This window comes from Salvelinus sp. IW2-2015, linkage group LG4q.1:29 (genome assembly GCF_002910315.2).
Source record: "Salvelinus sp. IW2-2015 linkage group LG4q.1:29, ASM291031v2, whole genome shotgun sequence".
Classification (NCBI taxonomy): domain Eukaryota; kingdom Metazoa; phylum Chordata; class Actinopteri; order Salmoniformes; family Salmonidae; genus Salvelinus; species Salvelinus sp. IW2-2015.
The window spans coordinates 71091782-71211693 of record NC_036842.1 but is presented as its reverse complement, the minus strand read 5'-3'; the positions used below and the strand labels follow the sequence as shown (position 1 = coordinate 71211693).

The following is a 119912-nucleotide window of genomic DNA, read 5'->3' as shown; positions in this document are numbered from 1 at the left end:
ACCACCTTCCGGAGACACCTGAAACCCCACCTCTTTAAGGAATACCTAGGATAGGATAAAGTAATCCTTCTAACCCCCCCCCCCCTTAAAAGAGTTAGATGCACTATTGTAAAGTGGTTGTTCCACTGGATATCATAAGGTGAATGCACCAATTTGTAAGTCGCTCTGGATAAGAGCGTCTGCTAAATGACTTAAATGTAAATGTTAAATGTAATGATTCAAATAATCAACTCATTATTAAGCTTTGATTATTTGAATCAGCTGTGTAGTGCTAGGGCAAAAAAACAAAAAAACATCCACCCCTTGGGGTTCCCTGGACAGAGTTTGGGAAATTCTGCTCTAGATGATGCAACATTAGTGAATACAACTTTATTTAAAAACTGATTAGAGTTTTCACAGGAACTTCAAAAAGTGTTATGGTAATGAGACATGTCCACAGACACTGTGTGTGTTTGTACATAATAAATATTAAAGTTTAATGTAAACTTCAACTAGTATAACATTGTTATGATTTATGGCCAAATTACAGCAACATACTTAAGTGTTTTATGATTTTTTATGATGTATAACTGTATAAAATGACCCGAGAATGTAATTTCAGTAATGAGAATTTGGGGTGAATGTACAATAACCTGACAAAAATGTATAATCTATTTAAAATAAAACACTTTGCCAAAAACTACACTACTTAGTCCTCAGAATGATCATTGGTTTTTGCAGATCATGGTTTTGTAACTTAACTTGCTACAGACATGTTTAAAACTGGTTTCATGAGAATCACCCTTGATTTCAGTTAGCACAATATGTATTAATTTATATGATCTCATTTTAGAAGTGATGTGCTCTACCCTGACACTTATTTTTTTTTTTTTATTCACCCAAGTGTTTGAAAATCGCTGGTGAAGCCACAAATAGGAAATAGCATATGTGGACATAATAAACAAGGTGGCAAAAGCAACAGGTAGCCAAGTTGATAATAGATATGTTTTGCAGTTCAAACCCAGAATCAASATTTGGATGTTAAGACTGCATTGCTTATTATAGAAATCCCTTCATATGAAACTGCTGTAGTTTACAGAGCATATCCAACAAAAGTGGGTTCATAACTGCAAGAACAGTACTTGTTTACCAGTTGTTGAGCTAAGAGATGCATTGTGGCTCATAAAAAAGCCTGACCTCATTGTCTTCCAAAACATAATACTTAGGAAACACTATCACTGATAGATACCCCGAATCGGGACAAGCATTCCATTATGTTGAGATCTATTCAACTTTGTACACTCTATTGACTAAACGTTTAAATATATCTTCAGATGGACAATAACATTCTTGTATACTGTATCATATTGCTGCCAATACAGGGGAAGTCCATTCAGGACTTGAACCCGTGACCCTGCACCTAATAGTCCAACATCTCTTAAGCCAATAACAGGCCAAGACTGGTGAACTTCTTGACTAGGTAGCTGGTGCTGTACTTAGGACAATACATCTAGGATACCTAGATGCCCACATAGCCCATCTATAATTTAGCCCAAACAACTACCTCTTTACCTACTGTATTTATTTATTTATTTTGCTCCTTTGCACCCCATTATTTCTATCTCTACTTTACACTTTCTTCCACTGCAAAACAACCATTCCAGTGTTTTTTTACTTGCTATATTGTGTTTACTTCGCCACCTTGGCCTTTTTTATATTTTTATTTATTTATATATTTTGTTTGCCTTCACCTCCCTTATCTCACCTCACTTGCTCACATTGTATATAGACTTATTTTTCACTGTATTATTGACTGTATGTTTGTTTTACTCCATGTGTAACTATGTGTTGTTGTATGTGTCGAACTGCTTTGCTTTATCTTGGCCAGGTCGCAATTGTAAATGAGAACGTGTTCTCAATTTGCCTACCTGGTTAAATAAAGGTGAAATAAATACCTGGAATCCCACCAGATGTTTCCTGTTGGGATTCATACCAGCAAACCTTTGGTTTCTGGCCTGACATTTTTACTTTGTGTCCCACCATTTCAGCTGTCTGGTGAATCACGTCACACCATAAGGATTGAGCAGTGAACAATACACAATCGTACCAAAGAATAAAAAAAAAAAAGATGAATTAATAAAACCCTACCGCTTCAAAACATCCAACTTTTTAAAGATAAGTATTGGCTTGTATCGAATTTTAAGGAATTGACTTTAATAGAGGTCGACCGATTAATCGGAGTGGCCGATTCAATCAGGGCCAAATTCAAGTTTTCATAACAATCGGAAATCGGTAATTTTGGGCGCCGATTTTGCTGTTTTTTGGGGGGGTTTTTACACCTTAATTTAACTAGTCAAGTCAATTAAGAACACATTCTTATTTTCAATGACGGCCTAGGAACGGTGGGTTAACTGCCTTGTTCAGGGGCAGAACGACAGATTTTTACCTCGATCAGCTCGGGGATTCAATCTTGCTACCCTTATGGTTAACTAGTCCAACGCTAATAGCGTTTCAAATGTCACTCGCTCTGAGACTTGGAGTAGTTGTTCCCCTTGCTCTGCATGGGTAACGCTGCTTTGAGGGTGGCTGTTTTCGATGTGTTCCTGGTTCGAGCCCAGGTAGCGGAGAGGAATGGAAGCTATACTGTTACACTGGCAATACTAAAGTGCCTATGACTATTGGATGTTCTTAAAGGTATATGAAATACAAATCGTATAGAGAGAAATAGTCCTATAATTCCTATAATAACTACAACCTAAAACTTCTTACCTGGGAATATTGAAGACTCATGTTAAAAGGAACCACCAGCTTTCATATGTTCTCATGTTCTGAGCAAGGAACTTAAACGTTAGCTTTCTTACATGGCACATATTGCACTTTTACTTTCTTCTCCAACACTTTGTTTTTGCATTATTTAAACAAAATTGAACATGTTTCATTATTTATTTGAGGCTAAATTGATTTTATTGATGTATTATATTAAGTTGAAATAAGTGTTCATTCAGTATTGTTGCAATTGTCAATATTACAAATACATTAAAAAAATATATATATATATTTTTTTTTAATCGTCCGATTAATCGGTATCGGCTTTTTTGTTCCTCCAATAAATCGGTATCGGCGTTGAAAAATCATAATCGGTCGACCTCTAGACTGTATAATAATGAAATTATTGGTATAAATGGACAAAACATTTCGACCCACCTACACCCCTGCCCGACCCAAAGTATATCTAGGCTATATGCGGTCCCTGAAGGAATGTCAGAAATGGGATTAGAACCTACGCAAGGGAGACTGCAAACTAAACGCATCCTGACCTCCAACTTCCAATTAACCCACGGTAACGGCATCCCACTTCTGCCACCAATGCAGCAAACAATGAAGTACCTTACTGTGATTGTGTGAAATAGGTAGCGTAGAGATGCGATATTGAGGGCAGATATTCAGGAGGCAGAAGCTTCTGGTGCAAAGGTGTCCATATTAGTTTCAGTGTTCAATAGTGATAGCCGGCCATTAATATTTAAAAGACAAACAGGTGAACAATACTTACTGCTGAAGCAAAATAACAAACCTCACTGCCTAAAACAGGCTCACCCTGTAGCTTCCATAGATCTTACAGGTTGGGTTGTGTGTACCTGGCTCAAGCAGCCTCCCCACTTCAATTCTAAAACAGAACTGCATTGCTCTCCAAAACGAGCCCATATATACACCTGAAGTACACTTCCTGGAAGATACCAATATGTATGGCAACATAACACCAAAATCTGGCTAATACAAATTGAACTGGCTTCCTCATAATTACCCCATTACATACATTCCGTCTAAAACAAACCTGACCACTTCCATGTACAGTTTAAAATTGGGCACACGTTAAACAACAATCATTAATTGTTAAGTGAATGGAACTGGCAAATGGCGGCAGCCCAGTAACATATAGCGGTGCGCAAAGGCACGCCCGCTCCTGCCGCACAACTCAAATTACATAGACAAGACACAAGGAGCTCCGACACAACGTGAGAAGTATGAACAAAGGAAAGCATTAACAGAATGAAACAAACAGTTTCTTGCTTGTAAGTGTTACAATGAATCTGTGCACAGAAACCACATTTCACTCTGGTAGGCTTGAGACAGGAAAATAACTGCATTTCTGTGTGGAACCGATTATACGGAAATACCTTTCCATACAAAAATGTCCCTGACGAACTGGGCATGAACTTAAAACAGTAACTTATTGCTAACAAAGAAACTAATGAATAATATAGTCATGTGCGGTATAATGCTTGCTTCTAGGAAGAAATGGCAAAATGCATAAGAGAAATAGGACCTAATGGCAGACTAGACAGTGTGCGAGTTCGTGACGAGTGGGCATAAACTCACATGAAAGATGATTTTTTTACAATAAAATAAAAAATAATTGCTATTTTTATATGCACAAACACCATTCATGACAACCCCACCCTTGATGGCAGAGAGAAAATGTTGCAAATTTAAAGCTTATTTCCTGCAACTCTACATTTTGCCATGGGATGGAGACTTTTTTTTGCAATTTTAAAGCTAATTTCATGCAATTCCACACATTTTTGCCATTTCTAATGTGTGTTCATGTGATATTTGGGTGACTTAAACATTACAACAAAATCAATGGGCTAAAAAAACATTAGCCGACCTGGGCTAGTTGATCTGGATATTTGACTTGTTATTAATAGCAAGTAACTTATTTTTATAGTCATTTTTTGCATATTTTCTTCAAATCTGAAAACATTGAAGACACGTCCATTTTCTGAAGAATTGCATTATGGGCCCTAAAAGTATGGAAATAGTGTCCTCTGCGTGTTTACTCATATTTTGGCAATAACTATATCCATACTATACACTCAATTCACCTCACAAATAGTACGGTTAGTACGAGTATTCGAACAAAGCTATGGTTTCCATGTATTTGATGCCTATCTATTCCAGCTATTATTATGCGCTGTCCTAGTCCTCAGCAGTCCCCACAGGTATGCACAGAACGCACTGCCTCTGCAACGCAATGCTGCAAGGCAAACATAGAGTTCCATTGGAAATGAATGTACTTCTGGTGTACCAAAATGCGAGGCGTTAGCTAAAATTATCCCCGAAGCGACTACAACATATCTAGCTGTACAACCAGACCTGCCCTGATGACAGTCTTGGTTTCCACTAATGCCTCCGCAAGAATTGGCTCAAAATATCGTTTAAAAATCATACGAACTAGCCTACTGCACCAATGTAAACGCAATAAACGAAATGTCACCGTGAACTGTGTATTTAAGAAGTAACTATTTGTCAATTTGACAAGTTACGAGCTGGTTACCGACAACCTGTCAAAAGTTGTTTAATTCTCAAGTCATCACTTCCTAAAGTTCAAGTTGAGGAAAATGCTGTGGTCTCCAACACCGGCTCGGGAAAAGACAGGACGCATACAATGTCGTTTTCAGAGGTTAAACTCACCTACGAATTCCAAATGTAAGATGTCCAGGCTGCAATATGAGCTGTCATTTATCTTCCGTCAGAACTGTAAACGACACTTTTCTTGTCTCTGCTAAAGCCTGCAGCGCATCCTTCCTGCTCGAGCCCCAGCGAGCGGAGGTTGCCTCCCACGACCAAAGATTTGTATAACTAACACAAGATGGACCACAGCCTGTTGTTTCCAATGGGAGCAAATTAATCATAGTGGGAAGAACAAGCAAGGAAGTAGGCAGAGCCAAACAAGAGCTAACAAGAGCCTATTGGCGCGTTCTAGCATATGCTTGCATAATCCATTAGGGAACGCCTACTCTGAAGTGCGCGTGTGTATTAACTCAAATCGCACTTGCACTCCTTGTGAACCACACATTTTTTTGTTTGTTAACTTTGGCAAACGATAAAGTCTACGAAACTTAGTCCACTATGTTCGTAACAGATTCCAGTTTTGGAAACAGAAAACTGTATTGAGATCAAATGTTTCATCGATGAGAAAATTAGCAGAATGTCAATCTCAATTTAAGGGTCTTTATTGGCATGGGAAACACATTGCCAAAGCAAGTTAAATATATAATTAACAAAAGTGAAGAAAAAAAATAAAAAGTCAACAGTAAACATTACTAGACAATCTGGACCCTCTTTCTAAAATTATCCGCCGCCATTGTTGGAATCCCTATTACCAGTCTGTTCAACCTCTCTTTCGTATCGTCCGAGATCCCTAAAGATTGGAAAGCTGCCGCTGTCATCCCCCTCGTCAAAGGGGGTGACACTCTAGACCCAAATTGTTATAGACCTATATCCATCCTGCCCTGCCTTTCTAAAGTCTTCGAAAGCCAAGTTAATAAACAGATCACTGACCATTTCGATTCCCACCGTACCTTCTCCGCTGTGCAATCTGGTTTCCGAGCTGGTCACGGGTGCACCTCAGCTACACTCAAGGTACTAAACGATATCATAACCGCCATCGATAAAAGACAGTACTGTGCAGCTGTCTTCATCGACCTAGCCAAGGCTTTCGACTCTGTCAATCACCGTATTCTTATCGCCAGACTCAATAGCCTTGGTTTCTCAAATGACTGCCTCGCCTGGTTCACCAACTACTTCGCAGACAGAGTTCAGTGTGTCAAATCGGAGGGCCTGCTGTCCGGACCTCTGGCAGTCTCTATGGGGGTGCCACAGGGTTCAATTCTCAGGCCGACTCTTTTCACTGTATATATCAACGATGTCACTCTTGCTGCGGGTGATTCCCTGATCCACCTCTACACAGACGACATCATTCTGTATACATCTGGCCATTCTTTGGACACTGTGTTAACTAAACTCCAGACGAGCTTCAACGCCATACAACACTCCTTCCGTGGCCTCCAACTGCTCTTAAACGCTAGTAAAACCAAATGCCTGCTTTTCAACCGTTCGCTTCCCGCACCTGATCTAGAATATGTGGACAACTACAAATACCTAGGTGTCTGGCTAGACTGTAAACTCTCCTTCCAGACTCATATTAAACATCTCCAATCCAAAATCAAATCTAGAATCGGCTTTCTATTTCGCAACAAAGCGTCCTTCACTCATGCCGCCAAACATACCCTAGTAAAACTGACTCTCCTACCGATCCGCGACTTCGGCGATGTCATCTACAAAATAGCCTCCAACACTCTACTACAAATTGGATGCAGTCTATCACAGTGCCACCTGTTTTGTTACCTAAGCCCCTTATACCACGCACCACTGCGACCTGTATGCTCTAGTCGCCTGGCCCTCGCTACATATTCGTCGCCAGACCCACTGGCTCCAGGTCATCTATAAGTCTATGCTAGGTAAAGCTCCGCCTTATCTCAGCTCACTGGTCACGATAACAACACCCACCCGTAGCATGCGCTCCAGCAGGTATATCTCACTGGTCATCCCCAAAGCCAACACCTCTTTTGGCTGCCTTTCCTTCCAGTTCTCTGCTGCCAGTGACTGAACCGAATTGCAAATATTGCTGAAGCTGGAGACTTATATTTCCCTCACTAACTTTAAACATCAGCTATCTGAGCAGCTAACCGATCGCTGCAGATGTACATAGTCCATCTGTAAATAAACCCAATCTACCTACCTCATCCCCATATTGTTTTTATTTACTTTTCTGCTGTTTTGCACACCAGTATCTCTACTTGCACATCATCATCTGCTCATCTATCACTCCAGTGTTAATCTGCTAAATTGTAATTACTTCGCTACTATGGCCTATTTATTGCCTTACCTCCTCACGCCATTTGCACACACTATATATAGACTTTCTTTATTTCTATTGTGTTATTGACTGTACGCTTGTTTATTCCATGTGTAACTCTGTGTTGTTGTTTGTGTCGCACTGCATTGCTTTATCTTGGCCAGGTCGCAATTGTAAATTACAACTTGTTCTCAACTAGCTTACCTGGTTAAATAAAGGTGAAAAAAATTAAAWATAAACACTCACAAAAGTTCCAAAAGAATAAAGACATTTCAATCATGATATTATGTCTATATACAGTGTTGTAATGATGTGCAAATAGTTAAAGTACAAAAGGAAAATAAATAAACATAAATAAAGGTTGTATTTACAATGGTGTTTGTTCTTCACTGGTTGCCATTTTATTGTGGCAACAGGTCACAAATCTTGCTGCTGTGATTGCACACTGTGGTATTTCACCCAATAGATATGGGAGTTTATCAAATTGTATTAGTTGTTTTATTCTTTGTGGGTCTGTGTAATCTGAGGGAAATATGTGTCTCTAATATGGTCATACATTCGTCAGGAGGTTAGGAAGTGCAGCTCAGTTTCCACCTCATTTTGTGGGCAGTGTGCACATAGCCTGTCTTCTCTTGAGAGCCAGGTCTGCCTTAATCAGCCTTTCTCAATAGCAAGGCTATGCTCACTGAGTCGGTACATAGTCAAAGATTTCTTTAATTTTGGGTCAGTCACAGTGGTCAAGTATTCTGCCACTATGTACTCTCTGTTTAGTGCCAAATAGCATTCTAGTTTGCTCTGTTTTTTTGTAAATGCTTTCCAATGTGTCAAGTAATTATCTTTTTGTTATCTCATGATTTGGTTTGGTCTAATTGCATTGCTATCCTGAGGCACCAGGATTTATATATATGTACACTACCGTCCAAAAGTTTGGGGTCACTTAGAAATGTCCTTGTTTTGAAAGAAAAGCAATTTTTTTGTCCATTAAAATAACATCAAATTGATCAGAAATACAGTGTAGACATTCCTAATGTCTAGCTGACTATTGCAGCTGGAAATGGCTGATTTTCTATGGAATACCTACATAGGCGTACAGAGGCCCATTATCAGCAACCATCACTCCTGTGTTCCAATGGCAAGTTGTGTTAGCTAATCCAAGTTTATCATTTTTAAAAGGCTAATTGATCATTAGAAAACCATTTTGCAATTATGTTAGCACAGCTGAAAACTGTTGTTCTAATTAAAGAAGCAATAAAACTGGCCATCTTTAGACTAGTTGAGTATCTGGAGCATCAGCATTTGTGGGTTCGAGTACAGGCTCAAAATGGCCAGAAACAAAGATCTTTCTTCTGAAACTCATCAGTCTTTTCTTGTTCTGAGAAATGACGGCTATTCCATGCGAGAAATTGCCAACAAACTGAAGATCTTGTACTGTACAACGCTACTGTACTACTCCCTTCACAGAACAGCGCAAACTGGCTCTAACCGGAATAGAAAGAGGAGTGGGAAGCCCCGGTGCACAACTGAGAAAGAGAACAAGTACATTAGTGTCTAGTTTGAGAAACGGACACCTCGCAAGTCCTCAACTGGCAGCTTCATTAAATAATACCCGCAAAACACCAGTCTCAACGTCAACAGTGAAGAGGCGACTCCGGGATGCTGGCCTTCTAGGCAGATTCCTCTGTCCAGTGTCCGTATTCTTTTGCCCATCTTAATTTTTWATTTTTTATTGGGCAGTCTGAGATATGGCTTTTTTTTGCAACTCTACCTAGAAGGCCAGCATCCCAGAGTTTCCTCTTCACTGTTGGCGTTGAGATAGTAATTTACAACATTAACAATGTCTACTGTACACTGTATTTCCAATCAATTTGATGTTATTTTTATAGACAATTTTTTATTTATTTTCCAAAACAAGGAAATTTCTAGGTGACCTCAAACTTTTGAACGGTAGTGTATATATATGTTTTACCTTTATTTAACTAGACAAGTCAGTTAAGAACAAATTGTTATTTTACAATGACGGCCTACCCCGGCCAAACCCTCCCCTAACCCGGACGATGCTGGGCCAATTGTGCGCCACCCTATGGGACTCCCGATTACAGCCCGGGATCAAACCAGGGTCTGTAGTGACGCCTCTAGCACTGAGATGCAGCATGGTCTGTTTGGGTTTGTGAACAGAACCCCAGGACCAGCTTGCTTATGGGGCTCTTCTTCAGGTTCATTTCTCTGTAGGTGATGGCTTTGTTATGGAAGGTTCGGGAATCGCTTCCTTTTAGGTGTTTGTAGAATTTAATCTTTTCTGGATTTTGATAATTAGTGGGTATCGGCCTAATTCTGCTCTGCGTGCATTATTTGGTGTTTTACGTTGTACACAGAGGACATTTTTGCAGAATTCTGCATGCAGAGTCTCAATTTGGTGTTTGTACCATTTTGTGAATTTTTGGTTGGTGAGCGGACCCCAGACCTCACAACCATAAAGGGCAATGGGTTCTATAACTGATTAAAGTATTTTTTGCCAGATCCTAATTGGTATGTCGAATTTGATGCTTCTTTTGATGGTATAGAAGGCCCTTCTTGAATTGTCTCTCAGATCGTTCACAGGTTTGTGTAAGTTACCTGTGGCGCTGATGTTCAGGCCAAGGTATGTATAGTTTTTTGTGTGCTCTAGGGCAACGGTGTCTAGATGGAATTTGTATTCGTGGTCCTGGCAACTGGACCTTTTTTGGAACACCATTATTTTTTGTCTTACTGAGATTTACTCAGCGCCCAGGTCTAACAGAATCTGTGCAGAAGATCTAGGTGCTGCTGTAGGCCCTCCTTGGTTGGGGACAGAACCTCCATCTCTCTCCATCTTCTCCCACTGCCAGCCACTGGGCTTCCTCTCACCGCCATATTTGGTATTGAGTGGAAACGCCAACCGGATGCTTCACATTTATATACACATCCGGTGAAACACCTGTCTCATTGTTCTATCTGTGGCTTAACTACAGCTGGTATACAGGAGAACGGTCCTTGCTATCCGGAATCATTGGGATGTCCCTAGCCCCATTGAAGTTGAAATGTAAAAAAGTTAAGGTTAGGTAAGGGTTACTGATGGACTTCCTTGTAATTTGAGTCATATATTCTTATAGGGCCTAGTCTATCACAAATATTTTTTTAGCGGGCTAGATACCAAACTAGACTATGTGCGTCCGCATCTCACTCATCACTGCATGTTTAGGCTACTCCGCCCAATCCAGGTGTGAAAATAAGGCATTTTGAACAGATCTTGCCTCAGAGGATGCAATGTCAAAATATAAAGTAAAACACGTTGAGATTTTCTGACAAAAAGTCTCCCTAAAAACAATTGTCACAACAGGCATTTTCCTTCATATGAAACGTTGCATAAATTGTGCCTAATGTAACAAATTAAGCACACTATCAGACTTATTCAAACATTTCATTCAATATGGGATAGTTTACACAAAATTACATATTGGTTTTCTTACCCTATAAGCAGTCTATGGACAAGGTACAGCAATCCATGCTTTGGTTTAGTTTCCATTGCACTGTTTCCAAAATGCTTTAAAAAAAATCCCATTAAAGTCATGGTACCGATATTAGCATTTTTCACGCATCATGTTCAAATCATCTATAAGTGACTTTGTTAAGCTTCACAATACATTTCAGATACTTTTTTGGATGATTTTTGATGCGCGGTCCTCTCAAATATGTTTTGCTCTCCCCTGTGTCTTCCCACTGGGCACAAACTGGTTAAATCAAAATTGTTTCAACTTAATTTGTCAGCTTATTTTGACGTGCTCTCTACATATATAAAATATGTTGAATGTGTACCTCAGATTTTCAACTTTATATCCACTATCAGAAAAGGAAAAAATCAGCTGGGCAGTACCTCCTGGAGAATTGATCTATCTACAGCAACCCTCTGGTCTCCCATCCAAGATTTTAACCAAGCCCAGGCCTGCTTAGCTATGACGTTTGTCACTGCCTATTACCACATGCTATTGTGAGAATGATTGTTGTAGAGTCTCCACTTAAAAACTAAATAGATTTGCTATCAAAGTTATTCCAAGGGGTAGGTTTAATAGAACACTATAGTTTGATTTAGTCCTATTTCTTTACTAAAATGTTTGGTTGAGATGGAGACGTGAATCCAACATATCAATTATTCATTTGTTGACAAATGGAATTAAAGTCAGTGGCACAGATGGAACTATTCAAGCAGAACATAAATCTCCCACAAATGTTGATATTTGGTTTCATGTCTCCAACTCAACCAAAAATAAAAGTTGGGAATGGGAATGAAGCCAGTTGCTCAGATGGAACTATCCAAGCAGTAGATACATCTCTTTTAAATGTTGATAGTTGGTTGCATTGTCAACCAAACACAATTCAATATTACAGTAAATAGCCTAAAGTGAAGGCTATCTTACAAACTAATGTAACACATCCATGGCCACATTTTTAGGTTATTGTAACTATACATTTCTTGTAATATTATCATATAAAGCATTCATGTTCAAGATAGCCTGCGTAGGTCCTGTATAGATCTTCACAATTGCGGTAATAATCTGTGCGGAATCTCAAACGACGAAATTAGACAATACTCTTCTCATCAATTATCTTTAAAAAAATATACTCAAACTGGAAATCAGCCAATCCTCCGCCATTCACAGAATTGAAAGGTCAAATGCTTTATTATCAAAAAATGTCAAGAGCGTGGGCGACGGAGAGAAACAAAATTGTGCAGGCTGAGGCCATGTGGCAAAAAGTGATAATGGCGCTGGAGTTAGGGGTGGAGACTAGTGGGTCTGGGCAGGTGTGATAAAAAATTAATGCCATTCAAGATTATTTATCACTTGCACCATGTATTTTTTTTATGTAATCTCAACTGCAATCCAGCTCATTCGGTTCTGCTATTAGATGAAGCAGTGATACCACATTAATCTGTTGTATAAATAAACAAAATATCTGGCATTGTATTCCCATTTAAACTTTGCTGTGCTTTTAAATGGTTGAAAGCGCAGTGACAGACATTTGGGTGAAAACTAAACCAAAAATCTGTCAATGTTTTTCCATTTAAATGGTTGTAAGCATAGTGATAACACATTGGAAATTCAACACATTTTTGACTGTCTTTTTGCGTGGGTGAATATAGGTTGTAATCTCTGATCACCGTCTCAACCAAATATTACCAAGTTATCCACGTTGAAAATACGTCGTGTGCCCAGTGGGTTTGGCCTGGCTTACTCAAATACTCAATATGCATATATTGATCCTTCACTTCACTGATGCAACACAATTGAATAGGTGTAAGCAATGGTTTAACTTTAATCACAGTTTTCACCCATCATGTTATATTGGCAATTACTTCAAGGGAAATAGAATTTATAGGAAAGAGAATTTAACACACTTGACTATTACCATTAGAACGCCAGGTTTCTTGATAGTTAACCTGCAGCTGGTACGTCTTATTGCCTCAGTGCAGTGCAGTCCTGTTGTTGGTCTTCACTCTCCAGCCTGCAGTCATTTGGATTAATAATGGAAGCTGGAGTTCCTCAGACTCGCAATGATCTCTATTTCTGGATGATCAATGTACTGGTCATGTACCTGGACAACTCCACACAACATATGACATCTCCAGGCACTCAATCACCCAATTCTCTAATTAAACCAGCGTAAACACAAACACCATGAAAACACTCACATTTACTCATTCCCTAGTCAACATACAAACAATATCTCTCAACCCTTAGCCAGCCACAAATCCCCTTACACAAGACATTTATTCTACAGGTATACAGTATTTCAGAGCCTGGGAGATGTAAAAGGGGTGGTGAGGAAATGTGTTAGCCATAAACAGTGACTCCTCTGCCCTGGTGTTTCAGCTGAGTGTGAGCCAGCGTCAGAGACATCCTGGCTCGGGGGAGATTTGTTTTTACAAGATTATAACAAGTGCTGATTTATTTCCCTGGAAACCCTTTATGTTTGGCTTTTATTTTATTTTTTATTTCAGTTGAAACTATGTTCTCCGCATTTTACGTATCTCAGGATAACCCTTATCCTTATTGTAAACCTTCACTAGGGGGGAGATTTCTACGGCATGGAAGTGGATAGTTCCCTGGTAGCCTGGTCCCAGAATGTGCTAAGCACATACCGATCTACGATCAGGGTGGATGGGGCTGCCATCAAAATAACATGGGAACATGTAGGTAGGTATTGAGAGAAGGGAGTCATTTCACCCTCTCTATTATTCTGGTCTCTGCCCATCTCTCCCTCCTTTAAACTCAGCCACCCCATCCCTCCATCATTCATCGCTGTTTTCCAGCAGATTACTGTGGCGGCGCCCAGAAGGCCCATGTCGTTGCCGTGGCAATCGCTCCAGTCCCCTGGCCAGGGCCCAGGGTTATAAAAAGTGAAGCGTCCAAGCCGTTACATCCAAGGCTGTTTCCTCAGCTTCAAGAAAGAGGACGGCCAAGTCCCCCTTGGATTCAGAGGGATGGAGGAAGGGGGGAAGAGCAGACCAGGGGGAGGCTGGGGCTGTCCATGCCAAGACTTACTGCTCCACAGTGTCAAATAATGTGAGAGTCAGAGAGTTAGAAAGAGGAAAAAGAGTGAGACAAAAAGAGAAACCAAGTGGGATTGAAAACAGAGAAGAGGCAGAGTGGAAGCAGACAGACACAGAGAAAATAAAAGGAAACAGTGGAGAGATGTTTTTATCAAGTTCTGCTCTCTGAGTACGACTGGTTCTTGCTGTCGCTCCAAAATACACCATTACATCACACTGTGCGTGGGAAATCTCCCTGAAGCACAAAAATGTTTTCCGAAGAGCTCCATTTATCTCCTCTTAGATATTCATCACTGGAACAGAATTGTTCCTTACACATAAATGTTGTATGCATGCACACTCAGAGAAAGTGAATGCTTTGAAGGTAGGAAATTAGTGAATACATTATCAGTAGAATTAATCTATTTGAGCTGACAAAGTGTGGAAACTTACATCAGATAACATAAGCTATCCAGTAATGTTACTCCACTGAATGTGTACATTTTAGTAATTTAGTGCACTCTTATCCAGAGAGACATACAGGAGCAATTAAGGGCACAACAGATTTTTCACCTAGTCGGCTCGGGAATTCGAACCAGCGACCTTTTGCTAACTGTCCCGACGCTCTACCACTAGGCTACCTGCCACCCCAGGTATATTCCACCCTGAGCATGTCTAACGCTATCAATCTTCATCAGTGTATCATGGTTCTTTGTAGCGTTACAACACATAGATACTGTTTGTTTACCTGCATTGCACTAGATGGTAGACAGATCAACTGAGTGTCGACAAACACTGGCCATTCAAAATGTAGAATTGTTAGGTAATTCATAGAAAATAATGGCTGATGTTCTGTGGTCAGAGGCGATAGGACGGCTACTCGCTTGCACACAGCCGTCATTTGTGATGGTTCGTCTTCCCTCTTAGAGAGGATAGGCCTTTTGAGCACATTGAACACTGTTAAAATAGTATTGCACAACATTATCGAACTCAATCGCAAATTGAAATGGCATAACACAGACTAGCTCTAAAATAGCACAGCAATAGCATACCATCACACACCATAGACCCAAACACCCAAGTGCGTTACATAACACTCTTATGAAAAAAACCACATGAATTTCATGTGATCACATGTGAAGTGTTCTAAAAACACATTTTCATGTGAAGCTAATGTAATAACATGTTACCCCTTACTCTCTCAACATCTCCACAGAAGGATGTTTCTGTACTAGAGGATTCAAAAATACATGTCAAAGTCAACATCTTGAACATTTTGGAGCATATTCTGGAGTTTGTCGACCACTGTCTATGGAGAGGAGATGAAAATACCATTGAAATGCAAGAGCAAAACACACATGTGGCAACCACAAAACATTTTATTCACACGAATGTATCCTTCACAGAAATACAGCAGGAAAAACAAAAATTCTGGCTACCCTACATGTAACTCATTGTCATGTATTATCATGAACATCATCTTTGCTATTTCGTGGTTGTCTACCTCCAAGCAAAGCTCCGCAAACATTTAGACGTGGTACAATTATGTACACGGAACAAACAAACAAAGCTATGTGGGTTAACCAATATGAAAAAAAGCTAGGAAAAAATGGCGAAGAAAGTAAGGGTCCATCCCAGAAATGATGTACAAACAGAGAGAAAGAAAAAGCAACCATTAGTAAGTACCGTTAGGCTTCTATTACTTTCCACAGCAGTCCAGCATGACACGATTGCAGGATGCTAGAGAGGAGAACAGTACAGTATTGGTTGTGTGAAGTACGGGTCCAGGGGGTTAGCCTAGCCTACTGTAACCCCTCAAGAGAGGGATATTGAGCCAAGTGGCTTAACTTCTAATAGCTCCATGCTTTTCCAGAGTTAATGTAAACATTTCACGCTGATGCTGAGGTGTAGGTAGTGATGGTCTGCCTGAGCAGCATCCTTTATGGGTAGGGTTTAATCCCTTGCACTGTGCCCAGGCCTTCTGGTCCTCTTCTGATGATGACAATGTGAGTTAACTAGTTCTTGATAGAAGCTATGAAAGCCTGTGTGCTCTATGGACATTTCCATACTGTTGGTTGACAATGAACGAGTGGTTGCTGGACCAAGTCAATAGAAAATAACAAAACCACTTCTCTTGATCTCTTCTGTTGTTCTTTTGACATTTTCTAACTTTCTCTTATTTATTTAATTGTATATTTAAGGGTCTGTCTATGGACCACCCCCACTTCTCCATCCCTTCCACCTACACCTCTGTAACTCTGTCGTAGGGTGCTGGCCATCTCTCTCTCTGTCTCGAGGCCCCTTATGTCCCCACAGAGGTGACGATCTGCACCACCTCCCCGTTCTCCCCCGCTGGCAGATGGAGAGATCCCTCCTTCACCTCCATCTCACCCTGCATTGCTGGGGCCAGCTCCGCCGCCTGGGAGGGGAAAGGGGGATTGAGGGGATGATTGGGGAAGAAACAAGGGAGGAAGAGGAGTAGGAGAAATGCAGGAGTGGATGTGAGGAAAGAGACGGGAGGGGATGAAAGGGAGACAGTGAGAAAGGTAGGAAGTCAGAGAAGAGAGAGTCAGTGGAGGAGAGCGGAGGAAGCGGAGAGGGGTGAGAGGGAAGATGGAGAGAGAAGAAAAATAGAGGGAGAAAGAGAGAAGAGAGACAATTATAAATAAAAAGCAGACATGTTATCTCCTGGTAACCCCCAGTAAAAGATGAGAATAGTCAAGGATGAGTCACTGTGCTAGGAGAGAAAGAGAGGACAGCAGTCTGTTCTGGTGAGTCATTCCTTCCAAGCCGAGATGCCAAAGTTCTCCCCAACAGCACACCTGCATCTTTTAATCCTCCACTCAAAACAGCACAGCGTGTCCTCATACAGGCTAGTGCGCACAGGTGAAGTGTCTGGTGCACCAGACTAGCCAACACAAGACAAAGGTGAGTGGATACCATCTGGTGTCTGATCTGGACAACAGTACTCTATCCACACTGAAGTGGTTTCACTAGATTAAAACAAACTCTCTTGACATCGACATTAGTAACAGCCATGAAATTGTCCCTGCAACAGAAACATCTAGCTTCATCATCCAACCAAACACACCTAATAAGTTTTAACATATCACACAAACAGGATCGCATTCATTAGATCACACCATAGCAGTTTTTTCAACTGAAAACGAAAACAAGCGGTTGTCATTGAGCAAGTACAGGTAGTACCTCGTTTCAGTCAGCTTTCTACCATTTGGTGCATAATGAATACGACCCAGGTGTCCAACTAAAACCTTTCCTATTCCTCTCTCCATATGATGGCCAATTGTTTTTCATCTGGCATATAACAGATGCCTCTGGCCCTGTATGAGAATCCCGCCCGGGACCAGACCCTGTTGGGTTGTAGTAAGGCCAGCCATAGACTTGACCCGTGTCTGAACCATCACAAGGCTAATGTCAGAAATGTTAAACACCGATCTGTCAAGAGGTGCCGCCAAACCAGGGCAAACAACAGACCTTCCTATTCTGAACTATTATCATATTTGAGTCCGTTTTTTTACTTTATTTGATATAGCTTGTGTAATGGAAACTATTGAATAAAGAGAGTGGGGATTTTTTTTTAGATAAATAAAGGAAAAGCTAGAGCAATTCATCAAGAGCTCTTAGTTATAAATGCTCCCATATGTTCGGTAAAACAGATTAGAGCGAATCGCTCGTGTTCAACACTTTTTTTGTTGGAGTGGAAAAAGCGGTTGTGACCTTTCCCTGACCTTTGAACTGGAAAGGTGGCAACCCATCGGTAAGTACTGGCCATTTCAGGGGCGACCTTGCGCTTTACCTGACTGATAGTGTACATCTCCTTACAAGCCTACTGTGTATTTGATTTGCCCACTCTGTGATATTTGCAGCCTTTTTAAAAAAACGATTCATCTCCATCTATGAATTTGAGAGTTGTTAGCCTACATTTCTCCAATCCCAAACCCTCAGCTTTATAGCAAAACCAAGTAGCATTTGTGGCCACAGTTTTGTTGAATTTAGAAATAAAGAGTGTGACTTTGTTAAAAGACAATGGATTAGAGTTGTCTCACTTTAAGTAGCCTAACAGAACAGCATGTACAGTATCCTATATATTTCGGGCTGTTCAACTGTTGTATTCTCTCCCCTTCCTGGTCTATATGCCTTTGTTGAACACAAGATGCTTCATTTCATCTCTTGGGAGCAGGAAATTGGAGATTGATCAGGGCCCGGTCAACTTTGTTAATTTCTATCAAGCTGTCAGTGTACAATCAACCATTAGATTAAATAGTGAAGCTCTTTAAGAGCACAAAGTGTGCACAAACAACAGTCTGATTCCTGCAGAGAGAGAGAGAAAAACAGAGAGGTGAAATGGAACCAGAGTGCAGCTTGGGTGGCAATCATGTATACCTACGAGCCCTGAATTCTGATTGTCAGACCGTATAACACGGGTATGACAAAACATTTATTTTTACTGCTCTACATACGTTGGTAACCAGTTTATAATAGCAAAAAGGCACCTTGGGTGTTTGTGGCATATGGCCAATATACCACGGCTAAGGGCTGTATCCAGGCACTCCGCATTGCGTCATGCTTAAGAACAGTCCTTAGCCATCGTATATTGGCCATATACCACACCGCCTTATTGCTTAAATATATACACACTACCGTTCAAAAGTTTGGGGTCATTTAGAAATGTTCTTGTTTTTGAAAGAAAAGCATATTTTTTGTCCATTAAAACAACATCAAATTGATCAGAAATACAGTGTAGACATTGTTAATGTTTTAAATGACTATTGTAGCTGGAAACGGCAGATTTTTTAAATGGAATATATACATAGGCGAACAGAGGCCCATTTATCAGCAACCATCACTCCTGTGTTCCAATGGCACATTGTGTTAGCTAATCCAAGTTTATAATTTTAAAAGGCTAATTGATCATTAGAAAACCCTTTTGCAATTATGTTAGCACAGCTGAAAACTGTTGTTCTAATTAAAGAAGCAATAAAACTGGCCTTCTTTAGACTAGTTGAGTATCTGAAGCATCAGCATTTGTGGGTTCGTTTACAGGCTCAAAATGGCCAGAAACAAAAACCTTTCTTCTGAAACTCATCAGTCTATTCTTGTTCTGAGAAATGAAAGCTAAGTCGGAAGTTTACCTACAGTTTACCCAAGTTTACCTACACTTAGGTTAGAGTCATTAAAAATTGTTTTTCAACCACTCCACAAATTTCTTGTTAATTAACAAACTATAGTTTTGGCAAGTTGGACAGGACACCTACTTTGTGCATGACACAAGTCATTTTTCCAACTATGGTTTACAGACAGATTATTTCACTTATAATTCACTGTATCACAATTCCAGTGGGTCAGAAGTTTACATACACTAAGTTGACTGTGCCTTTAAACAGCTTGTAAAATTCCAGAAAATGATGTCATGGCTTTAGAAGCATCTGATAGGCTAATTGACACAATTTGAGTCAATTGGGGGTGTACCTGTGGATGTATTTCAAGGCCTACTGTCAAACTCAGTGCCTCTTTGCTTGACATCATGGGAAAATCTAAAGAAATCAGCCAAGACCTCAGAAAAAAAATCATGCAGCATCATGTTGTGCAGCATCATGTTGTGGGGGTGCTTTGCTGCAGGAGGGACTGGTGCATTTCACAAAATAGATGGCATCATGAGGAGGAAAATGATGTGGATATATTGAAGCAACATCTCAAGACATCAGTCAGGAAGTTAAAGCTTGGTCGCAAATGGGTCTTCCAAATGGACAATGACCCCAAGGATACTTCCAAAGTTGTGGCAAAATGGCTTAAGGACAACAAKGTCAAGTTATTGGAGTAGCCATCTCAAAGCCCTGACCTCAATCCTATAGAACATTTGTGGGCGGAACTGAAAAAGCGTGTGCGAGCAAGGAGGCCTACAAACCTGACTCAGTTACACCAGCTCTGTCAGGAGGAATGGGCCAAACTTAACCCAACTTATTGTGGGAAGCTTGTGGAAGGCTACCCGAAACGTTTGACCCAAGTTAAACAAAGGCAATGCTATCAAATACTAATTGAGTGTATGTAAACTTCTGACCCTCTGGGAATGTGATGAAAGAAATAAAAGCTGAAATAAATAATTCTCTCTACTATTATTCTGACATTTCACATTCTTAAAATAAAGTGGTGATCCTAACTGACCAAAGACAGGGAATTCTTACTAGGATTAAATGTCAAGAATTGTGAAAAACTGAGTTTAAATGTATTTGGCTAAGGTGTATGTAAACTTCCGACTTCAACTGTATATACAGTATATCACAAAAGTGAGTACACCCCTCACATTTTTTTTTTAATATTTGAGTATATCTTTTCATGTGACAACACTGAAGAAATGACACTTTGCTACAATGTAAAGTAGTGAGCTTGTATACAGTGTAAATTTGCTGTCCCCTCAAAATAACTCAACACACAGCCATTAATGTCTAAACCTCTGGCAACAAAAGTGAGTACACCCCTAAGTGAAACTGTCCAAATTGGAAATGTCCAAATCACTTTTGTGATATATGATGATATCACAAACAAACCCCAGCCTGGTCAGGGAGGGAGAAATGAATCAATTTAGGATGTCCATTGTTCCAAGAGAGGAACGGGGGTACAGGTGGGACAAATTAGAGAGCTGACAGAGACACAAGTGGTGACCGAGGATGCCATACCTCATTCAGCTACACTGAGCAAAAATATAAACACAACATGCAACAATTTCAAAGATTTTACTGAGTTACAGTCCATATAAGGAAATCAGTCAATTGAAATAAACTCATTAGGCCCTATTCTATGGATTTCACATGACTCCATACGGATATGCATCTGTTGATTACAGATACCTTAAAAAAACGGTAGGGGTGCGGATCAGAAAACCAGTCAGTATCTGGTGTAACCACCATTTTCCTCATGCAGCGCAACACATCTCCTTTGCATAGAGTTGATCCGGCTGTTGATTGTGACCTGTGGAATGTTGTCCCACTCCTCTTCAATGGCTGTGCGAGGTTGCTGGATATTGGTGGGAAATGGAACACGTTGCCGTACACGTCGGTCCAGAGCATCCCAAACGTGCTCAATGGGTGACATGTCTGGTGAGTATGCAGGCCATGGAAGAACTGGGACATTTTCAGCCTCCAAGAATTGTGTACAGATCCTTGTGACATGGGGCCGTGCAGTATCATACTGAAACATGAGGTGATGGTGGCAGATGAATGGCACGACAATGGGCCTCAGGATCTCGTCACAGTATCTATGTGCATTCAAATTACCATATTCCCATCGCCACCATGGGGTACTCTGTTCACAACGTTGACATCAGCAAACCGCTCGCCCATACAAAGCCATACACACTGTCTGCCATCTGCCCGGTACGGTTGAAACAGGGATTCATCCGTGAAGAGCACACTTCTCTCGAAGGTGAGCATTTGCCCACTGAGTCAGTTACAACGTCGAACTGCAGTCAGGTCAAGAACCTGGTGAGGACGACTAGCACACAGATGAGCTTCCCTGAGACGGTTTCTGACAGAAATTCTTTGGTTGTGCAAACCCACAATTTCATCAGCTGTCCGGGTAGCTGGTCTCAGACGATCCCGCAGGTGAAGAAGCCGGATGTGGAGGTCCTGGGCTGGTCACACGTCTGCGGTTGAGAGGCCGGTTGGACGTACTACCAAATTCTCTAAAAACGATGTTGGAGGCGGGTTATGGTAGAGAAACTAACATTACATTTTCTGGCAACAGCTCTGGTGGACATTCCTACAGTCAGCATGCCAATTGCACACTCCCTCAAAACTTGAGACATCTGTGGCACTGTGTTGTGTAACAAAACTGCACATTTTAGTGGCCTTTTATTGTCCCCAGCACAAAGTGCACTTGTGTAATGAGCATGCTGTTTAACTTTTTAGGGATAGGGGGCAGCATTTTCCCTTTGGATGAATAGCGTGCCCAAATTGAAGTGCCTCCTACTCTGTCCCAGATGCTAATATATGCATATTATTATTACTATTGGATAGAAAACACTCTGAKGTTTCTAAAACTGTTTGAATTATGTCTGTGAGTATAACAGAACTCATATGGCAGACAAACTTCTGAACAGGAAGTGGAAATTCTGAGCCTGGTCGATATTCAACTCATCGCCTGTTCAAAACCCAGTAAGATATGGATATGTTTGCACTTCCTACGCCTTCAACTAGATGTCAACAGTCTGTAGAACGTTGAATGGAGCTTATACTGTGATGTGGGGCCGGATGAGAGGGGAATGAGTCAGTGGTCTGGCAGATTGCCAGTTCCTGGTCACGCGCATTCCACATGATATCGCCTTGCGTTCCATTACTTCTACAGACACGAAGTAATTCTCCGGTTGGAACGTTATTGGATATATATGATAACAACATCCTGAAGATTGATTCTCTACTTAGTTTGACCAGTTTATTCGACCTGTAATATAACTTTTTGAAGTTTTCGTCCGAGTTCGCCTGGACCTGCGCGAGTGTTTGGATATGTTTACTAAATGTGCTAGCAAAAGTAGCTACTTGGACATAAATACCGGACATTATCGAACAAAACAACAATTTATTGTCGAACTAGGATTCCTGGGAGTGCATTCTGATGAAGATCAAAGGTAAGGGAATATTTATGATGTAATTTCGTATTTCTGTTGACTCCAACATGGCGGAGAAATGTTGTTATATATGAGTGCCGTCTCAGATTATTGCATGGTGTGCTTTTTCCGTAAAGTTTTTTCATTAAGAACAAGTGTATCTTTAATTCTATGTAAAACATGTATCTTTCATCAAAGTTTGAGTATTTTGGTGTGGCTCTCTGCAATTTCTCCAGATGTTTTGGAGCCATTTCTGAACATGGCGCCAATGTAAACTGAGATTTTTTGATATAAATATGCACATTATCGAACAAAACATACATGCATTGTGTAACATGATGTCCTATGAGTGTCATCTGATGAAGATCATCAAATGTTAGTGATTCATTTTATCTCTATTTCTGCTTTTTGTGAATCCTATCTTTGGCTGGGAAAATGGCTGTGTGTTTTTTGGACTTGGCGGTGATCTAACATAATCATATGTTGTGTTTTCGCTGTAAAGCATTTTTGAAATCGGACACGATGGGTAGATTAACAAGATGTTTATCTTTCATTTGCTGTATTGGACTTGTTAATGTGTGAAAGTTACATATTTCAAAAAAATATTTTTGAATTTCCCGCGCTGCCTTTTCAGCGGAATGTTGTGGGGGGGTTCCGCTAGCGGAACGTGTGTCCTAGAAAGGTTAATCAGCTTCTTGATATGCCACCTGTCAGGTGGATGGATTATCTTGGTAAAGGAGAAATGCTCACTAACAGGGATGTAAACAAATTTGTGCACAACATTTGATAGAAATTGTATGAAACATGGGACCAACACTTTACATGTTGCGTTTATATTTTTGTTTAGTATAGTTGCCCAGAAGAGTGATAGGTTGTGGGGCAGGATACTCCCTGCACATGCCTGCATTTAGCCAGCAGAAAGTATACAATCACTCACTCTAAATGAACAAGACTCAAATTACTCCAACTCTGGGTAGGATTGGCACTTCTACAAACAGCCAAACAACAAATCAATTTTAAAGAGCCAAAGCTTTTTTTAGGGTCCTATTTTTTATAATGTTGCACAGCATGAAAACAATGCCTTTGATAAGCATGAGACAAACCAGCGATACCTATAAAACAAAACATGCAACTTCAGTGAAAAGTGAGCAAACCGAGCATGATGGAGAATGTGACATTTAACATGGTTTTAGAAAAACAGAGGAAAAAACTGAGTCTCCTTCATTTCTGGACGTGCCAAGCAGGCCACTTAAAGGAGGGCCTGCTGTGGGTGCATGTGCACCCTTCCTGCTTTCAACACATGGCTCCCAGTCTCCGAGCTCAACCATCAAGGGATTCAAAGCTAATCTAGTAATTATTACTTTCCTCTTTCTGACGCTGCGTCTGTGCATTTCACATTGTTAAATGACTGTTTACTAAACACCAGCTGTAGGACTGAAAGGATAAGGGCATTAGCTTTGAGTGAAAGCATTACAATAGGGAGAATAGCTGTGCGTTGAGTACATGTAAGCAGTTTGATGAAATTGCTAGGTATTACGCTGGTATTTCGATTTCAACATGTCAGTAATTATAAGGAGAAATATGGCAGCGCGCCGCATAGCCAGTTTTACTGGGAGACTGCACACTATATGTTTGTGTCATTTAAAGGGGAAGTGAGAGACTGACGATTCCATTCTCGGCTGGTGCTAAGGAGGCGCAAGTGTCAAAAGCACTTTAGTTTAATCAGGTAAAAAGTGGCGGGCTGGCCTTTTCCAGCCCTGATGTCAGGTTCGGCAATTTACCTGTCTAACAGGTGGGAGGGGTGGCAATATTTGAGGCGTGTCCTTAAAAACAAGTGGAAAAGTGACAATTGCTCTTAAAAACAAGCGCAAAAGACCCATAAAAAGCAGGTCTTAACAGTAACGCAGTTGATAATGGCATGGATTTTGACAACAGAAGCGCAGCCTACCCAGCCATGATTCGCAGTGCCCATTGAAGGAGAGATGTGTCGGTGAATCTCGTGTTTAGAAACATAAAAACACGATTGGCTTCTCCCCATTTTTAATTCAATTTGATTGAAAACCAAGCATAGCCTACCCTCACCTTAATCAAGGCTGGTTTAGCATTGCATAGTTGCGTCTTTTTATACTGGCCATTAGCCAAAAGTATCCTATGAATAAAGGGTTTTTAAATGGTCTACTACTGAGTGTGCGTTGAAATATTTTGCTCTCCATGCTTTTTCATTATTCATAATTCACATACCTGCATTTAGCTTGTTCAAGTAGGCTATCCATACCCATTTTCAAAGAGTGCCCCTCCAAACTATTCAGTCCTCCTATAATGCCATATCAACGTCAGATTTCTTCTGAATCGGTCTCGCACATAGACAACGATACAATTGACAGAAGCCTAATATTTTGTAGACATGCGAATGTTATACATAAAGACATTTAGGCCTACGTGTGCGTGCACACAGTGCCATGGAACGAGAAGCGATTTATGATATCATGTTTCGTACCAAATCCTATTTAGAAATATTATTGTTGGTTTAAAAAATATATTTGTTTGTTTGTTTTTTAATCAAATTAATTTGAAAGATTCACAGTCCATGGGTTTATGGTAAGAAAGTACATGACTTGAATGCAATGCACATTCGTCTGCTATTTCTGGAGAAGTGGAAATACGACATGTAAGATGGTTCCTTGATATTTATAAACATTACATTTGCGTATAGCGATGAGTAGACATGCCCCCTTTCTCTATATTTTGGAGCGTTATCCGGCTCCTGTGAAAAGTTTGGATTGAAGTACAACCCTCTATAGTCTAAGATGCCATGTCTCTATTATATGCCAAGCTTATTTAAAATAAGTTGTCGTTGTGTTTTTATTAAATTTTTTGGCCTTTATCAATAGCCTAGTGAATTTAATCTTGCTTATTGACTATATGTGGCATGTCCAGTTCCAGACTGCAATTTACAGTAGGCCTAGCCCCTATGAGTGTGAATGCTATAGCCTATATTTAACAATGTATTTCTATATTGAAGCGATACAATTAGAACAAAACATGTTTAACAAATATGGGGCAGGCTATTTAACCAACTAGGCTGTAACGGACTAACATTTGAATTGGAGTTGATGACAACGCAATACATAAAATAATGTAAAGACAACTTGAAGCAACCACATACGCTACATGACCAAAAGTATATTAGAGACCTGCTCGTCAAACATCTCATTCCAAAATCATGGGCATTAATATGGAGTTGGTCCCCCCTTTACTGCTATAACAGCCTCCACTCTTCTGGAAGGCTTTTCACTAGATGTTGGAACATTGCTGCAGGGACTTGTTTCCATTCAGCCACAAGAGCYTTAGTGAGGTTGGGCATTGATGTTGGGCGATTAGGCCTGGCTCACAGTCGGCGTTCCAATTCTTCCCAAAGGTGTTCGATGGGGCTGACGTCAGGGCTCTGTGCAGGCCAGTCAAGTTCTTCCACACCGAACTCGACAAACCATTTCTGTATGGTCCTCACTTTGTGCACGGGACCTCACTTTGTGCACGGGGGCATTGTCATGCTGAAACAGGAAAGGCCCTTCCCCAAACTGTTGCCACAAAGTTAGAAGCACAGAATCGTCTAGAATATCATTGTATGCTGTTCTTCACTGGAACTAAGGGGCCCAGCCCAAAGCATGAAAAACAGCATTATTCCTCCTCCACCAAACTTTATAGTTGGCACTATGCATTCGGGCAGGTAGCGTTCTCGTGGCATCCTCCTAACCCAAATGCGTCCATCGCACTGCCAGATGGTGAAGTGTGATTCATCACTCCAGAGAACGCGTTTCCACTGTTCCAGAGTCCAATGGCATCGAGCTTTACACCCCTCCAGCACTTGGCATTGCGTATGGTGATCTTAGGCTTGTGTGCAGCTGCTCGGCAATGGAAACCCATTTCATTCTCCTGACGAACAGTTCTTGTGCTGACGTTGCTTCCAGGGGCAGTTTGGAACTCAGTAGTGAGTGTTGCAACCGAGGTCAGATGATTTTTACGCTCTCTACGCACTTCAGCACTCAGTGCTCCCGTCCGTTCTGGGAGCTTGTGTGGCCTACCACTTCGCGGCTGAGCCGTTGTTGCTCCTAGACGTTTCCACTTCACAATAACACAGTTCATTGGGGCAGCTCTAGCAGGGCAGACATTTGACAAACTGACTTGTTGGAAAGGTGGCATCTTCTTATTTGAATGGGTCTCCACATACTTTTGTGTATATACACTGTATTTAGCCATGGGACATGTTCTGATTGGCCAGCAACTTGTTTATTCATCAAAACCCAGCCCTTTTGCGCCAGCTAGTGCGACCATAATTCTGGTTCAGAAAATAGAAAAAAATATTTGACACATCCCCGAACCTATAACGCTAATGCATTAGGTTTGTTTAAATAGAGCCCAGAATGTCCTGGTGTAAGGTATATTTAGATTCCAACCCTCTATACTTCTACCTCCCTCACCTCAACCACCCCCCAAACATATACTTCCGGCGCCGACAGAGATGGCCGCCTCGCTTGCGTTCCGAGGAAACTATGCAGTATTTCTTTTTTTTTTACGTGTTATTTCTTACATTGTTACCCCAGGTAATCTTAGGTTTCATTACATACAGTCGGGAGGAACTACTGGATATAAGAGCAACGTCAACTCACCATCATTACGACCAGGAATATGACTTTCCCGAAGCGGATCCTGTGTTTTGCCTTCCACCCAGGACAATGGATCTGGTCCCAGCCGGCGAACCTAAACAACGTCGCCGTAAAAGGGGCAAACGAAGCGGTCTTCTGGTCAGGCTCCGTAGACGGGCGCATCGCGCACCACTCCCTAGCATACTACTCGCCAATGTCCAGTCTCTTGACAARAAGGTTGATGAAATCCGAGCAAGGGTTGCCTTCCAGAGAGACATCAGAGACTGTAACGTTCTTTGCTTCACGGAAACATGGCTCACTCGAGAGACGCTATCGGAGTCGGTGCAGCCAGCTGGTTTCTTCACGCATCGCGCCGACAGAAACAAGCATCTTTCTGGTAAGAAGAGGGGCGGGGGGGTATGCCTTATGATTAACGAGACGTGGTGTGATCATAACAACATACAGGAACTCAAGTCCTTCTGTTCACCTGACCTGTTAGAATTCCTCACAATCAAATGTCGACCGCATATCTACCAAGGGAATTCTCTTAGATTATAATCACAGCCGTATATATTCCCCCCAAGCAGACACATCGATGGCCCTGAATGAACTTTATTTGACTCTATGTAAACTGGAAACCACATATCCTGAGGCTGCATCATTGTAGCTGGGATTTTAACAAGGCTAATCTGAAAACAAGACTCCCTAAATTCTATCAGCATATCGATTGCGCAACCAGGGCTGGTAAAACCCTGGATCATTGTTATTCTAACTTCAGCGACGCATATAAGGCCCTCCCCCGCCCTCCTTTCGGAAAAGCTGACCACGACTCCATTTTGTTGCTTCCAGCCTACAGACAGAAACAGAACACTCCGCGCTCAGGTCTGTCAACGCTGGTCCGACCAATCGATTCCACGCTTCAAGACTGCTTCGATCACGTGGATGGATATGTTCCGCATTGCGTCCAACAACAACATTGACGAATACGCTGATTCGGTGAGCGAGTTCATTAGAAAGTGCATCGGCGATGTCGTACCCACAGCAACTATAAAAACATTCCACCAGAAACCGTGGATTGATGGCAGCCTTCGCCGCGAAACTGAAAGCGCAACCACTAATTTTAACCAGGGCAAGGTGACCGGAAACATCACGCAATACAAACAGTGTAGCTATTCCCTCAGCAAGGCAATCAAACAAGCTAAGCCCAGTATAGAAGCAAAGTAGAGTTGCAATTCAACGGCTCAGACACAAGAGGTATGTGGCAGGGTCTACAGTCAATCACGGATTACAAAAAGAAAACCAGCCCCGTCCGCGGACCAGATGTCTTGCTCCCAGACAGACTAAATAACTTCTTTGCTCGCTTTGAGGACAATACAGTGCCACTGACACGGCCTGCTACCAAAACCTGCGGACTCTCCTTCACTGCAGCCGAAGTGAGTAAAACATTTAAACGTGTTAACCCTCGCAAGGCTGCAGGCCCAGACGGCATCCCCAGGCATCCCCAGCACGTCCTCAGAGCATGCGCAAACCAGCGGGCTGGTGTGTTTACGGACATATTCAATCAATCCCAATCTGCTGTTCCCACATGCCTCAAGAGGGCCACCCTTGTTCCTGTTCCCAAGAAAGCTAAGGTAACTGAGCTAAATGACTACCGCCCCGTAGCACTCGCCGCCGTCATCAGAAGTGCTTTGAGAGACTAGTCAAGGACCATATCACCTCCACCCTACCTGACACCCTAGACCCACTCCAATTTGCTTACCGCCCCAATAGGTGCACAGACGACGCCATCGCAACCACACTGCACACTGCCCTAACCCATCTGGACAAGAGGAATACCTATGTGAGAATGCTGTTCATCGACTACAGCTCAGCATTTAACACCATAGTACCCTCCAAACTCGTCATCAAGCTTGAGACCCTGGGTCTCGACCCCGCCCTGTGCAACTGGTACTGGACTTCCTGACGGGCCGCCCCCAGGTGGTGAGGTAGTTAACAACATCTCCACCCGCTGATCCTCCACACTGGGGCCCCACAAGGGTGCGTTCTGAGCCCCTACTGTACTCCCTGTTCACCCATACTGCGCGTGGCCATGCACGCCTCCAACTCAATCATCAAGTTTGCGGACGACACTACAGTGGTAGGCTTGATTACCAACAACGACGAACGGCCTACAGGGAGGAGGTGAGAGCCCTCGGAGTGTGGTGTCAGGAAAATAACCTCACACTTAACGTCAACAATACAAAGGAGATGATTGTGGACTTCAGGAAACAGCAGAGGGAGCACCCCCCTATCCACATCGACGGGACAGTAGTGGAGAGGGTAGTAAGTTTTAAGTTCCTTGGCGTACAGATCACGGACAAACTGAATTGGTCCACTCACACAGACAGCGTTGTGAAGAAGGCGCAGCAGCTCGCCTCTTCAACCTCAGGAGGCTGAAGAAATTCGGCTTGTCACCAAAAGTACTCACAAACTTCTACAGATGCACAATCGAGAGCATCCTGTCGGGCTGTATCACTGCCTGGTACGGCACAGCTGCTCCGCCCACAACCGTAAGGCTCTCCAGAGGGTAGTGAGGTCTGCACAACGCATCACTGGGGCAAACTACCTGCCCTCCAGGACACCTACACCACCCGATGTCACAGGAAGGCCATAAAGATCATCAAGGAAAACAACTACCCGAGACACTGCCTGTTCACCCCACTATCATCCAGAAGGCGAGGTCAGTACAGGTGCATCAAAGCAGGGATCGAGAGACTGAAAAACAGCTTCTATCTCAAGGCCATCAGACTGTTAAACAGCCCACTAACATTGAGTGGCTGCTGCCAACATACTGACTCAACTCCAGCTCACTTTAATAATACAATTGATGGAAATTGATCAAAAATGTATCACTAGCCACTTTAAACAATGTCACTTAATATAATGTATATACTGTACTCTATCATCTACTGCATCTTGCCATCTTTATGTAATACATGTATCACTAGCCACTTAAACTATGCCACTTTTATGTTTACATACCCTACACTACTGATCTCATATGTATATACTGTACTCGATACCATCTACTGCATCTTGCCTATACCTGTAGGTATATGTAGGTATATGCTCTACAACATCCGCAGAGTACGACCCTGCCTCACACAGGAAGCGGCGCAGGTCCTAATCCAGGCACTTGTCATCTCCCGTCTGGATTACTGCAACTCGCGTTTGGCTGGGCTCCCTGCCTGTGCCATTAAACCCCTACAACTCATCCAGAACGCCGCAGCCCGTCTTGTGTTCAACCTTCCCAAGTTCTCTCACGTCACCCCACTCCTCCGCTCTCTCACTGGCTTCCAGTTGAAGCTCGCATCCGCTACAAGACCATGGTGCTTGCCTACGGAGCTGTGAGGGGAACGGCACCTCAGTACCTCCAGGCTCTGATCAGGCCCTACACCCAAACAAGGGCACTGCGTTCATCCACCTCTGGCCTGCTCGCCTCCCTACCACTGAGGAAGTACAGTTCCCGCTCAGCCCAGTCAAAACTGTTCGCTGCTCTGGGCCCCCAATGGTGGAACAAACTCCCTCACGACGCCAGGACAGCGGAGTCAATCACCACCTTCCGGAGACACCTGAAACCCCACCTCTTTAAGGAATACCTAGGATAGGATAAAGTAATCCTTCTCACCCCCCCCCCTTAAAAGATTTAGATGCACTATTGTAAAGTGCGTTTCCACTGGATGTCATAAGGTGAATGCACCAATTTGTAAGTCGCTCTGGATAAGAGCGTCTGCTAAATGACTTAATGTTAAATGCTACCGTTCTGTACCATCACTCATTCATATATTTTTATGTACATATTCTTTATCCCTTTACACTTGTGTGTATAAGGTAGTAGTTGTGGAATTGTTAGGTTAGATTACTCGTTGGTTATTACTGCATTGTCGGAACTAGAAGCACAAGCATTTCGCTACACTCGCATTAACATCTGCTAACCATGTGTATGTGACAAATAAAATTTGATTTGAACATCCCTAACACTTGACAAAATTCTCTGTCACATCTCATCTGAACCACCCCCTACACACAAAACCCATAACTATCAACCACCCACTCTAACCTCCCCTAACATCTGCAAACGCTTACTCCTTCCATCCATTTCCCCCTCACCTCCACAATATCCTACACTAATCCACCCCCCTCCCCCTCCACTCCAGACCCAGAACCTGTGATGGCTCCATCAGCCCCTCGCTCGCTCCTGATGTCTGAGAACACCAGTGTAAACCGCCCGCCGCTCTGCCTTTGATACTCTATAATGGCACCATCGGGGAATGATTAATGATCTCCTGGGGGATGGATGGACAGAGAGAGAGTGTGAGAGAGGCTATTTATTATGCTTTGTTTAAAAAAACAAAATGCATTGTGTAGTGCGATTGGTGTAGATTAGTGTTGAGGACCTGTTTCACCTCACCGCAAGGGAGCTGTGTTCACTCCCTTGGAATGCTCACAGTCGACCGGGCTGGCTGACTGATCTCCGTACAGCCCTGTAAAGTGTAAACTTAATGTGTTATTTAAAAAAAAATGTATATAGCTGCATTAATATTGCTGGACCCCAGGAAGAGTAGCTGCTGCCTTGGCAGTGGGGATCCTTAATAAATACAAATGTAGCCTCTCTGGGTGAGCCCACAGATATGGCCTGGGCTGGGGAGATACATCTCACAGGTACGTACAGAATAGCATAGAAAATAGACAATTCTATACACCATGTATGTTTGAAGTCTACTCTACTGGATGTGTGGAAATGTAAATGGCACAGGTGTGTCTCAGGAGTTTGAGCGAACATTAAGTCGGAACCGTAGCTGAGATGCAAAAGAGAAACAGTCAGGAATCCTGAAGTCAGGCCCGCCAGACTCAACGACCGGTTGTGATCCTCACCTGTACAGTAGCGGTGTGGTCGTTGACTTGGGCCAGTTGGACATACTGCACCTGTATGTCACTGGCCTGTAGGGGGGAGCCCTCCACTGCTGTGGCCCCACCGTCAGCTGACGCCACCGCTATCAGCTGGGCCCCCACGCAGCACTCGACCAGGGGGAGGAGAGTGGAGGGGGGGGGGGGGGGGGGGAGTGAGGAGGGAGGGAGGGAAAGATTAATATAAAATGAATTTGAAAAATGCTCAATTGGAGTAAATATTTATTATCACAATGGCAAGACTATGATTTGTCTAATTAATCACAAAACTATGATTAATATAACTGCAAGAAAAATATTGCCTCTGGTGAGAGCTTGTCAAGGGTCAGCCAATGTGTCTGTTTGTACATCAAAACATGGCTTCAAACTTTAACACACACACAACCCCTAGCTTTCTCTCCGATGATATCACATCATCATCATCATGAGAGAGAGCAGCCACTATGGTTTTGAAGACGTCTGGCTTAGCCATTACAGTGCCCACTAATGGCACCCTATTATTACCTTTAAGTGTACTGCCATAGTGCACTACTTTTGACCAGAGCCCTATGTAGAGAACAGGATGCCATTCAGATGCAGCCATTGTTAACTGCCTCTGCCAACTAGCTAATGCTTTGAATCAAGAGTTTACTGCCAGGATTTGGATCTGCCTCTCTAACTCATCTGACTGGCTACACTTCCCTGAAGAGAGCCAATTTAACAACAAACAGCAGAAAACAGAAGTATTTTTGGCCTGATCTTGATTGGTGTTACATTCTTTCATTAGACACAGCTATCAGTGTGTAACAAAGCACAGGCTACGCACCGGGATCACACACAGATCACTGAACATTCACCTCCTCATTGCACCTGAGATAGAGAGATGACAAAGAAAAGAGGAGAGAGAAAGAGAGAAACATCTAGAGAAGGGAGAGAAGAGGGGAAAACCCCTAAACCCTGTTGTGTTGAACTACAGCCAAGTCTGTGCCAAAGGCTCGGATTTTAACACACTCCCTAATACAGAAGGCAGTATAGTTACAAGCTTTTGTATTGGGAGTATTCCTGTAGATTTACATTGCAAAACGACCACACACACACACACACACACACACACACACACACACACACACACACACACACACACACACACACTCCGTAGGGCCTTGTGGCTATAGGTTAAGAGCTATGATGTCTAGGCCTAATTGAATAACATACAGTAGGCCTACTGTAATAAGATGTGGAATATTTAAACAGACATGCAAAGCTAACATACAATCATACTGTCACACCTGACCCAGCAAGATTGATGGAGGAAAATATTAAGTGATCTCGGTGAGTGTGTGCATTTAAATAAACCATGCGTCTCTCTTGCAATTACTACCTTACACAGCACTACAACATGGTTTCTCTCTCTCTCCACCTTGCATGACCTACATATCCTCTTGCATGTGTGCTTTGTCTCCAGCTTTAACCAGTCTGACTTACTCCCATGTGTGCTTTGTCTCCAGCTTTAACCAGTCTGACTTAGTCCCATGCCAGTGGAGTGGAGTAGAGCAGAGCAGCTGGGTGCAGGCTTAACAGACATTCCCAATTTGGGGATGAATCAGAATCTGCTTGTCTGCAGAAAAAAAACAACCTCAAACCCCAATTACAGATGCTGTTTGTGCCCCCCTTACCATTTCAACCCGCCCTGTTCCACCCCCTCACCAAACCACAACCTTCGCTTTGAAGTTGGTGACTCGGTTACGTGTTTCGTGAGTCGTGTTAACCCCCCTGGAGTCTGGTGGGTTGTCAGGCTCCGGGAGATTTTGCCAGATTTTTCTGTTTCACCACAATGTCTGATGCCGACTCACCAGGATACGCCAGTCCCAGCCGTGCCGATGGAAACTATTAGATGAGAAGGAAGACTCCCTGGCTACACTAGCCGGATGAGAAACACAAAACGGACGCAACATTGGGAACTACAGAGAGGGTGATTGGGGGCGAAGGTAGTCTTGAAAAGGGAGGCCAGTAAACAGAGTTGCCGGTTCAAATCCCAGGGCTGACGGAGGAATTCTGCAGGGAACGAGCCGGCAGCTGGAGGCTTCCTGGCTTCAATATCCCATGTGCTACCTACTGACATTGTGCCCTTGAGCAAGTCACATAACTCCTAAAATCTGCTCCAGGACCACTGCTCTGTGGTATTGTAATTATTGTAATGGACTGTGGGACTATAAACACACACTGACAGGGAGTATATGTGATTGGACAAAGGGTCAGTATACACACTGACCACTTAGAGGGCAATAAATAGCCTTGATCTGAGTGGTCTTGCTGAGTGAGTGACATCTGAGTGAACGTACACTGACTGACTGAAGGGCAATAGATCGTAGTCTGAATAACGGTAATCACAGACAGACTATACACAAACTGACCACAGGGAAACTGACCCTTCTGTGAGAAAATAAACACACCGACCACAGAGAAACTGCCATATGCATCTGCATCTACACGTTCTGTCATATTCATCTGCATCTACACGTTCTGTCATATNCATCTGCATCTACACGTTCTGTCATATGCATCTGCATCTACACGTTCTGTCATATGCATCTGCATCTACACGTTCTGTCATATTCATATGCATCTGCACGTTCTGCCATATTCATCTGCACGTTCTGCCATATTCATCTGCATCTACACGTTCTGCCATATTCATCTGCATCTACACGTTCTGTCATAACCATCTGCGGTCCATCAAAAGTTCAACCCTTTTCCACTCTTCAGGCAAGTCAGCTCTACTCTGCACAAAAAGACAAACAGCTGTGAAATGAATGCGGATAGACCATCAGTCATATGAATTCTGTAGAAAGACGCACTAGGCTAATCTGTTTATTAGGGATACACACTTTGTCTGAACAGGCCCCTAAATCTGACAGACAAATAATTAAAGTAAAACTGACTCTAGTTATTTACATACAGGTGGAGCAGGAATGTCGTGAGAGTACGCTTGGAATGTAGTAGGTAGGCAGAGGTAATTCATTTAACAGAATTTTTAAGCCCACGTTTTATCCTAATTATTTATATAATTTTTATAATAACCCCCCCTTCTCCCTAGTAAGTGGTTCCTTCCAATTTGCACCACGGAGCAAAGATATGCTAGGCATAGATGTTAGATACTCTAGTGCTTGCAGACAGTCTCGTCAGTAGAGAAGGAGAGTGAGTGCCACACAGCATTTGATTTGATTTAAGCTGCCGGTGATGGGCAGGACTCACAGGAGGTATGTTAGTAAATTAATTTGATCAAGCTATGTAGCCTATTGATTCCTTCTTGATCAATAAATAAAATGAGAATGTTTCTCTGTAATACTAGCCACCTAGCAATTTTATGAAGTTGGCTTTAGCTAGATACACCTCATGACCAAAAGTGCAGTACCAGTCAAAAGTTTGGACACACCTACTCATTCAAGGGTTTTTCTGTATTTTTACTATTTTCTACATTGTAGAATAATAGTGAAGACATCAAAACTATGAAATTACACATATGGAATCATGTAGTCACCAAAAAAAGTGTTAAACAAATCAAAATATATTCTCTCAACCAGCTTCATGAGGTAGTCACCTGGAATATATTTCAATTAACAGGTGTGCCTTGTTAAAAGTGAATTTGTAGAATTTCTTTCCTTAACTTCTCTAGGGTATGTGGGACGGTAGCGTCCCACCTCGTCAACAGCCAGTGAAACTGCAGGGCGCCAAATTTCAAAACCACAGAAATCCCATATTTAAATTCCTCAAACATACAAGTATTTTAACACATTTTAAAGCTACACTTGTTGTAAATCCAGCAAGTGTCCGATTCAAAAGGTTTTACGACGAAAGCACACCAAAACGATTAGTTAGGTATGAGCCAAGTCACAGAAAAAGACAGCCATTTTTCCAGCCAAAGAGAGCAGTAACAAAAAGCAGAAATAGAGATAATATTAATCTAACTTTGATGATCTTCATCAGATGACACTCATAGACTCATGTTACACAATACTATGTATGTTTTGTTCGGTTAAGTTTCATATTTTAATCCAAAAATCTGAGTTTAGGTCGGGACGCTTACTGTCTCTTGGCAAAAGCCTGAGAAAATCGCGAGCGCCAAAAATTAATGAATTACTATGAAAATTACTATTAAATCACACATGAAAGATACCAAATTAAAGCTACACTGGTTGTGAATCCAGCCAACATGTCAGAATTCAAATTGGCTTTTTGGCGAAAGCATACGATGCTATTATCTGAGGATAGCACCATTGTAAACAAAGAGAGATAAGCATAGTTCAACCCTGCAGGCGCGACACAAAACGCAGAAATAAAAATATAATTCATGCCTTACTTTTGACGAGCTTCTGTTGTTGGCACTCCAATATGTCCCATAAACATCACAAATGGTCCTTTTGTTCGATTAATTCCTTCGATATATATCCAAAATGTCAATTTATTTGGCGCGTTTGATCCAGAAAAACACAGGTTCCAACTTGCTCAAACGTGACGACAAAATATCTCGAAGGTTACCTGTAAACTTTGCCCAAAAAATGTAAACTACTTTTGTAATACAACTTTAGGTATTTTTTAACGTTAATAATCGATAAAATTGAAGACGGGATGATCTGTGTTCAATACAGGATTAAAACCAACTGTAGCCAGCTTTCTGCTCACGCGCTTCTATCTAAAAGGAAACGTAATGTGACTCTCGTTCAAGATGGCCGTACTTCTTCATTACACAAAGGAATAACCTCAACCAATTTCTCAAGACTGTTGACATCCAGTGGAAGCGGTAGGAACTGCAAGCATGTCCCTTAGAAATCTGGTTTCCCAATGAAACCTCATTGAAAAGAGAGTGACCTCAAATAAATAAAAAATCTGAATGGTTTGTCCTCGGGGTTCCCATGCTAAATAAGTTCTGTTATACTCACAGACATGATTCAAACAGTTTTAGAAAATTCTGAGTGTTTCCTATCCAAATCTACTAATAATATGCATATATTATCTTCTGGGGATGAGTAGCTGTCAGTTTAATTTGGGCATGCTTTTCATCCAAAATTCCGAATGCTGCCACATACCCTAGAGAAGTTAATGCATTTGAGTCAATCATTTGTGTTGTGACCAGGTAAGGGTGGTATACAGAAGATAGCCCTATTTGGTGAAAGACCAAGTCCATATTATGGCATAAACAGCTCAAATAAGCAAAGAGAAACGACAGTCCATCATACTTTAAGACCTAAAGGTCAGTAAATTTGGAAAATGTAAAAAACTTTGAAAGTTTCAAGTGCAGTCGCAAAAACCATCAAGCGCTATGATGACACTGGCTCTCATGAGGACCTCCACAGGAAAGGAATACCCAGAGTGACCTCTGCTGCAGAGGATAAGTTAATTAGTTACCAGCCTCAGAAATTGCAGCCCAAATAAATGCTTCAAATGAGAAATTTTGGTTCCAACCGCTGTGTCTTCTGCAGCGACACCCCATCCCATCTGGTTTGCGTTTAGTGGGACTATCATTTATTTTTCAACAGGACAATGACCCAACACACCTCCAGGCTGTGTAAGGGCCATTTGACCAAGAAGGAGAGTGATGGAGTGCTGCATCAGATGACCTGCCCTCCACAATCACCCGACCTCAAACCAATTGAGATGGTTTGGGATGAGTTGGACCGCAGAGTGAAGGAGCTTGTGGAAACTCCAAGACTGGTGGAAAAGCATTCCAGGTGAAGCTGGTTGAGAGAATGCCAAAAGTGTGCACAGCTGTCATCAAGGCAAAGGGTGGCTACTTTTTGAGAATATAAAATATAAAATATATTTTGATTTGTTTAACACTTTTTTGGTTAAAACATGATTCCATGTGTTATTTCACAGTGTTGATGTCTTCACTATAATTCTACAATGTAGAAAAAATGAGTAGGTGTAGAATGAGTAGGTGTGTCCAAACTTTTGACTGGTACTGTATGTGGACACTTGCTCGTCAAACATGTCATTCTAAAATCATGGGCATTAATATGGAGTTGGTCCCCCCTGTGCTGCTATAACAGCCTCCACTCTTCAGGGAAGTCTTTCCACTACATGTTGGAACATTGCTGCGGGTACTTGCTTCCATTCAGCCACAAGAGCATTAGTGAGGTCGGGCACTGATGTTGGGCGATTAGGCCTGGCTCGCAGTCGGCATTCCAATTCATCTCAAAGGTGTTCGATGGGGTTGAGGTGAGGGCTCTGTGCAGGCCAGTCAAGTTCTTCCACACCGATCTCGACAAAACATTTCTGTATGGACCTCGCTTTGTGCACGGGGTCCTTGTCATGCTGAAACAAGGGCCTTCCACAAACTGTTGCCACATAGTTGGAAGCACAGAATCGTCTAGAATGTCATTGTATGCTGTCCTTCACTGGAACTAAGGGGCCCAGCCCAAAGCATGAAAAACAGCCCCAGACCATTATTCCTCCTCCACCAAACTTTATAGTTGGCACTATGCATTCGGGCAGGTAGCGTTCTCCTGGCATCTTCCTAACCCAAATGCGTCCATCGGACTGCCAGATGGTGAAGCGTGATTGCTCACTCCAGAGAACGCGTTTCCACTGCTCCAGAGTCCAACGGCATCGAGCGTTGAGATTTCCCTTCACTGGAACTAAGGGGCCTAGCCTGACCATGAAAAACGAAATTCAATTGATTGGACATGATTTGGAAAGACACACACCTGTCTATATATATGGTCCCACAGTTGACAGTGCATGTCAGAGCAAAAACCAAGCCATAAGGTCGCAGGAATTGTCCGTAGAGACAGGATTGTCTCGAGGCAAAGATCTGGGGAAGGGTACCAAAATAATTTATGCAGCATTGAAGGTCCCCAAGAACACAGTGGCCTCCATCATTCTTAAAAATTTAAGAAGTTTGATACCACCAAGACTTCCTAGAGCTGGCCACCCGGCCAAACTGAGCAATCGGGGGAGAAGGGCCTTGGTCAGGGAGGTGACCAAGAACCCGATGGTCACTCTGACAGAGCTCCAGAGTTCCTCTGTGAAGATGGGAAAACCTTCCAGAAGGACAACCATCTCTGCAGCACTCCACCAACCATGCCTTTGTGGTAGAGTGGTCAGACGGAAGTCACTCCTCAGTAAAAGGCACATGACAGCCCGGTTGGAGTTTGCCAAAAGGCACCTAAAGGCCTCTCAGACCATGAGAAACAAGATTCTCTGGTCTGATGAAACCAAGATTGAATTCTTTGGCCTGAATACCAAGCGTCACGTCTGAAGGAAACCTGGCACCATCCCTACAGTGAAGCATCATGGTGACAGCATCATGATGTGGGGATGTTTTTCCAGAAGTAGGGACTGAGAGACTAGTCAGGATCGAGGGAAAGATGAACGGAGCAAAGTGCAGAGATATCCTTGATGAACATCTGCTCCAGAGCGCTTAGGACGCCAGACTGGGGCAAAGATTCACCTTCTAACACGACAACAACCCTAAGCACACAGCCAAGACAAAGCAGGAGTGGCTTCGGGACAAGTCTCTGAATGTCTTTGAGTGGCCCAGCCAGGGCCCTTACTTGAACCCGATCAAACTCTGGCACAGGTTGTCATCAACGATCTCTCTATACTTTGCTCCATTCATCTTTCCCTCGATCCTGACTAGTCTCCCAGTCCCTGCCGCTGAAAAATATCCCCACAGCACGGTCAGAGTCCTTTAGGTGCTTTTTGGCAAACTCCAAGCGGGCTGTCGTGCCTTTTATTGAGAAATGGCTTCTGTCTGTCCACTCTACCATAAAGGCCTGATTGGTGGAGTGCTACAGAGCCGGTTGTCCTTCTGGATGCTCTGTCAGAGTGACCATCGGCTTCTTGCTCACCGCCCTGACCAAGGCCCTTCTCCCCCGATTGCTCAGTTTGGCCGGGCTGCCAGCTCAAGGAAGAGTCTTGGTGGTTCCAAACTTCTTCCATTTAACTTCTTATGGATAGGGGGCAGCATTTTCACGTTTGGATGAAAAGCGTGCCCAGAGTAAACGGCCTGCTAGTCAGTCCCAGTTGCTAATATATGCACAGTATTAGTAGATTTGGATAGAAAACACTCTGAAGTTTCTAAAACTGTTTGAATGATATCTGTGAGTATAACAGAACTCATATGGCAGGCGAAAACCTGAGGAAAATTCAACCAGGAAGTAGGAAATCTGAGGTTTGTAGTTTTTCAAAGCTTGGCCTATCGAATACACAGTGTCTATGGGGTCATTTTGCACTTCCTAAGGCTTTCATTAGATGTCAACCGTCTTTAGAAACTTGTTTGAGGCTTCTACTGTAAAGGAGGGGCTCATAAGGGCTCTTTGAGTCAGTGGTCTGGCAGAGTGCCACAAACTCTTGACGCTCGTTCATGTGGAGAAGTAGCTCTCGTTCCATGGCTTTTCTACAGACAAAGGAATTCTCGGGTTGGGACATTATTGAACATTTATGATAAAAACATCCTAAAGATTGATTCTATACATCGTTTGATATGTTTCTACGACCAGTAATATAACTTTTTGGAATTTTCGTCCGACATTTCCGCTGGACTTGCCCGCGCCTCGTGAGTTTCGATTTGTTTACTAAACGCCCTAACAAAAGGTGTTTGGACATAAATTATGAACTTTATCGAACAAATCAAACATTTATTGTGGAACTGGGATTCCTGGGAGTGCATTCTGATGAAGATCATCAAAGGTAAGTGAATATTTATAATGCTATTTCTGACTTCTGTTGACTGCACAATATGGCGGATATTTCTCTGGCTGTTTTGGGCTATGAGCGCCGTACTCAGATTATGCCTTTTCCGTAAAGTTTTTTTGAAATCTGACACAGCGGTTGCATTAAGGAGAAGTTTATCTAAAGTTACATGTATAATAGCTGTATCTATTATCAATGTTTATTATGAGTATTTCTGTGAATTGATGCGGCTCTCATGTTTTGGAACTACTGAACATAACACGCCAATGTAAAATGAGATTTTTGGATATACATATTCACTTTATCGAACAAAACATACATGTATTGTGTAACATGAAGTCCTATGAGTGTCATCTGATGAAAATCATCAAAGGTTAGTGATTCATTTTATCTATATTTCTGCTTTTTGTGACAACTTTCTTTGGCTGGAAAAATTGCTGTGTTTTTCTGTGACTTGGTGGTGACCTAACATAATCGTTTGTGGAGCTTTTGCTGTAAAGCCTTTTTTAAATCAGACACTGTGGCTGGATTAACGAGAATTTTATCTTTAAAATGGTGCCTAATACTTGTATGTTTGAGAAATTTGATTTATGAGATTTCTGTCGATTGAATTTGGCGCCCTGCAATTTCATTGGCTATTGGCGAGGGGGTTCTGCTAACTTTAAAGATAAAGTTCCCAGACAGGTTAAGAATGATTGAGGCCACTGTGTTCTTGGGAACCTTCAATGCTGCAGAAATGTTTTGGTAGCCTTCCTCAGATCTGTACCTCGACACAATCCTGTCTCTGAGCTCTACGGACAATTACCTAGACCTAATGGCATGGTTTTTGCTCTGACATGCACTGTCAACTGTGGGACCTTATATAGACAGGTTATATAGCCTGTTTTCACTTTGTCATTATGGGGTATTGTGTGTAGATTGATTCGTTTAAAAAAAATCTATTTTAGAATAAGGCTGTAACGTAACAAAATGTGGAAAAAGTCAAGGGGTCTGAATACTTCCCGAATGCACTGTATGTTGTCTATGTGGACTAAAATGATTTATGATTGCGAGTGTGCTTAATGATGAGTGAATAATTATTAAATGATTCTGGTCTTGTCAGTTTAAGAGAAATTCTAAGTGTGATTGAGTTTGCTAAGTGTAGTGTTTGAGTGTGTGCTGCTAAATCTACTAGTATATTTAAGGACAACGGGGTTCAAGGGTTGACTACCACTTGTCCGATTCGACTAAAGGTTGGGACTTTAATCCTTCATGAGAGAGCTGTTAGCATTCTCAGCTGTGAGGATCTGAGCACACAGAGAGCAGATGGTTCATCACTACAGGAAGTCTCCCAGGAACCACTTCCTGTCCCACAACGCATTTTGTAAAGAAAACAAATCTCTTTCCCAATTTGTCTTGCTCTGATTCCTCAAAACCTCTCCTCGCCTACTTCTCACAACTCATTGGAGGAAAAGGTAAGAGGGGAGGTCTTCTCCTCCAATGAGGTTTGAGAAAGAGGTGAGGAGAGGACAAGTAATTGATGAAAAACAAATTGAGAAAGAGCCATCATCTCCCATATCTGGGCTGAGACTGATATGTCTGGAAGGAGAATGTGTTCTGATCAAAAACACAAACTGTCGTATGAAAATATGGATCTGACACTCACAAGATACACAATGACCACATATAACCCAAACACATGATGGAGATCTGTAAGCAATATGAAGCAAACAACACACCATCTCACACTCTTTGACAAACACTGGCACCCAGTCCGAGTGACACACACCATTCGGTGCCATATTCTGACTTTTACACAGGCACACAATTCTTACAATGCTTCCAATAGCCTAATTCGTGTTTAGGCCCAAGTTTGCACACATTGCACAAGTCCAAATCACATCAACCTGCAATGAGTTGTCAAAGAAATGCCTAGTAAGAAATATCAAACTTGGCGAGAGAGAAGCAGCACAAATCAGAATAGACCGTGGTGGTTAGGCGGCTCTTAAGTGCATTAGTTACTGTTGACCTCCGGCTTGCAGGATTTGGGTCCCTAAATAATAAGAACTGGCTGATCACACCAGTACCGTACTGGCAGGGCTCACTGAGGTGTGTGTGTGTGTGGGGGGAGGATTAGAAGGCTGCATCAGACAAGCCCACGCTGTGTCCGTGCCAAGGCGAGCTGGAGAAGAAAATACGCTGAACAATCAAGAGGCATCTCAAATTCAACTCAGCAGAGTTTGCTAGTTGCTATGACCTGAAAATAACAAAAAAGTGGATAAAGGTTTCTTTTTTGTTGTTGATGCCAATCTTTTTTTTTTTGTTCTTGATGCTTTCAGTAATGGAGACTGAATACTGAAGACAATCAGCAATGGGCGAAAGAAGACAGAACTAAACAGTGGCTTAATGCAAAAAAACATTTGGAGAAGGCCAGATTGAAACACAATAACCAACTGTGCAAACAAGGCCCTTTCTGTTGTTGCAATCTGAATGGTACTTTTGGGTGCATGTGAATATGGTTCAGATTGAATAATGCAAGATAGAGGACAATAAGATAGTTGTTCGAAAACAAAAGAAAAGCATATTTGTTATGTTACCCCTCGGTCTTCAACTGTTACAGTTTTGGACTGATGTAATTGCATCAGAATCTCTTTAGATAAAAATAATTATATAATGCTTTGTGTGTGTATGTGTATGTTTTTGAGTATCTGTGTGGAGGTGCTTGTGTTTATCTACATGCATGTATGTTTTGTCAAAGAGCCCTAATTCACACTCTCAACAGGTCATTCCACCCCTGTCTCATTGCAGCCCACTTGGCTCACCCAAACCTAAAAACACACAAAGACCTACACACACAGCACACTTTTACAAGGCACAGCTCAAATAAATCCACCACTCCAATCTGCTTTCTATCAGCCTCAGTGGAATCACTGCTATCCTCTCAGATCAAACATGTAAAAAGAGGGGGGGAAAAGTGAAGAGGATTTTGGAGTTTGGAACTTCCTCCCTGCTTCACAACCGTCAACAACATCTGCAACTGCTGCAGCCTTCCTGAGCCAGCCAGGACAAATATGATTTGGGGTGGGGGGGGACAAAAGGACATAGAGGGAGCGGCTGGAGTTGATGCTCTGTGTCCTCTCTCCTACTCAAACCTTCCAGACGTCTACCAGTCTGCTGAATCCTTATACACCTACACCCCACTTTAGAATATGATGCTCAGACATAAACCCTACACTCTCATAGTCACACTGCATCCTCTATAAGTTACCTCAGGATCGTCAGTTGAAAAAGAACCTCTCCAAGTCAACGATCACCACTAAATTTTCTCAACCCAGATCTACAGTCTGCACAGCTGGAAAGACTGCGCTCTGAAATCTACCTGTCAATCCGCGAGCCAACGCTAACCAGCTTAACGCAAAGACTAAAGCTGTGTTCGGATACTCATACTAACCGCACTATTTGTGACGTAAATTGAGTATGAACTATGCTTATTGGTCATAGTATGGATATAATTAGTATGCCAAAAGTTCCTGGATGTTACACTAAATTCGCCAAAATACGAAGTATACATGCAGTGGACACTATTTCCATGCTTTTAGGGACCATAATGCAATTGTTCCGAAAATGGGCATGGCTTCACAACGTTTTCAGATTTGAAGAAAATGGCGGAAAATATGCAGCCAAAGTCCGACAAGAGCGGATACAAATTCATTGCTTTAACTAATTATGACAGATGTTAAGAAAATGTTAAGTAATGTAATAAAGTAATGACCTTTCAAATAAGTTACGTTACACGTTATGTAGGCTGACAATTTGTTAGCTACGCTATCTTTACAGCTGTATGTACTGGTATGTTAGCTAGTTACCTAATGTTAGTTGGCTATTAATACATCGAACTTGTCAGGCAGTATATTAACTATAATCGAACTAACTACCCAACATTTATTGACTTGATTATTCACATCATTATTAGCAATGGTATAGTCGTTGTAAATTCTCAACGGACATTGCTAATTCTGACTATCTACTCCGATTTCAGACCACTCTTGTCTGAGTGTGCCAGAGCTCAGAATAACTGATGAATTTACGAACGCTCAACACCCGTTGAATATATGGCCGGTGTCAGTAAACCTCTGCAAAAAAAGAGCTACATGAAATTATTGCCAGCAGCACAGTTACAGTCACCAATGCTCCAGATAACATGAAAACAGCCTAACCAGCTCTGCTAGAGTGAGTAAAATGGTCAGTAAGGTGTTCTCTCATTTGTGTCTGGAAATAGCTAGCAAGCTAGCCAACGTTACCTAGTTAGCTTGGGTGCGTGACTGCCGTTGTGAGGTCATAATGCTCAGATCAACCCTACTCCTCGGCCAGAGCGTCCAGTGACGCGCTCCGAGAGCGAAACGCTCTGAATTTACAAACAGTCAATCTGACAACGCTTGCTGTGAAAATATTGAATCAAATATTTCTCAGATACCGGAACTTGTAAATTCAAATAGACTTTATTACAGAAGTAACAGAAGCCGGGCAATTCCATGGAACAACTGAATTTTCTTGTTACAGACCTCAGGCTTTATAGGTTTCCCCCTTCAGATAACACACATGGTCACTCCCCTCTATGTAGATGATTAACTCCCCTTGGCCTTGCGCCACAACTATCTTCCTGCTAAAATCTGCTCAGTTTAGATTACATTGGTGGCGGCGGCTCCATAGTGTTAATACAAAAAAATTATACATTTATTGCATATATACTTTCCTAATATAAGTGCTTTTCTAATAATACTTGATTAGTACAAACATATGTTCTTATTACAGATACATGGCTTTTGGTGCCTATTTTAATTAACTAAAGTACACATTTTATGCATACGTTCTGTTTTTACATGTCTAGTGATTAACTCCATGTTGACCCAGTCTGTACACTCCCATGGATTCTACTTACGTTCTGTTTTTACATGTCCAATGGTTAACTCTTTGTTTATCCAGCTCTGTCCATTCACCTGAGCTCAGCCTTTATTCTGCTTACACATGTCTATTAATTAACTCTCAACTGAGAGGATACCGTTCCTTTACAGTATACTAAATTGAACTAATAGTATACAGTATGTAGTATACAGTATGTTAGTATGGGTATTCGAACACAGCTTAAGTCTTCTGGACCAGCTAGTATGCTAGTGATCCCAATGATTTCCAGCATTGGCTCACAAAACATCCTCTAAATTCCTTCATACTGGAAGCAGAGACATAAAAATGTTATCCACAAGTTCATTTTACTCTGAGGAAGTAGATATTGCCAAAATCCCGAACTTTCCATTTAATATTTCGCTTTTAGTCTTAGTGGAATGCCTACAGGAGTGACTCTGTTGAAGTCATAACTAAGGCCCGGAGTTATTCCTAACAACATGACCTGACCAAAAAAAAAAAAAAACTTGTAACTAACTAGGTAGACTCAAGGAAAAACTTCTACCTAAAACTTGAGTCTAAAACTCCTGGCACTGTCATGTAACCACCAACTTCATATCTGAAAGAGAAGGAGGCGAGGAAAGAGGATGTGAGGAATCGCACAAATTGAAATGAAGCTGTAATCTTTGTAAATCTGTATTTGTCCTAAAAGGCACTTACTCCCAAACTCTCCATTGCATCTATGGTTTCTCATCAACCCACTCAGTGACACCATTCCTAAACACAGTCTACATACCTGTATTAAATCTAACCCTGCTTTATATTTTCTCTTTGGCTTCTCCTCCCACTCCAAAACCTTTCAGCAGACTGTGGAGTCAGTTTCAGTAGAGGCTAGTGTGGTTTTATGACTCAACCAGATCAATTTGAATTCTGATCCAGGACCAGTAGAATGAAAAGGTATTCGGCTGGCCTTTGAGATGACTGAAATAACCTAGTTAAATAAAGGTTACTTTTTTTTTAAATTATAATATTTTTTTACGAGGTAGATTAGCTTTCATTTCGCAGATAGATTGTGGGTTATATTAGTGTAAKATTTACTGTATCATATCCAATCCCCCAAGCAGACACATCGATGGCCCTGAACGAACTTTATCTGACTCTTTGTAAACTGGAAACCACACACCCTGAGGCTGCATTCATCGTAGCTGGGGATTTTAACAAGGCTAATCTGAAAACAAAACTCCCTAAATTCTATCAGCATATCGATTGTGCTACCAGGGCTGGTAAAACCTTGGATCATTGTTATACTAACTTCCGCGACGCATATAAGGCCCTCCCCCGCCTCCTTTCGGAAAAGCTGAACACGACTCCATTTTGTTGCTTCCAGCCTACAAACAGAAACTAAAACAACAAGCTCCTCGCTCAGGTCTGTTCAACGCTGGTCCGACCAATCTGATTCCACGCTTCAGACTGCTTCGATCACCGGATTGGAATTGTTCCGCATTGCGTCCAACAACAACATTGACGAATATGCTGATTCGGTGAGCGAGTTCATTAGAAAGTGCATTGACGATGTCGTACCCACAGCAACGATTAAAACATTCCCAAACCAGAAACCGTGGATTGACGGCAGCATTCGCGTGAAACTGGAAGCGCGACCACTGCTTTTAACCAGGGCAAGGTGACCGGAAACATGACCGAATCAAACAGTGTAGCCTTCTCTCCGCAAGGCAATCAAACAAGCTAAGTCCCAGTACAGAGACAAAATAGAGTCGCAATTCAACAGCTCAGACACAAGAGGTATGTGGCAGGTCTACAGTCAATCACGGATTACAAAGAAAACCAGCCCCGTCGCGGACCAGGATGTCTTGCTCCCAGACAGCTTAATAACTTTTTTGCCTGCTTTGAGGACAATACATGCCACTGACACGGCCCGCTACCAAAACTGCGGGCTCTCCTTCACTGCAGCCGAGGTGAATAAACATTTAAACGTGTTAACCCTCGCAAGGCTGCAGGCCCAGACGGCATTCCCAGCCGCGTCCTCAGAGCATGCGCAGACCAGCTGGCTGGTGTGTTTACAGACATATTCAATCAATCTTATCCCAGTCTGCTGTTCCCACATTGTTCAAGAGGGCAACCATTGTTCCTGTTCCCAAGAAAGTTAAGGTAACTGAGCTAAACGACTACCGCCCCGTAGCACTCACTTCCGTCATCATGAAGTGCTTTGAGAAGCTAGTCAAGGACCATATCACCTCCACCTTACCGGACACCCTAGACCCACTCCAATTTGCTTACCGACCCAATAGGTCCACAGACGACGCAATCGCAACCACACTGCACACTGCCCTAAACCATTCGGACAAGAGGAATACCTATGTGAGAATGCTGTTCATCGACTACAGCTCAGCATTTAACACCATAGTACCTCCAAACTCGTCATCAAGCTCGAGACTCTGGGTCTCGACCCCGCCCTGTGCAACTGGGTCCTGGACTTCCTGACGGCCGCCCCCAGTGGTGAGGGTAGGTAACAACATCTCCACCCGCTGATCCTCAACACTGGGCCCACAAGGGTGGCGTTCTGAGCCCTCTCCTGTACTCCCTGTTCACCCACGACTGCGTGGCCATGCACGCCTCCAACTCAATCATCAAGTTGCGGAGATGACACTACAGTGGTAGGCTTGATTACTAACAACGACTAGACGGCCTACAGGGAGGAGGCGAGGGCCCTCGGAGTGTGGTGTCAGGAAATAACCTCACACTCAACGTCAACAAAACAAAGGAGATGATTGTGGACTTCAGGAAACAGCAGAGGGAGCACCCCCCTATCCACATTGACGGGTCATAGTGGAGAGGGTAGTAAGTTTTAAGTTCCGGGTACACATCACGGACAAACTGAATTGGTCCACCCACACAGACAGCGTTGTGAAGAAGGGCGCAGCCGCGCCTCTTCAACCTCAGGAGGCTGAAGAAATTCGGCTTGTCACCAAAAGCACTCACAAACTCTCTACAGATGCACCATCAGAGAGCCTGTCGGGCTGTATCACCGCCTGGTACGGCAACTGCTCCGCCCACAACCGTAAGGCTCTCCAGAGGTAGTGAGGTCTGCAGAACGCACCACCGGGGGCAAACTACCTGCCCTCCAGGACACCTACACCACCCGATGTCACAGGAAGGCCATAAAGATCATCAAGGACAACAACACCCAAGCCACTGCCTGTTCACCCCGCTATCATCCAGAAGGCGAGGTCAGTACAGGTGCATCAAAGCAGGGACCGAGAGACTGAAAAACAGCTTCTATCTCAGGCCATCAGACTGTTAAACAGCCACCACTAACAATTTAGCGGCCGCTGACTCAACTCCAGCCACTTTAATAATGGGAATTGAGGAAATCATGTAAAAATGTACCACTAGCCACTTTAACAATGCCACTTCATATAATGTTTACATACCCTACATTACTCATCTCATAGTATATGTTATGTATACTGTACTCTATATCATCTACTGCATCTTGCCATCTTATGTAATACATGTATATCACTAGCCACTTTAAACTATGCCACTTTATGTTTACATACCCTACATTACTCATCTCATATGTATATACTGTTTCATTACCATCTACTGCATCTTGCCTATGCCGTTCTGTACCATCACTCATTCATATATCTTTATTACATATTCTTTATCCCTTTACACTTGTGTGTATAAGGTAGTAGTTGTGGAATTGTTAGGTTAGATTACTTGTTGGTTATTACTGCATTGTCGGAACTAGAAGCACAAGCATTTCGCTACACTCGCATTAACATCTGCTAACCATGTGTATGTGACACAATAAAATTTGATTTGATTTTGATTTGATATCTTTTTGGTTAATATATTTTTATAATATAATATCTATACACTACCGTTCAAAAGTTTGGGGTCACTTAGAAATGTCCTTGTTTTTTAAAGAAAAGCAAAACATTTTGTCCATTAAAATACCATCAAAATGATCAGAAAATACAGTGTAGTTAATGACTATTGTAGTTGGAAACGGCAGATTTTTTTAACGCAATATCTACATAGGCGTACAGAGGCCCATTATCAGCAACCATCACTCCTGTGTTCCAATGGCACGTTGTGTTAGCTAATCCAAGTTTACCATTTTAAAAGGCTAATTGATCATTAGAAAAGGCTTTTGCAAATATAGTTAGCACAGCTGAAAACTGTTGTCCTAATAAAAGAAGCAATAAAACTGGCCATCTTTAGACTAGTTGAGTATCTGGAGCATCAGCATTTGTGGGTTCGATTACAGGCTCGAATGGCCAGAACAAAGAACTTTCTTCTGAAACTCGTCAGTCTCTTCTTGTTCTGAGAAATGAAGGCTATTCCAGTGAGAAATTTCAAGAAACTGAAACTACTCCCTTCACAGACAGAGCAAACTGGCTCTAACCAGAATAGAAGAGTGGGGAGCCCGCCCGGGCAAACTGAGCAAGAGGACAAGTACATTAGAGTGTCTAGTTTGAGAAACAGACGCCTCACAAGTCCTCAACTGGCAGCTTCATTACATAGTACCCGCAAAACACCAGTCTCAACGTCAACAGTGAAGAGGCGACTCCGGGATGCTGGCCTTCTAGGCAGAGTTGCAAAGAAAAAGCCATATCTCAGACTGGCCAATAAAAAGAAAAGAGTCGCCTCTTCACTGTTGACTCAGTACTTTGTTGAAGCACCTTTGGAAACGATTACAGCCTTGAGTCTTCTTGGGCATGATGCTACAAGCTTGGCACACCTGTATTTGGGGAGTTTCTCCCATTCTTCTCTGCAGATCCTCTCAAGCTCTGTCAGGTAGGATGGGGAGCGTCGCTGCACAGCTTTGTTCAGGACTCTCCAGAGATGTTCGATCGGGTTCAAGTCCGGGCTCTGGCGGGGCCACTCAAGGACATTCAGAGATTTGTCCCGAAACCACTCCTGTCTTGTCTTGGCTATGTGCTAGAGTCGTTGTCCTGTTGGAAGGCGAACCTTCGCCCCAGTCTGAGGTCCTGAGCACTCTGGAGCAGGTTTTCTTCAAGGAACTCTGTACTTTGCTCCGTTCATCTTTGCCTCCATCCTGACTAGTCTCACAGTCCCTGCCGCTGAAAACCATCCCCACAGCATGATGCTGCCACCACCATGCTTCACCGTAGGGATGGTGCCAGGTATCCCCCAGAAGTGACACTTGGCATTCAGGCCAAAGCGCTCAATCTTGGTTTCATCAGACCAGAGAATCTTGTTTCTCAAGGTCTGAAAGTCATTAGGTGCCTTTTGGCAAACTCCAAGTGGGCTGTCATGTGCCTTTTTACTGAGGAGTGGCTTCAGTCTGGCCACTTTACCATAAAGGCCTGATTGGTGTGCTGCAGAGATGGTTGTGCTTCTGGAAGGTTCTCCCATCTCCACAGAGGAACCCTGGAGCTCTGTCAGAGTGACCATCGGGTTCTTGGTCACCTCCCTGACCAAGGCCCTTCGACCCTGATTGCTCAATTTGGCCAGGCGGCCAGCTCAAGGAAGAGTCTTGGTGGTTCCAAACTTCTTCCATTTATGAAATATTGGAGGCCACTGTGTTCTTGGGGACGTTCAATGCTGCAGAAATGTTTTTGGTACCCTTCCCCAGATCTGTGCCAGGACACAATCCTCTCTCGGAGCTCTAATGGACTATTCCTTCGACCATATGGCTTGGTTTTTGCTCTGACATGCACTGTCAACTGTGGGACCTTATATAGACAGGTGTGTGCTTTTCCAAGACAAGTTTCACTTTGTCATTCTGGGTTAGTGTAGATTGAGGATTTTTTTAATAAGGCTGTAACGTAACAAAATGTGGAAAAAGGGGTCTGAATACTTTCAGAATGCACTATATGTTATGTAGGAAAAAGTCAGTCATAAATAGTTCTGTCTTGGTTAAAAATAAGTTGTCATCCGGTAGGCTTTGATTAAATGTCCAATATCCTCGCCCATGCGGAAATTCTGTAAAAGTAATGTGTATACCAATTATTTGATGGTCCGACCGCATTCTGTCCCCCATCAACTCTGTCCCCCATCAACACTGTCCCCCATCAACACGCCATGTAAATCTCACTAGGTCAGGATATTTAAGCCTCCATATAGCCACTAGTTCCAATATATCCATGATATTCGTGATTTCCTTAAGTGCATGAGGGTGATAGTTTGTAGTGTGATTTCCTTTACGGTCCATTGAGGTATTTAAAACCATATTATAATCTCCCACCATAATAATTGAGTCATGTATTGACTCTAAGCTCGATAAAGTCATATATTTATTTTCAAAGAAGCATGGATCATCATTATGTGGACCATATAGACTAATGGGCCACATTCCTTGCGGATCTGTTTGAATAGTTTGAACATTCGGATCAAAGTTATTGCTAATTAATATCATCACTCATTTGAGTTTCTTTGCCCATGGGAAAAATTGATTTCCCCCCCAGTCCTTTTTCCATACAACTTCATCTAAATGTGCAGAATGAGTTTCCTGTAAACAATTGATATAATATTCCTTCTCTTTTAGCCAGGTAAAGACTGATAGTCTTTTCTTATTATCTGCTAAGCCATTACAATTTGCTATACTTATTTCACCACTTACCATAAATTAGATACAAGTTGCAATTATACTTACCATAATATATGTTTGTAAACTTACCATTAAGAAGTACCATGATCATTTAGTGTTCATATAGCTGTAGTGTGATATTTGCACTGTTACGCATACTGTAGCTGCGACTATATAAACCTATAATTGTCCTCCAATTTTCCACCCGCTAAAACCTCCCCTCAACCCAAATTGGGTTGTCGTCCCACTGACTGGCTGACCATTGCTGTACATACAGTGGGGAGAACAAGTATTTGATACACTGACGATTTTGCAGGTTTTCCTACTTACAAAGCATGTAGAGGTCTGTAATTTTTATCATAGGTACAAAAATCCAGAAAATCACATTGTATGATTTTTAAGTAATTAATTTGCATTTTATTGCATGACATAAGTATTTGATACATCAGAAAAGCAGAACTTAATATTTGGTACAGAAACCTTTGTTTGCAATTACCAGAGATCATACGTTTCCTGTAGTTCTTGACCAGGTTTTGCACACCACTGCATCAGATTTTGGGCCCACTCTCCATACAGACCTTCTCCAGATCCTTCAGGTTTCAGTTTCTGCTCACTGGGAAATACGGACATGTCAGCTCCTCAAAGGTTTTTTATTGGGTTCAGGTTCTGGGACTGGGCTAGGCCACTCCAGGACCTTGAGATGCTTCTTACGGAGCCACTCCTTAGTTGGCCCTGCTGTGTGTTTTCGGGTCTTGTCATTGCTGGAAGATCCAGCCACGGGACCCATCTTCAATCTCTTACTGAGGAAGGGGTTGTGGCCAAGATTGCTCCGATACATGGCCATCCATCCTCCCTCAATACGTGCAGTCGCCCTGTCCCTTGCAGAAAAGCACCCCAAAGAAATGATGTTTCCACCTCCATGCTTCACGGTTGGGATGGTGTTCTTGGGGTTTACTCATCCTTTCTTTTCCTCCAAACACGGCCGGGGGATGTTTAGGACCAAAAAGCTCTATTTTTGTCTCATCAGACAACATGACCTTCTCCCAATCCTCCTTGATTTCATCCAGATGCGTCATTGGCAAACTTCAAGACGGCCTGGACATGCGTGGCTGGCAGGGGGGACCTTGCGTGCGCTTGCAGGATTTTAATCCATGACGGCGTACGTGTGTTACTAAATGGTTTTCTTTGAGACTGTGTCCCAGCTCTCTTTCAGGTAATTTGGACCAGGTCCTGCCGTGTAGTTCTGTGCTGATCCCTCACTTCCTCAATGATCATGATGCCCCCACGAGGTGAGGATCTTGCATGGAGCCCCAGACCGAGGAAGATTGACCGTCATCTTGAACTTCTTCCATTTTCTAATAATTGTGCAACAGTTGTGCCTTCTCACCAAGCTGCTTGCCTATTGTCCGTGTAGGCCCATCCCAGCCTTGTGCAGGTCTACAATTGTAGCCTATGTCCTACACAGCTCTTGGTCGTTGGCCATTTGTGGAGAGTTGGAGTCATGTTTGATTGAGTGTGTGACAGGTGTCTTTTTATACAGGAACGAGTTCAAACAGGTGCAGTTAATACAGGTAATGATGGAGAACAGGAGGGCTTCATAAAGAAAACAAGGTCTGTGAGAGCCGGAATTCTTACTGGGCGGTAGGTGATCAAATACTTATGTCATGCACATAACATGCAAATTAATTACTTAAAAATCATACAATGTGATTTTCTGGATTTTTGTTTTAGATTCCGTCTCACACAGTTGAAGTGTACCTATGATAAAAAATTACAGACCTCTACATGCTTTGTAAGTAGGAAAACCAGCAAAATCGGCAGTGTATCAAATACTTGCTCCCCACTAGATCCTAGGGCCTTTAAAAAGAGCACATGGTGCCACCTACAGTACAGAACCAGATCCGCAGCCAGCATCATTTCGAACGCCCTCGCCTCAGTTGTACTGCATCTAGCTATAAAAAAAAAGAAATTGGTGTATATATAAAATTTAAAAAATCGTCCATATCTTCATGTATTCCCACAATTGATGAATAATACGCATAATAATATAAGCACTTCTACGAAGGACTGTTACACGTAAAAACAGCCTTTAGTAGGAATTCTACATTTTTGTCAAAAGAGGCATACACTCACCCCACCCAAACAAACATCTCTGCCCCGCTCTTCCTTTCCACCCATAAATTGACCTACACCTTCCCCCCACACACACAACCTCAAACGTTCAACAGTTGTTCCATCCCAGAGCCCAACTCAAGAGAAGACTTCTGCTCACAGACACACATGGGCTCTGGCATTTGCAGCCATTCTCCATTTTCCACAATGATGACTTTATGATGGTTCGAATTAGATTGTTTCTTTAGATTGAGTGTGTAGACCTGATATACACACGCCGTAGAACAAAATATTGAAGTGAGCAAAAACTGGTCCTGACCTCCCGCTAACCCGCTGGGAGGGAGCCCAAAAGGGAGCGACAACACCCTCACCTCTGATCTTTCACACGCAGCCCACATGGTCCATGATACAACCCTCCCTGCTGGGTTTTCATGACTTCCATGAAAGAACATCTCTGGTTTATGTACATGTGTAAATAAAAGCCTCTTTATCCACCATTCAGGGTGTTTTACTGCCGTTTATACGAGCAGTCTTTATCAGAAAAGGAAACAAAAAATAGAATCAAATTATATTTGTCACATGCGTCGTAAACAACAGGTGTAGACTAAACAGTGAAATGCTTACTTACCATATTTAAACCCCTATTCTAAAAAGGCACAGTTAAAACCAGAAAGCCACATTTCACACACAAAAAAGAAACCCCCAACAAGGAAACACAATCAGACACAATAACTATGACAAAAAATTAATACAAATTATATCACCACCCAAAAGGGCACTTTAGAGACAGGAAGGGCAAAAGGGCATGTGCTCTGCACAGGTAGAGCCGTATCTGTCCATGTTGCCTTTTGCAAAGTGGGCACTGCTTCATGTGGCACTGCTTCATTTTCCAACAATGCAGAGTTAAAGATTTTAAAAAATTAAAACATGTGACGAGGAATAAATACACATTGAATAACGAGTAAAAATAACATGGCTATATACACTGTATAAATATAAAAACAGACCCTTTTAAAGGATCCTCTTGATCATCTTTAATTGCTTGTCATCAAAGTGTGATGGGATAAGGTGTGTCTATTGGCCGTGTATATTCTTAAAGAGATAACTAAATTGTGGATGAACTGTGTCTGTAGGCCAGTAGTGACAGTATCCACAAACGGTTTAAATTGTTTGCTTTAGCCACAGCCAGGTGTTAGCATTATTAGCATCATCCCCAAAAAATGCATGTAATTCATTGTACCGATGTAAGCAAAGTTGCATTGCCAGCCGAAAAACACTTCAAACTAAGTTTGGTAGTTTGATTTTTTTTTTATTACTTGCATACTGATGGAATTTTGTTACTCAAAACTGGAACTACTTCCTTATGCAGTCTCACAGCCACATCTGTGTCTGTTTTTTGTTGTAACATACACCTTTATTGTCTATCGCAGATTGATTACCAGAGCTGTGAACAAACTCACCGGTGGCTTGATGCAACAGGGCTCCGGGCAGCCGAGCGGAAATGGAGGAAAACTCGCCTCCCTGCGGACCTGGCATCCTTTCACTCGCTCCTCTCTACATTCTCCTCCTCTGTCTCTGCTGCTAAAGCCACTTTCTACCACTCTAAATTCCAAGCATCTGCCTCTAACCCTAGGAAGCTCTTTGCCACCTTCTCCTCCCTCCTGAATCCTCCTCCCCCTCCCCCTCCCTCTCTGCGGATGACTTCGTCAACCATTTTGAAAAGAAGGTCGACGACATCCGATCCTCGTTTGCTAAGTCAAACGACACCGCTGGTTCTGTTCACACTGCCCTACCCTGTGCTTTGACCTCTTTCTCCCCTCTCTCTCCAGATGAAATCTCGCGTCTTGTGACGGCCGGCCGCCCAACAACCTGCAGCTTGGACCCTATCCCCCTCCTCTCTTCTCCAGGCATTTCCGGAGACCTTCTCCCTTACCTCACCTCGCTCATCAACTCATCCTTGACCGCGGCTACGTCCCTTCCGCCTTCAAGAGAGCGAGAGTTGCACCCCTGCTGAAAAAACCTACACTCGATCCCTCCGATGTCAACAACTACAGACCAGTTATCCTTCTTTCTTTTCTCTCCAAAACTCTTGAACGTGCCGTCCTTGGCCAGCTCTCCTGCTATCTCTCTCAGAATGACCTTCTTGATCAAATCAGTCAGGTTTCAAGACTAGTCATTCAACTGAGGACTGCTCTTCTCTGTGTCACGGAAGGCGCTCCGCACTGCTAGAAGCTAACTCTCTCTCCTCTGCTCTCATCCTTCTAGACCTATCGGCTGCCTTTGATACAGTGAACCATCAGATCCTCCTCTCCACACTCTCCGAGTTGGGCATCTCCGGCGCGGCCCACGCTTGGATTGCGTCCTACTGACAGGTCGCTCCTACCAGGTGGCGTGGCGGAAATCTGTCTCCCGCACCACGTGCTCTCACCACTGGTGTCCCCCAGGGCTCTGTTCTAGGGCCTCTCCTATTCTCGCTATACACCAAGTCACTTGGCTCTGTCATATCCTCACATGGTCTCTCCTATCATTGCTATGCAGACGACACACAATTAATCTTCTCCTTCCCCCTTCTGATAACCAGGTGGCGAATCGCATCTCTGCATGTCTGGCAGACATATCAGTGTGGATGACGGATCACCACCTCAAGCTGAACCTCGGCAAGACGGAGCTGCTCTTCCTCCCGGGAAGGACTGCCCGTTCCATGATCTCGCCATCAACGGTTGACAACTCCATTGTGTCCTCCCTCAGAGTGCTAAGAACCTTGGCGTGATCCTGGACAACACGCTGTCGTTCTCAACTAACATCAAGGCGGTGACCCGTTCCTGTAGGTTCATGCTCTACAACATTCGCAGAGTACGACCCTGCCTCACACAGGAAGCGGCGCAGGTCCTAATCCAGGCACTTGTCATCTCCCCGTCTGGACTACTGCAACTCGCTGTTGGCTGGGCTCCCTGCCTGTGCCATTAAACCCCTACAACTCATCCAGAACGCCGCAGCCCGTCTGGTGTTCAACCTTCCCAAGTTCTCTCACGTCACCCCGCTCCTCCGCTCTCTCCACTGGCTTTTCCAGTTGAAGCTCGCATCCGCTACAAGACCATGTGCTTGCCTACGGAGCTGTGAGGGAACGGCACCTCCGTACCTTCAGGCTCTGATCAGCCTACACCCAAACAAGGGCACCGATCCACCTCTGGCCTGCTCGCCTCCCTACTCTGAGAAGTACAGCTCCCGCTCAGCCCAGTCAAAACTGTTCGCTGCTCTGGCACCCCAATGGTGGAACAAACTCCCCCACGACGCCAGGTCAGCGGAGTCAATCACCACCTTCGGAAACACCTGAAACACCACCTCTTAAGGAATACCTAGGATAGGATAAAGTAATCTTCTAACCGCCCCCCCCCCCACCTTAAAAGAGTTAGATGCACTATTGTAAAGTGGTTGTTCACTGGATATCATAAGGTGAATGCACCAACTTGTAAGTCGCTCTGGATAAGAGCGTCTGCTAAATGACTTAAATGTAATGTAAAATGCAAAAAATAACGACATTCTCACTGGAAAGAAAACAGGACAGATTCTCCTGAATAGACGCTACAAAACTTAGTTTGAAGTCAGTGTTCCCTATTTTAATTTAGCAGCAGTGGATGGTGCCACTGGAAGTGTTTTTGAGTGGTTTCGGCTTGCAATGCAAGCTTGCTAATATCGGTACAATGGATTACATAAATTTTTTGGGACGATGCTTCTCCATGCTACCTCCTAGCTGCGCAAAAAGTACACAACAAATTATTCTGCATGCTGTCACTACTTGCCTACAGACAACTTTGTCACATTTTCACTTAGTCATGATTGATGTCAATGGAGACTGAGGAAATTGTTGACTTAAGTGTAGCTACAATTAACCCACCAAAAATGGGGAATAGGGTATAATTAGACTCTCCATCCCTCTCTAAGCCCTGCTGTGGTGCATCTTCCTGGGGTAGCTGTGGCTCAAACCAGCAGGAGTCTGGAGTCTGTGTGTAGTGATGCTCCAGGCACATTGACGTTGCTACCAGAGACATCTGGTTCTTAACACACTACCAGGGAGCCAGGTAGGCTCCCACAGATCGTATCTGCCCAGACACACTTACTAGGGGCATAAAGTACCACTACAAGGAACATAGATAACCTTTTTGCTATCCATTCCTACACACACAACACACCACACACACACACACACACACACACACACACACACACACACACACACACACACACACACACACACACACACACACACACACCACAACACACACAACAAAAGATTTAAAAAAAAAAAGATACACAAACCGTCAATACAAGTGATATGAACACCAACACTTACACAGCAAAGCAAAGCATACACCAACTAGACAGTAGACAGACACATTTTGACATGCAATCTGTGATCTCCATCTTTGATCTTGGATATCTACAGAATGATCTGTGATCTGAGAGGAAAGCCCCCTATCTTCCTCCTATAATGCCATAGGTCTATAGGAGACAGTGCAGACTCCCTATTAAAACACTGCTCCTTTGAAATGGGAACCTCTTTAATAGCACAAGCTTTAAATCCTATACCACTAAAATGCATTACACAAACACTAAACATGGATATAAAACATACATCTCTCTGTATGTACATCACACTGTTTCCAAGTATGCAACTCTCACTCGCTTTCCACTCCCCTTGTGGATGTAAATTACGGGGGGAGCCGCTGCCTGTCTTCTCCATTCACTGTCTCTCTCCTCCATTTTGGATCCCAGACTGCTCAACAAGCCCTCCCATGATATTATCAACATTCTTGGACAGGGAGAAATAGGACGATTAAATACAAATTCCGGCTGTGGTCCAGCGGTTCGATCCGGAGTGTTCTATGTTCTTAACCCTGTAGACCTCCCCAGCATCTGCTCTGTGTGTTAGACATCAGTAACAGTAGAGCGATGGTAGTGCTGGACAAAAATGTATATTGTGATAAATTGCATGAACAATAAGTTTAAAACATTGTTTTAAACTTAACTGTTCTTTTGTTACTATCCTTTCCACCACCACCAGTCCCATAAACATTAGCAGATGTATTTAATTTCAAACTTCACATTTCTCTAGTACAGGCTAATTATCGAAATGAACAATAACAGCAAATGCCTGCAATGAGTGATTGGTATGGTCAGTGTCACACACACCACGCTGCCAATGGCATTTACTAGTTCGAGTGCAATCTCCTGGTGCTTTTCTTATGTTCTCTGGGCAATGAGCTAAGTGCAGTACAGCCCAGAACTCCAGTGTTAGAAGCAGAGGGAGCTGAGCTCCAAACAGCCCTGCAACAGTATGGTACTGCTTCCCCCTTTTCTCGTCCCTCTATCTGTCCCATCCGCCCTCTCTCTCTCTCACTTACTCTGTACTCTACCTCTACTTGTTCCTTTCTTTGTCACTAACTCCACCTGTCCCATCCTCCCCATCACTTACTCTGCATCTTTCCATCACCCCCTCCCTCCCATCCACTTCCCCTGCTCCCTTTCCCTCCCTCCCTACCGCTCTCTGGGGATTAAAGCCCCTGACTGACAGACGGGCCTGGGGAAGTGAGAGGGGCCTGGGGTTCTGACACACTGAGCCGTCTGGCCCGGCTGGGACCACTGAGTTCCCTGACCCGGTTCCCACACTGCTTATCCACAAGAACACAACAGTTGAACCTCAGGACGTTCCAGGTGTTACGCAACATCTGCCTGACAGGATGAGGACTGGCCCGAGGGCTCTACCAGAGGTTGCATGGAAGGGGGAGAGCGAAAGACAGGAAGAGAGGATGTGCGCTTTCAAAGCCACTTCCTCCTGCCTGAGCACCAAGTGGGTCACCTCAGTATCACTTAAGGAATGTATACATATACAGTTGAAGTTGGAAGTTTACAAACACCTTAGCCAAATACATTTAATCTCAGTTTTACACAATTCCTGACATTTAATCCTGGTAAAAATTCCCTGTCTTAGGTCAGTTAGGATCACCACTTTATTTTAAGAATGTGAAATGTCAGAATAATAGTAGAGAGAATGATTAATTTCAGCTTTTATTTCTTTCATCATATTTCCAGTGAGTCTGTCATGCCCTGGCCTTAGTTATCTTTGTTTTCTTTATTATTTTAGTTAGGTCAGGGTGTGACATGGGGGATGCAGGTGTTTTTGTTATTGTCTAGGTGTGATATATGTCTATGGTTGCCTAGATTGGTTCTCAATTAGAGGCAGCTGTCTATCGTTGTCTCTGATTTGGAACCATATTTAGGCAGCCATATTCATTGGGTAGTTCGTGGGTTATTGTCTATGTGTTAGTTGCCTGTGTCTGCACTGTTTATTATATAGCGTCACGTTCGTTTGTTGTTTTGTAAGTTTGTTTAAGTGTTCTTCGTTTCGTTTCATTAAATAGAAGAATGTATTCGTATCACGCTGCGCCTTGGTCCTCCTCTCTTCCACATTACGACGAACGTGACAAAAATAACCCACCATCAAAGGACCAAGCAGCGTGAAAGAGAGGAACAGCGCTTTGTGGAGCAATGGACTTGGGAGGAGATATTAGACGGAAAGGGACCCGGGGTACAGGCTGGGGAATATCGCCGCCCCAAGGCAGAGCTGGAGGCAGCGAAAGCCGAGAGGAGGCGGTATGAGGAAGCAGCACGAAAGCGCGGATGGAAGCCTGAGAGGCAGCCCCAAAAATGTCTTGGGGGGGAGGCACACGGGGAGTGTGGCTGAGCCAGGTAGGAGACCTGAGCCAACTCCCCGTGCTTACCGTGAGGAGTCGAGGATGGAACCAGAGCCAGTCGGGGTGGAATTGGAGGTGAGCAAGGGGAGTGAAACAGAGACAGTGAAGGAATTAATGGGGAGATTGGAGGAGAGAGAAATTAGGGATTTGCTGTGTTGGTGCATGAGTGCGCCTCGGCTTATAGTGCGCCTCGGCAGTCCAGTATGCCCTGTTCCTTCCTTCGCACCTTGAGGTGCGTGTCTCCAGCCCAGTACCACCAGTTCCGGCACCACGCACCAGGCCTACAGTGCGCCTCGGCAAGCCAGAGCTGCCCGTCTGTCCAGCGCCGCCTGAGCTGCCCAGCGCCGCCCGTCTGTCCTGAGCCGCCTGAGCCGCCCGTCTGTCCTGAGCCGCCAGAGCCATCCGCCGGTCAGGAGCCGCCCGCCGGTCAGGAGCCGGTCAGGAGCGCGGGCCCCGCTCGGTCATAGGAGCCCCCGCGGTCCAGGACGCCCGCCAGACGCCGCTCGCGCGCCGTCAGAGCCGTCCTCCGGTCAGAGCCGCCAGAGCCGCGCCCGCCGTCAAGCCGCGCTAGAGCAGCCCGCCGGTCAAGGAGCCGCCAGAGCAGCCCGCCGTCAGAGCCGCAGAGAGCTGCCTGTCAGCGGAGCTGCCCCTCAGTCCGAGCTGCCCGTGCATCCGGACTGCCCGTCAGTCCGGACCTGCCCGTCAGTCCGGAGCGTGCCCGTCAGTCCGGAGCTACCACTCAGTCCGAGCTACCACTCAGTCCGGAGCTGCCCCTTCTGCCAGTGGCGCCCCTACGATGGTCTTCAGTCCGGGACTCTCTGCAAGGGTCCGCTCCAGAGGCGCCACCAAAGCGGATAATGACTATGGTGGAGTGGGGTCCACGACGCCACTCCACCATAGCCGCCGCCGTAAGAAGCCCACCCCGGACCCTCCCCTTCAGTGTCAGGTTTGCTCCGAGTCCGCACCTTTGGGGGGTGACATGGGATGCAGGTGTTTTGTGTTGTCTAGTTTGTCTGTACAGAGTCAGAAGTTTCCATACACTCAATAGTATTTGGTAGCATTGCCTTTAAATTGTTTCAGGTAGCCTTCCACAATAAGTTGGGTGGATTTTGCCCATTCTCCTCGAAGAGCTGGTGTAACTGAGTCAGGTTTGTAGCCTCCTTGCTCACACACCCTTTTTCAGTTCTGCCCACAAATGTTCTATAGATTGATGGAGGTTTGTAGGCCTCCTTGCTCACACACCCTTTTTCAGTTCTGCCACAAATGTTCTATAAGATTGAGGTCAGGGCTTATATCCATCCAATACCTTACTTTTTCCTTAAGCCATCTCTATCAACTTTGGAAGTTGCTTGGGTCATTGCTCATTTGGAAAGCAATTGCGACCAAGCTTTAACTTCCTGATTGATCTTGAACGTTGCTTCAATATATCCACAATATATCCACATAATTTTCCTGCCTCATGATGCAATCTATTTGTGAAGTACACCAGTCCCTCGTGCAGCAAAGCACCCCCACAACATGATTCTGCACCCCCGTGCTTCAAGATTGGATGGGTTCTTCGGCTTGCACGCCTCCCCCTTTTCCTCCAAACATAACAATGGTCATTATGCCAAACAGTTCTATTTTTGTTTCATCAGACCAGAGGACATTTCTCCAAAAAGTAGACTTTGTCCCCATGTCAGTTGCAAACCGTAGTCTGGCTTTATGTGTGGTTTTGGGAGTGACTTCTCCTGCTGACGCCCCTTCAGGTTATGTCATATAGGACTCGTTTCACTGTAGATATAGATACTTTTGTACCTATATCCTCCAGCATCTTCACAAGGTCCTCGCTGTTCTGGGATTGATTTGCACTTTTCGCACCACAGTACGTTCATCTCTAGGAGACAGAACGCGTCTCCTTCCTGAGCGGATGACGGCGAGTGGTCCCATGGTTTATTACTTGCGTACTTATTTGACAAATGAACGTGGTACCTTCAGGCGTTTGGAAATTGCTCCCAAGGATGAACCTGACTTGTGAGGTCTACAAAAACATATTTGAGTCTTGCTGATTTCTTTAGATTTCCCATATGTTAAGCAGAGGCACTGAATTTGAAGGTTGCCTTGAAATACATCCACAGTACATATCCAATTGACTCAAATGATGTAATTAGCCTATCAGAAGCTTCTAAAGCCATGACATAATTTTCTGGAATTTTCCAAGCTGTTTAAAAGGCACAGTCAACTTAGTGTATGAAACTTCTGATCCACTGGAATTATGATACAGTGAACTATAAGTGAAATAATCTCTCGTAAACAATTGTTGAAAAATTTGTTGTTATGCACAAATAGATGTCCTAACCGACTTGCCAAAACTATAGTTTGTTAACAAGACATTGTTTTGGAGTGGTTGAAAAACGAGTTTTAATAACTCCAACCTAAGTGTATGTAAACTCTGACTTCAACTGTATGACCATATCGCAGGTGCACTTACTGTCACCCTTTTATGGTGTGAGGAGTTCCACACAGGTATCGTGTGTTTGTGTTCGTGTCTAGCTCTGTGTGTGCGTGAGGAGTTCCACACAGGTATCGTGTGTTTGTGTTCGTGCTAGCTCTGTGTTGCTGTGAGGATCCACACAGGTATCGTTTTGTTTCGTGTTCTAAGCTCTGCTGTGTGCCGGAGAGTTCCACAACAGGTATCAGTTGTTTGTGTTCGTGTCTAGCTCTGTGTGTCGGTGGAGTCCACCACAGTATCGTGTGTTGTGTTCTGCTAGCCGGTGTGTCGTGAGGAGTTCCACACAGGTATCGTGTGTTTTTCGTGTTAGCTCTGTGTGTGCGTGAGAGTTCCACACAGTATCGTGTGTTTGTGTTCGGTCTTACGCTCTTGTGTGCTGAGGAGTCCACACAGGTATCGTGTTTTGGTTTCGGTGTCTAAGCTCTTGTGTGCTGAGGAGTCCACACAGTATCGTGTTGTGTCGTGCTAGCTCTGTGTGCGTGAGAGTCCACACAGGTATCGTGGTTTGTGTTCGTGTCTACTCTGTGTGTGCGTGAGGAGTTCCACACAGGTCGTGTGTTTGTGTTCGTGTCTAGCTCTGTGCGTGAGGATTCCACACAGTATCGTGTGTTTGTGTTCGTGTCTAGCTCGTGTGTGCGTGAGAGTTCCACACAGTATCGTTGTTTGTTCGTGTCTACTCTTGTGTGTTGATGGATTCCACCACAGGTATCGTGTGTTTGTGTTCGTGTCTAGCTCTGTGTGTGCGTGACACAGAGTTCTGCCTGCCTCTCAATTTCCCCTCAGTGTCGGCATGAACATCTTTTCAAGAATTTCTCTGCCTCTCCAATATGAGGGATACACACACATACAAGCACACAGACCAACACACACACAGTGAGTGATATACCGTGCCACTGTGCCTTAGCAAGCAGTAAAGGGTAGAGGGCAAGGAGGGAGCAGACATGGGGTCAGTCTGCATCCCACTCAGCTTTTTAAACTATCTCTGTTTGGCTAAAACCGTCTTATCTGTCTTTCCCTCTCTCTGTTCCCCTTTAACCCCAGAGCCCTTCTTCCACCCTCACCCAACAACTAGCCTGCAGACCTCTAACAGGGAGTCACAACCCCAGTATGTAAACACACACAACACTGCAATGACACAGGCCTATAATACAACTGCTCTGTCTGGACCAAGAATACACACCCCTTACACAAGCCACAATCTCCCAAGCGACCACAGTGGATCCCACTGCCACAGAAACACCAGTCACCACATGAAACATAGCATCCCCGCCACCACACACATATGCACCCACCCTCCCACCACCAGACACACACACTCATCAACCACCCCGTCACTAGGGGGCAGCAGTCTGCAGCTGTGACGAGAGGTAGTGAGCGTTGCAAAAGGAAGCACCCTGCTGCCTGATAGACTGGCCCTATCTATAACCAAAAGGAGATGAAAAGAACAAGATAAGAGAGAGCATAGGGGGGAGATGTGGAGGTCTTCCAGCAGTGTGATATAGGCTACACTAACATAGCCTGAGTGAGCAGTATCCCACTGCGCTGGAGCAACAATGACATCACACAGATATTAAGTGTAGCTGTAGCCTACGTACTCAGAAACAGGCCTTGTATATTGTAGTGGATTAATTTATTATATTTTTTATTTATTTATTTCACCTTTATTTTAACTAGGCAAGTCAGTTTAGAACAAATTCTTATTTACAATGACGGCCAACACTGGGCCAATTGTGCGCCGCCCTATGGGACTTCCAATCACAGCCGGTTGTGATATAGCCTGGAATCAAACCAGGGTCTGTAATGACGCCTCGAGCACTGAGATGCAGTGCCTTGGTCTTTTGGTAATGTGTGCTATGCTCTCACCATGTTAGAGTAATCATCATTACCGACGCACAATGAACAGAACACAATCCGGGATGCAATCAAATCGAGTTAATCTGACAAACCTGACTTCACTTATAAGTAAGTGACTCATAAGTCAGAAGTGAAACAACTTCACGCTCCGTTCCTCTGTGCCTTTCTCCGTGTGTGTGTGTGTGTGTATCCTTTAATCTGATCTGGGTTGCATCAACGTTCAAAGCAATCAGTCACACATAAAAACACACCAGGCTCGTATGAGAACAATACTGACAGTCAGCTAGTGCTATTCCTGTCTCACTCCCTGGGAAAACACACTAGCAAGGAGGGGAAGATACCCTTGAGTCACTGTGTGTGTGTCCGTCACTGTGTGTGTGTCCATATCTGTGTGTGTGAAAAGCCAGACCTGGAACACAAGGTTAGAAGAATAAGTCAGTGTGTGTTTGTTTTGGCACTGGCCTCATATCATTTTACAGACACAATCAAAATAGGACCTATAAAGTTAAGCGTGAAAAGAAAAGAGTGGGTTCTCATGTTCTGCCAGGGGGATAGAGGTCCTGCCTCGTTAAGTCCCTATACACAGCTAGTGTGCCTCTCAAATGGCACCCTTTTCCCTATGTAGTGCACTACCTTTGAGCAGGGCCTACAGGGTTCTGGTCAAAAGTAGTCCTCTATATAGTAGAGGATAGGGTGCCATTTGGGACACAACCCTAGTCAGCGACACTCTGCCACTGGGAGGGACACTTAGATCTAACTAGTGTTGCACATTTTGGGGAATATTCAAAGGTGGAAACTTTCCATGGGAATTAACAGGAATATGTGAAATATATGCAAATTAATATTAATACCATTTAAATGTAGATGTTTTTTGCATTGGATATACTTACCATACTATGTGGAGACAGAAATCAATCAATCAAATGTATTTATGAAGCCCTTCTTACATCAGCTGATGTCACAAAGTACTGTACAGAAACCCAGCCTAAAACCCCAAACAGCAAGCAATGCCGGTGTAGAAGCACGGTGGCTAGGAAAAACTCCCTTGAAAGGCCAGAACCTAGGAAGAAACCTAGAGAGGAACCAGGCTATGAGGGGTGGCCAGTCCTCATCTGGCTGTGCCGGGTGGAGATTATAACAGAACATGGCCAAGATGTTCAAATGTTCATAGATGACCAGCATGGTCAAATAATAATAATCACAGTGGTTGTTGAGGGTGCAACAGGTCAGCACCTCAGGAGTAAATGTCAGTTGGCTTTTCATGGCCGATCATTCAGAGTATCTCTACCACTCCTGCTCTATCGCTCCACAAGAAACATAAACCTTATCATAAGTAGACATATTTGAAAATGATTAAATCCTTCCAAAAAAAAATATTTTTAACTATTTAGTTAAAAGAATTGAAATTTAATTAAATGAGTTGACTCTTCACATGGGATGATTTCACTGAACATCAAAAGAAAGGGAATATTGAAGGATCCATCACATCTCCCAAAAATGTTTTCAACATACACAAAATGATAGTCTAGAAACTAAAGCTTTGGTTGTCCATGTCTTCTCTCTGGACCTCCTCAATGTCCACCTCTTGAACATCAGACTCTGAGGCCTTATCTTCACTGTCACTTTCCAACCTTGTTGAGGATGGCTCGTTGTCAGGCTCAAAAAGACTCAAATTTGCCCAGATGGTCCCCAATTTTTCAACTCTTGAATTGATCAGCCTGTTGCGTGATTTGGTGTGTGTGTTCCCAAACAAGGACCAGTTGCGCTCTGATGCGGCTGATGTTGGTGGGATTTGGAGGATGATGGAGGCAACTGGGGAAAGAGCCTCAGTTCCACAAAGTCCCTTCCACCAGGTGGCTGATGAGATATGTTGGCATGACTGCCATATTTCATCTCAATCCCAAAGCCCTTGCTTTGGATGTACTTCGCCAGACTGCCAAGAACCTTGCCCTCACCCAGGCCAAGGTGGCGAGACACGGTAGTGATGGCAACATAGGCCTTGTTGATCTCTGCACCAGACAGAATGCTCTTGCCAGCATACTTGGGGTCCAAAATGTACGCTGCAGCGTGTATGGGCTTCAGGCAGAAGTCTTTGATGCATTTCAGAACTGCAGTTTCCTCTGCTTGGAGCAACAGTGAAGTGGGAAGGGCAGTACGGATTTCTTCTCTTACATCTGCAAGCAGAGTCTGAACATCAGACAGAGTGCCATTGTCTCCCTCAATCCGTGCAATGGCTATTGGTTTCAGGAGTTTCAGGCTGCTTACCACTCTCTCCCAAAATACATCATCCAGGAGGATCCTATTGATGGGGCTGTCCATATCAGCAGACTGTGATATGAGAGACTACTTCCCCCCCAGGAGACTGTCAAACATGACAACACCACTCCAACGGGTGTTGCTGGGCAGCTTCAATGTGGTGCTCTTATTCTTCTCACTTTGCTTGCTGAGGTAGATTGCTGCTATAACTTGATGACCTAACCATTTCCTTGGCTCTCTTGTAGAGTGTATCCATTGTTTTCAGTGCCATGATGTCCTTGAGGAGCAGATTCAATGCATGAGCAGCACAGCCAATGGGTGTGATGTGAGGGTAGGACTCCTCTTAAGACCAAGCAGCCTTCATGTTTGCAGCATTATCTGTCACTAGTGCAAATACCTTCTGTGGTCCAAGGTCATTGATGACTGCCTTCAGCTCATCTGAAATGTAGAGACTGGTGTGTCTGTTGTCCCTTGTGTCTGTGCTCTTGTAGAATACTGGTTGAGGGGTGGAGATGATGTAGTTAATTATTCCTTGCCCACGAATATTCGACCACCCATCAGAGAGGATTGCAATACAGTCTGCTATCTCTATGATTTGCTTGACCTTCACTTGAACTCTGTTGAACTCTCCATCCAGCAAAATAGTAGATAAAGCATGTCTGGTTGGAGGGGTGTATGCTGGGCGAAGAACATTCAGAAATCTCTTCCAATACACATTGCCTGTGAGCATCAGAGGTGAACCAGTTGCATACACAGCTCGAGCAAGACATTCATCACCATTTCTCTGACTACGTTCCTCCATTGAGTGAAAAAAACATCTGATTCCAGGAGGACCATGAGCTGTTGCTATTGATAAGGTGTCTGATTCATAATTTTCACCTTGAATAGAAGTAGAGGGACTGTTGTCAGAGGTTGCTTGTTGTGAGCGCTGAGGGAACTTTATGCACTTGGCCAGATGATTCTGCATCTTTGTTGCATTCTTCACATATGATTTGGCACAGTATTTGCAAATGTACACAGCTTTTCCATCTACATTAGCTGCAGTGAAATGTCTCCACACATCAGAAAGTTCCCGTGGCATTTTCCTATAAAGACCAGAAAAAAGTGTAAAAAAACCCCAAATACAATTCTATGTACAGATAAATAGTTAAGCAGTTAGATTAAACAACTAATTTGTAAGATAAATGGTTTTAAAATGAAACATGTATGGAAAACACTCCTCAGCAGTCTCAAGCAAGCTAAACCCCACATGGTAGCAAAAACTAACTAGCAGAAATTGTTAACAAGTTAGATATGATTTAAACACACTGCTGTAGGCTACTATTTACTAGTTATCAAAAAATCATGTATGTCATGTAAAATATATTCACCCCACCCAGTATTGTCATCGTTAACTTACCAGAAAGCATGTAGTCCTTGTCTCAGACAGTGTAGTAGTGTGGGCTCAATAGCATCTCATTAGTGTGCAAGATCTTGAGAATCAGCTGTACATGTGATGGAAGAGTGCACTGTGTATGCAGAGGGTTGCAATTCCATTGAATTGGGGAAGTTTAACGAAAATATGCCACAAGACCTAGAATTGCCTTATGTGTATCCCATAAAAAAAAGTTAGCTTTTTTATGAATTTAAGCAACATTTCCAAAATTCCCGGGCTTAACTTCCCATGGAAAATGTCCAGAAAGTTTCAGACTCTTTGCAACCCAAGCTCTAACACACACTCTGCTCTTCAGAGGGACTTTGCACAGTATGGTAGGATCTAGTGTTCATGGCAGGAGTTGGTGTTTTACATCAGGCTTACAGAGGAATGTGTGTGGGTGGGAAAGGGGGATACCTAGTCAACTGCACAACTGAATGCACTCAACCGAAATGTGCCTTCTGCATTTAACCCAACCCCTCTTAATCAGAGGTGTGGGGGGCTGCCTTAATCAACGTCCACGTCATCAGCGCCCAGGGAGCAGTTGTTGTTGGGGGTTAACTGCCTTGCTCAAGGGCAGAACGGCAGATTTCTCCACCTTGCCAGCACAGGGATTCGAACCAGCGACCTTTCGGTTACTGGCCCAACGCTCTTAACCGCTAGGCTACATGCCGTGGTGGTGGATGAGTGTGAGTGTGTGTGCATTTGATAGTCAAACCGATGAGGAACTAGCCCTATCCTGACAAGTGAGATGTACTGGCAGAAAGCCTAAGAGTTAACAACAGGTTATTGCTGAATAACATCAGAAACAGGGTTGTAAAACTACTGTAGGACTTGGGTTAAGGAGGCTTCAAAATCAGAACCAGAACAGTCGTAACCGGAGCCAAGATACAAAAGATAAACAGTCCGGAATGCTGCTGTGCCGTCACGCCCACCGGACTCAACGACCGGTTCATCTGAGGATGTGTGTGTGTGTCTCCGTCTCAATGTGTGTGTGTGTGTGTGTGTGTGTGTGTGTGTGTGTGTGGTGGGGTGTGTGTGTGTGTGTGTGTGTGTGTGTGTGTGTGTGTGTGTGTGTGTGTGTGTGTGTGTGTGTGTGTGTGTGTGTGTGTGTGTGTGTGTGTGTGTGTGTGTGTGTTTCTGTAAAGAGGTAAGGGACAAATACCTAATCTGTGGAAATGAGAACACATGTAAAAACAATGCCGCTTGAAATGCAGATCTAATACAAACCAAAACCATGCCACACACACACACACACACACAGGTGTCATTACAGAGACTCAAACTGAGGCCCTGTCTAGAACAGACGAATGGATCCAATAACTCTGATCCAAGCTAGCCTGGTCCCAGATCTGTTAGTGCTTTTGCCTTCAAAGTCAACAACAAGGCTAGACTTCAACTTACACTCATTTGAGAGTCACTGAGTTCAAGGAGTTATGGAGATACTGAGAACAGCTGGAGTTGAATATCGGTTGATAACTGATACACTACCATATTGTGGAAAGTACCATTGGCACCCCTAGGGCCATTAACTCTAGTCTAGAGTTCGGAGTTGGTAGGACTATTGGAGTTCCCCACCCAACTCTCGCTCCTCTCCAAACACAGAGAGCACCTTGGAATAAGGGGTGAGCTAATTGGCTTAAAAATAGCTTGGGTTTAATAAAAACAGTTCTCATAAGCTGAGAAAGACTTAACTTCACACAATCGGTCCTGTACACACACACACATATATATCCTCACAGAGAAAAACAGTCTAGGGAGCGGGAGAAAGAGAGTGAGACACTTCCTCTACGGCCAGGCTTCTAGACGATCGCAATGAGATCATGAATATGAAATAATGCCTGGTCTGCACAGCGCCCACCTGTGATGTGTGATCTGTGATCATCACACAGCCCTGGTGCTTTGATCAGGAGTCTCTCTTTGATCCCAAAGGAAAGAACAGAGAAACAGGAAGAACAGAAACAGGAAGAACACCAAACACACCATCCATTCCTCTACCCACAAAGAGAGAAGGGAGGGATGGACAGAGGGGAAAGACTGACAGGAAGTTGAGAAAGCATGTGAGACAGAAGGCGAGAGAGGCTGGGTAAGTGAGACAGAGAAAGACATTTGAGAAAAAGAAAGACATTTGAGAGAAATAAAGACATTCGAGAGAGAGAGAGAGAGAGAGACAGATCAGACAGGGATGGATAAATGCTGTAGCTCCTCTCTGTGTGTTTGAAGGATCCACAGGAAAGAGGAGGACCAGCACATGGAGGTAACCCAGAAGTAATGAAGAATTTGTGGGAACTAAACTAAACCTCCATGGGTCATTTTGTTCTGTTAGGCACCAAACAGGGATGGGCAACATGGACTCGTCCAATAACAAGCGCTAGTTCGTGTTTCATTGCAAATATTTTCCGTGAAGAAGCTTGGGGGTAAAACCTGAGGGGAGAGTTACTGTAGGGAGTGAAGGGACTTACCTGTCCATCCTGCCCAACATGCACCTGGTGGATCTGAAGGTTCCCCTGAGCGAGAGAGAGAGAGAGAGATCAATCAGACAGCATCACAGTCACATGACATTAGCAACACCACATTAAAAACAAGCCCAAATAAGCCCCATTCATTCCCTCTGCGCTATTTTAGTTTCTAATTGTATTTCATACATATCCAATGCCAGRTGAGCTGCCATATGGACAGGCAGCATGGTAATGTCTCCCAAATAGCCTCATTTCCTTCTCCAACATGTTGAAACCAATGGCTTTGATGAGGAGTGCCCTGTTCCACACACTGTGAGTGGCAATTGGGAGAAGTGGGATTTTGTTGCTAAGCTATGAACTCCCAAAACAAACAAGATCATTGAGTGGGAGAGACAACAACAAAAGCATTTCTGTCATCCAATCACAAAGAGCAGAAAGGCTTTTGGAGCTTTTCTTTCTCCGTCTCTCTTGCTCTCTCCTTCTCGCTACTCTTTGCTTGTACAGGTTAAGAACCTCTGTAGAATACCTGGTCAGTGTGTCAGCCCTATTTGCATGAGTGCCCGTGTTTATTTGTTTGTTTGAGTGAGTTTAGGTATGCTTTTGTGCATGAGTATTCAAGTGTGTGTGTGTTTGTGCGCACGCGTGTGTGTATATTCAAGTTTGTGTGTATATATGAGCGTATGTATATGTGTCTACTCAAGTGTGTGTATGTGCGTGCGCGCGCGCAGTGGCGCCTTGAAATAAATATCTCTCCCCCACATCTTATTAAACAAAATGTTTAACTATGATGCTGAGGCAGAGAATTCTTTCTCAGACACTTGGTGTGGTTTTGGGTCAGATTCTCATAGAGTCAAGCCATTGTCTGCATGCAAGGCTGTCTGGTGAGAGACACAGGCCACCTGGGTATTATGTGGAAACAAATAGTATAATGACCCATGCATAAGCAGGCAGTAGATATAAACAAGCACTCTTAACATTTAACATCTGCTTGCGGTGAACTCCTGCCTAATGACTTTAATACTTGCTACCATTACTGACTATTACCGTGCACTTCCGATTTACTGACTGGGATACCCGGATAGACAGACAAACGGATGGACTGACAGACAGACAAACAGACAGAGGGACAAACAGAAACACTTACCTCACTGTCCTGTGTGATCTGCACCTCTTCCCCCTGTGGGACCTGGGCAATATGGAGGTGTCCCTGAGGGATCTGATAATGGAGAGAGAACAAGATGAATGAAAGAAAGAAAGAAAGAAAGAAGGACAGACAGACAGGACAGACAGACAGACAGACAGACAGACAGACAGACAGACAGACAGACAGACAGACAGACAGACAGACAGACAGACAGACAGACAGACAGACAGACAGACCTCACAATATGAGGTGTGTGTGTGTACTATAATGTGCACTACTCTTCTGGCACCGTTAACACATACAGTTAGTGAGTCCACTTTCCCCCCTCCACCATCAGCCACTAGTCTGAACCTCGCTGCTGTCACTGCCTGCCAGATCATATGCTTTACATTTCCTCAACTGCATTAGCAGCACTCGTACATTTTAAGCTCGGCTGCACCAACTAATACTCTAGAACAGTGTTTACCAATTATCGTCCGACCTTGAGTACCCCCAACAGCACACATTTTTGTTGTAGCCCTGTACAACACACCAGATTCAACTTGTCAACTAATCATCAAGCCCTTGATGAGTTGAATCAGGCAACAACAAAAATGTGTGCTATTGAGGGTATTCGAGGACTGGAGTCCAATACTACTTTAAATCTTTCAAAATGTACTTCGAACATTTGCTCTAGAGTGCCTGGAGTGTCAGATAGGTGGAGTTTGCCGTTTTAGGACTATTACATTTGTCCATTAAGCCAGACAAGCTCAATTAAAAACAGATTGAGTATTTACATTAGTTCAAATAGTATTTGAACCCAGGTCTACTCCCTGATACCACTTCCTCTCCTCCCTCTTCCTCTTTAATAACACATGAGGGACTGATCATCTTTGAATAAAAGCAGAGTAGGAGTTTACCAGGAAGATCAATCAAAAAGTCAGATATTTTGTAATGTTGCATTTTCATTGGATTTTGACTCAAAACTAAACTGGACATTTCATTTGAAACACAAATAATGATTGTTAACTTATTTATTTTTTGGTCCACAAGGGTGGAATTCCAGCCTTAGCCTGTATTTTTATGCATTACTACACTCGCCATTTTTGAGAAACCGGTTCCAGACTTTTGAGAAAGCGTTTTAGTATATACGGCTCACGGACCTGATAGAGATAATATTAACAGCACTTTCCGCAACGCTCTCTGCCTCTATACCACGTATAAACATATACGACAGAGTCAACCTGCTAGCCTGGTTTCAGATCTGTTTGTGCTCTTGCCAACTATTTTGCTGTCATTGTCAAGCCAAACAGTCTGACTGGCCTCACAGCAATCTTCAAATAGCTTATAAACATAATTTTGGCATGAGTTGGCATGATAGCACAAACAGACTGGCATTCAGGCTATCAAGCTGCTGCTTCCCTCAGTAACACAGTCCAGCCCAGTAGAAGAGGTGAGATATCGGAGTAATACAGTATTTGCTCCTTAGTTGGGCTTCAACACATTTGAATGGCATACATAACATTTACTTGTAGGTCCTTTCCCTCATTAACACTGAAAAGGTCAAAGCACATTTCTTGATTCTAAGTAATAGTGTGGACATTGGAATAGAGCCACAGTGTGACTCAATGAAGGTGCACAGGGAACAGAAAGTGATCAGACACAGGTTACTTCCTGTTGGCCCACCCACCCATAGTGATGTGGTGGGCCTGAGTGTGACCTCTGACCCCTACAGCTGTATAAGGTTGTTCAATCGAATCCCTGAGCATGATGGAACTCTACTTCATTGACACACTGTCTTCCTGTGGAGCGGTGGACAGTCTCAGTGTAGTAGGGTGAGGTGATCTACCCACACAACACAGATAAGAGACTCACTCTGGGACTCTCAGATGACTAAGGAACTGGAGGAGGGTTGTGTGTGTGTGTGTGTGTGTGTGTGTGTGTGTGTGTGTGTGTGTGTGGGTGTGTGTGTGTGTGGTGTGTGTGTGTGTGTGTGTGTGTGTGTGGAGAGGAGAGAGTGATAGAACGAGAACAAGACAGAAGGCAGAGAGATAGGGAGTGCAAAAAGAGGAGAGGGAAAAAAGAGGATAAGAGAAAGGAGTGACAGATAGAAATGAAAGAGAGGGATCATGAGAGGAGAAAGAGAGAAAAAGACCCGAGAGAGAAATAGGTCTGGTGAGAGACTGAGAGGAAAGTGAAAGAGGATGAGAGAGGTTAACAGAGAAATCGGGCAGTAGGGCAGGAATAAGAGATGGAAGGAGAGAGGAGACAGAGGGTGGAGACAGTGACACTCACCACTTGCACCTGTCCGTCCTCTCCTATGCGGTGGATCTGGACCTGCTGGACAGCCTGGTTGGCCAGGGTGTAGTGTAGAGTCTGCTGGGCTGCCTCCACCACAGCGCCACCCTCTGGGGAGGAGGGGCATGAGGACAGGGCAGATGAGTTAACAACAGTAAGGTGTGGTAGAAGTTGCCCAGCTTAGTCACAGATCTAGGATCAGAAAATTGATAGACTCCCCCAGATCCATTAGTTGGAGGGAGGAGGGGGGTTAGCACACATCTGGAGGCTGAAAGAAGAGCCCCGTTCACCTCTGAAGGAACACTTGGCAACGGCCCATTGCCTGGTTTCCCAATAGCGAAGGAACTTAGGGTTACGAGTGTTTTAACGATGTATCTTTCGTGCAATGGCTGAAGATGTAACATGTGTTTTCCAAAACACCACGCAGAAAGAAAGTTTGCTAAGTGCCTTGTTGAGGCATGTGTCGATAATGATAGGTTCGAAAGAAAGGCAGCGCTGCTCTCCGATCAGAGCATTAGAACTATTCCACAATACTGATGACGGATCAGCTCCTAGAGAGATATTATCACTTATGGCAGCAAATATTGATGCAGCTTTTTCTGATGCTTACCCAATAATATTGCACTATAATCAAGATTTGGCACACCTGTTAGCTACACGTCATCAAATATATTGAGGCAACAAAATACAGACAGTAGCCAAATAAAACTAAATTGAACGGACATGAAATTGATATCAATATCATTGAAATATATAGGCTCATGTAGCCTATACTTCTGGTAGGCTATTTATCTTTTAATGCAGTATTCTTGGTTTTCATTTCACGCATCTTTTTATCCTTCACTTGTTTGTAACAACTGAAAAGACATTGGTAACTTTGTATTTGTAGTCAACTTCGTTTTGAAGTTATCGGCAGTCACAGAGAGACAGATAAACATCTTGATTCTATGTTTAGTAGAGATCTGGGGGAAATGCATCTAAACATGCACTTAACTGCTCTACGAGTGGTCTAAGGCAGTCAATGATTAACACGCGTTCAATTGCAACATTAGTGACAATGGTTTTGGGAAACGATGAACTTAGCCTTAAGAGGCTTTTGGAAAACTGAGCCCAGGGCATCTGCTGGATGATGCGGTGTGTTTACACTGTATCAAACATGTCAAAATAACACAAGGACTCTCAAGCTAGCAATCCAAAACACACACACACACACATATGAATGAGCCGTCAAACAAACTCCCTGCCTCAGTCTAAACACCAACAACTATCACACACCATAAAGTCCCCCATCGCCCCACCACAGCTTCATCTATTATCTCACTGTGTGTGTGTGTGTGTGTGTTTACACTGGTGCATGCGTGTGTGCCTGCTCGCTATGAGAATATGGGTTTTTTGTTGCTAGCTTGATCACACCACACTGAGAAGTGACAAAGTAGGCCTAAAGAATTCACTCAAAATAATCATATCATGATAGACAAAACATATGTAGCACAGATATCTGCTTGGTGCAGCTCATATCATAGACATTGTGTTTACTGCCAGTGAGAGGTCTTTCTCCCATCCTACAGCATAAACATGTCCCAAATGGCACCCTTTACCTTATATATAGGTAACTGCCAAAATAATGGACACGCATYAGTAAATGAGGGATACAAAGTATATTGAAAGCAGGTGCTTCCACACAGATCTGGTTCCTGAGTTAATTAAGCAATTAACATCTCATCATGCTTAGGGTCATATATAAAAATGCTGGGCAGGTCATTATTTGTGGCGATTTTTTTGTCTACTATGACTTTGCCCCCATAGGATGACAATGCCCCCATCCACAGGGCACGAGTGGTTACTGAATGGTTTGATAAGCATGAAAACGATGTAAACCATATGGTCGTCTCAGTCACCAGATCTCAACCCAATTGAACACTTATAGTAGATTCTGGAGCGGCGCCTGAGACAGCGGTTTCCACCACCATCAACAAAACACCAAAAAAATGGATTTTCTTGTGGAACAATGGTGTCGCATCCCTCCAATTAGGTTCCAGACACTTGTAGAATCTATGCCAAGTTGCATTGAAGCTGTTCTGGATCGTGGTGGCCCAACGCTCTATTGAGACACTTTATGTTGGAGTTTCCTTTATTATGTCAGTTACCTATAGTGCACTACATTTGACCAGAGAGAGCCCAATGGGCCCTGGTCAAAAGTAGTACACCATATAGGGAATAGGTTGCCATTTGGGATACAGTCCAAGTATTGCAGTATATAAATCCTCCACAGCCCAGTCATTGGCAGTGAGGCGAGAGCCAGGTGGCTCGTGGAGACTGTACTTTGTGTTAGCCCTCTCTCCCCGTTCATTAATAAATAACTGTTTAAAAACAGGCCCAGCCACCTCTTTCCAGCCCATTAGTCTAACTTCGAAGCAGTTTTATTAAGAGGAGTATGAGAGAACTTGCTCTGGAGTGTGTGTGTGTGTGTTTACTTTATAGTGGTGTGTGTGCTCTGGTGGGGTGTGTGTGGCCTGGGAGGAGAGCGGGCTGTGATTCTACAATGTACACACAGTGGGCTCACAGGATATTTGGGTTTCACTTGTTGTCCCACTCTCTCCGGTCAGGGTTGAGAGGTGATGGATCTCAGGGAGGGGAGGACAGGAGGCGTTGTTGTGTTGTGGAGATTATAACCATCTGCTACACTCTGCATTACTCACTGGATTCCTTACATACACATAAGTGAAAAGATGTGTGAGTGCGCACGCACACACACACACGCTTGCTATTTCTAGGAATTACCTGAGCTTCCCGGTGCGTTGGCGCTACGTCTGGAGAAGCTCTTGACCGCCAGACTCTGGCCACGCTGCTTGCGTCTCCACGCAGTGCGACACTTGGAGTCGATGCTCTGCTTGATACGGTACCAATCTGACTCAGTGATGCCAAACTTATAGAACAGGTGACCTGAGGAAAACAATGACAGAGGGCACATGAGTTCAGGGTCATGTAATTTAACAATCTTAAGAACCATTGCAATCTTAAACTTAAGCTAAATCACCATGACAAGGTAGAATAAGTCACATTCATTGCTTATGATGGACAGCAGTTCATACCAAGTCTATGTGTGGAGTGTGAACAGTGCACCCTTGTCCCACTATCAATGCAACTCTACCGGAGCTGTCAAAATGTCAGAAGCACATTAACTCTAGATAGATTTTGAATTTTAGGACCAGTTTAGGTTAAAAAAAATWAAAAAAATGATTTGCTAAAATATTTAACTTGACTTTTACTTCTATATCACAGAGAAACAGAATGAATAATACATTCATGAAATGGCAAAAAATACAGTAAAAAAATAAATCATAAGAAACAAGGGTCTGTTCTATATCTAGGATATTTTTAAAAGCTCAGGAAATACTGTATATACATACATATATTCACACACACAGACACACTTGAAGTCGGAAGTTAACATACACTTAGGTTGGAGTCATTAAAACTCGTTTTTCAACCACTCCTCAAATTTCTTGTTAGCAAACTATAGTTTGCAAGCCTCCCCCTTTTTCCTCCAAACATAACGATGGCCAAACAGTTCTATTTTATTTTCATCAGACCAGAGAACATTTCTCCAAAAAGTACAATCTTTGTCCCCATGTGCAGTTGCAAACCGTAGTCTGGCTTTTTTATGGAGGTTTTGGAGCAGTGGCTTCTTCCTTAGTGAGCGGCCTTTCAGGTTATGTCGATATAGGACTCGTTTTACTGTGGATATAGATACCTTTGTACCTGATTCCTCCAGCATCTTCACAAGGTCCTTTGCTGTTGTTCTGGGATTGATTTGCACTTTTCGCACCAAGGTACGTTCATCTCTAGGAGACAGAACACGTCTACTTTCTGAGCGGTATGATGGCTGCATGGTCCCATGGTGTTTATACTTGCGTACTATTGTTTGTACAGATGAACGTGGTACCTTCAGGCATTTGGAAATTGCTCCCAAGGATGAACCAGACTTGTGGAGGTGTACTATGTTTTTTCTGAGGTCTTGGCTGATTTCTTTAGATTTTCCCATGATGTCAAGCAAACTGAGTTTGAAGGTAGGCCTTGAAATAGATCTCCAATTGACTCAAATGATGTCAATTAGCCTTTCAGAAGCTTCTAAAGCCATGACATAATTTTCTGGAATTTTCAAGCTGTTTAAAAGGTACAGTCAACTTAGTGTATGTAAACTTCTGACCCACTGGAATTTGTGATACAGTGAATTATAAGTGAAATAATCTGTCTGTAAACAATTGTTGGAAAAATGAGTTGTGTTATGCACAAAGTAGATGTCCTAACCGACTTGCTAAAACTATAGTTGTTAACAAGAAATTTGTGGAGTGGTTTAAAAAACGAGTTGTAAATGACTCCAACATAAGCGTATGTAAACTTCCGACTTCAACTGTACACACACACACACACACACACACACACACACACACACACACACACACACACACACACACACACACACACACACCACACACACACACACACACACACAACACACACACACACACACACACACACACACACACACACACACACACACACACACACACACACACACACACACACAACGCGCGCGATTCAAATGCAATGCGAGCCGACTTTCATGGGATCTAGGTACAAACTTCGCCTACCCGGCAGACCCGGAGAGCAAATCAAGTGCACCTATAGGCCTACCGCTGGCCAATCAGATAGCTCAGATCAGTGTCTGCAGCTTCCACCAGCCCACAGCGAAGTTGATAGTCGTCTCTATTGTGTGAGATTTCAAAACATGACTAGAGCGAGACTATCAACGAATTCAGCAAATGGCTGTATTTATGAGTGAGATCATGTTTAAGATTTTATTCAGCACTGTCAACACTTTATTCAACATTTACAAGCCATAAAACGCCCTCTCCCTATCCACTCACTCCACAAAGTGTATCGATAGACTTGCGTGGTTAAGTACAGTGAAATGCCTTTCTTGCGAGCTCTAAACCCAAGAGTGCAGTAATCAATAACAATGTAATACTAGAAATAACAACGAGAAAGTAAGTAAGCATACTATATACATGGTCAGTCAGCTCTATATTTACAACGTGCATGGATACTGGAGTGATAGAGGTGGATATGTATAGGGGTAAGGTGACTAGGCATCAGGATATATGATAAATGGAGTTGTAGCAGTGTATATGATGATTGTATGTTAGTGGCTTGGCTGTGCATGTGTGTAAAATCAGTATAAATATACGTGCATATTATGTATGTGTGAGCAAATTATGAATTGAGTGTTTGTATGTTGGAGTGTAGGGCCCTGTGAGAGTGCATAGAGGGTCAAGTCAGATGTTGTGTCTTTCTAACAACGAGGAGTATTTCCCGTTCTCTGGTCACATGTATAACATGACTTGGTGCAGCGGTTCTCATTCTCAAAAAAAAAAGAAGAAATGACTTCAATTTATGCCTCAAGTAATACAATAAACGATCGATGACCAGTGTGATCATATACCTCACGTTTTGAAATATAATCTGCCAATTTCTGTCTGTAGCATCCGAACAGTTTGAACTACACACTAATATGACCCCTCTGTGGAAAGGTGAGAGTCTCACAAACACGTACATGTCAGTTGTTTAGCTCTAAAATATAATATATAGTTAAAAAAATCATTTTAAAATGGTCTGAGAAGAACAACATTGGCAGGGCAATTTAAGAATAGCCAATATTGAGCCTATAGCCAACTATACAAACCTCATTGTTACAGGCCCGTTTTTAAGAAGTTAATGTTACATAGGCTTACGTTTTTTAAGTAATGTTTTAAAAACAAATCTGAGTGGTAGACCTCGGCCTTCATTTTGACTCAGAAAATAATCTTGGCTCAGAAACGGTTTGTGACCAATCCACTAAGGCATGAGGAAACAGGTACACACACACAAACATACACACCTGAATTACATAGACACACAAAACAAGACACCTGCATCACACAAGGCAAGTAGACCCACACACACACAGCACCTGCAATCAGCAGACAGTAATACATGTGGGGTGACAGAGTCCATTTCCTGTGCACCACACACACACACACACACACACACACACGGGACTACTCCCAATAAAAACTCCTTCAGCCACGTCCACCCTCCCTCCTGTTCGCTGGCTCCCTTCCCCTCCACTGGATTCCCTCCAGTCTCCACTCCATCCCCTCCCCCCTCCGCCGTCTCCCCTACCTCCCCTCTGCTGTCTCCCCTCCCCTTCCTCCCTTCCGCTGTCTCCCCTCCCTCCCCTCCGTTGGCTCCCCTGTCTGCCCTCCCTTTCCCTGTCTCCCCTCCGCTGGCTCCCTCCCATCTGCTGTCTCCCTCCGCTGGAAACCTAAAGGCTAAAGGGTGAAGTGATTGAGCCCTGCCTATGATACATCTATGGGGATAGATTGGTCAGATGCTCAATGGCAGGGGTTGAGATGGTCAGCTGGTCAATGGAAGGGAATTTGATGGTCAGTTAGTTGGTTTTCTGTCAGTTGGTTAACCCATAGAGTCAATGTCCACGCCCCCGTAGATATCTTATTAGCATAATAAAACAAGCTCCATAAAAATCTGTCAGTTTAAGCCAGATAACTTTTTTTTGCATTGGATGCGTCTCAACCCACCTCATCCGCCGATGTCGCACTTCCGCATCTGCGGTGAAAGGTGACAGAGCGGTGTTTGTCAGACCATGAGATATCCCGAAAATCGGTCTTCTCAAAATAATTGTCTGTAACATCTGAATGGTTTGGCCTACAAAACTATTATGACCCCTCTATGGAAAGAAAGACTCCCACGAACACGATGGTGTTCTCAGTTTTGTTCTTCGACCCCCACAAGTGTCTTGGGACCAGTCTGACGGAAGATCCGATCTGCTAACTTCTGTACGTAGCGTTCAAACAATTTGAACTAAACACTAATTTGACTCCTCTGTGGAAAGGTGAGACTCTCATGAACACGTTTAGCTCTAGGATGACCCATAGGCCTCACAAAACTCGTCTGAAGGTCCCCCGGTACCAGTTTTAAAAAATGTCTGGAAGTATATATGGAGACCGTTTAGTACTAAGAATAAGGGATTACAGTGCATTCGGAAAGTATTCAGACCCCTTGACTTTTTCCACATTTTGTTACATTATAGCCTTATTCTAAAACAGATTTTTTTTTTTTTTATCCTCCATCTACACACAATACCCCATAATGACAAAGCAAAAACTGTTTTTATTTTTTTTTAAATGTTTGCAAATTTATTTTAAAAAACGTCTACAAAAAAAACTGAAATATAACATTTACATAAGTATTCAGACCCTTTACTCATTACTTTGCACCTTTGGCAGTGATTACAGCCCTAAGTCTTCTTGGGTATGACGCTACAAACATGGCAAACCTGTATTTGGGGAGATTCTCCCATTCTTCTCTGCAGATCCTCTCAAGCTCTGCCAGGTTGATTGGGGAGCGTCGCTGCACAACTATTTTCAGGTCTCTCCAAAGATGTTTGATTTGGTTCAATCCGGGCTCTTGGCTGGGTCACTCAAGGACATTCAGAGACTTGTCCCGAAGCCACTCCTGCGTTGTCTTGGCTGTATGCTTAGGGACGTTGTCCAGTTGGAAGGTGAACCTTCGCTCCAGTCTGAGGTCCTGAGTGCTCTGGAGCAGGTTTTCATCAAGGATCTCTCTGCACTTTACCCTGGATCCTGTCTCCCAGTCACTCCCGCTGAAAAACATCCCCACAGCATGATGCTGCCACCACCATGCTTCACCATAGGGATGGTGACATGTTTCCTCCAGACATGACGCTTGGCAATCTTGTTTCTCATGGTCTGAAAGTCCTTTAGGTGCCTTTTGGCAAACTCCAATCGGGCTGTCATATACCTTTTACTGAGGAGTGGCTTCCGTCTGGCCACTCTACCACAAAGGCCTGATTTGTGGAGTGCTGCAGAGGTGGGATAACCTTCCAGAAGGACATCCTTCTCCACAGAGGAACTCTGGAGCTCTGTCAGAGTGACCATTAGGTTCTTAGTCAGCTCCCTGACCAAGGCCCTTCCAAGATTGCACAGTTTGGCCAGGCGGCCAGCTCCAGGAACTCTTGTTGGGTCTAAACTTCTTCAATTTAAGAATGGAGGCCACTGTGTTCTTGGGGACCTTCAATGCTGCAGACATTTTTTGGTACCCTTCCCCAGATCTGTGCCTCAAGACAATCATGTCTTGGAGGTCTAAGGACAATTCCTTCGACCTCATTGCTTGGTTTTTGCTCTGAAATGCACTGTCAACTGTGGGACCTTACATAGACAGGTGTGTGCCTTTCCAAATCATGTCCAATTAATTGAATTTTGGACGATCAATCGAAACAGGATGCACTTGAGCTCAACCTTGAGTCTCATTGCAAAGGGTCTGAATACTTATGTAAATAAGGTATTTGTTTTTTATTTTTAACAAATTTGCAAAATGTCTAGAAACCTGTTTTCACTGTCATTATGTGGTGTGTAGATTGATGAGGAAAAATAGTATTTAATACATTTTACAATAAGGCTGTTATGTAACAAAATGTGGAAAAGGGGAAGGGGTCTGAATACTTTGCAAATGCACTGCAAATACATGTAAAATAGACATATATACACACGGTACCAGTCAAAAGTTTGGACACCTACTCATTCAAGGGTTTTTCTTGATTTTTACTATTTTCTACATTGTAGAATAATAGTGAAGACATCAACACTATGAGGTTAACATATATGGAATCATGTAGTAACCCCAAAAAAGTATTTAAAAAATCAAAATACACTATATTTGAGATTCTTCAGAGTAGCCAACCTTTGCCTTGATGACAGCTTTGCACAGTCCTGGCATTCTCTCAACCAGCTTCATGAGCTAATCACCTGGAATGCATTTCGATTAACAGGTGTTAATTTAAATAGTGGAATCTATTTCCTTCTTAATGCGTTTGAGCCAATCAGATGTGTTGTGTCAAGGTAGGGTGGTATACAGAAGATAGCCCTATTTGGTAAAATACCAAGTCTATATTATGGCAAGAACAGCTCAAATAAGCAAAGAGAAACAATAGTCCATCATTACTTTAAGACATGAAGGTCAGTCAATAAGGAAAATTAAGAACTTGAAAAGTTTCTTCAAGTGCGGTCGTAAAAACCATCAAGCGCTATGATGAAACTAGCTCTTATGAGGACCGCCACAGGAAAGGAAGACCCAGAGTTACCTCTGCTGCAGAGGATAAGTTCATTAGAGTTAACTGCACCTGAGATTGCAGCCCAAATAACTACTTCACAGAGTTCCAGTGACAGACACAACATCAGCTGTTCAGAGGAGACTGAGGGTGTAGCGGGATTTCTTATAAGGGTCCGGATTAGTGTCTCACTACTTGAAAGTGGGCGGTCTAGCCTTTAGCACGATGTGGATGTTGCCTATAATCCATGGCTTCTGGTTGGGATATGTACGTACGGTCACTGTGGGAATGACGTCGTCGATGCACTTATTGATGAAGCCGATGACCGAGGTGGTATACTCAATGCCATTGGATGAAACCCGGAACATATTCCAGTCTGTGCTAGAAAAAGAGTCCTGTAGCGTAGCATCCGTGTCATCTGACCCCTTCCGTATTGAGCGAGTCACTGGTGGTTCCTGCTTTAGTTTTTTCTTGTAAGCAGGAATCAGGAGGATAGAATTATGGTCAGATATGCCAAATGGGAGGATGAGGGAGAACTTTGTATGCATCTGTGTGTGTGGAGTAAAGGTGGTCCAGAGTTTTTCCCCCCTCTGGTTGCACATGTGACATGCTGGTAGAATTTTGGTAAAACGGATTTAAGTTTGCCTGCATTAAAGTCCCCGGCCACTAGGAGCACCGCTTCTGGATGAGCATTTTCTTATTTGCTTATGGCCTTATACAGCTCGTTGAGTGCGGTCTTAGTGGCAGCATCGGTTTGTGGTGCTAAATAGACGGCTACAAATAATATAGATGAGAACTCTCTTGGTAGATAGTGTGGTCTACAGCTTATCATAAGGTACTCTACTTCAGGCAAGCAATACCTTGAGACTTCTTTAAAATTAGACATCGCACACCAGCTGTTATTGACAAATAGACACACATCCCCGCCCCTCGTCTTACCAGACGTAGCTTGTCCTGCCGATGCATGGAAAATCCCGCCAGCTCTATAGGATCCGTGTCGTCGTTCAGTCACAACTCGGTGAAACATAAGATATTACAGTTTTTAATGTCCCGTTGGTATGATAATCTTGATCGTAGATCATCCATTTTATTTTCCAATGATTGCATGTTGGCCAATAGAACAGACGGCAGTGGTGGTTTACTTACGCATAGGATTTCTCAGAAGGCAGCCCGACCTCGTCCCCTTTTTCTCCGTCTTTTCTTCACGAGAATGACGGAGACTTGGGCCCGTTCCGAGAAAGCAGTATATCCTTCTCGTCGGACTCGTTAAAGAAAAAAATTGAGGTGGGTGATCGCTGTTCTGATGTAGATAAGTTATTTTCGGTCATAAGAGACGGTAGCAGCAACATTATGTACAAAATAAGTAAAAAAATAAGTTACAAACACAAAAAAATACAAAAAATAGCATAGCTGGTTAAGAGCACGTAAAACGACAGCCATCCCCTCCGTGCAAAGCTGTCTACTTTGAAGAATCTCAAATATAAAATATATTTTGATTTGTTTAACACTTTTTTGGTTACTACATAATTCCATATGTGTTATTTGTTATATTTGTATTCTACAATGAGAAAATAGTCAAAAATAAAGCAAAACCATTGAATGAGTAGGTGTGTCCAAACTTTTGACTAGTACATAAATACACATACAGTGGGGATAACAAGTATTTGATACACTGCCAATTTTGCAGGTTTTCCTACTTACAAAGCATGTAGAGGTCTGTAATTTTTTATCATAGGTACACTTCAACTGTGAGAGACAGAATCTAAAACAAAAATCCAGAAAATCACATTGTAAAATTTTCATTTTATTGCATGACATAAGTATTTGATACATCAGAAAAGCAGAACTTAATATTTGGTACAGAAACCTTTGTTTGCAAATTACAGAGATTCATACGTTTCCTGTAGTTCTTGACCAGGTTTGCACAAACTGCAGCAGGGATTTTGGCCCACTCCTCCATACAGACCTTCTCCAGAAGTCCTTGCAGGTTTCGGCGAGCTGTCGCTGGGGCAATACGGACTTAGCCTCCCTACAAAGATTTTTCTATTGGGTTCAGGTCTGGAGACTGGCTAGGCCACTCCAGGACCCTTGAGATGCTTCTTACGGAGCCACTCAGTTGCCCTGGCTGTTGTTTTCGGGTCGTTGTCATGCGCTGAGAGACCCAGCTACGACCCATCTTCAATGCTCTTACTGAGGGAAGGAGGTTGTTGGCCAAGATCTCGCGATACATGGCCCCATCCATCTCCCCTCAATATGGTGCAGTCCGTCCTGTCCCCTTTGCAGAAAAGCATCCCCAAAAATGATGTTTCACCTCCATCGTTCACAGTTGGGATGGTGTTCTTGGGGTTGTACTTATCCTTCCTTCTTCCTCAAAACACGGCGAGTGGAAGTTTAGACCAAAAAGCTCTATTTTTTGTCTCATCAGACCACACGACCTTCTCCCAATCCTCCTCTGGATCATCCAGATGGTCATTGGCAAACTTCAGAGCGGGCCTGGACATGCGCTGGCTTGAGCAGGGGACCTTGCGTGCGCTGCAGGATTTGAATCCATGACGGCGTAGTGTGGTGACTAAATGGTTTTCTTTGAGGACTGTGGTCCCATGCTTCTTCAGTCATTGACCAGGTCCTGCCGTGTAGTTCTGGGCTGATCCCTCACCTTCCTCATGATCATTGGATGCCCATGGCCCGCACGAGGTGAGAGCTCTTGCATCGGAGCCCCAGACGAGGGTGATTGACCCGTCATCTTGAACTTCTTCCCATTTTCTAATATTGCGCCAACAGTTGTTGCCTTCCTCACCAAGCTGCTTGCCTATTTTTCCTGTAAGCCCATCCCAGCCTTGTGCAGGTCTACAATTTTACCCCTGATGTCCTTAACACAGCTCTCTGGTCTTGGCCATTGTGGAGAGGTTGGAGTCTGTTTATTGAGTGTGTGGACAGGTGTCTTTTATACAGGTAACGAGTTCAAACAGGTGCAGTTAATACAGTAATGAGTGGACGAACAGGAGGGCTTCTTAAAGAAACTAACTAGGCTCTGGTGAGAGCCGGAATTCTTACTGGTTGGTAGGTTATCAAATACTTATGTCATGCAATAACATGCAAATGAATTACTTAAAAATCATACAATGTGATTTTCTGGATTTTTGTTTTAGATTCCGTCTCTCACAGTTGAAGTGTACCTATGATAGAAATTACAGACCTCTACGTGCTTTGTAAGTAGGAAAACCTGAAAAATCGGCAGTGTATCAAATACTTGTTCTCCCCACTGTACATGCATACATATACACACATTTATACATTACCGCTCAAAAGTTTGGGGTCACTTCGAAATGTCCTTGTTTTCTATGAAAACATACATGAATTGAGTTGTAAAATGAATAGAAAATATAATCAAGACATTGACAAGTTTATAGATAATGATTTTTAATTTAAATAATAATTGTGTCCTTCAAAATGTGCTTTCGTCAAAGAATCCTCCATTTCCATCAATTACAGCCTTGAAGACCTTTGGCATTCTAGTTGTCAATTTGTTGAGGTAATCTGAAGAGACTTCACCCCATGCTTCCTGAAGCACCTCCCACAAGTTGGATTGGGAGGTGTTCCCACAACAGCTCAATAGGGTTGAGATCCGGTGACTGTGCTGGCCACACCATTAGACAGAATACCAGCTGACTGCTTCTTCCCTAAATAGTTCTTGCATAGTTTGGAGCTGTGCTTTTGGTCACTGTCCTGTTGTAGGAGGAAATAGGCTCCAATTAAGCGCTGTCCACAGGGTATGGCATGGCATTGAAAAATGGAGTGATAAGCCTTCCTTCAAGATCCCTTTTACCCTGTACAAATCTCCCATTTTACAACCACCAAAGCACCCCCAGACCACCACATTGCTTGACAGATGGCATCAAGCACTCCTTCAGCAAATGTACATTTTGTAAATCTCACAAATGTTTTTCTTTGTGATCCGAACACATCAAACTTAGATTAGTCTGTCCAAGACACTTTTTTCCAATCTTCAACTTTCCAGTGTCTGTGTTCTTTTGAACATCTTCATCTTTAATTTTTATTGGCCAGTCTGAGATAGGGCTTTTTCTTTGCAACTCTGCCTAGAAGGCCAGCATCCCAGAGTCGCCTCTTCACTGTTTCACGTCGAGACTGGTGTTTTGCGGGTACCATTTAATGAAGCTGTCAATTGAGGACTTGAGGCATCTGTTTCTCAAACTAGACACTCTAATATACTTGTTCTCTCGCTGTTCTGTTCTGTGAGTAGTACACAGCGTTGTACGAGATCTTCAGTTTGTTGGCAATTTATCACATGGAATAGCCTTCATTTCTCAGAACAAGAATAGACTGACGAGTTTCAGAAGAAAGTCTGTGTTTCTGGCCATTTTGAGCCTGTAATCGAACCCACAAATGCTGATACTCAACTAGTCTAAAGAAGGACAGTTTTATTGCTTCTTTAAATCAGCACAACAGTTTCCAGCGGTGCTAACATAATTGCAAAAGGGTTTTCTAATGATCAACTAGCCTTTTAAAATTATAAACTTGGATTAGCGAACACAACGTGCCATTGGAACACAGGAGTGATGTTTGCTGATAATGGGCCTCTGTACGCCTATGTAGATATTCCATTAACAATCAACCGTTTCCAGATACAATAGTAATTTACAATATTAACAATGTCTACACTGTATTTCTGATCAATTTCATATTATTTCAAATGGACATTTTTTTTTGCTTTCCTTCAAAAACAAGGACATTTCTAAGTGACCCCAAACTTCTCAACGGTAGTGTGCATATATATATTTTTTTATACTTCAAGGGGTCTTAAAATTCAAAATCAAATAGCTAAATGACCCTTGGTATGACCCCCCCCCGCGCCCGCTTAGTCTGTACAGGGTTAAACAGCAGTGTGAGTATTGGAGTGAAAAGGTGTGCGTGACTCACAGCGTACGCCGTAGATCATGAGTGGGTCCAGCTGCTTCTTGCCGTGCTTGCCCTGGCCCGAAAGGTTGGAGATAGCCTGCACCTCGCGGTGGAATAGGTAGTCCAGCAGTGTCAGTGCCATCTTCTCTGCCGTGCGGCAGTTGGTGCTGATGTGGAGCATGTCGCCCGGCGTCACCGGGCAGCGCACGCGCATCTCTGCATTGTTCTCGTCGCCAAGCCACGTACCTGCTGGGTAGTCATCTATAAAGAAAGAGGGGGCATGGATGGGAGTATAATGGTAATGATATAACCCCTAAAGCTGCTCCCAGCCTGTTGTATGTGTGGGTCTGTTTCTATACTAAAAAAATAACATATATTACACACACACTACAGTTCAAAAGTTTGGGGTCACTTAGAAATATCCTTGTTTTTGGAAGAAAAGCACATTTTTGTCCACTAAAATAAAATCAAAGTGATCAGATATACAGTGTGGACATTGTTAATGTTGTAAATTAATATCGTAGCTGGAAACGGCAGATTATTAATGGAATATCTACATAGGCGTACAGAGGCACATTATCAGCAACCATCACTCCTGTGTTCCAAAGTCACGTTGTCTTAGCTAATCCAAGTTTAATCATTGTAAAAGGCTAATTGATCATGAAAAAACATTTTGCAATTATGTTAGCACAGCTGAAAACTGTTGTGCTGATTTAAAGAAGCAATAAAACTGGCCTTCTTTAGACTAGTTGAGTATCTGGCCTAGAAGGCCAGCATCCCAGATTCGCCTCTTCACTGTTGACGTCCTCTTGCTCAGTTGTGCACCGGAGCCTCCCACTCCTCTTTCTATTCTGGTTAGAGCCAGTTTGCGCTGTTCTGTGAAGGGAGTAGTACACAGCTTTGTACGATATCTTCAATTTCTTAGTAATTTCTCAGAACAAGAATAGACTGACGAGTTTCAGAAGAAAGTTATTTGTTTCTGGCAATTTTGAGCCTGTAATCGAACCCACAAATGTTGATGCTCCAGATACTCAACTAATCTAAAGAGAAACAGTTTTGTTGCATCTTTATATCAGCAGCAACAGTTTTCAGCTGTGATAACATAATTGCAAAAGGGTTTTCAAATTACACACTTGGATTAGCTAACACAAAGTGCCATTGGAACACAGGAGTGATGGTTGCTGATAATGGGCCTCTGTATGCCTGTATAGATATTCCATAAGAAATCAGCTGTTTCCAGGTACAATAGTCATTTACAACGTCTACACTGTATTTCTGACCAATTTGATGTTATTAAAAAAATMGACAAAAAATGTGCTTTCCTTTTCTTTCTTTTTTTGACATTTCTCAGTGACCTCAAAATTTTGAACGGTAGTATATACAGTAGAAGTCGGAAGTTCACATACACTTAGGTTGGAGTCATTATAACTAATTTTCAACCACTCCACAAATTTCTTGTTAACAAACTATAGTTTTGGCAAGTCTACTTTGTGCATGACAAGTAATTTTTCCAACAATTGTTAACAGACAGATTTAGTTTCACTTACAGATATAGTTTCACTTATAATTCAATGTATCACAATTCCAGTGGGTCAGAAGTTGACTGTGCATTTAAAAAGCTTGGAAAATTCCAGAAAATTATGTCATGGCTTTAGAAGCTTCTGATAGACTAATTGACATAATTTGAGTCAATTGGAGGTGTACCTGTGGATGTATTTCAAAGCCTTCCTTCAAACTCAGTGCCTCTTTGCGTGACATCATGGGAAAATCAAAAGAAATTAGCCAAGACCTCGAAAAAAATAAACTTGTAGACCTCCACAAGTCTGGTTCATCCTTGGGAGCAATTTCCAAACGCCTGAAGGTACCACGTTCATCTGTACAAACAATAGTACACAAGTATAAACACCATGGGACCACACAGCCATCATACCGCTCAGGAAGGAGACACGTTCTGCCTCCTAGAGATGAACGTACTGTGTTGCGAAAAGTGCAAATCAATCCCAGAACAACAGCAAAGGACCTTGTGAAGATGCTGGAGGAACAGGTACAAAAGTATCTATATCCCACAGTAAAGAGTCCTATATTGACATAACTGAAAGGCTGGCTCAGGCAAGGAAGATAAGCACTGCTCCAAAAATGATGTGGATATATTGAAGCAACATCTTCAGACATCAGTCAGGAAGTTAAAGTCTTGGTCCGCAAATGGGTCCTTCCAATGGACAATGACCGCAAGCATACTTCCAAAGTTGTGGCAAAAGGCTTAAGGAAACAAGTCAAGGTATTTGGATGGCCATCTACAAAGCCCTGACTCAATCTCATAGAATATTGGTGAGAGAACTGAAAAAGCGTGTGTGCGAGCGAGGAGGCTACATAACTGACTCAGTTACAGCGCAGCTCTTGTCAGGAGGATGGCCCAAAATTCACCCAACTTATGTGGGAAGCCATGTGGAAGGCTACCACGAAACGTTTGACCCAAATTAACAATTTAAAGGCAATGCTACCTAAATTCACTTAATTAAGTGCATGTAACTTCTGAGCGCCACTGGGAATTGTGATGCTGAAAGAAATAAAAGGTGAAATAAATCCTTCTGCTCTACTATTATTCCTGAACATTTCACATTCTTAAAATAAAGTGGTGATCCTAACTGACCTAAAACAGGGAATTTTTACTAGGATTAAATGTCAGGAAATTATGAAAAACTCAGTTTGAAAAGTATTTTGCTAAGGTGTAATGTAAACTTCCGACATCTATCTGATGATGTAGTAGTGGTAATGTATGTAAATGTAGTATGTATGTATGTATTATGGTATATGTATGTACTGTATTAGTATGGGTATGTTGTATGTAATGTATGTATGTATTATGTATTCGTATGTATTTGTATGTATTGTATGATTGTTATGTATGTACAGTGGGGAGAACAGTATTTGATACACTGCCGATTTTGCCAGGTTTTCCTACTTACAAAGCACGTAGAGGCTCTGTCGATTTTTTTAACATAGGTACACTTCAACTGTGAGAGACGGAATCTAAAAACAAAAAATCCAGAAAATCAACATTGTATGATTTTTAAATAATTAATTTGCATTTTTATGCATGACATAAGTATTTGATCACTACCAACCAGTAAGAATCCGGCTCTCCAGCACCTGTTAGTCTTTTCTTTAAGAAGTCCTCCTGTTCTTCCACTCATTACCTGTATTAACTGCACCTGTTTTAACTTCGTTAGCTGTATAAAGACACCTGTCCACACACCTCATCAAACAGATTCCAACCTCTCCACAATGGCCCAAGACCAGACTGAGGCTGATGTCAAGGAACTCAGGTGTATAAAAATTGGTAACCCTGCACATGCTGGGACTAAGGGCTATAGCCATGCATGCCAATGAGTACAAGAGCGTTGGTGAGAAGGAAGGAACCAAACTGGTTGGCGCAATTAATTAACTAAATTTGAAAGGAGATGTTAAAGTCAGAAGATTGACGGTCACTACCGCTTAGGTCTTGGGGCTCACATGACAAGATTTCACCTTACGTGGGCCATCAATGATCATGAAGAGAGGTGAGAGGACTCCTAGCCCAGAACTACACGCAGGACAACTGGTCAAAAGTGACCCTGAATGAGAGCTGGGACCACAGTATCTCGCAAAAGAAAAGATTTTTCCAGCAGTAACTACACTACGCAATTCGCAATGGGAATATAAAAATCCTGGCACGCAATGCAAGGGTTCTCCAATCGACCTTATATGCACACAGTGCATGTCCCAGAGCCCTGTCTGGATAGTTTGTCCATATGACCATCTGATGATCCCGAGGAGGAATGGAGAAGGTTCATGTTGGTTCTGTATGAGACCATAAAATAGAGCTTTTTGGTCTAACTTTTCCCTCGCCCACTCGCCCCGTGTTTTGGAGGAAGAGAGAAGTATGAGTACAACCCCAAGAACACATCCAACCGTGAAGCATGGAGGTGGAAACATCATCTTTGGGATGCTTTTCTGCAAAGGGGACAGAGACTGCACGTATTGAGGGGAGGATGATGGGGCCATGTATCGGAGATCTTGGCAACAACTCTTCCCTCAGTAAGAGCATTGAAGATGGGTCTGGCTGGTTCTTCCAGCATGACAACGACACGAAACACACAGCCATGGCAACTAAGGAGTGGCTCCGTAGAAAGCATCTCAAGGTCCTGGAGTGGCCTAGCAGTCTCAGACCTGAACCCAATAGAAAATCTTTGGAGGAGCTGAAAGCTCGTATTGCCCAGCGACAGCCCCGAACCTGAAGGATCTGGAGAAGATCTGTAGGGAGGAGTGGGCCAAAATCCCTGCTGCAGTGTGTGCAAAACCTGTCAAGAACTACAGGAACGTATGATCTCTTGTAATTGCAAACAAAGGTTCTGTACCAAATATTAAGTTCTGCTTTTCTGATGTGATCAAATACTTATGTCATGCAATAAAATGCAAATTAATTACTTAAAAATCATACAATGTGATTTTCTGGATTTTTGTTTTAGATTCCGTCTCTCATAGTTGAAGTGTACCTATGATAAAAATTACAGACCTCTACATGCTTTGTAAGTAGGAAAACCTGCAAAATCGGCAGTGTATCAAATACTTGTTCTCCCCACTGGATGTATGTATGTATGTATGTATAGGACCAGTCAAAAGTTTGGACACACCTTCTCATTCAAGGGTTTTTCTTTATTTTTTACTATTTTCTACATTGTAGAGTAATAGTGAAGACATAAACTATGAAATAACACATATGGAATCATGTAGTAACCAAAAAAGTGTTAAACAAATCTAAATATATTTTATATTGCCTCAATGACAGCTTTGCACACTCATGGCATTCCCTCAACCAGCTTCATGAGGTAGTCACCTGGAATGCATTTCAATTAAGAGGTGTGCCTTCTTAAAATTTGTGGAATTTCTTTCCTTTTTAATGCGTTTGAGCCAATCAGTTGTGTTGTGACAAGGTAGGGGTYGTATACAGAAGATAGCCCTATTTGGTAAAAGACGAAGTCCATATTATGGCAAGAACAGCTCAAATAACCAAAGAGAAACAACAGTCCATCCTTACTTTAAGACATGAAGGTCAGTCAATACGGAAAATGTCAAGAACTTTTCAAGTTTCTTCAAGTGTAGTCGCAAAAAACTTCAAGCCCTATGATGAAACTGTCTCCCATGAGGACTGCCACAGCAATTGAAGACCCAGAGTTACATCTGCTGCAGAGGATACGTTCATTAGAGTTACCAGCCTCAAATTGCAGCCCAAATAAATGGTTCAGAGTTCAAGTAACAGACACATCTCAACATCAACTGTACAGAGGAGACTGTGTGAATCAGGCCTTCATGGTCGAATTGCTGCAAATAAACCACTACTAAAAGGACACCAATAAGAAGAAGAGACTTGATTGGGCCAAGAAACACGAGCAATGGACATTAGACCAGTGGAAATCTGTCCTTTGGTCCAAATATGAGATTTTTGGTTCCAACCACCGTGTCTTTGTGAGACTCAGAGTAGGTAAACGGATGACCTCCGCATGTGTGGTCTCCACAATTAAGCATGGAGGAGGTGTGATGGTGCTTTGCTGGTGACACTGTCTGTGATTTATTTAGAATTCAAGTCGCATGGCTCCCACAGCATTTTGCAGCGATACGCCATCCCATCTGGTTTGCGCTATTTGACCAAGAAGGAGAGTGACTGAGTGCTGCATCAGATGAAATGGCCACCACAATCACCCGAGCGCAACCCAATTGGGATGAGTTGGACCGCAGAGTGGAGGAAAAGCAGCCAACAAGTGCTCAGCAACTCCTTCAAGACTGTTGGAAAAGCATTCCAGGTGAAGCTGGTTGAGAGAATGCCAAGCGTGTGCAAAGCTGTCATCAAGGCAAAGGGTGGCTACTTTGAAGAATCTAAAATATATTTTGATTGGTTTAACACTTTTTCGGTTACTACATGATTTCATATGTGTCATTTCATAGTTATGATGTCTTCACTATTATTCTACAATGTAGAAAATAGTCCAAATAAAGAAAAACCCTGGAATGAGTAGGTGTCCAAACTTTTGACTGGTACTGTATGTATGCGTGTGTCAGGGAGAGCAGCTGTAATTTATCAAACGCCTCTTCATGTGTGAGGGTTTTTGGGCTCAATGTTTTATGAATATGTATTTTTGTAGTCTTCGTATATACACAGATCCCACAGGCGCATGCACTGAAATACTTCAGATAGGCCTAGGCCTACACCTTCCTAATCTTTACTTGTGCTGATACCACAGCACAGCCTTCTGGTGAGCATCAAGACTACACCGGCATACAGTTCTGGAGGTAATTATGAGCGTTGTTGTGACATTCTCAAACATTAGCATGACACCTCCATGGAGCATTACAGAGTTCAACAAGGAACCTATTCAGTGAAACAACAGACTGCCTATTTTAAATCTATATAAAGAGTAGTAACCTGAGAGCTCACTTTGTCTATGGAGAGGTGTGGAAAGGCAGACAGCTGACAGTGACATTGAGAGTAAAATGCAGGGAAGTCGAAGGATCACGCACACACACCCAGGCATGCATGTTTCCTTTTTAAGAAAAACATGGTGCCCTTCGGCTAATTCTGACTAAAACGCATTGTCATGGAAACTCGCATCTGCAAATGAATGAATGCCAAATAATATCTTTGATGCTAACCAAGGAACTCCAAGAAACCACTCAAAACAGCCCAAACAACAATAACAAAAACAATAGCATGTGCTGCAGTCAGAAACTTTGCTCAATCATAAAAACCTTTCCTCTCCTCAGGCTTCTCCGTGACCACCGGGAAAGCCACTGAGTCCCGACAGAGTGAGACACCATCCTCGAGGACTTCAAAACAGTCCGAGTGAGACAATAGCTACCACAGATGCCTCACCACAGATGTCTACGCTGGTAATGATACAGAGTGAAACATCCATACACATCAACCCAGCACCATTATACACCAAGACAGGTGGTACAGTCTGGCCAAAAGTTTTGAGAATGACAGAAATATTAATTTTCACAAAGTTTGCTGCTTCAGTGTCTTTAGATATTTCTGTCAGATGTTACTATGGAATAATGAAGTATAATTACAAGCATTACATAAGTGTCAAAGGCTTTTATTGACAATTACATGAAATTGATGCAAAGAGTCAATATTTGCAGTGTTGACCCTTCTTTTTCAAGACCTCTGCAAGCCGCCCTGGCATGCTGTCAATTAACTTCTGGGCCACATCCTGACTGATGGCAGCCCATTCTTGCATAATCWATGGTTGGAGTTTGTCAGAATTTGTGGGGTTTTGTTTGTCCACCTGCCTCTTGAGGATTGACCACAAGTTCTCAATGGGATTGAGGTCTGGGGAGTTTCCTGGCCATGGACCCAAAATATAGATGTTTTGTTCCCCGAGCCACTTAGTTATCACTTTTGCCTTATGGCAAGGTGCTCCATCATGCTGGAAAAGGCATTGTTRGTCACCAAACTGTTCCTGGARGGTTGGGAGAAGTTGCTCTCGGAGSATGTGTTGGTACCATTCTTTATTCATGGCTGTGTTCTTAGGKAAAATTGTGAGTGAGCCCACTCCCTTGGCTGAGAAGCAACCCCACACATGAATGGTCTCAGGATGCTTTACTGTTGGCATGACACAGGACTGATGGTAGCGCTCACCTTGTCTTCTCCGGACAAGCTTTTTTCCGGATGCCCCAAACAATCGGAAAGGGGATTCATCAGAGAAAATGACTTTACCCCAGTCCTCAGCAGTCCAATCCCTGTTCCTTTTGCAGAATATCAGTCTGTCCCTGATGTTTTTCCTGGAGTGAAGTGGCTTCTTTGCTGCCCTTCTTGACACCAGGCCATCCTCCAAAAGTCTTCGCCTCACTGTGCGTGCAGATGCACTCATACCTGCCTGCTGCCATTCCTAAGCAAGCTCTGTACTGGTGGTGCCCCGATCCCGCAGCTGAATCAACTTCAGGAGACGGTCCTGGCGCTTGCTGGACTTTCTTGTGCGCCCTGAAGCCTTCTTCACAACAATTGAACCGCTCTCCTTGAAGTTATTGATCCGATAAATGGTTGATTTAGGTGCAATCTTATTGGCAGCAATATCCTTGCCTGTGAAGCCCTTTTTGTGCAAAGCAATGATGACGGCACATGTTTCCTTGCAGGTAACCATGTTTGACAGAGGAAGAACAATGATTCCAAGCACCACCCTCCTTTTGAAGCTTCCAGTCTGTTATTCGAACTCAATCAGCGTGACAGAATGATCTCCAGCCTTGTCCTCGTCAACACTCACACCTGTGTTAACGAGAGAATCACTGACATGATGTCAGCTGGTCCTTTTGTGGCAGGGCTGAAATGCAGTGGAAATGTTTTTGGGAGATTCAGTTCATTTGCATGGCAAAGAGGGACTTTGCAATTCATCTGATCACTCTTCATAACATTCTGGAGTATATGCAAATTGCCATCATACAAACTGAGGCAGCAGACTTTGTGAAAATTAATATTTGTGTCATTCTCAAAACTTTTGGCCACGACTATACTATTTGGGCGTTATGCAAGAAGTAGCCAGGCAACATATCACATTCACAAATCAAAGTCAAGCTGCATTGGAGTTCAAATGTGTTTGATGGTATCCGTCTCACTGAGAAGACTCCAGCATGATTCACATTGATGAACAGTTCATCAAGTGACTTGTTTCTTTAAACTCTTTAAGCCACGTTTGGGACACGCATGTGTTTCTCAAAGCAAATCAAATTTMATTGGTAACATACACATGGTTAGCAGATGTTAATGCACGTGTAGCGAAATGCTTGTGCTTCTAGTTCCGACCATACAGTAATATCTAACACGTAATCTAACAATTTCACAACACCTACCTTATAAGGAATGAAGAAGAATATGTAGATATAAATATATGGATGTGTTTGTGTGTGTGTTTCTTGGTTTCTGTGTATGTGTGCACGTGTTCTGACAGGGCCGTACCCTCTGAGTTGAGGGTGATGAGGGTGACGTTCTGGGTGCTCTGGGCGTTGTTGGTCTGGCCGCTGTTGGACACAGAGTCACTGGCCTCTGAGCCGCTCTCCTGGTCCTCCTGGCTGTCCTCCGGTGCCGGCACCTTCACCAGGAACGTGTTCTGCCTCCGCCCGCCCACCGTGCTGACGGATCACACACGCGCATAGAAACACACACAGGCTGAGTTACAGCCCCGTATCAACACAGGGACGTGAGCCGAGCCCATATGTGTTCCATTGTGTTCTGTGTGAGCCACTAAACTCTGCAGGGTTCAGAGTACCATTGTATTATGAGGGTTCTGTGTTGAACAAACTTTAGTGGGGTTCACAGTTTTATGCACAACAGTGTTTGTTCTATACTCAATTCTACATTCTGCATGATGACAGAAGAAAACAGGCGTCAGTCACTCACTTGCTGAGGAGGTTCTCCAGGGAATCTGCCCCTCGAGTTACTGGCTCATCCTGGCCCTTCGGTCGGTCTTGGCTCACTATCACATTGGTCTGTGGAACAACACTGCAGGGGCAGACGGGGATTTCTTCAGTGTCTAATATCTCAACAGGCTCCGGTGTCAAATTGTGTTCATGGGAATAGGTGCATTCTACTCAAGCACTCACTTGTAAGAGAATGAGTACTACGCCACAACTCCCTAAACCTCATAAAGCACAAGTCAACCACTGTCATCGTCCCCCAGTGTACCACCCTGATCTCACCCTGACCAGTCCCAGTCTAAGTCCCAGCATTTTATCCCACCACGATCCTCAGGCCTAACCAGGGTCGTGTTCATTAGGCACCAAGCGGAATAAAACGACAGGGAAAGACTACCTGAACTTGTCCAATAACTTGTCTGTTGCAAAATGGTGTGCTACGGTGTGCCCTAATGAGTATGGGCCCAGGTGCAAACCTCAACTCACCAACGCACTTTATTCCAGGTCTGGGTGGCACCCAGAGGGGAGCCGGCCACCATGGGGACCTGGATGGGCGCCGGGTTCTTGTTGACCACAGCATCCAGCTTCCTCTCCAGGGCCCGGCACGTCGCCTCCACCACCTGCAGCTTGGCCTCCATGTTGTCCAGACGCTGGCAGATCGTCTGGCTAATGGAGTACAACAAGGTCTGAAGAGAGGGAGGGAGAGAGGAAGAGGGAAAGAGGCAGAGGGAAAGAAAGTTAATTGTGTGTGTGTAAGAAAAGGTGGGTGCTACATGTTACACATTGGTGGTTGATGAAGTGAGCTCCCCTTTTACAATGCAGAGACCTTGTAAAAATCACTAAAGTAGGCATTTATAAACACAATTTATGCTTTAATTTCATAGGACAAACAAGCTGACATGCTCACATGACTGATTCAGCTTGGAAGTACATACTGAATCCAATCACTCACAGCAAGGTGAGTATACCCACGACCACGATGTAGTGCAGGAGTAACTACCTTTAGAGATGCGTCCTGGGAGCTGTTGTCCACCCTTGGCCTTTTCCTGTCAGGCTTGTCATCACAATCTTCATGATTGTCCAAAACATCTAAAACAAATCCCAAATGCAGTCAAGCACAGTAAAACATACACACGATCATGAAAACACTACCAGATGCAGTGTTGACGCTTAGAAGTAGCTCATCCAAATCAAGCGATTTAACCAAATGTACCCAAATAGTTCATAGCTACCATGAAGATAAAACAACTTAAGCCATAAGTAAAGCTGAACCATTAGCCAGTCAGTGGTCCTTTACAATACAGGCAAATGATTGTAAAGAGACAACTTCAGAGTGATGAGCACTACATTTATCTTGAGCCAGCAATTTCCCCCTAATTGTTTTCCTGGTCAGGTCACATGGCCCTAGTTATGGTGATCGCACAGAGCTTTGTGGTCTTTAATAAAGATCTTACCAGTCTGGTCGCCTTGGCCCAAGTCCTCCACTGCTATCTGTACCATCTCTGCCAAATCTTGGTCCGACATCACTCAGACCTGTAAAGCCAGAGAGAGCCACAAAACAACATCAGTATTGCAAATAAAAGAGAATTGACATTATCAGGCTGTTCAACCCCAACATCAGTGAATTTATCACTGTCAGTAATAAGCAAACAAAACAAAGGGGCTTGTATTGAAAGAAAACAAACCACAGGTTGTGCCTTTTGTTTACCTGGACCTCTTGATTCAAGAATGAGTTATTTAACGAGTTTGGCAGACACCACCACTCACTGCATTGACCCCATCTTGCACTGGCTCTAAATCACATTCACAAGGCTATACCCATTCATTCACACAAACGCATAACACACACACACGCATACAGATGCCGCAGACATACACACAGTAAACATATAGTGTCGCTACCCTGTTCTTCATTTTACTCTTATCATCATCTATCCTGATGCCTAGTCACTTTACGCTTGCTTATATGTACAGTCATTAAAGTCATTAAAACTCATTTTTCAACCACTCCACAAATTTCTTGTTAACAAACTACAGTTTTGGCAAGTCGGTTAGGACTAGAGGTCGACCGATTAATCGGAATGTCCGATTAATTAGGGCCGATTCCACGTTTTCATAACAATCGGAAATCGGTATTTTTGGACGCCGATATTTGCCAATTAAATTTTTTATTTTTTTATTTAACTAGGCAAGTCAGTTAAGAACACATTCTTATTTTCAATGACGACCTAGGTACGGTGGGTTAACTGCCTTGCTCAGGGGCAGAACGACAGACTTTTACCTTGTCAGCTCAGGGATTCAATCTTGCAACCTTACGGTTAACAAGTCCAACGCTCTAACCACCTGCCTCACGAGGAGCTTGTTACGCGAATGCAGTAAGAAGCCATGGTAAGTTGCTAAATAGCATTAAACTAATCTTATAAAAAACAATCAATCAATCATAATCACACATAGTTGATGATATTACTAGTTTATCTAGCGTGTCCTGCGTTGCATATAATCGATGCGGTGGCATTCGCAAAAAAGGACTGTCATTGCTCCAACGTGTACCTAACCATAAAAATCAATACATAGAAGTATATATTCTTAAACCTGCATATTTAGCTAAAAGAAATCCTGTTTAGCAGGCAATATTAACCAGGTGAAATTGTGTCACTTCTCTTGCGTTCATTGCACGCAGAGTCAGGGTATATGCAACAGTTTGGGCCGCCTGGCTCATTGCGAACTAATTAGCCCGAATTTTTCGTAATTATGACATAACATTGAAGGTTGTGCAATGTAACAGGAATATTTAGACTTATGGATGCCACCCGTTAGATAAAATACGGAATGGTTCCGTATTTCACTGAAAAAATAAACGTCTTGTTTTCGAGATGATAGTTTCCGGATTCGACCATATTAATGACCTAAGGCTCGTATTTCTGTGTGTTATGTTATAATTAAGTCTATGATTTGATAGAGCAGTCTGACTGAGCGATGGTAGGCACCAGCAGGCTCGTAAGCATTCATTCAAACAGCACTTTCGTGCGTTTTGCCAGCAGCTCTTCGCAATGCTTCAAGCATTGCGCTGTTTATGACTTCAAGCCTATCAACTCCCGAGATTAGGCTGGTGTAACCGATGTGAAATGGCTAGCTAGTTAGCGGGGTGCACGCTAGTAGCATTTCAAACGTCACTCGCTCTGAGACTTGGAGTAGTTGTTCCCCTTGCTCTGCATGGGTAATGCTGCTTCGAGGGTGGCTGTTGTAGATGTGTTCCTGGTTCGAGCCCAGGTAGCTATACTGTTACACTGGCAATACTAAAGTGCCTATAAGAACATCCAATAGTCAAAGGTATATGAAATAGAAATCGTATAGAGCGAAATAGTTCTATAATTCCTATAGTAACTACAACCTAAAACTTCTTACCTGGGAATATTGAAGACTCATGTTAAAAGGAACCACCAGCTTTCATATGTTCTCATGTTCTGAGCAAGGAACTTAAACGTTAGCTTTCTTACATGGCACATATTGCACTTTTACATTCTTCTCCAACACTTTGTTTTTGCATTATTTAAACTAAATTGAACAGGTTTCATTATTTATTTCAGGCTAATTTTATTTATGTATTATATTAAGTTAAATAAGTGTTCATTCAGTATTGTTGTAATTGTCATTATTACAAATAAAAAAAAATCGGCCGATTAATCGGTATCGGCTATTTTTGGTCCTCCAATAATCGGTATTGGCGTCGAAAAATCATAATCGGTCGACCTCTAGTTAGGACACATACTTTGTGCATGACACAAGTAATCTTTCCAACAATTGTTTACAGACAGATTATTTCACTTATAATTCAATGTATCACAACTCCAGTGGGTCAGAAGTTTACATACACTAAGTTGACTGTGCCTTTTAAACAGCTTGGAAAATTCCAGAAAATTATGTAATGGCTTAGAAGCTTCTGAAAAGCTAATTGACATCATGAGTCAATTGGAGGTGTACCTGTGAATGTATTTCAAGGCCTTCCTTCAAACTCAGTGCCTCTGCTTGACATCATGGGAAAATCAAAGAAAATCAGCAAGACCTCAGAAAAGAAATGTAGACCTCCACAAGTCTGGTTCATCCTTGGGAGCAATTTCCAAACGCCAGAAGGTACCACGTTCATCTGTACAAACAATAGTACGCAAGTATAACACCATGGGACCACGCAGCCGTCATACCGCTCAGGAAGGAGACGCGTTCTGTCTCCTAGAGATGAACGTACTGTGGTGCGAAAAGTGCAAATCAATCCCAGAACAGCGAAGGACCTTGTGAAGATGCTGGAGGAAACAGGTACAAAAGTATCTATATCCACAGTGAAACTAGTCCTATATCGACATAACCTGAAAGGCCGCTCAGCAAGGAAGAAGCCACTGCTCCAAAACCGCCATAAAAAGCCAGACTACGGTTTGCAACTGCACATGGGGACAAAGATTGTACTTTTTGGAGGAATGTCTTCTGGTCTGAAAAAACAACAATGCTGCAGGAGGGACTGGTGCACTTCACAAAATAGATGGCATCAAGAGGACGGAAAATTGTGAATATATTGAAGCAACATCTCAAGATATCAGTCAGGAAGTTTAAACTTGGTCGCAAATGGGTCTTCCAAATGGACAATGACCCCAAGCATACTTCCAAAGTTGTGACAAAATAGCTTAAGACACTTAAGACACAAATACCCTAACAAAGTCATGGTATTGGAGTGGCCGTCACAAAGCCCTGACCTCAATCCCATAGAAAATGTGTGGGCAGAACTGAAAAAGCGTGTGGGAGCAAGGAGGCCTACAAACCTGACTCAGGTACACCAGGTCTGTCAGGAGGAATGGGCCAAAATTCACCCAACTTACCGTGGGAAGCATGTGGAAGGATACCTGAAACGTTTGACCCAAATTAAATAATTAAAGGCAATGCTACCAAATACTAATGAGTGTATGTAAACTTCTGACCCACTGGGAATGTGATGAAAGAATCAAATCTGAAATAAATCATTCTCTACTATTATTCTGACATTTCACATTCTTAAAATAAAGTGATCCTAACTGACCTAAGACAGGGAATTTTTACTAGGATTAAATGTCAGGAATTCTGAAAAACTGAATTTAAATGTATTTGGCTAAGGTGTATATAAACGTCCGACTTAAACTGTACATATCTACCTTAAGTACCCCTGCACATTGATATGTTTCTGGTACACCCTCCATATGGCTTCACTCTTGTGCATTTTATTATTTGTGTTATAATTGTTTACCTCTGCACTGTTGGTAAGGGCTTGTAATTAAGCATTTAACTAAAGTGTACACGTGACAATTACAATTTGATTGGGGTCTGGGATGCATTTGTTTCAATAGTGGTTGGGTCATGTTACTTGGCTGATCGCGCCCTAGCAACTCCTTGTGGCGGACCCGGTGCCGGCAGGCTGACCCCGATTGCCAGTTGTATGGTGTTTCCTCCGACACATTGGTGTGGCTGGCTTCCAGGTTAAGCAGGCGGGTGTTAACCTCTTTCAGCTAGGGGGCAGAAGTTTTATGTTTGGAAAAATAACGTTCCCAAGGTAAACGGACTATTTCTCAGGCCCAGATGCTAGAATATGCATATAACTGACAGATTAGGATGGAAAACACTCAAAAGTTTCCAAAACTGTCAAAATATTGTCTGTGAGTATAACAGAACTGATTTTGCAGGTGAAAACCTGAGGAAATCCAACCGGGAAGTGCCTTTTATTTGGAAAAATCCCTGTTCCGTTGCCTGCCCCTCCTCCATTTAAAGGGGTATCAACCAGATTCCTTATCCAATGGCTTCCTCAGGCTGTGACCAGGCTTTAGACATAGTTTCAAGCTTTTATTTTGAAAAATGAGCGAGATTTTTCGAAACACGTCAGGTGTCCTTTGATTAGTTCCTGCGTGCGAGAGATGTAGCTCGACATTTTCTTTCTCTGTAGTATTGAATAGGTTACCGTCCGGTTGAAATATTATCGATTATGTATGTTAAAAACAACCTGAGGATTGATTATAAAAAACGTTTGACATGTTTCTACAAACATTACGGATACTTTTTGGAATTTTTGTCTGCCTTTCAGGACCGGAACGAGCCTGTGGTTTTCTGAACATATGCGCAAACCAAATGGCGGTTTTTGGTTATAAAACTAATCTTTATCGAACAAAAATAACATTTATTGTGTAACTGGGAGTCTTGTGAGTGCAAACATCCGATAATTATCAAAGGTAAGCGATTAAMTTTATTGCTTTTCTGACTTTCGTGACCAAGCTAATTTGAGGCTAGCTGTTCTTACTGTTTTGTCTAGTGATTGATAAACTCACAAACGCTTGGATTGCTTTCGCTGTAAAGCATATTTTCAAAATCTGACACGATAGGTGGATTAACAACAAGCTAAGCTGTGTTTCGGTATATTTCATGATTATAAATATTTTTAGTATTTTCTTTTTAATTTGGCGCTCTGCAATTCAGCGGTTGTTTACGTAAAGTAAAGACATCAAAACTATGAAATAACGTAGAAACCAAAAAAAGTGTTAAACAAATCAAAATATATTTTTGATTTTTGCCTTGACAGCTTTGCACACTTGGCATTCTCTCAACCAGCTTCATGAGGAATGCTTTTCCAACAGTCTTAAAGGAGTTCACACATATGCTCAGCACTTGTTGGCTGCTTTTCCTTCACCCTGCGGTCGATCTCATCCCAAACCATTTCAATTGGGTAGAGGTCAGGTGATTGTAGATGCCAGGTCATCTGATGCAGCACTCCATCACTCTCCTTCTTGGTCAAAAAGCCCTTACACAGCCTGGTGGTGTGTTTTGGGTCATTGTCCTGTTGTAAAACTAATGATAGTCCCACTAAGCGCAAGCCAGATGGGATGGAGTATCGCTGCATAATACTGTGGTAGCCATGCTGGTTAACTTCTTACGGCTGAGATCCCGTTAACGACTTGACAACAGCCAGTGAAAATGCAGGGCGKCAAATTCAAACAACAGAAATCTCATATTTATAATTCCTCAAACATACAAGTATTTTACACCATTTTAAAGATAAACTTGTTGTTAATCCCACCACAGTGTCCGATTTCAAAAAGGCTTTACGACAAAAGCACACCATCTGATTATGTTAGGTCAGTACCTAGTCACAAAAAAACACAGCCATTTTTCCAGCCAAAGAGAGGAGTCACAAAAAGCAGAAATAGAGATAGTGAATTACTAACCTTTGATGATCTTCATCAGATGACACTCATAGGACTTCATGTTACACAATACATGTATGTTTTGTTCGATAACGTTCATATTTATATGCAAAAATCTTAGTTTACATTGGCGCGTTATGTTCAGTAATGTTTTGCCTCCAAAACATCCGGTGATTTTGCAGAGAGCCACATCAATTTACAGAAATACTCATAATAAACATTGATAAAAGACACAAGTGTTTTACATGGAACTTTAGATAAACTTCTCCTTAATGCAACCGCTGTGTCAGATTTCATAAAAACTTTACGGAAAAAGCACACCATGCAATAATCTGAGTACGGCGCTCAGACACAAAAACAAGCCCAGGTACCCGCCATGTTGTGGAGTCAACAGAAGTCAGAAATAGCATTATAAATATTCACTTACCTTTGATGATCTTCATCAGAATGCACTCCCAGTTCCACAATAAATTTTTGTTTTGTTCGATAAAGTCCATAATTTATGTCCAAATACCTCGTTTTTGTTCGTGCGTTTAGTTCAAAAATCCAAATTCACGACGCGCAGGCCAGACGAAAAGTCTAAAAATTCCATTACAGTTCGTAGAAACATGTCAAACAATGTATAGAATCAATCTTTAGGATGTTTTTAACATAAATCTTCAATAATGTTTCAACCGGAGAATTCCTTTGTCTTTAGAAACGAAAAGGAACACAGCTACTACTCACGGGGGCGCGCCTGAGTGAGCTCGTGGCACTCTGCCAGACCCCTGACTCAATCAGCTCTCATTCCCTCATCCTTCACAGCAGAAGCATCAAACAAGGTTCTAAAGACTGTTGAGATCTAGTGGATAGACACTGTATATTGGATAGGCAAACTTACAAACCTCAGATTTCCCACTTCCTGGTTGGATTTTTTCTCAGGTTTTTGCCTGCCATATGAGTTCTGTTACACTCACAGACATCATTCAAACAGTTTTAGAAACGTCAGAGTGTTTTCAATCCAAATCTAGCAATATACATATCTTAGCTTCTGAGTAGCATGCTGTTTACTCTGGGCACCTTATTCATCCAAGCTACTCAATACTGCCCCCAGCCAAAAGAAGTTAAGTGTTCCATCAGATAGCACATCACGCACAGAGAATGACTTAGGGACTGTTTTGCAGTGTAATGCAGCACCCAAAGTATAGGGCCAAGTGGTGGTAGCTCAGTGATAAAAAAGGGAATCATCATCATTATTGTAATAATCAGCATAAAGGCACTCAGTGTGTCCCCTAATCCTCTTGTGTAAGTCTGACTCAAGTAAAAGCTGCCAACAAGTGCTCAGCATATGTGGAACTCCTTCAAGACTGTTGGAAAAGCATTCCAGGTGAAGCTGTTTCTGAGAATGCCAAGAGTGTGCAAAGCTGTCATCAAGGCAAAGGATGGCTACTTTGAAGAATCTAATATCAAAAATATATTTTGATTTGTTTAACACTTTTTTGGTTACTACATGACTCCATGCGTGTTATTTCATAGTTTACAATGTAGAAAATAGTAAAAAATGGAATGAGTAGGTGTGTCCAAACTTTTGACTGGTACTGTATACATGGTGATAGATCCACCTTGACCTCTGACATGCTAGAATGTTTGCCATATTGCTTACACCTGTTCAACCCTCTCAAATCTCCAGAAGCGTTCAGAGTGTAGGGGGTGTTTCTGGACAGGGCCCTGGAATCAAAGACAATTGAGAAAGAGCATTTTATTTTCCCCACTCTGTTCACTGTGTGCTGGGGTGAAGTTTTACCTGAGTGTGTCTGAGTCATAGAACAAATAACTGTATTTATTATGTATAAGCTATTCAATCATGTTGGCTTCTTGTTGAGCAAGATTCCTAATGTGGGTGCATCTGGAAAGGAAGTTACTTTATACTACTGAGAATGACYTACCCTATGGTTCCTTGAAATAAACATATTTGAAAAGTTCAGTTTGCACATTAATTGCTCTTCTTTCACAGTTCCACACAGATGTTTAATTAGTTGAATATACTGGAGAACGGTTCAGTGAGTGCATGTGTCATGGTCTAACTTTGCCTGCTAATCATGGGATATTGTGTAGTGCCTAGTGGCACACAAAGTCAACCACTACCTCAATTAAAATAGGTTTGTCGATTTTGATGTGAATGGGTATAAAAAATAAATGACTTTATTCATTAACAATTTAAACTGAGTAATGGTCATTACCATGTTGACAATATCAACATAACTATAAATGACAGGCACTCAAATTATTTCTGAACATGATCAAATGGACCAGAGGCTCCAGCTCTGGCTCCAGAGCTGTTCATGTACATTAGCTAGATCATGGTTGTAGACAATGTTAGCTAGAAAGCTAACTTTTAAGACGAAGTTGCAGATACAAGTATTATAGGTCTTCTTGATATTTATTTTTAAGCAATCTAAAACGGGACTCCTTAAAAACACGCKACTTCGACACATCTACGACCGGAAGTTACTTTTTCGTTGCGGGTTATAATTTACAGTTGGTTAGGAGAACATACACAGCAGGTTAGCATAATTAGGTTATGGTTAGTTAAAGGGTTCGCGAAAATGCTCTCCTAACATGTAACGGAAAGTCACTTCCGGTCGTAGCTGTATCGAAGTGACGTGTTTTAAGAGTCCCGCCTTGTCCTAAATCATTACTGTCCGCCATTGCATGTCTCGTTAGCTAGCTTGTGAGCTGTACATTAACTTGCTGACAAGTCTCATTTATATTCTAGATAGGCCTAGATTAGTCAATGCATTGTGATGTAATGTAGTTGCTATTGGTTCTTAGCTAACAGTTTAAAATGTGAATTGGAAACCATTCTGAGCCGTTAGCAGGCGTGCGCTACGTTGCTAGTTAACTGGGCTAGTATCTATGCAGGGTAAATAGGGAAACACATCCCTGACAAATATCTTCCAGAACAGGCTACAAATTCAGTCACAGATAGCAGTGTAGGTAGATGCCATGTATCCGGGGGAAACCATTGCCATTCCATCAGGTTAACTAGCTAGCGCACATTAGCGAGTTGTAGATGGAATAGCTGCAGCGTGCTACTAGCCAGAAGACACAATCACGCAATGGTAGCTAGCTAGGCCTCAATGTCCGTCCGTGGCAGCGGAATAGATGTATGTTGCAGTTGGTACCATATTAATAGTCCTGTGAAATAACATTTTGAATGCGGGTTGAAAGCACCCAGTATCTCCACTTCTGGCTCACGAGATATGTACGGTGTTAGATTGGGTTATATTACCGTGTGAATGATGAATTCTCGTGTTGTTTGTAGGGATTCCGATAACGGCGTCCTTCCTCGCGAGAGAAAAAGGCTGAACGTCGGCTCGCTTCCTCGACTTCTTTTTTTTTTCGGGGGGGGGTGTGGGATCGCAACCAACTGACATGTGCATACACCACCACCTACTGTACAGGAGTGGGAGGCCGGTCACGACCAATCTATACCACTATATTCTCTTAATAACTAACCCTGAATTTCTAACAAAATGTAATAATTACCTACAAACTTAACTACTCCCATCACCCCCACCCAAAATATCACCCACTTCCCATTCCCGTCCAACCTCTCTGACCCTGTAAAACAACCTCAATCTTTCTACATCATACATTTCACAAAATAATAACATTCTTGMTTACACCTCCTCTATCCACTGCAATCCAACAATTATCGCAACCATTTCTGTTGAATATACCGATAAATAATTTGTTAGTCTCTTGCATAGATTAACATTAACACCTGGTCCTGTCTTCCCAATTATGGGATCCTTTAAGTTCATTCAGCCTCATTTACTGCCTTTTWAAAAAYAATGCTGATATGGCTGACATGCTTAAAATAATGTGGTTTCTACTGACAACTGAGATGTACAAAATTTGGCATAAGGGGATGACAAGCAGATAAGAGTGTCACGCTGTAAAATGATAGGTGACAGGCGCAGGAATACATAATAGTTTTTTTTTATTTCTCCACCCCAAAAAAAGTATGTCATGAAAACGACAGGGACGAAACCCAAAACAAACACGTGAATATATACAGTTGAAGTCAGAAGTTTACATACACCTTTTAAACTCAGTTTTTCACAATTCCTGACATTTAATCCTCATCAAAATTCCCTGTCTTAGGTCAGTTAGGATCACCACCTTGTTTTAAGAATGTGAAATGTCAGAATTATAGTAGAMAGAATTATTTATTTCAGCTTTTATTTCTTTCATCACATTCCCAGTGGGTCTGTCATGCCCTGGCCTTAGTTATCTTTGTTTTCTTTATTATTTTTTTTACATATCCTCAATTAGTATTTGGTAGCATTGCATTTAAATTGTTTAACTTGGGTCAAAAATTTCAGGTAGCCTTCCACAAGCTTCCCACAATAAGCTGGGTGAATTTTGGCCCGTTCCTCCTGACAGAGCTGGTGTAACTGAGTCAGGTTTGTAGGATCCTTGATCGTACACACTTTTTCAGTTCTGCCCACAAATTTTCAATAGAATTGAGGTCAGGGTTTTGTGACGGCAACTCCAATACCTTGACTTTGTTGTCCTTAAGCCATTTTGCCACAACTTTGGAAGTTTGCTTGGGGTCATTGCCCGTTTGGAAGACCCATTTGCGACCAAGCTTTAACTTCCTGACTGATGTCTTGAGATGTTGCTTCAATATATCCACATAATTTTCTGTCCTCTTGATGTTGCTTCAATTTTGTTGCTTCAATATATTCACATAATTTTCCGTCCTCTTGATGCCATCAATTTTGTGAAGTGCACCAGTCCCTCCTGCAGCAAAGCACTCCAACAACATGATGCTGCCACCCCCGTGCTTCACGGTTGGGATGGTGTTCTTCGGCTTGCAAGCCTCCCCCTTTTTCCTCCAAACATAACAATGGTCACTATGGCCAAACAGTTATTTTGTTGTTTCATCAGACCAGAGGACATGTCTCCAAAAAGTACGATCTTTGTCCCCATGTGCAGTTGCAAACCGTAGTCTGGCTTTTTTATGGCGGTTTTGGAGCAGTGGCTTCTTCCTTGCTGAGCGGCCTTTCAGGTTATGTCGATTTAGGACTTGTTTTACTGTGGATACAGATACTTTTGTACCTGTTTCCTCCAGCATCTTCACAAGGTCCTTTGCTGTTGTTCTTGGATTAATTTGCACTTTTCGCACCAAAGTACGTTCATCTCTAGGAGGCAGAACGCGTCTCCTTCCTGAGCGGTATGACGGCTGCGTGGTCCTATGGTGTTTATACTTGCGTACTATTGTTTGTACAGATGAACGTGGTACCTTCTGACGTTTGGAAATTGCTCCTAAGGATGAACCAGACTTGTGGAGGTCTACATTTTTTTTCTGAGGTCTTGGCTGATTTCTTTTGATTTTCCCATGATGTCAAGCAAAGAGGCACTGAGGTTGAAGGTAGGCCTTGAAATAAATCCACAGGTACACCTCCAATTGACTCAAATGATGTCATTTAGCCTATCAGAAGCTTCTAAAGCCATGACACCATGGTCAACTTTGTGTATGTAAACTTCTGACCCACTGGAATTGTGATACAGTGAATGATAAGTGAAATAATCTGTCTGTAAACAATTGTTGGAAAAATTACTTGTGTCATGCACAAAGTAGATCCTAAGTCCTAACCGACTTGCCAAAACTATAGTCGTTAACAAGAAATTTGTAGAGTGGTTGAAAAACGAGTTTTAATGACACCAACCTAAGTATAAGTAAACTTCCGACTGCAACTGTGTATATATATATATAAACTCAGTAAAGAAAGAAACGTCCCTTTTTCAGGACCGTCTTTCAATGATAATTCATAAAAATCCAAATAACTTCACAGGTCTTCATTGTAAAGGGTTTAAACACTGTATCCCATGCTTGTTCAATGAACCATAAACAATTAATGAACATGCACCTGTGGAACGGTCATTAAGACACTAACAGCTTACAGACGATAGGCAATAGGGGTGGCAGGTAGCCTAGTGGTTAGAGCGTTGGATTTACAAGATCGAATCCCTGAGCTGACAAGGTAAAAATCTGTCATTCTGACCCTGAACAAGGCAGTTAACCCACTGTTCCTAGGATGTCATTGAAAATAAGAATTTGTTATAAACTGACATGCCTAGTTAAAAAAAATGAAGGTCACAGTTATGAAAACTTAGGACACTAAAGAGGCCTTCCTACTGACTCTGAAAAACACCAAAAGAAAGATGCCCAGGGTCACTACTCTGGACGGCTCTGACTTAGAATACGTGGACAACTACAAATATCTAGGTGTCTGGTTAGATGTGTAACAACACCTGCACAGGATCAGTACATCTGAACATCACACCTGTGCGACAGGTATAGGATGGCAACAACAACTGCCTGAGTTACACCAGGAATGCATAATCCCTCCATCAGTGCTCAGACTGTCTGCAATAGGCTGAGAAAGGCTGGACTGAGGGCTTGTAGGCCTGTTGTAAGGCAGGTCCTCACCAGACATTACCAGCAACAATGTCGCCTATAGGCACAAACCCACTGTCGATGGACCAGACAGGACTGGCAAAAAGTGTTCTTCACTGACGAGTTGCAGTTTTGTCTCAACAGGGGTGATGGTTGGATTCGCGTTTATCGTCGAAGGAATGAGCGTTACACCGAGGCCTGTACTCTGGAGCAGGATCGATTTGTTGGAGGGTCATGGTCTGGGGCGGTGGGTCATCGGACTGAGCGTGTTGTCATTGCAGGCCATCTCAACGCTGTGCGTTACAGGGAAGACATCCTCCTCCCTCATGTGGTACCCTTCCTGCTGGCTCATCCAGCKTGACAATGCCACCAGCCATACTACTCGTTCTGTGCGTGATTTCCTGCAAGACAGGAATGTCAGTGTTCTGCCATGCACAGCGAAGAGCCTGGATCTCAATCCCATTGAGCACGTCTGGGACCTGTTGGATCGGAGGGTGAGGGCTAGGGCCATTCCCCCCAGAAATGTCCTGGAACTTGCAGGTGCCTTGGTGGAAGAGTGGGGTAACATCTCACAGCAAGACCTGGCAAATCTGGTGCAGTCCATGAGGAGGAGATGCACTACAGTACTTAATGCAGCTGGTGGCCACACCAGATACTGACTGTTACTTTTGATTTTGACCCCTCCCCCCCTTTGTTCAGGGACACATTATTCCATTTATGTTAGTCACATGTCTGTGGAACTTGGTCACGTTATGTCTCAGATGTTTTTGCTAAGTTATATATATATATAACACAGGGATGTAACCCAAACAAAAGAGCGAGATGTAAACCTCTAAATAATACGGGACGAGACACGTCATAACAAGTGCACAATAACACGTAGCACTAAAGCCGATACAACAGAGCACAGGTACTCACAAGACCAACGGACATGGGACAATAATCAACAAGGACAATGGGGAACAGAGGGCACATATACAGTATACACATACTAATCAGGGGGAATGGGAACCAGGTGTGCGTAATGAGACAAGACAGTCCAGGGTCGGTGGTACTGAATCTAATTCAGTGACGCCCTCTGGAGCTGGTGAACGGAATGAGCAGCAGTTACGGGGGGATCCGTGACAGTACCTCCTCCTGACGCGCTGCACCAGCAGTGGGACGACACCAGCCTTGGGGACAACCACAGGGACGCGGTGCGGGTCGGTCAGGGTGCCAACTGTGAAAATCCCTGGTCAGCGAAGCATCCAGGATGTCCCCGCAGGAACCCAGCAACGCTCCTCTGGGCCATACCTCTCACAGTCGATGAGGTACTGGATACACCGCGCCCGATGCCTCAAATCCAGGACTTCACGGACCGAGTACACCGGACCTCCCTCGATGTCCAGAGGAGGAGGTGGGMCGTCACTGGGTCCAGCCTCAGCAAGGGGACCAGGCACCACTGGTCTGAGGAGAGACACATGAAAAGTCGGGTTAATGCGGTAGTCAGCAGAGAGTTGCAAACGGTAGGTTACCTCATTAACCCTCCTCAGGACTTTAAACGGCCCCACAAACCGTGGGCTCAGCTTCGGGCAGGGCAGGCGGAGGGGCAAGTTCCAGGTAGAGAGACAGACCCGGTCGCCTGGAGAAGAAACAGGTGCCTCACTACGGTGGTGGTTGGCCTGTTCCTTGTGCTAACGCACGGCCTGCTGGAGACGAGTGTTCGCAGCATTCCAGGTCTCCTCAGCACACCGAAAACACTCGTTCACTGCAGGGGCCTCAGTCTGGCTCAGATGCCAAGGTGCCAGGGTCGGCTGATTTAAAAAATATATATATTTAACCTTTATTTAACCAGGTAGGCTAGTTGAAAACAAGTTCTCATTTACAACTGCAACCTGGCCAAGATAAAGCAAAGCAGTGCGACACAAACAACAACACAGAGTTACACATGGAATAAACAAGCGTACAGTCAATAACACAATAGAAAAAAAGAAAGTCTATATACAGTGTGTGCAAATGGCGTGAGGAGGTAAGGCAATAAATAGGCCATAGTAGCGAAGTAATTACAATTTAGCAGATTAATACTGGAGTGATAAATGAGCAGATGTGCTAGTAGAGATACTGGTGTGCAAAAGAGCAGAAAAGTAAATAAAACAGTATGGGGATGAGGTAGGTAGATTGGGTAGGCTATTTACAGATGGGCTATGTACAGCTGCAGCGATCGGTTAGCTGCTTAGATAGCTGATGTTTGAAGTTAGTGAGGGAAATATAAGTCTCCAGCTTCAGTGATTTTTGCAATTTGTTCCAGTCATTGGCAGCAGAGAACTGTAAGGAAAGGCAGCCAAAGGAGGTGTTGGCTTTGGGGATGACCAGTGAGATATACCTGCTGGAGCGCGTGCTACGGGTGGGTGTTGTTATCGTGACCAGTGAGCTGAGATAAGGCCGAGCTTTACCTAGAATAGACTTACAAATGACCTGGAGCCAGTGGATCTGGCGACTAATATATAGCGAGGGCCAGCCGACTAGAGCATACAGGTCGCAGTGGTGGGTGGTATAAGGGGCTTTGGTGACTAAACGGATGGCACTGTGATAGACTGCATCCAGTTTGCTGAGTAGAGTATTGGAAGCTATTTTGTAAATGATATCGCCGAAGTCGAGGATCGGTAGGATAGTCAGTTTTACGAGGGTATGTTTGGGCGGCTGGAGTGAAGGAGGCTTTGTTGTGAAATAGGAAGCCGATTCTAGATTTGATTTTGGATTGGAGATGTTTATTATGAGTCTGGAAGGAGAGTTTACAGTCTAGCCAGACACCTAGGTATTTGTAGTTGTGTCACGACTTCCCCCGAAGTTGGACCCTCTCCTTGTTCGGGCGGCGTTCGGCGGTCGATGTCATCGGTCTTCTAGCCATCACCGCTCCACCTTTAATTTTTCCATCTGTTTTGTCTTGTTTTCCACACACCTGGTTTACATCTCCTCATGATTACTATGTCTATTTAGCCCTCTGTTCCCTCCATGTCTGTGTGGGGTATTGTTTATCGTCTAGGTCGGCACGCTTCCGGCTGGGTTGCGCCGGGTTTTATTTGTACCCGTGATTTGTGGAAGCCGGTACTTTGTACTTGGCTGTTGTACTTTGTGCTGCCTCACTTCTTTGGGCATTTGTTTTTGTGACGCGGTTGCGTTCTGTTCTTACTATTGCCTCAGTAAAGTGCTTCTTTGTTCACTCATCTCTGCTCTCCTGCACCTGACTTCCATTTACACCCACCGTATGACAGAATACCCCACCTCGATGGAGTCAGCAGGAGCAGGTGCCCCTGTTATAGGGGTAGAGGAGCGCGTCCAGGAGCACGCAGTGATGCTCCACCATCTCGGCGCCGCCATGGACCGCGTCGTCCAAGCAATGGACCGCTGGGAGAGACAGGGAGTCCCTCCAGCACCCCCACCAGCACAACAGGGGCCTCCACTACTCGCTCCCCCTGCACCCGGTTCCAGTGGGCTTCGTCTCGCCCTCCCCAGGGAGTACGATGGGACTGCTGCCCGCTGCCAGGGTTTCCTGTTGCAGTTGGAGTTATACCTGGCGACCGTCCACCCGGCTCCCTCGGGCCGTGAGAGGGTGTCCGCCCTCGTCTCGTGCCTCTCGGGGAAAGCCCTGGAGTGGGCCAACGCCGTGTGGGTGGAAGGAGATGCGGTGCTGGACCACTTCGAGAAGTTCACCCGTCGTTTCCGAGCAGTCTTCGACCACCCGCCGGCAGGTGAACGTCTCGTCCACCTGCGGCAGGGGACGAGGAGCGCCCAGGAGTTCGCTATGGACTTTCGGACCCTGGCCGCCGGAGCTGGATGGGCCCTGATCGACAGGGCCCTGATCGACCACTATCGCTGCAGGATGTCCATCGGGAGTTGGCCTGCAGGGACACCACCCTCACATTTGACCAGCTGGTGGACCTGTCCATCCGGCTGGATAACCTGCTGGCAACCCGCGGACATCCAGATCGGGCTCTGTTGGTTCCATCCTCCAGCACCAATGCTCCGATACCTATGGAGCTGGGAGGTGCTGCGCGTAGGGATGCCGGAGGAGGAGCCTTCGCATGCACCATCTGGCCGCAGAGGTCACACTGCCGGCCGGTGTCGAGTTGGTTCCTCTGGGGGTCGAGGCAGCAGGCAGGGCACTCTAGCGTCACCCCAGGTGAGCCGGCACCATTCTCACCCAGAGCCCTCTGTTGCCACCTGTTTTTGCATGTCATTTTTCCTAAGTTTTCCCCGCATAAGGCGCTCGTCGATTCAGGCATGGCTGGGAATTTCATAGACAGAGCATTCGCTCATAGTTTAGGGATCCCCATTGTTCCAGTGGCTGTTCCCTTCCTAGTTCACACTCTAGATTGCCGACCCTTAGGGTCCGGGTTTATTTGGGAGGCCACCGCTCCCCTGGGTATGGTGACGCAGGGGGGTCACAAGGAGAGAATCAGTCTCTTCCTCATTGACTCTCCTGCGTTTCCCGTGGTGCTAGGCCTTCCCTGGTTAGCCTGTCATGACCCCACTGTCTCATGGCAGCGGAGGACTCTTACTGGGTGATCGCGTGAGTGCTCGGGGAGGTGTTTAGGGGTTTCCGTTGGTGCTACTACGGTGGAAAGTCCAGACCAGGTCTCCACCGTACGCATTCCCCCCGAATATTCCAATTTGGCTCAAGTATGACAAGTTGTCCACATATTCTAGGTCAGAACCGTCCAGAGTAGTGATGCTAGTCAGTCGGGCGGGCGGGCGGGCGGGCGGGTGCGAGCAGCGAACGGTTGAAAAGCAGGCATTTGGTTTTACTAGCGTTTAAAAGCAGTTGGAGGCCATGGAAGGAGTGTTGTATGGTATTGAAGCTCGTTTGGAGGTTAGTTAATACAGTGTCCAAAGAAGGGCCAGATGTATACAGAATGTCGTCTGCGTAGAGGTGGATCAGGGAATCACCCGCAGCAAGAGCAACATCGTTGATATATACAGAGAAAAGAGTCGGCTCGAGAATTGTACCTTGTGGTACCCCCATAGAGACTGCCAGAGGTCCGGACAACAGGCCCTCCGATTTGACACACTGAACTCTGTCTGAGAAGTAGTTAGTGAACCAGGCGAGGCAGTCATTTGAGAAACCAAGGCTATTGAGTCTGCCGATAAGAATACGGTGATTGACAGAGTCGAAAGCCTTGGCCAGGTCGATGAAGACGGCTGCAGAGTACTATCTTTTATGGATGGCGGTTATGATATTGTTTAGTACCTTGAGCGTGGCTCAGGTGCACCCGTGACCAGCTCGGAAACCGGATTGCACAGCGGAGAAGGTACGGTGGGAATCGAAATGGTCAGTGATCTGTTTATTAACTTGGCTTTCGAAGACTTTAGAAAGGCAGGGCAAGATGGATATAGGTCTATAACAGTTTGGGTCTAGAGTGTCACCCCCTTTGAAGAGGGGGATGACCGCGGCAGCTTTGTAATCTTTAGGGATCTCGGACAATACGAAAGAGAGTTTGAACAGACTGTCAATAGGGGTTGCAAAAATGGCGGCAGATAATTTTAGAAAGAGAGGGTCCAGATTGTCTAGCCCAGCTAATTTGTACGGGTCCAGGTTTTGCAGCTCTTTCAGAACATCTGCTATCTGGATTTGGGTGAAGGAGAAGCAGGGGAGGCTTGGGCAAGTAGCTGCGGGGGGTGCGGCGCTATTGGCCGGGATTGGGGTAGCCAGGAGGAAAGCATGGCCAGCCGTAGAGAAATGCTTATTGAAATTCTCGATTATCGTGGATTTATCGGTGGTGACAGTGTTACCTAGCCTCAGTGCAGTGGGCAGCTTGGAGGAGGTGCTCTTATTCTCCATGGACTTTACAGTGTCCCAAAACTTTTTGGAGTTAGAGCTACAGGATGCCAATTTCTGTTTGAAAAAGCTAGTCTTTGCTTTCCTGACTGACTGCATGTATTGGTTCCTGACTTCCCTAAAAAGTTGCATATCGCGGGGACTATTCGATGCTAGTGCAGTCCGCCACAGGATGTTTTTGTGCTGATCGGGGGGAGTCAGGTCTGGAGTGAACCAACGGCAATATCTGTTCTTAGTTTGAATTTTTTTGAAAGGGGCATGCTTATTTAAGATGGTGAGGAAATTACTTTTAAAGAACGACCAGGCATCCTCGACTGACGATACCCCAACACGATACCCCAACACGCACTGGAAAGGATTGAGGTTAGTGTAGGAGTGGCGGAGGGAATTCTGCGCGTAGTCAGCCCAAGGTAGAAAATCCGCCCACTCCCCTGGTCGGTCCTGACAGTGACACCTCAGAAACCTGCCCACTTCCTGATTGACCCTCTCCACCTGCCCATTAGCTTTAGGACGGTACCCAGAGGTGAGATTGACTGTGACCCTCCAAGCGTTCCATGAACACTTTCCATACGCGTGAGGTGAACAGATGGCCACGGTCTGACACAATGTCCTCCCAGAAGAAGTGGTAAAAAGAGACTCGGCAGTTTGTACGGCTGACGGGAGCCCAGGCAAAGGAAGGAGGCGACAAGCTTTGGAAAACCTGTTCACAACAATGAGAACGGTGGTGTTCCCCTGGGAGGGGGGAAGGTCAGTGACAAAGTCCACCGAGAGGTGAGACCAGGGCCATTGTGGAACCGGCAGGGGAAGGAGCATTCCATAAGGGTGGTGTTCTGGGTGTCTTTGACTGGGCCCAGATGGAGCAGGAAGAGAAGTAAACCCGGGCGTCCCTGGCTTTCCGTCAATAAAAAATGTAATCAAAAAATTATTGTTCCGTCCGGTTTAATATAAGGAATTTGAAATGATTTATACTTTTACTCAAGTATTTAGTAATTTTTCCACCACTGGATGTGGCTGGGGGTTAAAGCGTTTATTTCACATTACCCATCAATTTAGACTATTGTGTCTGGGTAAGCATCATCTAATATTTATAAAATATATTTTTCTGGACACTTTCTGTTTACCTGGAATTTTTCCTTATTGTGGGCTACTACCACTTTTAGTATTAATCTTTACCACACTACTCACATGACCTCGTGTGAATCTTTAAAGAGAGGGGTGGAGCTGGCTTAAGAGAGTGTGAACAATGCTGAATGGGCGTAGACAAAGGTGAGCTCTTTAGTAGGTACCAAATCATTCAAAGGCCATTTTCTCAAAAGTGAGTTTACAAGTGTGTCAACTTTCAAAGTAGAAATACTTTCCTATTGTTCCTCAAAAATGCTATGTATGATATACCATTTTGTGACTCTGGGTCTCTACTTTTATCTAATGTAAAAAAAACAATTTCAAATTTTGCTACATAAGACCGAATCCAGGTGGGGAGTCACAAATCGAGTAAACCTAAATGGCACCCAAACAACAACAAAAAATACGCTAACTCCTCCAACTGAAATCCTTTAAAT

General features: G+C 43.4%; 1 protein-coding gene and 1 long non-coding RNA gene across 4 annotated transcripts in view; both read right to left on the bottom strand.

Annotated features, from left to right (window-relative positions):
* LOC111961178 (uncharacterized) overlaps nucleotides 1-5647 on the bottom strand; it is a 171639-nt gene extending 165992 nt beyond the window's left edge. The window contains exon 1 of the long non-coding RNA XR_002876968.2: nucleotides 5452-5647. This is a non-coding gene — a long non-coding RNA (uncharacterized lncRNA). The remainder of the gene's footprint in view (nucleotides 1-5451) is intronic.
* Nucleotides 5648-15581: 9934 nt separating this feature from the next.
* Nucleotides 15582-109463, bottom strand: LOC111962484 (protein BANP). Of its 3 annotated transcripts, none has more exons than XM_070443086.1 (13): nucleotides 109359-109463; nucleotides 100334-100412; nucleotides 99880-99968; nucleotides 99366-99565; nucleotides 98866-98967; nucleotides 98425-98597; nucleotides 89457-89696; nucleotides 78110-78271; nucleotides 75326-75438; nucleotides 73052-73123; nucleotides 71911-71955; nucleotides 32400-32543; nucleotides 15582-16641 (listed from the first exon to the last, which is right to left on the bottom strand). In XM_070443086.1, the coding sequence occupies exons 2-13, from the start codon at nucleotides 100401-100403 to the stop codon at nucleotides 16525-16527; spliced, it is 1527 nt and encodes a 508-aa protein (XP_070299187.1). In that variant the 5' UTR covers nucleotides 100404-100412; nucleotides 109359-109463; the 3' UTR covers nucleotides 15582-16524. The 3 variants fall into 3 exon arrangements, with proteins under 3 accessions (XP_070299187.1, XP_070299188.1, XP_070299189.1); XM_070443087.1 differs by lacking the exon at nucleotides 109359-109463 and adding an exon at nucleotides 107732-109321; XM_070443088.1 differs by lacking the exon at nucleotides 89457-89696.
* Between the last annotated feature and the right edge of the window lie 10449 nt (nucleotides 109464-119912).

Excerpts from the sequence above, each read along its gene's own strand:
- LOC111962484 (XM_070443086.1), bottom strand. The coding sequence starts at position 100,403 with ATGTCGGACCAAGATTTGGCAGAGATGGTACAGATAGCAGTGGAGGAC. Across the intron at positions 99,969-100,333 it reads GGGCCAAGGCGACCAGACTG|ATGTTTTGGACAATCATGAA; the intron begins GTAAGATCTTTA and ends GATTTGTTTTAG. Across the intron at positions 89,697-98,424 it reads CATCACCCTCAACTCAGAGG|ATGACTACCCAGCAGGTACG; the intron begins GTACGGCCCTGT and ends CTTTCTTTATAG.